Raw genomic sequence first — 121,896 nt, 5'->3', positions numbered from 1 at the left:
CTGCTAGCATTCCTCAGCTCCCCAGCAGCAAACAGATGTGTTACTAGGGTTGCTGTTGGCCATCCTGAAGTGCAATTGCTGCCAAAGCTTTCCCAAATCCAGTCTGCAGAGCACCACCATCCTTGTTAAACTGTGTACCCTTTGTCTTGGGAATGTAGAGGTCAGCCTCTTGCTCTGAAGTCCGGTGCTTGGTGAAAAGGAGGGGATGAGAAACCAGCTCTTCACTTAGCTACTGCCATAGACATTATTCTAAGTGCAAAACCTAGTCTTGGTTGCTGGAGGCTGCAGAAGCTCTTAATGCCCTGTTTTCTGTAGAAGTAAGTCTGATTCTGATGGAAGTCCACAATCTGCAGATAGAGAGGCCTTTGTGTGTCATCAGGAGCAGGAAGAGGAAGCCTTCCAGTCCAGGTGCTGCCCCACAGCATCCATCAGTCCCCAGCCCACCTCCGCCTGTGTTTTCCAGCTCTTCCCGACCTTTCCACTTGCTCAGCCATGACTCACCTTCTCCGCCATCTGCAAGGCAGGCATGGCAGAGGAAAGACAAACAGCTCCCAGCACAGATTTGGGCTGCTCAAATCCTGCCAGGTGGAGCCGGGGCTCTGCACTATGTGCTATAGCAGGTGAGTGGTAGGAGCCAGGATATGGAGAAGGGGACACTGGCCACCAACTGGTGTCCTCTGCTTTGGAGACATGGGTTGTCTGTGGGATCTGGGGGTCATCCATGGGACAGGGATCATCTGGTATTGTGGCAGCAGTTCATTTTGGTCCCTGTGTCTTTGCACCTGGGCACTATGGTGAGGCTGCCCACTTCATGCAGGGCTTTTTTGTGCACATACACAAGGAATATCTGGTAGAAAAGAAAGGAAGGAGGGAGGAAGGAGGGAAGGAAGAAAAAGAAAGAAGGGAAGAAGAAAAGGTACTTAAGAGTGCTTCCCCAAATTGTTAAGTGACCAACCATCTTCCCAGCCCAACTTCAGTAGAAGCAAGGAAGCAAGAGAGATGAAGGATGAGAAGATTATTTATTTTTCATAGATTTTTATAAAAAATAATTATCAAATACAAAAAAATAAAAATAGCAGCAGCCTCCATTGTGAATAAAACCCTAAAGGGGACACAAACCACTCAGTGTTGCTATAGAAGAACAATATTTTGGTACGTAGAAGCTATCCATCCATGGGAAGCACAAATGTCCCACAGCCAAGCCAGCACCTTGCCCACCAGCCTTTATGCCCATGGTGATCAGGGATGGGTCACGTCCAAGACAATGATTTTAATCCCCAAAAAGTAAGTCAAATGTTGGCATCTAAACACGTAAGTGCCCGAGTAGTGCTGACATGGAGCAGGTAAGATACTAGGGCTTGAAATTCTCCCATCTCCCTCCTTATGTCACCTGCACCCTATGTATGTGTGGTTACCATGGCCAGCAGGTCCCCAAGGTGTCCCTCAGTCCTGCTGTATCTGTGACGGAGCAGGTTGGGACACTAAGGCTGCCCGTGGGGTGAGGGATAGGGAAAAGGCTCAGAGGAGGACACGGCATCTCCTGCCTGGGACTGCTGGGATGTCCAGGTGCCTCTGCCCCCTGCTCCTGTCCTCCAGCCAAACGTAACTCCTGGAGATGCCTGACAACGTGGGCTGCGGGGAGGATGCTAGAAAGAATCTAAGGATGCCTTGACGTTCCCTGGTCTCTCCACACCGTGTCACCCTCTCTCCATCGCTTGGTGCCAGACAAACCCTGGTTCGGAGCCTGGCTCCACTGACTCAATCCGTGCTCTGGGGATGTAGCGAGGCAGATGTGGGGCTTCCATCTCTGGGGATGCAGAGTTCCTGGATACGGATGGGTTTCTGTGCTCCTGCCCCACGGTCCTTTCTCTGTTCTCATCTTTCCATCCCTTTTCTCTTTGTAGCATAAAACCAGCAGTAACAGTCCCAGCTGAGCCAGTACCTTCCCTACCCTCTGTCTCTATGGGCCTGTGGAATCAGCCCCGAGGGCCAAGGTTTCTTGCTGGGCTCTTTTGAGGCTAGGAGCAAATATGAAGGTTTTCACTTGTTATTTTTAGGAAGAAGAGACCGAAGCAAGGCTGTACTGGGCATGCAGTGCAATGGGCCACAGAGACAGTGATAAGGAAAGCTCAGTGGGAGATGGTGCTCAAAGTGTCCTGATGGGTCACTGGGGTTCTGCCTCTCCCTGTGCTACAGGGCTTGGTCTAGTCCAAGATCTGCTGACTGTACTGTTGAAGCTCGTATTTGGAGACACGGGGAAAGGAAAGGAGGATTCCATCAGCCTCTTCATTGTAGAGCATCACAGTTATTCTGGCTTGCCCATCACAACCCTCATCTATCTGGGTCTCAACAGCCGAGGTAAGTCTAGGGCACAACACTCCTTTTCAACCTCAAAATCCTGCTCCAGGACCAGAGCAAGGCAAAGCTACAGTGAATCCCAAGAGCAAAACTTGCCATCAGCGGATACTGAGAGTACCTCGAGGTCCTGGCCTCCACACCATCCACCAGGAACTCCCTTCTAGCTTGGCTGGGACGTTTGGCTTCTCTCTCTGTCATCCTTCCAGCTTCTGCTCCACAAACGAGGGGAAATTCCCTGCTCTTCCTGCCCTGACCTGCACTTTTCCCAATGGTTTGTACTTCACAGCAGCATGGGTGTGTGACAAAAGGTATCCTTTCTCAGCTTCATCAAGAGCAAAGAAAATATAATATATAATATTTTATATATATTATATATATATATGTATATATATATATATATAATTAAGTTTAAATATTTGCAGAGATCACAACTACCTCGACCTTGCTAAAAGAAGCCTGTACAGCAGAGGGAGGGGAGTGAATAGTGACAAAATCCAGAGCAAAAACGCTGCACCAGGACACATGGCTGCAGCCGCGTCCAGGCTCCCGGTGCTGGACCCCGTGCGGAGCCCCTTGGGCTGGACCCGAAGTCCCCGGCAGGAGCCTATTGGGGATGGGGATGGGACCACCTGTCCTCCTCTTCCATAGCTACCACCTGCTCGGCGGCCTCCACTGCCATCCTCCTGTCTGGCTCATCCTTGTGCCCGCTGCCCTGGCACCCTACTGCCTCCTTGGGTGTCCCTTCGCTCCTCCGGCACTCGCCTGACTGATAGAGGCCCTCCATGCCACTGCTACTGGTTCTCCTCAGCTGCCGGGTCACGGCACGTACACTCGTCCTGGTCACAGTCAGCAGCGAATGGGATCACCTGCAGAGACACAAAGGAGATGTTAGCCCAGATCAAGCCTCCACTCTCAGATCCCTTTGCTCACCTCCATAACCTTTCTCCACCTTGGTATGGGCTGGTTCTCCGGGCTCAACCATAGCACAGCCTTGTCCTCTTCACCTCTTGGAGGAACTCAGCACCTCCCACCCACAGCAACCTCCATATTACTTGGTGTGGGAACCAAGTTATATGCCTACAGTTCTTGTATGCAACAGATAAAGAAAACCTAGGTAGGCTGGAAACAGTGTGGGCAGGAATGACCTTCAGTAGGAGAGGCAGTGGGTCCATCTATAGTAATTCACATGCATGAGAGAGATTTATTGCACTACATCAACTGTATCCAGCCAAGCAAGCTTATGCCACTTCAGCTGATGACAGCAGAGCAGGGTGGCAGGGCACCAGCACAGTATCTGGCTCCTGGTTAACAGATGTCCAGCAGTGGGCCATGGGAGTTGAGATAACCAGTTCCTATGGAGGCTTTATGCAAACCAGGCTCAGAGCCTGGAGTTTTTCTTACTGTGGGAGCATATCTGATTTTTGACAGCCAGTGAGAGGCTGGAGAATTTGGTGTGTTCCGTCCTTAAGAGAGAAACACAAGAGGCTCGTGCTGCTGGAGAGCTGCCTGTGGGGCACACGAACTGGGCTGTGTCTCCTTGGGACTGCCTGTCCTTTATTTTGGCCAGAGATCCAGATGCCTCAAACACCGAGAGCCATGCCCTGCTCTGAGATGTGCTATCAGTGTGGAGGTTTCACTCATCACCTGGCTGTAAAGCCTCTTCTGTCCTATCTCAACTGGATCTTCCCAGGGTTTCATTTTTACCTTACTCCGTGTGTGCGTGTGATGAAAGGAAAAATGATTCAAGCTCCACAACAAAGATGAGAAGATCCAAATTCACATATTTTTGCACTGAGAAATCCTCTCGTGCCCTATGCTTTGTTTTGCTGCTGGATATGTTTAGGAAGGATGGGCCGTGAGCGTTGGGTAGCAAGTTAGGTGGGAGGGGTGGTTGTGGTGGGAGACAAAAGAGGGTCTGCACAGCTCTAATGCCAAGTTTCTTCCTATATGCTATTTCTCCTGTTTTGTTTTCTTGGTTTTTTTTCCTCTCCCAAGGAGAATTGGGAAAGGCAGCTCATAGCAGATGCCAACAGACCATGCCAAAATGCCAAATTCCCTTGAGATCACTCAGTTTTACAACAAGGTGACTTCTGACTCACCATGACTAGTGCTACATCCTATGGAAGGCATGTATTCAGGACTTATTTCCCAAAGTGAGAGGGAATCCTGTGAGCCTCAGCAGGAGCCTGGTTGAGCTCTCGGTCTCACTGGCGTGAGTCCAAACCTCACTGTAATCAGTGGAATGATGTCTATCAGCTTCAGCTGGTTTTGGTTTAAAATCATGGGTTTGTTGATGGGAGAATTGCACTGCAGGCCTGGTTCCACAGCCAGCAAAGCACGGCTAATGGGGACCACTTAATCACAAATGCACATACAGCGGAGAATGCTCACTCACCTTCCTGGAGGACAGCGTGGAGGAGCAGCAGTCACCTCCGTCGTACTGGCAGTATGCCCTGTTGTTGATGGTGTCACACCAGCCATCTGCTAGGAAGGGCTACAGAAACAAGCAGTTGCTGAAAAGGTTGTTCGAAGGGGCAAAGTTCCCCCCAAGACCAGAGATCCCACATCCTCAGCAAGCTACAATGCTCTCATGCAATGGTACCGCAGTGCAGCTGTGCATGTTCACATGGCCTTGTAAGAGGCTGATCCAGCTCTTCTCTCCATCACTACTCTTCCCATCAGAAACCTTCCTTCTGATGAGCTTGGCTCCGAAATTGAGCTTGGTGACCTGGCTTGGGCAGCCAGGAGCAGAGAGGTGGTCATGAGGATCAGTAGATGCTCAATTTCAGGAAGGCAGATGCTTTATCTCCCTTGGACTACAGAGTCCAAGGTTAGGAGTGCCCCAGAAGTTCTTGTGCCTGAGCAAAGCCAAGAATTTACAAACACTGGTTGCAAGGACTAACTCATTTCCAGAAGTTTCTTGGTCTGACTCTGATGTCAGAAGACATGTCCCTACGGTACTCTAGACTCTAGAGGCAGCTCTAGCCCCTCTACAGCACATAGCTCCACCAAACTGGACTACAAGCCTATTCATCCAGTGGTCAGATGGGAAAAACAGATCTTCGAGCACTTACTCCCTGCAGCCAAAATCCAATTCTGGCTTGAGTAGAGAAAGCATTAACCCTACTGATAAAGAGAAATACTGGCAACAAGGCCTCCTTCTAGCTTCAGAATATGGTTGAGTAGTGAAGGACTTTCATTGAGTGGCACAGCCCAGTGCCCTTTGCTGCTCTGCTGTAAATCACCATGGGATCTCCTTGATCTGCTGGGGATGTGCAGAGCCTGTTTTTGCGCAGCTCAAACTAATGCCTGAACATTAACAAGCCTTCCTTACTTTCATCTGTACTGTGGAAGCAGAAACCTATTCCAGCAGAATAGCTTTCTGACCAGAAACATTAAACAGCGCAAACAGCCATTCAGAAATCCACTTAGGTTTTTTTTTGGTCTAGTTACATGAGTCATCTGATTAGAGAAGAGAAACAAGTAACTGGGGCTGAGCAGCAGCCAGCTGGGCCTGAGAAACAACGCTGCACAACTGGTGCAACCCAGCAGCGTGCATGGGGAGTGCTTGCAAAGAGCTGTCAGGAGCTATAGCCGAAGTTTATTTAGCACAGATCCACATAAGCACGGCCAAGCAACAATGGGATGTGTTAACAGAATGGAGAGGCCATTCATTATCTGGGTGATTAGCACTGAAATATTTCTCCTGTTCTGCACTGGCAGCTACTGGCTGAACAACTGTGGCCATCCTCCTGCTGTCATCATAAGGGGCTCCTGGTAGAACTCTGACCATCCCTTAGCTCAGGAAAGCAGTCAGGCCATTTCAATGGTCAAGTGATAAATCAGAGGACTTCAAGGTGCAGTTGCAAGAATACAAAAGGGTAAGCACTCCTCTTCCAATGAGGGTCCCCAATGGCTCTGAAAGAATGGAGAGCAGAAGTCTCTGTTGGGCAAGGGCTGGCAGGTGCAGGATGCAGGCGGGGGACTGGCCGCTGATGGTGACGCGCTCTGGACATAATTTTCTTTCATGTTGGAGTTTTTCCTTGAGCTTCACTCCATGTTTCATGACTCATTGGCAAAACAACACCCGCTGCTTCTGTAGTTTCCATCTAATTACCACGGAGGATTGCCGGTCCCAGCTGCGCAGGTCTGAAACGATTTCCAGATCGTGCTTTGTGTGCAAGGTGGGGGAGGACAGAGGCAGGAACAGGATGGGCAAGGAGACGCTCTCACTTTCTCTCTATAACTATTAGGGCTAATTGCCCCCTTTCCTCAATCCGCCAGAGCCCGTTCCCCACCCCAAACAAATATAGGCTCCTATGGCAACACATGTTGGGGAAACTTAACAGCTCATGCTCCAAATTACATTGGAAAAACGTATGAGGGGAAAATAAGAAATGACTAATTGGACTGGAGACTCTTGAGAGCCAGGAGTATGGGTTGGGGACACTGGCCTTGTTCCTCGCAGCGCCAGGACAGGTTCAGTCTCATTGCTTACAGGACAACGGGAGATCAAGGGGAGCAACCAGAGTTGGGCTGACGAGGAGATGCTGAGGCTCTCACTGGATCTGTGAGGGAGATGCCATGAATCCTGCTGCTTTGCCACAGAGCCTCCAGCCAGCTCCAGTTCTTACAAGCAGAAAGAGCAAACCGTGGTGCTGCCCTTGGCTTCCCTTGGTCCGTGCTTGTGTTAGTGTCATCGTGGTCTTGCAAGAGTCTAGAGGAAGACACAGGCAGTGCAACTAAGTATGAACAAGTGATCTGAGAGAGAAAATCACCTACGGATGCTTCCACACAGTGTGTGGCTCTGTAGGAAACAACACCTGCATGGGGCGAAGGGAGGCCAGACTGTGCCAAGGGCTCCAGGAGGACTTGGAAGTGAGTTAGGACATGATGGGGAGCTGCATGGCCAGCTTGCATGACAGTAAGAGCTGGGCTTTGTCATCCATCTTGAGTCTTGGAAGGAGCATTGCCAGGGCATGTGTTAGCATGTGGAGAATGGCACCTGGCACCGCAGGGCCAGGCAATGTGCTGCCCTAATAAAAATAGCAATTGTGCACCCAGTGTTTTGCTCACAACATTTTCCCCTCACTCCTGTACAGTTCCCAGAGTATGAGCTGAGGCTGCTGGCTCTGTCCCTGCAGATGAACCAGACCAGACAATATAGGAGCAAGAGCCATCTCCTTTGTTCTTATCCCAAAGTCATCAGCTAGGTGAATGGGGTCCAGATGCTTTTCTTCAATCTTATATGTAGGTTGATTCACTGTGAAAGAGCTTGGAAGGGTGTGACAGGAACAGTGGTGAGCAAGGCAGCCAGAGAGGCTGGGTTTGGAGAAGGCAGAGAAGCAGAACGGATAAACCACAGATGCCATCAGTATTGCACATATTTTGGTGCTGCGTCACGGGCACTTGGTGAACAGCATTTCTCAGAAATGCAGGCTTTGCTCTGGTTGAGCAGACCTGAAGGCCCAGCACCTTCCTATTGGCAATGACCCATTCCAGATGCTTCAGAGAAAGGTGGAAAAAAAGGGGAAAAGAAAAAAAATGCAGTGTGCACCTGGCCAATTATGTACTGAACAGCTCTTCTGTGCTGCTGTGGAAAATGCTTGTGATTTCCATCTGCCTATAGCTAGAGAAAGCCCAGATCCTAGTTTCAGAATTCAGCCTCCATAAGCAAAATGTTTCCTTCCAGCTTCTAGGATGCTGTGCAGGTCCTGCGCTTTGCAGCCACACTGATTCCATGCAAGGAGGGCAGTTAGGTTGCTCTTCTGCTTCTTCCAAGTCAGAAAACCTCCTGCTGTCTTTGTGTCCTCTCCTTTGGGCAACAGTATTTTGGGTTTTAATGGTCTTCAGATCCTTTGCATTCTATGATGGCCATGTTTTACTCTGCAGGTGCCTTTGCTCTTCTCAGCTGTAGCAGCCCCAGAAGAGCAGGGGAGCACCATTCTGGAATGGGCAACAGGCAGAGACCAGCCTTGGAGATGTCACTGCCAAGCTCCATGGAAAGACTGGAGATCAAAGGGAGCTGGTGCAGACTGGAGATCAAAGGGAGTTGGTGCAGTAAAGGAAGCAGGGTCGTGGCTGGGTGATAACCTCTACAGGGACATGCCTCTACTTGCTGTGCACATGGTTTTCCAGAAGCACCAGCAGGTGCTCACTGCCAGACACAAAAAAGCAGTGGCTCGTAACTCAGGCAGGTGGAAGCCAGTTGGTAGATGAGTGTCAGCCCAAAGCTGGGCTGATGGCCACAGGACATTGAGTTGCCCTGGGGCTGGAGGCAGGGGGTCACCTCTATCCCTTTCCTTCTTTGCCACCCCACTGCAGCCCCAGGAAAGCTCTGCTATTCCAGGAAGTGTCTAGGAGGACACAAAGTGTGCCCAAAACCTTGTTAATAGCCAGGTTTACCCAACCGTCCAATGCATCCACCACCCCACGATCTTCACGTGTGTCCCTGGAAAACATCACATGGAAAAGCCCTTGTTCCAACCCTTCAGCACCACTCCAAAGCACTGTTCCCCTATAGAAAAAGCAGGGTGCTCCCTGTCCCTCCAGCCACAGCCACAGTTAGAGGGATGCTACAGCACAGTGTCCCAAGGATGCATCCCCTTCCTTGCACACACTGCCGCTGGTGGGGCAAGGAGCCCGGCAATTCTTGGCTCCTCCAGCTTGCCCAGGGAAGTTGACGGGGAATGCAGACTGTGGGAGGAAATGACAATGTTCATTGTTTGGATTGAATATTTTTCTTGGCCCTCTCTCTATTGCAGTGTGCCTTTTATTTCATTATTTTTGCTCCCCCCTCCCCAACACCCCGAGCATGCTGACTCTCCCTCTCTCTCCTTCCTGAGGCTCTCTGGCACGCAAGGAGGAAATCAGCTCTGAAAAACACAGAGAGGGACAAAGAGGGAACAGGGCTGGCTCCTGGTCAAGAAGATTTTTGGGATGCCTCGCTGCCCTGTGCCACTCTGAAGAGCAAGTGAGTGCTGCCCAGCTGCTGTGCACAGGGGAAGAGACCTTGAGGGTGGAGAGCAAAAGAAATTTGGCAAGAAGCACCTGAGACCTGTGACCAAGTGTCTGGGAGAAGACAAAAAAGGAATGAATCTGTGCAGCACCAGTGTTTTATCCACTATTTCTGTGCTACCTGGTTTCTGTCCCCTGAGCCATTTCTGTGCTCGTTTTAGAATCGTAGAATCATTAAGATCGGAGAAGACTTCTAAATCCCCAAGTCCAAAACCCCAGCCCACCCTTCCATGCCCACTGCCCATGTCCCTCAGTGCCACATCTCCATGGTTCTTAAGCACCACCATGGATAGTGACCCCACCACATCCCTGGGCAGCCTGTGCCAGTGCATGACTGTTCCTTCTTTAGAAATTGTTGCTAATATCCCCCCTTGGAGCCACATGCCCCCAGGATGGCTTGGAAATGAAATGAAGAAGTGTCAGTTGTTTCTGAGCTTACTGGTGCCCCCAAGCCATTCATTATCAATCACATCTTCTCCAGGTGTCCCCTTAGCCTTGTCCTTTGTACACCCTGATCTCACCGCTCAGAGAACAGGAGGAATAACCCAAAGGCAGGAAAGAATAAGCAAGGGGCAGTTTAGGAAGAAGCCACATGCACATAGCACTCCTTGCAAGCCTGAGGGTCTTCAAGGGGTGTCCCCAGGGCTCCCCATGCCATAAACCTGCCATCCTGCCCTCAGCACCATGCCCGCTGCTGGCAGAGCCATCGCCTGCCAAGCCCTTCGTGCAAAGTATGTTGCAGGATAGGACGGGTTATGAAAAACAAGCCCTGAAAACCACAAGGGCCTCCTGACCCACTTGTATCTGGTTTCTGCCAAGTTCTTGTTACAGATCTTAAACAGAAAGAAAAACAATGTACGAGGGATGAAGGAGCTGAAGGGGAATATTCGTGTTGGAAGAGCAGTTGGCTGGGCTGCGCTCAGGGATGTTTGTTTATTGTCAAATGCGACTCAATGATTCTGATTTCAGTAGGTGCCTTCAGTGGTTTTCCACTCCTGTCTGCATCCCCAGCTGCAATGTCTGAAAGAAGGAAGCAGGATGTGGGGTTCTGCAGCCTGTTCCTGGCCTGGTGCTGCTGTGTGGTCTCTGGGTGCCCATCCATTTGCTTTGCCCCTTAGGAAAACCTGTTTTCTATGATCAATCTGTGTGCAGGGCAGGAAAAGCACAGCTCAGGGGAATGCTGGAGGAGAAGCAATCTGTGCTGGGTCAGCCCACAGCCAAAGCTAAGCAGCATGGAAACGTGCCCAGCAGGTATCTGTACAGTTCCACCTCCAGAGAGCTGCCTGCCACCCAGGGCTTTCCCCTTTCAAGTCAGGGGCTGCATCTGAGCCCACGCTGACCACAAACTGCAGTTTAGTCACATGGATTGCTTCACCACGTTCTCTTGAGACGTGGCACACACTGTGTCCTACATGGGAATGTGCCAGAGTCTTGAGCAACTCATTAGGTGTGTGCTCACCTGGAGCACATGGGCCTGTAGGCTCTGGTGGGACGCCTGAAGGAACAGCAGCCACATTCCTTGCAGAAGGATCCTCTCCACCCTATCAAGGCAGGTGGCAGTACCACATCTCCACAGCTCTTGAATACCTCCAGGGATGGTGATTCCAACACATCCCTGGGCAGCCTGTGCCAGTGCATTAACACCACAAAGAGAGTGAATTTAAATGGCCATGCTGAGATATCTGGCCACTTTTCAGAGCAGCTGGGGTGCCCCATTGCCCTACAGACCAGGAGCAGAGAAGACATCACCTGCTGTGCAGCCCCATTCTGATCAGGGTCCCATTGTATCTCCCATTGCATTAAGTTACAGTGGGACACTGATTTTAGATGCGGCTTCCCCCTGCCTTTACTGCACATGCTATTGGAGGGGTCAATTGCAGCTGCCAAATGCTGGACACAAGTCATGGTTTTGTGCACAGCACTGAGAAGAGCTGAGAAGACCCCATTGGGTCCTGGCTACCTGTTGAGTCACGAGAGGCGAGAACAGCCTGCAGCCACAAACATGCCTCCATCCCTAACTCATAATTTCCACTGCAATTACTCAGGAAAACCACAAGAGAGAACAGCTTTGCGTTTTACGATCTTGATAACATGATCGGCAGCGCACACAAGGGCAGAGAGACCTTGTCCTCATGGGGGAAAGACCTGCAAAATCCCCGGCAACCCACGCCAGCCACAGCCTCCTGCCATGGGCTGTTGTCACCTGCAATGGCCTCGTGCTGATGTTCCTGGCTGTCCCCCAGCAGGGATGCTCAGAGCCCAGCCAGGTGACCTTAGGCAGGACAGGCAGAGCCTCAGAGCTCAGACCAGCACCAGAACCTCAAGTGTTTCTCACTAAGAAGGCAGAAAGGGTGCCTGCACCTGCTACACTTAACCCTTTGCTACCTGTGCAAGTGGAAATGTTGCAGAAGGGCTTGGCTGCCCATGTCTGCTTGATCACCACAAGAGCAGCCTACGTTTCTCTTCAGGACGGTGGTGTTACTCCATCCTGTGAATACGACAGTGATAAAAGAGGTGGGCTTTTCCACCTGAACTGCAGTGTATTCCTCCTGAAGTGGCAGTAAGAAGAGTGCAGAGCTGGTAGGCAGTGTGGGCTGTAGACTGCTTTGCTTTCCCAGGTGTGGCAAGCACTAGCCACCTTCATGGATGGACTCAGCACCAGGACAGCAATGGGGACAAGCCATTCTTCTCCCCAGCCCCCTCCCCTCTCCTCCCAGTGCTGCCATCTGTTTTCCTACTGATGGAAGGGGATGAGACGTTCCGCTGGCCCTCGAGAAGCAAAGCGTCTCAGTGCTAACTCGTATTCCTGATGGGCTTCTGGAAGGGTTCACATCACTCTCTCTCTCCTTGAACTACGTGCCTCTGCACTGAGGGGATGGGGAACTTGGCACAGAGCAGCGAGAGACGGGGAGGCAGATGGACGGCCAGATTAGTGGGAAGGGAAGGGAGGTGGGGAGAGGAGTGAGAGGGATGAGCAGGCGGGCTGGTCTGCTGCCAGTGGAGGAGAGAGATGAACGAGAATCTCACTGATGCCATTACATGGTGACTTGAAATTTCCAGCGGGAGGTTGGCGAGGTGGGGCTGGGTTGGTCAAAGCTGGGCTTGGCTGCTGCTCACTGTGCCCTATCCTGAAGAGGACCCTGCGGGGAGGGACCGTGCCAGCAGCTGGGAGTGCTGCACTTCTCCTGAATAGGGCTGTTCCCTGAATGAGGCGGCCAGATGAAAGCAATTCCTCATCCAGGGCACTCAGTAAGAGACGACAGCATCTCCAAGGAGTGACTCAGACCTGAGGGGACCTGGAGAGGCCACTGGAACAGCGTGGAGAGCAGAGGCTGGGCTCCAAAAGGAGGTGCCTCCAGTGAGGGATTACTGTTAGATAGGGAGGAATCTGGGCCTAAGACATCCGTCCCACACAGCTGGCAAGTTGAGCTGAACCACGCCAAACCCAGGAGGATCTCCAAAAGCAGAAGATTCCTTGTGCAGATGAAGGAGACGCGGGGATGAGTGGGGAATGGCATGCAGCAAGGCCAGGCTATGGGTTGTATTTCATCCATACCCTACTCTCACTGTCTGGCATCTCCACAGCCCATAAGAAATTCACCCCAAGTGAAATGGCCTCCAAGATCACCCAGGGAGATGCAGGCAGGAGAGAAAGGGGATTGAGGCTGTGGGGGTGCAAGAGAGCACAGATGACATGGAAACCAAGGGACACTTCCTTTGGTCAGAGAAGTGGAATGGCAACACTTTTCATCTCCCCAGTGCCCAGCAGCCTTCTGAGCAATACCTTTGGGGAAGAGTTGTGGCAGTATAATGTCTACTATGAAACATGTATTAAAAGGTTGGCTTATCAGTCCAACATAAAGAGTAATCAAAGACATGAGAAGAGAGGAGGAGATCAGGGAGGAGGCGGCTGTGAGCTGTTTCTGAAAGGAAAGCATCGGGGCAAAGAAAACAACCTGAAGGATGAATCTTCATTAGTATTGCAGTGAGTGACTGTGACCTTAAAAACAGGCCTGGCTGATGAAATTGCTAACAAGGAGGAAGGCATTGTTCCACAGAGGAGGATCAGGATATCTGACAAAGAGATGACCTGAGGACTAGGGAGAGAAACAGGATGACATTCACTTGTGTAAAATTGAAGGGCAAGCTCTTGTGCTGATAGTAAAACATCTGCTGTTAGCTTGGAGCTCATCAGTTGGAAACAAAGGATGCAGAGAAAGATCTGGGTGTACTTGCTGACCTTAGGTCTCTCTGAGCTGCCAGACTGATGCAACTGCAGAAATGACAGATACGTTCCTGGGTCTTATCAAAAGAGATTTACACATAGGCTTTGTGCAGGGCTTTGGTGAGACCGCAGCTGGAAGAGCGTGTACTGCTCGGTCATTTCTACTGGAAGAGTAATTAAAAGCAGAAAAGGTGTAGAAAAGTATATGATAACAATGACGAGAGTAGAATCTATCTGCTTTTAGGGCACTGCAAGGTTTTGGCTTGCTTAAGTTATAGCTGTAGGCTACAATTCTTGTCTGGGAATGCTCCTTAGAAGTAAATGAGGATGACAACATCCAGGAACAGAAAGAGCTTGTGTTGGCCATGAGCATGCTTAGGTGGCTAATGAGAAGACAGGGAGTACTGCTATGAGACACTGGGATTTTAGACTCAGTGCCTCTCTCTCATGCAAACAAACAAGCTGGCATTTTTCCATCATCCTTTACGATATCTCACACTGAAGACGCAGACCCAAGATGAGCCACAAAACCTTCCTGCTTCAATTAGAAGACATAGAGCTTCCCAAGGCACTGAATCCACCATTGTGCTCTGGTACTCAGCCATCCAACTCCTCTCTAGCACACAACATCCTATTGCCTTACAGATTACAGGAGCAAGACACAACAAGCCACCAGGTTTGGGAGATAACTGCTGCACATCCTGCCAAGCACATTTCCTCTCTGGGGACATGTCCACTGCTGCATTGAGGCCACACAGTCACAAACAGTCACACACGCTGCCCTTTCTTCCACCCTTCAGCTGACAAAGAGCTGAGCTAGGCAGAACCAGCGAGCAAAACCTGATCATTTGCATTGAAATGAGTGCATTTAAAAAAAAAAAAAATAATAATAATATAAAAAAAAAAAAAATCAGCAAAACCCAAAGCTATTTTTGGTGCGTAGACTTCATTTACATTTTCCTTTTTGGTAGAAATCCCAAATTTTTAGCAGACAACATTCCAAAATTCCCTCTTCACCCCACCCACCCACCCCAGCTTTATATTTTTTTTTACCCTCAATCATAATAACAAATCGTGCTTGACAAAGACTGCCTATTTTTCATTTCCTCTGTGAACCGACTCCAGGCTGCCTATGATTTTCTCTTGCCGGGTAATTATTCAAAACCAAATGAGTGGCTAACCGATTTCTGCAAGGAATTCTTTGTCTGCAGATTCTTGGGGAGCGGTTTGTTTTGCACACACGACGCTGGAAATCCTCCTTGTTTTGGTTGGACGCGTGAGTCACGCAGGGCTTTTCTGGACCCGTATTACTCTAGAACTGCAGATCTGGTTAAGGAAATATTCAGGCTTGGAGTCAGCACGCGATTTTTGGGGATACCCCTTGCCAGTGAAATCCTTTTGCTAGAATTTTCTTCCCGGGTTGGCTGAGAAGAGCGCAAGGAAGGAAACGCGGCATGAAGCCCTGGACCCATTCCGTGGCCACGCGGCGCGTTGCAGCTCACCCCCAGCATTGCCCTGACCGCATGCTCCGGGTGAATGCCAAAACACCGAGACTCCAGCAGACTTTCTCCATGCCAACCCATCGCAGACCTCCACTATGCCAACCCATAGCAGACTTCATCTGATCATAAAGACCCCACATCCGCGCTACCCAGCTGCACCGCAGGGCTGGAGCTGTCCCATGTGCTGGGAAAGGAAGCTTACCTCACATGACTGGATGCAATGGATGGCAGAGGGGTCTGGGTACCATTGCAGCCTGCCCGTGCATACGATGTGCTGGGGAGGAGAGGAGAAAAGAACTGTTAGGGAGATGGTGGAGGGAGGACACAAGCATGCTCCCAGTGGTGCAGGGTCTCTTGGAGCTCCACAAGGCAGATCAGCCCTAACACCCTCCTGCATCTCTGCCTGGAGGAAACCCCTTGGAGCTCATTGAACCCAAGCTTCACCCACAAAGCAGACTACACTGCTCAAAGCAGAGCCTGGATAAAGAGATAGATGCATATGTATGTATATGTATGAACCCCCAGGAGAGGAAAAGGGGAGATAGTAAGGATCACCAGGATCTGGGTTTGGCTGGCAGCACTACATATGGTGGGCAGCAGCCAAACTGGGAAGTCGCCATCCAGTACTACCACAGATGGATTCCTCTGTTCATCTCAACACACCGTGATGTATTTATCAACTTCCCACTTGCACCAGCCTCACGTCCCAGCCAGCTGTCCCAGGACACCAGCATCAATTCACCCTGCACAGCTCTGAGAGCTGTGTCCACAAGGGAGACACCTGGGGACTCAACTCCCCCGACTTGGCTGGGGCTGGATACACCAGCCTCATGCTCACCCCCACCGCAGAGGTATTTATGAGGTTTTAAGTCAGCAGTTGCAGCCAACTGGACACAAGAACTGGATGCGGAGGACTGAGTTTCATCTAACTGGAACGCTCCGTCCCCATAATTCAGAAGGGGGTTGTTGGGAACACTCATGATTATATGGGGGAAGAAAAGCCCCACCACACAGGCAATTTCCTCCTTGTAAAGCTCAAGCAGGCTTTGAAATCCGAGGCCCCATAAAACAACGGCTGGCCTGTGAAAGTGTCCTAGGATGCCCTGTACAGCATGGGGTGTTACATGGATGGACACATCTTTCTTCCACCAACATGGCTCCAGCACCCTCAGCATGGGATGGAGCAGCTCTGCCTCAATATGCTTTCATGGGGTGCTTTACTCCTGGGTTTGCGTGTGATGGGAGGGGTGAGGGAGCTGCAGGCTGGCTGGTGGCATCTCCATCTGCTTCCCATGTATGCCAGGGTAGTGACTGATGGCCAGAGGGCAGGGTAGTAGTAGCACCCTTGCAGGTGGTAGCAGACAAACCCCTGTGTTTCTACTGTATTTTTCAGCTCTTTCTTGATCCAAGTCTTCAGTCCAACCCAATGGGTTGCCAAGAGTAAGCTCCAGAGGCAATGTCCTCAGCCAGAGCAGGGAAGGCAGCTGTGATGGGATGGGACAGAGAAACTGGAGAGAGCAATTCCTGCTCACCCCAAAGGATGCTTGGATCCCAACCCCATTGGATATGTTGTATGCGGTTGCTGTACAACTTGAATGAGTTCCCAGACCTTCTTGGCTGTAGGATGCGATGAATGAGAGCATAAAAAACAGCAATGCCCTCCCCAGGCAGCCTCTGCACTCCTGGTGTGTTTTGTCACATCCTCCCCACCACCTTGGGAGCATGGCAGCTCCTGGAAACACAAGCACAGCAGGAGGCAGAGAGCAAAGCAAGGCAGCCCAGGCATAGAGATGCTGCGAGGGGCAATTCAAAATAACACTGTACTTCACTTCTCCACAATATTTCCCTTGCATGAGAACCTGTGGCCAAGCCACCCGGTGATCTATCCAAGGCTCAGGCTCTACAATCCCACATGCCACGGGCATCCTGCTGCTGTAAAGGCATGGAGACATGGCATGGGGATGCTGCTGGGCTTTCTGCGGCTTCCTGGTAGGAGGGGAAGGCCTGGATAGGGGTGCCAGCTCCCAGAAGGACTGTTTGTTTTCCTTTGTTCCACCTCCTTCCTTCTGCATCTCGGTTTTATTTTAAGAAATATTACCCCGTTGGAGCTGCATTTTGGGAAAGTCGTGCCACGGAGATCCAAACTATGTGAGCTATTTGAGCTGTTTTGCCTTCAGAATGAGTAAGGGTTGGGGAGGGAGAGGCAAGCGGGTGGCCAGCAGTCCTGGCTGCAGAGCCAACTGCAATACCTCCTCCCTGGCAGGGACACGCTGCCCGGGGCCACATTGCAGCTGCCAGGTGTTCAGGGACCAGGGCTCACACCTTGCCCTCTGCCAGGGGTGAATTCTGATCTGCACTCGGTCATTAAAGCACCTTGGCTGCCAATCGCATGTGGCACATCCCAAAAGTCAGCAGGATTCCTGCATTTAGCTTCATTCACAAAGGTATCCTGTGAGTCCTGGAAAACTCACATAACATCCAGTAGCTCACACTGAGCTTTGGTCTCGGAAGGCAGGAGGCTGTGCAGTAGCATCCTCAGTGTGTGAAAGAGGAGGAAGAAATGCTGAAAACTTGAGCACTGGTTATGAAGCAGAAGAATCAGCCTGAAGCCTCATAGCAATTAGATGAAGCAGGCATGGTGCAGAGATACCAGGCATGGCCTCAGCTGGCCTGAGTGAAGCAGGTCTGAGATATACCTTGGTCCTCTAAGATCACCAAGCCCAATTCATCCCACCATGCCCATTTACCACATCCCTCGGTGCCACATCTCCACCTTTCCTGAATGCCTCCAGAGATGGTGACTCCACCACCTCCCTGGACAGCCCATTCAAATGCTTATACCTGCATACACAGCAGGATGCGTCCTTGGCCATGCCAGCCCTGGTGGAGCTCATCCCAGGCTCTAAGTGGACATCAAGGCAGAGGTGGCCAAGATGAACAACCCAGAGGCATCTCCCGAGCATACACTCATGGAAAAAACCATGCTATCTCCCTGCGTACCTGGACTCTGGTCGGTTGCAGGCGGTGATCCATAGTCTCAGCAGTTATGTTTTCAGGCAGTATGACTGGATCGCTGGGGGGGATAATGCAGGAAGGTACACACACAGCACCTGAGGAAGGAGAGACAGCTTTAAGGGACTGCAGCAGGAAGCAGGCAGCTGACTGCTGTGGGATGGTGTTGGACACCAATATGCCAGCTCCTCACTGCTTGAGATGCATTTAAAGGAAACCCTTTGCCTACCAACAGCTGACAATTTCTTCCCCCAGCCCTGACTTATGTGAGAGTTTACAGTTCTTCTACCATGACTTCCAATGATCCAGGAGGACAAAAAGATGTAAAACTCCCACTTGGCAAAGCAGGTGGGTCCCAACCTCAGTCTCAGCTTCACATTAGGTTTTTGGCCAAGTTTACCTTTGGCCAAGCCTCAGCCAGTTTTAGGTTTTACACTAATGTCCCACCCAGCAGGATGCAAGGTGGGATGTAATGACTGTGACAGCATTGCATCTGAAAAACCAAGTCTTTTAGAAAGAAATGGATGATGTGGTCCCTCATCTGGTGAAAGCACCCTGTTACACACAGCTGTCACTCCAGCTCTTATCTCAGACCTGCCCCATTAACCCTGCAGATGTCAGCAGTCACATTAAGTGCAGAGGCTGCAGTGGGACTGAGAGCTGGAGGGTGAGATAAAGCACTACAGAGGGCTGGGCTTGCCCTAGAGATGAGTCAGTCCTTGCTTCTGAAGAAGTGCTTATGCTGATGCAAATTCTAAGTTACCAGGGGATGCACAGGGCTAAAGCCACCCTAGGGCTCTGTGTTCAAGAGGAGATTGAAAAAAGAAAACATTTTTTTTTTCTTTTCATAGATTTAATGGGAATTGGCCCAAGTAGAAGAGTCACTGTGACCTTCCAGCTGGCTCTCCAGGCCGGCTGACTCAACACAGGGTTTCTGCAGGGTGTTCTCCTGCCCTCACCTATGCCGTGCCCCTGCTCACACTTGTACTCCACGAGGTTGAGCTCTGGGGGTGGTGGGCAGGTGCCCTTCAGGCTCTTGCACAGCTTGAACTCCTCCGTCCACGTGCCCTCCTTGGTGCAGACAATGGGAACCTGGAGAGCAGAGAGAAACCAGGATCTGGAGATACTCTAAGCTGGGGTGCATTCCATGCTGTTGCTGGCACCCACACCACCACAATCATCTCCAGCAGCGAGTAGAGCTCCGTTTTAGCTTTAAGTGGTACCCAAATGCCCCAACATGCCCAGCCCTGCTATTTTGCAGTGCTCTTAAGCCCAACGTGTGGCTCACCCCCACCCTGTCCCATCACTCACCCGTGATCCTGGCGGCTCACAGCTCAGGACACACTGGCTGTCCAGCTCAAAGCCCTGGGTGCAGTTGTACATGCCTTCAAACACTGGCGGGGGTGGCTCACACACCACAGGGATGCAGCGTCCCTCCTCCCATTGCCCGCTCTCCAGGCACTGAACCTTCAGGAACTTCCTGGGAAGGGAGATGGAAAGAAAGCTGAATTGCAGACTCCAGAAACAATCCTTCTCGGTTCTGAAACCCCCACTCATGGGGCTTTCCCACACTGCTCTATGGGATAACCTATACGCAGCCAGGACCTTCCTTCCCCTTGTGCTGATTTAGGAATCCTGGACACTTCTCACACCACCCATCACACCAATTTAGTGGGTGTGATGGCGATGCATTGACAGCTGGACTAGATGATCTTAGTGATCTTTTCCATCCTTCGTGATTCTATGATTTGGGACCCCTGGGCACTTTTCCTCAGGCTTCTCACAGCACTGGTATTGGAGCCCCAGACACTTCTTCCTGTGCTCCCCATCACCCTCCATCCTTTGTAGCACCTCCGGATGATCTCTCCCTGCCCTCAGCCCCCACGGGTACGTGCAGGGCTGCCTTGTCCTGCCGCCAGTAGCTGCATACTTTGCTGGAGGAGCGAGCCTCCCCTGTAAATCCTGCTGGCCCACACCCAGCCCTGCTGAGGCTCCTCTTTGTGCAGCGGCCAGAGCTGTCAATCCCACTCTCACTGAGGAGCTGCCGCACCAGAGCAGACCAACACCAGCTTGTGCTGCTGAAACGGCCCCAGCGTGAACCGCTTGCCAAAAAGAGGATGAAAAAGAAGGGGAAAGAAAGGCCAGGAGCAAAGCCCACCCGCTTCTCTGTCTCCTCGCCTCAGCAGCAAGGTAGACTTCACATCTTCTGCACAGGGCTTGCCTCTGCCCACTCCAGCTGCCAAAGCTATCAAGCAGGGCTCCAAGTGCCCTGCAGAGGGAATCTAACATCCAGTGCTGGGCTGCAGAAACCCCTCAGGGTGGCACTACATTGTTCTGAGCTGTTGCCTTTGGGCCACCTGTGCCACCCACCACACACCACAGCAGTGGGGATCGTGGCCATGCCCCACTGTCAGAGCGCAATGCAATGGGCTTGGTGATGTCTCCATCAGGCCAAACTGCCCTTCTCATGTCCATGCAAGCACCCTGCTCTGCTTGCCCAGATCTGGCCAACCCAGAAGGCTGGAAGACAATGCACATGAGAAGAAGTGACCCAAGGTGGACATGTGTCTGACTGACCCCAAAGCAGGTGTGTATGTTTCTGCTGGGTGCTGCTGGATGGGACATTCGGGAGTCTTTTCAAAGCATTCTTGTCTTTTTAAATAGTTGAAGCTCTTTGAGAATCCCCTTCAGAGACCTGACTTTTTCTAGAGACTTTATAAAAGTGGCAGATGTTTCCTGCTCTGATGAACACAAGCAATAACACAGGGAAGGCACAGGAAGGGAGGGGACATGGCAGGGCCCCCAGTTCAAGCAGGAGCCTTGAATTGACTGAATTGATTGAACTGAACTGAAACTGCATCCAATCTTGGAAAGGTGGTGGGGAGAAACATCTCTAGATCTCACTGTGGACATCTGCAGCTTCAGCCCAATGCCAGTTTCTTGCTCTTGCTTGCTGCCCCTGCCACCAGGATAATATTCTCTGCTTTTCAAAGACGTTCCCATCAGACCTCACTGATTTGAAGACTTTGCTCTGCCCAACTCCTCAAGCAGCATTTTACCTTTCTGTCATTGCCTGGCATGCAGAGTAAATCAGAGCAGAGAAAGGCTTTCCTTGTGCTGCTGCATTGCAGCTACACCGGAAGTTAAGCTGATGACTTTAGGACAATATGAGCAAAGCAATGGTACAAAGCCTCTAGCACCGAGCAAAACTCCTTCTCAAAGCATCTGGCCACCTGGCCAGTATAACTGATGTAGCCACTGCACGTCACTGTTGTTCTTCCGACCTGCAGCATAGGACCTTTAGCATGGAGCTGGGAAGGACTGAGGAGAGGCTCCTCATGGTCTTTGCACAGAGGCATGTCATGTTGTGCAGCCTCATTGCCCTCAATGGGGACTCTGGTTGAGGTCCAGGGTAACCTCATGCATGAACTCTCCCTGTCCCTCCGCAGCCCCTCCAGACCTGGACTGCAGTCCCTCCCCTCTGGAGGCTTGTCCCACTGCCAGTCTCTGTGCCTTTAAACCCCAGGTGGCACATGGATCGTCACTGCACATATGAAGGGGGCAGCTTGTATTCAGGCATGGAGGAGGGAAGGGAGAGGCTTTTTAAGAAAATAAATAAATAAAATAAGAAATACCTTGAAGCAGCTTGAAGTTTCCAGGCCCCCTGACTCCTTCTGATCTGGCTTAGCGGCATTTCACAAGGATTAATGAGGAAGCCAGGAAAATCAGAGTCAACGCTTCCCCCTCCAGCTGGGCAGTGTGATGTCTGATGGGGAGAGGAGACCGGGAGACGCCTGGGACTGCACCCAATGTGAAGGCATGAGCTCCATCCAGCCCCAGGGCTGTGGGAGCAGGAGCCTGGCTGGGATCCAGACCCACACTGGGGTCCACCACACAAGAGCGGTGATGAATGAGCCCAAAGCCACCTCATCTCCCATGGCAGGAGACTGGTGGCTTCAGAAAAGAGGGGGAGGAAGGAGGGAGATTTGATGGGAAGTTAAAAGAAAGCAAAGCTAGATTGTAAGGATTCTACAGCCTGAGCAACCTGGGCAGTAAATCTTTATCGAAGGTCTTAGAAGTGGAAATGACATGGAGCCCTGCTGACAGCCTGTTTTCTTTACCTGGCTTTTGGCTCTCCTGGCTGCCTGCATGTTTGTCTTTTATCTGGAAGGGACCAGATGTGGGCAGGAGAGGCGATAGCCCTGCACCTTTGTACCCACCACAAATGTGCATGGCCTGGTGCCCTGCTATGCTGTGATATCCCTGGGATGGGCTGTCCTGCTTTGCCCGCTGCCGTCCTTCTGATGCCATTCCAGCCCTCAGCCAGCTAAATTCTTCCAGGCCACCTTCCCATCCATGTTCCCCACCTCCTCTTTCTCCTTCATGGCCTCCATCAGCCTGCTGCTGTCTTTGAAGAGGGCAAGAGGTGGAGGGGCTGACATCTCCACGGGGCTGGGCTTTCTCATGTATCCCTTGATCCTGGTGAAGGGCCATTTATTCCTCAGGCTCACCAGTGCATCTCCTGACAGTCCTGCCAGCTTCTCAGGGCTCATCCCAAGAACTGATTATGGAGCAAGCAGGAACAGAGGGTGGTGGCCTTAGGGGCAAAGTCCCTGGGCTTGGACTGCCATTATGGATGTAGCAGCTGTGCAGTTCTACACAATGTATGGGAGAAAGGCACTGCAGGAGTCTGATAAATAAACAAACAAACAAAAAAGCAGCATTCTCACTTTCTTGTACCCATCAGCACCTGTGCAGCACTCAGTCCTTTACAAGGCTGGTACTTGCTTTACAAGCTGTCCTGACCTACACAGATGCCACATGCACACTAGAAGAGCATGAGGTCTCCCAGAAGACACCCTTTGCCACAGCAGAGGTGGCAGCAGGGCTGGGACTGTGTTGATCTAACTGCATGTCCAGCGCCTGAATGCCAGAGGCATCCAAGCTGCTCCCCAGTTTGCAAAGCAGCCCATGTGACTGTAGCCATAGTAGTAATTTGCTCTGCTCCTCTTGGCCCAAGAGATCCTCCTAACACTGTGAAAAACTGTTTACAGAAACCACTTCCTTCATTACCAGGCAAGAAATTTGGCAGCTGCTTCCCAGTGCACAACAACCCTACCCCAGAGCAAAGTAGAGCTGAAGTCTGCATCCAATTTAAACTGGAAGAGGGCATTAAACAATTAGCACATAATTATCTGATTGGGGCTAGCACTGGGACTCTGGGGAGGACCCTGCTGTTGCCAGGGAATCTTTTGTGACCATACCCAAGGGGACTTCAGCTGGAGGTGTTGCAGACAAAACGTTGCTCAGCCCTCCAGCATCACAGTGCTGGTAGTGAATCACCAGGATTTTTTCCCCAAAGAACTGGGAAAAACCTTCTCCAATTGAAATACAAACACTCGAGATCAAATTTAGCCAAGATGTGCAGGGGGTAAAACATTAACCCCAGCAGAAGGCCGTTGTTTGTTCCTACAACCCTAGTGCTGTGATCTGTTTTGATCACTTGTCACCTTATCACAGCCCTACTGAATTACCCAAGAGCCTGCAAACACTTACTTTTCAGCAAGAGGCAAGTGCACTGAGCTGCACCGGACAACTCGTACGCTTCAGGCTAAGGCACTTAATATACACAGCAGCTTATATGGAGTTCCCATCTGCTTTATTCTAAAGTGGAGGAACGCCTCTTGTATTTGACAAAATAAGCATGAGAGCAAGCTTCTCTGCTTCATATCTCTTCCAGCAGCTGAAGCAGTGCTTTGATGGAGACAGAGCATCATGACCTGTACTCTTTGTTCATGAGCAGGAAGGAGAAGTGACTGCAGACCCATCCCAGACTTACTTCTTAGGTTTGCCCACTGTGTTCTCTGCCACGTGGTACCCAGGCTTGCACTTGTAGCGGCAGATGGAGCCCACATCGTGGTTACCCTGCATGCAGCGTGGGACCAGGAGCCTAGCGTTGGGCACGGCAGGCGGAGCATCACATTCCAGCTTGCAATAGGCTTCAGGGAGTGACCAGAGCCCGTCCTCCAGGCACGTCAGCCATTGGTTCATTCCTGAGGCCAGGAGAGAAGTAGAAAGTTTGGGTCAGCGCTGGAGCACCTCTGAGGGAAGGTCTGAGCTACCAGCACACATCTTCTTGTTGGGTAACACCACAGGAGGCAATATATACAAAGACAGATTGTATGCACAGTTGGACAGCTTCAAAGGGATGGAGAAATGACCTTGGTTCTGCATATTTCCCCCCAAACTCTCCCTTAAAATGCCCAACTCTGGTGATGCCTGAGGAGAGTCTTGGGTGGGCTGAGGGCTTTTGTGGGTGACAAAAACACAGGCATGGGCCCTTCCTCGTGTTTAGTTCAGCACAACTCCATTCACCCCACATGGCCTGCCAGAGGAGCCCAGGCTTGCACCCACCACGTGCTAAGGTTGCTGCTTCTTGCTGAGTAAGAAGAAAAGTAGAACTGAAGAATTGGGACTTCCTCTTGGGAGCTTTGTACTGGGCCTCCAGCAGGTTCATGGTACAGCCAGACAGTGCCATGCTCCCTCCAGGCATCACTTTGTTTTTATAGACTCACCACTCTGCCTACAACAGCTCATAGACAAGGCTGTGCTCCTGCTCAGCGCCAGTATTCCTGACGGCTGCGGTGCATGGGCTGTCCCCACCTCCGAGCGCCGTGACAGGAGCTATGTAATCCTTTCCTTGCCTATTCTTAGCATTTATGAGCACTGAGAGCTTTTGGGGAGAACACGCAGCAGACACGTTCCTGCCTTGACGACTCGGCAATCCCCCTCGCCTTGTAGGCCTTGGCGGAGCCCCATTGGGACCGCTGTCAGCTGCTGGAAGCCACCCGTAGATGGGACGCCAAGGGAGCCCGTGGCAAACCTCCCGTTGACTTCAGCAGGAACAAGAGGAGGCTGTCAAGGAAATATCAGCTTCATGCCTGCCCTGGGTTGACCCACTGAAGGCAACGGCATGGCTCTGTGCAGAGCTTGGCCCGTCGAGCTGTCGCTCGGGCGCTGCCCTTTGATCAGCTCACGCTGGGATCTGCAGCGTTCCCTCCTGTCATGAAATGAGACCTTAATTCTCCACCACCAGTTTTGCTCCTTAGATTTAACTAAAAAAACAGTAAATGATTTTCATGCGTTTCGGCTATAAATGTCGCCGTAAAATAGGGCACCCATTAAAATGATTTGTTGTATGCGATTGTTCAGAGCGAAGGCACTGGTGGAAACTCACATAAAGTCCCAATGCTTGAAGCTGTCAAGGCAATTACCCCCGAAATCCCATCCAGCTCAGCCTTGCACAGACAGGAACAGTAGCTCTCTTTCTCTGACTTGGCTTAAAAACATTCCTGTGGGTATTGATGGAGTCGGCAGAATGAAAGCCAGGCCGTGGCGTGTCTGGAGGACTGCTGTGTGTCTGGGTGGTGCACATCTTGAGACTGCTCTGCAGCTGTGGGCATCAGTCTCTATGGCGTTATAAGGCCCCAGGCCTGCTGAACCACATTATTTCCCACAGCCGCCAGGCACCAGGCCATCTGCGGCTCTCTGAAACCCCCTCTGTTTGTCTGCACTCTTGCTTCACTCATGTGTGTAATGCCACAGCCAACCAGACTTCACCAGTTAGCAGAAGACATCCCTGAGGATGTGGGCTGACAACCAGGGTTGGGCATCACAGGGAGTATCCTTATGCCACGGTGACCCTGCTCAAGAGGGATGTATGTCTATCATTTTGGGAAGGATTCTCAAAGGCACACCTGTGGCAGAAGCAAACTGGGAAATTCAAAATATCACTGCTCAGTCCTGAACAACCTGGGACAGGCACCAAAAATGGAGACTTAAATCTCTCAGCACCCCAGACCGTACCTCGAAGCTTGGCAGGGTGGATGCAGGAGAAGGAGCATCTCTTCAGGTAGGTGGTCCCCCTGGGGCAGGAGAACTCCGCATAGTAGACATGTGACTGGTCAGGGACACCACAGTCAACAGGCTCACAAGTCACAGATCGGTCCCACCGCCCTGAACTGCACGTCAGCATCACCTCCTGCTACAGAGAAAGCAAGTCTCCATCAGACCCCAGCAAATGAGCCTTAATGCAGTGTTTTACTTGAAAATACACAACAGTTTCCTAAGCAAGGAGTTATTCCCAGATCTGCACACTACCATTTTCTTCCCCACAAGATCAAGTCTTAACTCAGGTATTTCACCTCTCCTGTTGATTGGTCTTCCTCAAATGTCCTGATCCTGTCATTCCTGAAGTCTTCACTGACATCAGAGATTTGTAAAATCTTATTTACAAGTTGTCATTATATAGCCTCTCTTACACAGCTGGGGGCCTGCATGAGAACCTGAGTCCCAGCTGCCAGGGGTTCCAGCCCTCCATATGATTAATATTAGGTACTGACCTCACCAAAACAGAGCAGTACATGATGGTGTGCTATGATTTCCATCCCCATAGCCCAGAGAGGGTGTGCAGGAAAAAATATATCTATTATTCCCCTTCCACTCAGGGGCTGAGGGGTGCATCTCTCCTGCCTCACTGCACTTCCCAGTGCCTACCAGGGTGAACAATTGGGGCTCTCCAGGGAGAATGAGGCCCATCGTGTGCCCATGGCCCGATTTACCTCTGCTTGTCTCCATATGTGTGAGTCTCACACTCCGCCTTGGACTTGTGGGGTAGCCAGCTCAGCTTCTGTCCCCTCTCCAGGAACAAGCTAAGGATGGGACACACTGTGCTCAAAGCCCTGCCAAGGTGACTGCCCACATCCAAGCTGCTCTGCTTCGAGGACCTCCAGCCCCAGGTCTCCTCATCATCAACTGAGAGCGGAGCTGGCTTACAGCTTTACAAGGCAGATCCTGGCCTTCTGGAAAGCAGGATGAGCCCTTTCATGCTGACCTCTGCCCTGCCTCACAGGCTCAGGCAAGGAAGCACAAAGGAAGAAAAGCTCCCAGAGGCTGTTCTCTGTAGCCATCTAAATATAGTCTCTTTGCAATGACTTCATTTTTTCCCCAAGCCACTAACTTCAACTTTAAAAGAGAAAATGTCCCTGGGATGTTTAACCCTCCCTTCCAGAGAAGAGAATTGTCTGCTCCTCCCTCTGGAGTGCGTCGCCTTGGCCTGAGATGTCCTCTGCTCTGGCATTTAGCCTGGAAGAGCTGTGGGCAACATGGGGATGCAGGAAGATGGCAACAGAGCAGCACAACCAGCACTGCGGTCCAGCATCAGAGCTGCTGTTAGAATGCCATTTGCTGGAAAGGCTGTGAGGAGCCTGGGGTTGGAAACCTTTGGAAACCAGAAGTCAGTCAAAGGGTCACCGTCATGCTGATGGTACTCACCTGTGAGGAGCCCAGGCTCTTCCCACTGCCAGAGCGTGGCACGAAGCCCTGCTCACAGGTGACGGAGCACACCATGTGCCTCGGGCCATCCGAGGAGCAGTTCAGGCTGGCAACATGAGCAATCACTGGCTGCGTGCAGCTTCCCAGCCCTGTGCAGGCACCATAGGCACAGCTGTGGAGAAGAAAAGGGAAGGGTCAACCCCAGGATCCCAGCACTCTGTAGCAAGGGACTGGCCAGGTGGCACTTGCATGGGATGCTCGGCAGGTCATGGATGCATGTGGAAGGAAAGATGAAGGGAGCTCAGGATGGAGCAAAGGGCAGGCTGGTATGGTGGCTAGTGACCCTGCTCATGGCAGCAGCTGGAGTTTGATGATGTTTGAGATTCCTTCCCACCTAAGCCTTTCTATGACTCCATGATTCTAGGATAAATTCTCCACCACTAGAAGGGCAGTAGGTATGTCAAACCCTACACAAGACATCAGAGAACCCTCAGCACATGTCCAACTGCAATACAAGGTTTTGTTGGACAAGAAACCTCTGCACATACTAGAGAACCAACCTTCCAACTACCTGCCAGGCTCTTTGGGAACAAGACCACCTCAACACACATCTGTTCAGATCTAAAGCTCCTCTGTGGCCACCAAGGTGAGACATGGATAAGGGAAGAACAATCCTCCTCTCTGAACCATCTCAGGTTGTGAGAGGGCTGAGGAGATCTGCAAGGTGTCACCTGTTCCCAGAAAAAAAAGCAGCCCTTTTACTTTTAAGTAGTCCTTACTACAGCAGCTCTCTGCCAAGGACCCCTGCTGTTCAATGATTAAGCATCACAAAATACCCCAGAGCAGAGAGCGACACTAGCCAGGAGACCAAGTTCTCCCTCAATGAAATGCAGCAGTGGATGAGTAAACTGGGATGGAATTAGGGCACGACATGGGCTTAACACAACTGCTCCCACAAGCTAAGCCCCAGGACATTTGGTGGTCGGGACTGTTTTGTTTCATATGCTTATTTAACCATCTGCAAGCAGTACCAGTGCCAAAATGCCAGCAGCCCTCCTGGACCAGGAAAGTACCCTCCAGCATTCCCCCTGCTCCCTGGCCAAGCCTCACTTTGCATGGGGCTGCCCACAGCTTTGTGCACCGTTTGGCTCTCAAAAAGCAAACACTGTGCTGTCTTTGCATCTTGCATTGCCCGACCCCACCAGCCGAGGACGCACAGCCAGGAATTCCACAAATGCACAGAAACTGCTGCCAGCGGGGATGCAAAGGGAACGCGATGTGCTGTCAGATCTGGACAAAGGCACAGTGGAAACCTGTGGGCCACAGCCTCCAAAGAGCTGGTGGGCACAGACAGAGGGGAGGAATGGCACTGGAGGGGACCACAAAGGAGAACAAGAAAAAAGGGGCTGTTTTTTCAATGCAGACCTGTTTATGAAGTGAGAAATGGTTTCAGGGCAGCTGCTGCAAATTCTTTCACTAGCTTATATTTCCATTTGCTTCCTTTTTAAAGAATTTGTTTTACGAGCACAGCGTTTGTCAGGTCATTAGCTTCTGAGGGCATCTGGTACCAATTGCAGCCCTCTCCCCTCCCTCCTGCCTGCAGCCACCTTCCCTGGGCTGCTCCGCTCTCTGCCGGTGCCCTCTCCCAGTGACACAGCCTTTGCCCTAGTGTGTGAGGGGAATGGGACCTAGCTGTCCCCTTCTACCTCTCCCTCGTCACATAGGAAATCAGCGCATGGGAGTGTGCTGGAGACCACAAGAAGTGCTGGAACAGGCTGCCCAGGGGTGTGGTAGAGTCATTGTCCCTGGAGGTGCTCAAGAAACATTTAGATGTTGTACTGAGGGACGTGGTTTAGTGGGAAATAGTAGTGATAGGTGGATGGTTGGGCTGGATGATCTCAGAGGTCTTTTCCTACCCTGGTGATTCTATGATTCTATGAAACTCCAAGCAAAGAGCAGCATCCCTCCTGCCCTGGAAGGATGGATCACCACAGCACAACAAAGCAAGGAACTCCTCACCCCTATAACCTCTGGGCACACAGGGATTATCTCACCCAGTCTCAGCCCTACTGCTGAGGAAGTGGCTGGGGGTTGAGCCATAGGATGGCCAGACACCTGTAGGTTGCGTTGGACTATTGGGTTCTGCACAGGTTCTGTGAGCTTAAGGGACATGACACTTGAAGAGGATATACTTAGGTTGGATATAAGGAAAAGTCTTTTACAGTGAGGGCAGTGAGGCACAGGTTGCCTAGAGATGTGGTGAATGCCCCACTTCTGGAGATCTTCAAGGCCAGGCTGTACCAGGCTTTGAGCAACCTGGTAGGTTAGTGAATGTCCCTGTCCATTGCAGGGGAATTGGACCAGATGACCTTAAAGGTCCCTTCCAACACTAAAGATCCTACAACTCTATGAAAGGTTCTCAAGAAGTCATGATGAGTTTCAGAGGGCAGGCTCACCCCGGGCTGCATGGTGGTGGCACCCTATGGGCACATCCAACCAGGGCAGAGCTGGGATGGGGCCATTCTGAGGGCGCTGGCCGAGTGGTGACAGATGCATTGTCTGGGACAGCCATGCAGCTGGGATGGTGCCATCACTGAACAACAAATGGAAGAGCACAGATTGCTTTCAGCACCACCAGGCACAGCTTTGTTTTCAGCTTGTTTGGAAACAGCTGACGGTGCTGGTAGAAAACAGATCAGGAGACAAGCATGTTTCTTTCTGCGTTATATATGGACAATATTATATAGAGGTAGTAAGAGATTTATAATGCTGGATCTAAATGTAAGACTGAAACATGACTTTATATATGCACTACACATGTACACTCATGCACACTGCCTGTATGTATATATAGCTATCTTTCAGAAATAATTAGCTTTCCATCCTTTCCCCAGAAGATAATTAACCTATCACCACTCTCTGTGTGACTAACAAAAACCCACCACGCCTCAGCTGGGACATGATCTGAGGCATGTACCCAAGCTTTGAGTGGTGCTGAGCTCTCAGATTGATGTTGTTATTCCAGACCCAACGAGGGGCTCGGGTCGCTGAAAGGTGCTCTTCCCAAATACAAGCTCAGTTAAGAAAAATAACATTCTACCTACACCCTTGCTTCAATCATTTGTTTTATGGTTACCAACACCATTATAATAGTCTGGGACAGGATCCTTTGAGCCTGTTGCCATACAAAAGCAGGACAAAAAGAGCCCCATCGCAACCTACATGCCTTGCTTGCTCAGGTAGCATGATGGCATAAATCATTGCTCCCAGCTGCTGGAACACCCCAGAGAAGGCTGGACAAGGAAACGATGCAGTTAGCCCAGTTCTGATCTCAGCATGAAGGAGCTCTTTCTCCTTTTGATGATAAATGAAATTCCTGTATCACAGCTGCAAACCCCTGACACTTGGCCATTTCTGATTCAGTCCGTATAAGATGTATGGCAGGCCAATGTTTTGGGTTTCTTTTTTCCATTTTCCTTTATTTTTTTTCTCAGCACCTTTTGAAGCTCAGACTAATGATTTGTCTACAACATTTTTTACCAAACACCAAGCTTTTTCTCCTAACTCACTCCACATCAACACAGACCTGCATGGCTTTCTGGGCTCATCAAGTTCCATAACTCACACATCAAAGAAAATTTCAGATCTGGAAATTTGAGAAATTCTGCCAAGCAATGGCCCTGATTGCTTTGGAATGATAAGAGCTTTGTTTTGAAAAGGGATCAGTTCTACAAAGTCAGAGGAGAGCTTTTCCTTCAGGATCCTTCTTTAATATAAAGCAAGAGGTAACCACCTCCGAGGGAACGCACTGAACCAGAGGTGGGAATGTCAATAAGAAGAGCTCGTTTTGTTGTAATGAATTCCAAATTGCAAAAAAGACAAAGTTTTGCATTTTACAGTCATTGTTTCAGAGGACCCAGAGAATACTGAAGGATTTACCCAAGTCAAGCTAAGCCAAGTCAAATAGAGCGCAGCTGCCTGAAGTATAATAAATCATCCATAAATTGCTGTTGTATCTACCTAAGCTTTCAACCCAAACACTGCTTCTAAAACAGCTCGAGATCCAACTTTAACAGGGGAAAATTATTATTATATGAAGTTCATCTCATAGTGCAAATCTGGGGGGCTATGGAAGGTGCTGATGGAAAGGTAAAGCCTTCAGCCAAACCTCCTGAAGTTAAAAGTAGTCACTGCATGCACGCTGGTGGAGTCCAGATTGTAACACAGAAGAACATCAGGGAGATAAAAAATGTTTACTCCAATGTTGCAAAAAAGGATAGCTAGAAAATGAGGAAAGGTGTTTTGGAAATACTTGAGAATCTCTTCTCCCTTCGGGCATGTTTCTCATGAAGAGGAAAGGTCTCACAGCATTACGGTAAATCTGATGGCAACCATCCTCGTGGGAGCAGGCTGCATGTACAGACCCAACGGTGGTGATGCTTCTTGATTAAGATCTTCACTGAGGTTGCCACCTCAAGAGAAGATGTTTGCTTCTCTACGTGACTCCCAAAGAAGCTTGCCAAAACAATAACATCCCTGTGAGTCATCCACTGTCATCCACCCCACAGATGATAGAGAAGGCTAAGATAGAGAGACTGCTAAAATGTCAGATGATCTTTTGGCCTCCCTATAGCCATAGGAAGCAAAGGCAGAAAATGAAACAAGAGGAGCTCAGTCTTAATTTATTTCCAGAGAGTTCCTGCTGCTTACTGCACCAAAATACATTCAGAGAGCAGAAAGTGGGGTCTTTACATCAGTCTATCCAATTATTTTCATTGGCTCATCCAATACCATGGTGGTACTGAGGGATGTGATTAGCAGGCATGGTGGTGGTGTGTTGATGGTCAGAACAGATGACCTTAGAGGTCTTTTTCAATCTGTATGATTCTACTATATAGATGGATTTGATTCTTCATTCATGCCATATAGTTCCTCACCCAGTGCTAAGTCACTGCCTGATGCAGTGGTTGAGCACCTGATGGGAAGGCAGGGCCAACACAGGGGAGCTCAGGTGTATGCAATGTGCCTGAGTGACCAGAAGGGATGGAGCCAGGACCCACCCTTTCCCAGCCCTCATTTAAGGGTTGGCAGTGGAAGTCAGGGTATTTTGTTGGAGATCTCTGCCTACCTGAGGCCTTCCAAAGGTAAGCAGCTTTTTTTCTGCATGTTTGTGGCTGCTTCATTTGAGCTTGTCTTCATTTGCTGCAGTTAAAGACTTTGTCACCCTTCTATTACTGCTGTACTTTTATAGTGTTACACTTCTGTGGCTCTCAGTCCCTGCATAGGTGCTATATCCTATTTTCAGCACTCTTATGATGGCTGGGCTGTGCAAAGATGCTGGTGTGCTGTTTAGTTTTGCTCTTGGGGAAGTTAATTCATGCACTTCATAAGTGTGATTGCAGAGGGCAAGGCAAAGGCAAGCCCGTGCTGTGGGAGAGGCAGTGGTTGGGATCATGGCCCTGGTTCTTGAGAGGATTTCTCCTGCAGGAGAGGATGTGCATGGTGCTCTTTCAGGTAACTGCTCATCAGAGAAGGTTGCCTCTTGGAAATACCTAAAAATGCTCCTTCTCTGTCTGATTTTTCTCTCCCTGATGCCCTTCCCATCTAGCAAAAAAGCCAATGCCAGCTCTTGAGTTAAATGAGCTTTTTGTGGGTTTCATGCAGGAAACGCAAACACAATGCAGCCTGCATTTTGTAGCACCTCTCCTGTTAACTTGCCAAGTCACTTCCCAGCATATGCTAACATAAAATAAAGCACTCTAAAAACAAAGCTGAGCTAAAAATAAAAGTAACAGAGGAAATGAACAGCGTTCCCTTAGTTCGATCTATAGCCTGTACCAAGGAAAACAGGAGGATTGCGGCTTGGTTCCTAAAATGTAAAGAAAGGCATGAAAACTTGAGAGCTGGAGCCTGGTGGGATGGCATCCTGATGGGAGCAGTATTCCTCAAGCTGAGTGCAACTTGGGGTTGAGAAGGGATAATCTCAAAGGAAGAGTCCCTGGGTCAGGCTTTGCATTGGACACATCCATCTCTGCAGATGGGAATTTTCAGGAAACTCATTGAAAGCCTGGTTTCTGCTTGACCTTGTATCTTTTTGGTTGAGTACAGAAGGCAAAATGTGCCCTGGCTGTTGGCAGAGACAGTGGAGAGTGGATTGTGGTGTTGGGAGCAATGTGTGAGGAGGGATGTCAACCTGCTCTGGTCTTGCTCTTCCAACTGCAATAGCCAAAGCAGCTCTGAAAGGAGAAGGCAGCTCTTTCCTCCAAACAACTGTGTGCTTTCCTAATGTCTGGTACCTGCTGCATTTCACCAGCAAAAATACAGTCCCTTTGTTTTTAATCCTCTGTTTCTAAGCCTGCAAAGCACTTTGAGATCCTTCATGATGAAAGATGTTACAGAAATACCAAGCCACCGTATTTATTATTTTGGCAATGAGTGTTTCTAGACCAGAGTCAGGAAACCTCATTTCTTTCTTGCTTTTTGTTACTGTCCCTCTCTTGGGTTATTTTAGGAAAGAACTTACATGCACATACTGTGTATGTGAGGCTGGGTGCGTGCGAATGGTCCATTCAGCTCTTTACTGGAATAACACAGATCTTCTGTGATCTTTTACAGCTGAATGTCTCTAAACCTCTTAAGAATTTATATTCCTGTTGTTTTTCTTTTATAGGGGATTTTTTTTTTCCCCAGGCTCCACCTGACTTTATGGGAAACCAATTATTACTCCTGAAAAACAGAAATATCGCTGTACATTTGTTTTGGAGATGAAATAGGTTTTAAAGAATACAATAAGAGAGGGGGGAAAAAATCCCACTTGGATATTTCCTGCCTTAGAAGAGGCAGATCCTTTATTAGTGAGACTACTGGAGATTGTAAATCAGAGCTTAACCCCCCTCTAAATACTCAAGCCTCTTATCCAAGGGAGTAATACTATAAATAACACTTCCTACTTCTAAAACTCTGTGGATCTGATTCATTCAGTGTGTTTGCTAAGGACACGAGCATAAGCTGTAATTTAACATACTACAACCTCACAGCTGGTCAGGGGAGGCCATGCAGAGAGGTGAGAAGCCTGTCTGGGGTGCTTAGGGCTGCCTCATGGCTGCAGAGATCTGAAGAGAATTACTTGAGTGTTTTTTGCAGCCTGGCTGATAAGCAGAAATATCTTCAGACAGCATAATTTGGACTATTTCAGCCCTGCACCAAACCTCTGCTAATGGCTGAAATCTCTGGCCAGGAGAAGCTGCTTTAGAACATATCTTCTCCAAAGGCCAGCCCTTTGGCTGCCTTCTTCTTGCCCAGCTGTGGCATTACACCTGCAGAGCTCAGTGCTGCAGGCAAGGGAAGGGAGAGGGGCTCAAAGGTCCCGTTGAGACCTTCCATGGCTATTTGTAGGGGACAGCAGGCACTGTGCCCTTTGGTGCTAGGGGAGCTGGCTTCACGCAGGTTTGCATTTCATCACTTGAGCCTGTTAGCTGTAGAAGACTTAGAGTGCTTTTCCCACAGATGGGATGTGCTTAGGAACCCTCTCTGCTGTAGAGCCACTGTTGTCTAACAGAAATAAGTTGACAGGATCTTGGACTTTCTCCTCTCTCACCAGCTATGTGTCTCTATGAAGCTTTCAAGAGAATAACATTCACTTCCTGCTATTTGTCCTTTTACATCTGCCCATATACAAGTGATGCTCAGTTATGTCTGGTCAGTCTGCTCCTCCTTTCCGTCCTTTCTGAGGGGGGATGGGAAGCTCCCCAAGCAATGAGAGAATAAAATTATTTTAAAAGATGAGAAAATGTAATTGAAAAACCACATTAGTTGGCTGGGGGCTTGGAAGCATGTGTGTACATAGCTCTAACAGCTACCAGGAGGAAACAGTCTGCATTTCAGGTGGACACTGATCCTTTAATGTAAGGCTGAGAATAATATTTATATGCTGACTCACCTTGATTTATGTTTCTGTATAAAACACACATGCACTTTAAAAAAAAAAAGTCAAAAGCGACTGCAGGATATTCACAGCTTCCAGAGCTCCACATAAATCAAATCACACTGTGATCCCACAAGCTTTTAGACAGGCACACACACACACTCATTAATTATCAGGGATGTTTGTCCATCCAGGATCATCAGCAGAAAAGAAGTAAGGATGGCAGCAGTGTTACGATGACCCCAGTCAGAGCCCTTTGTTCTCAGTGCCTCCATGAAAGCTCAGGCCCAAACTCAGCACTCCCAGTTGCATGGATTTAATAACCAGGAACTGCCAGCCTCATTGTCCCTCCTGGACAAGCCTGAGCACTGTCCCCTCATCCTCCCTATGTCCACGTTTCTGGTATGCTCTTGGCTTAGTCTACCTTCAATATTGGTCCTTTGTGTTTTTCCTCACTTGACTTGCTTGGAAAGAGCTCCCCATTCCATTAATACTGCCACTCATTTACAGCTTTACAAAGACAGGTGGGCATTGTTGAATACCTGACATCAATTAATTAGCACTGTGGCTGCTACTGTCATTACCAGCACATTGCAGTGAGGCAGCACAAGTCAGCACAGGGAGCATGCCAGCCACAGTAGGGACCAGTGTGCTCCATGGTGTGTGGAAGGATGGGGTGGGATGAGATGCTATAGTATTGGGCATGGTAGTGATGGGCTGATGATTGGATTCGATGATCTTGATGCTGGTAAAGCATATGTAGAAGAAACCCATGTTTTAGCTTCAATAACTACTTCTTAGCTGAGAGATCTTAGTTTTGCCATCAGGAAATAGCCCTTTAGTGTAGTTCTATACAGATGCATAGGCCATATGCTATTTTTTTCCCCCTGCCCTGTTACCTCCACAGCACTATAAACAAGTCTACTGACACTGAGTTACAGCTCCAAACCCATTGGAGAATAGCTGTGAAACAACTCAAAGAGTGAATCACAATGGTTGAGGTTGGAAGGGACCTCTGAAAGCCATCAGATCCAACCCTACTACTCAAGTTCACACTTGCATATGGGTGTAAAAACATTAAAATTGAAGCCAAGAGCCCCTGGAGAAGAACCTGGGAAGGAAATACCTGTAGTGCTGCTGATCATGTCCCTCCTTGTGCTGCAGCAGACAGATGGGGGGCTCAGAGGAGCCAGGCACAGCCAGTGTTCGTAGGGCCACAGCTGCGATGCCCACAAGTGGTGAGGAGAAGTTGAGCAGCATTGATCCAGCCCAAAGGGATGATGGCTTCTGGCTGTGGGTCACGCTGATGATGAGTGGGTTTTGCTGGCATGACAGCTCATGTGTCCCTGTAAGGTGAAGATGAAGAAAGAAGTTGCTATCATTTTGGTTTTCTTCTCCTGCTTGCCTGTACATCCCAATGAATCAGCTTGGAGCAATGTTTGGGAAGCAGAAGGTACTGCAAAGTGGAGGATGGATATCAGATCCCAAGACAGTGACAGATGTCTTGGGGCATTGGCAGCCACTATGGACCAGTGGTACAGCACACAGGATGCTCACCCAAAGAGTGGTTCAGCCCATCCACATCACCCAGCTGAACGGTCACCCGTGGCTTGTGCTGGTCACTTGGGATGGTGCCATCAGAGGCCAGGAAGAGTAGGACGGAGGTTGGCACCACAGGTCTCTCAAAGCACACCTGGGCAAGGAGAGAAAGGGAGATCCTGAGAGCAAGAACACCCAATGTAACCTATGTGACCCCATGAGAGAGAGTGGGAAAGAGGAGGACTAGGGCAGCACTTAACCAAGACCCAGACAACCCCTCTCTCACCCTTCTTGCACCCCACAAGTGGCACATGCAGAGAGCACAGCTGCTGACAGCACAACTGCAATACTTCCATTATAGACAAGAACTGGCCCTGGCACTTGGAGTGATTGTGAGCTGTCTGTCAGCCAGCATGGGGAAAGATTTGTGGCAGGATGTCCTGCCTGCTCAAGGAGCCAACAGCTCCCCGCTTGTCTAAAGCCCCAAAAGCTACAGGAGACAACCAGGAAATGCATGCCATCAAGCATGGTGGGGCAGATGTTCCTTGGAAGTAAGAGAGTAGAAATGTTTTTCTCCCCCACCCCAGCACCAAGATGTGTTTTGATCAGATCCACTCTACAGAGTGTTTATGTTGAACGCGGGTATACGTGGATCACAGGAATTCAAAGCAAAGCTGTGCTCAGGAGACATCCCAGCTGATCGCATCAGGCATTGCTTATAGGCTTGTGGGGTTCAGCTCTACCCCAGTACTGGTGTGGGGCTGAGGGAGGTGTTATCCCCACCGTACCCCATCCTTATTCAGCAGCCAAAGGTTGCAGGAGATGTGGGCACAGACTGGAGCAAGAGAAATCCTTCTGCATCAGCTCAGGTCTGCCAGCCTGCAGAGCAGCCCGTTTAAAGCCACAGCAGCTGACTCATCTAACATCCCAGTTCTTTCCTTCTACTTTTTGTTTTTTAAATATTTTTAATTTATTTTTACATATTTCATGCTTGACCACAGCAAGCTATCTTAATTTCTCTTCTCCCTCTCTCTCTCTCCCCCTTCCCATTTAATTTCCTGTGTGTTATGCATCCTGACTTGCCTCCAAGTGATTTTGATTCCTCTCTTCCTCAGATGTGCTGGAAATGGAGAACAAAGCGTGGCCACGGATCTGCAAATGGTAATTATTCCCATCTGCAGGGTAGATGCCTCATTAGGTGGCACAGCCATGTGCACCTCTTGCCCCCAGCCTGCCTACAGTCTCCCTTGCTCATTGGTGCCACCTCTTCAGCAAGGCAGTAGGAAGCAATTCCTACCCCATGACAGGCTTTGTGGTGTGGTTTTAGCCCTGGTGACACAGGTGCGGCTCTAAAATGGGGATCAATAGCTATGAAACAGTGTGCACATGCATGTGTGAACAGTCCCTGCCCATGCAGGCGGGTGTGCTAAGCGAATTGTCAACAAGAATCTGTCTTTCCCAACCCAATATGTTACCAATCAGGCAAACTATTAAAGAAAAAAAAAAAAAAAGGCATATTTATTACTAGTCCATAAATAATTTTATGGATGGAAAATAATAGCACTCCTAAAGAGAGCATGGAGAACCAGTAATGAAAGTCTTTAATATAAACATCCATAGAGGAAGAGAACTGACCACAAGCCCCAATAAAACTGGAACATGCTTTAACCCCTGGTGAGAGGTGGAAAGCAAGCTTTCATCTAGGTAGGGCAGAGGGAGATTTCTGCCTTCATGTTAGCTAAAGAAGAAAGGAGGTCCATTTGTCATGGCTGGTACCAGATACTGAAGCTGGAAAGCAGGTTGTGAGCACAGACAGAAGGGGAAAAAAAACACTTAAAGGAAGTTCTTTGGGGACGTAGAGGAGCTCAGAGGGTAGAGAGGTGACAGCAAAGTTTATTGACTCTGGTTTGAGTGGGTGGCAGCCCTGCACACAGCAGGGGGTTGGATCTATTAGATGATTTTTAAGGTCCCTTCCAGCCAAAGCTGTTCTATAATTCTGTGGTGGGATTCTGATAGCCCCAGTTTGATGCCCAGTGCAGAAGGTCTCCAGCAATGCAGGCGAGGTGCAGGGAGGCAGCAAAACCAAGCCCAGTTTTCCAGCAAGACCAGGCAGGAGCCATGAAACTTCTGTACCATGGCTGTGGCCAGAAAATCAATGCTATAAAAATCATTTAGGCCTAAGCCTTGGCTCTTCCCTGCCTTGCTTCTCTGCCTGTTGGGATTAGGAGGTCTGATGCTCCAGGCTCATTCCCAAAAGCACCAGAGCCCTCAGGACTGGTATGTGGTCAGCAGTGGCAAGACCTGCATGCTATGGCTGGCTGCTGAGGGCTCTGTAAAGTGGGATACGCAGCCCTGTCTGTGCAGAAGTTAAGATTCCTACAGCTCCTACAGAAGGACAGAAGAGGAGTGGTCTCAGTCACCGAAGTTATGGGACAAAGGCAAGTGAATCCTCCCATCCCTGACCGCACACCTTGCTTACCTTCAGCCAAACTCTCTCGCCACCCAAAGGCATCTTCTCATCTGGATCCTGAGTGTTGTCTTGGCTGGGAGCACATGGGAACCAAGCAGCCTGGGAAAGGTCCTTTGGCACAGTGTGAAGGTAGGATTTACATGCCTGAAAGGAGAGCAGTTTTGGTGGGGTTGATGTTGTTTTTCTTATGCAGAAAGAAGAAAGTGGGAGAGAGAAGTTTTGTGGGCTCTCTTTAATTCTCTAAAATGAGGCTCAATGCAATGTAAAGCAGAGAGACAGTATTTCCTAGCATGAAGGTAGTTAGGATGTGGGACTGACAGCTCACCACCCACCTTGTGCACAGGAGATTTCTGTCCTTTTAGGATGCTGTAAATAAGATGTTGAGGTACTTCATACTGCCCATGGGGCTAATGGCCAGGAAAAATAACCAGGCTCTGGGATGGTAGGAGGACTGTGGTCACTGTGACTGAGTTAACAAGATCTGAAGATGCAAACTGTTTGCTTGAATGCCAGTTTTCAGCCATATCATTGACCTCAGGCATCTCCATAGGCCTGCGGGACAAAGTCTAGGAGAAATAGGTACATGTGTCCTTCTAGAGGAGCAGGCACCCAAGGCTGAGACAGCTCACCGGGCACAGATGTGAACCAACAATTTAATCATGGTTTGGGTCTTGTGAAGAATGTGCCTTACATTAGGTCAGTTGTAGTGCATGTGCAGATAGCTAAATATGTACCCTTTCTACTCTTCTTCCCCTTCTTCAGTTTGTTAGCAAAGAATATGCACGTATCGTGTTAACACTGATCGTGTGAAATCCTGTTCTATACCTCCAGGGCCCTGCTCCAAAGCCTGCATGAAAGATGGGAATTCTCCCATTGATTTTTGCTTTGGCTCCAGAACAGACAGCTTGAGAGCAACACAGATGTGTGATTTTTATCCCTTCAAGCCCTGACCTTATAAGGTATTCTATTTATTTATTTATTTGACTTTATAGCGCTACTCATATGTTCCAACTTCTACATCAAGCTGGTGGGATAGGGGTGGTCACTATTTATCATACTGTAAGGTGCATAGGAGATGCTCCTGGTTTGGATGAGACCTCCATGCACTGCAATTCCTGGCCCTAGAAACTGCTGAAAGAGGGATGTAAGAAATGTCCCAGTCATCTGCTGGCTCTCTGTCTGGAAACACAGTAGTCCAGAGTTGCACTGATTTATTTTTCTTTAGTTCACTCCTGCACAGGCAGTGAATTCCCCAGCTTTATTACACGGGCATTACTAGAAAAGCCCATTATTATTATTATTATTATTATTATTATTATTATTATTATTATTATTGTCATGCCTAGTCTTACCTTTGCAACGGGCTCTCCGGTGACCAAGGAAGCAGGGCAGGACTTCTCGTCCTGATGGGAGGCATAAGCTTTTGTTGCCCATAGGTCCACGTATCCATCTGGCGTGTAGGGACCACAGTCCATGACACTGGTGGTTTTCTCGAAGGGCTCACACACACCATCTCCATCATGCACATAGCACAGGCTTGGCTCTCCTAAAGAAGATGGGGAATGCCACACTTGTGAACTTGGATCCAGCCACACATATCTCCTGTCCTAGGAGGCATGCTGGCTACTTGGCCTTGGCATTTCCCATCTCAAGGACCTGATGAGCCCCAGAGATGACTCCAGCTGCAGACCAATGTTTTATTGTGTTGTGGTGCATCACCACATGCACTAGGCCTGCTATGAGGGAGGTGTGAGTAGTTCACCTTTTTGATTCCTGCTGAGCAAGGTTGCCTAAATCCATTTGGACTCACCAACACAGTTGAAGCCTTTTTCCTTTTTACACTTCCTGGAACAGCCATCTCCATCCAGCAAGTCCCCATCATCACATTCTTCTTCCAGGTTCCTATAAAGACCACAGCAGGATGTTTTCACACTATTGACTCATGTTTCCTAGGCGCTTCTGCCTAGTAACAATAACTCCATATCTTGGGTCCATTTCCACAGAAGGACAATATGTGGCATAATGAAAGGAAGATACCATATCTTTCTAGGGAGAGAATGTTCAGGTTGGATGGCTCATCCAGACCCTGCTCCTCACACAGAACATCTCCATCTCCTGTACGTGTGGCATTTTACAAAACACAAGCTCTATAGCCCAGTCTGCTGGGAGGATTCAACACAGTCCTATACCCCTGGGTAGAGGACTAACCCCATGCTTCCCTTTGAGACAGGGTGATCTGACAGCTTTAAGACCCTCAGCTGGGAGGAAGGGGCTTCTTGACTTACACAGTCACCTTCCCATCCCCACAGTAGGGTGCTCCATGGACATGTACGAGCGGTGGGGATGCTTCTCCCAAGGTTGTCCCGGAGACTGCCTGCACCTGATAGTGGTACACTTGCCCGGGTGTGACTTCCCTGCAGGAACAGAAGGCATAAACAAAGAGCAGGAGAGAAGAATCCATTCATCTGCAACAAATTTGCTCACCCAGAGCTATAGAAATCACATGTCTGTGCCCAGGCAGCATCGTGGTTTGATATATGTCTTCATACACTAAAATGCCAGAGGCAGGGGCTGTGGGAAGAGGGCTGCTGCCAGGCCATGCAGAAGGGCCTGCCTTTTCTTCCCCTAGGATCTGAGCTGGGGAGAAGTTGCATTAACTCTAACAATCATTTTACTGGTCATGTTTCTGGGTTTAACGAGCTGCTTCTCGTTAGCAAGGGCTGTGCTAGCACAACGGGGCGGCAGCAAGCTTCCTGAATGCTGAACGAGGAATCTGCTCACAGCACTGAGCATGGCATTTCCCACAGTAAGAACTCACACTGGGACCAAAAGGCAGCACTCACGTGTCAACAAACTCACGGTGCAGCTGCACGGAGGTGGCAGGGGAACCATTGGCAAAGGGAGGATCCCGGAGGATGCGGTACTGGATGAGCTTACAGGAGGAGCAGAGGGAGCTGTGAGGCAGGGAGGTCAGCAGGGCCGTGTCTATCTCCATCCTCTCATCAAAGGTGTAGATTTTGACCCCAGACACCTTTTTGTGGATGTTGAGCTTCACGGTAAAGGGAACATCACAGTAAGTGTCCAGCGGGCCCAAATGGATGGACTCCCCCTGCTCTGTAAGGATTTCAATGTCAGCCAGTGCTTTGGGAGCATCCGTGGAGAGGTATGTGGTCCAGAGAGTGAGGGAGTCGGGGTAGACAGGGTGCAGGAAGCGCAGCTCCAGGATGCAGCCATCCGGCTGGGGACAGGGCACCGTCATGTTCATATGGTAGAGGTGGAGCTCTGGGCTCCAGGCCTGCAGGCTGGGCTCACAGGGCTGGTCTACATCCGGGGGACCTGGGTAGGAGATGTGAGGAGCAAAGGGTGAGGACCATCCTCTTGGTTACACACACAAGCATCAGATCTGCCTAGTCTTGTCTCACTGCCATTCAACCAATGGAGATAAGGACATTGGGATACATCAGGTGCAGGCCTAACTCATTTCTCTTGCACTCAGCAGGTAACAGGTAGCACTGGGGTATCAGTCCCAGAAAGCATCACCAGATTTCTGCCTTGTGTACTGAAATACTCTCATCTTCACCAACAACTGCAAGCGTCCCTCAGGGCCCAGCAGTTCAAAGCCTGCATCTGTTTAAAGCCTGCATCAGTCTTCTAAAAACCCCCAAACCTGTCTCTTTTTCAACAGAGCCAACATGAGCTTGTGGTAATTACAGGCTGATGCAAAGGAGAAAATAACATCTAATACTTCCAGCTGTAGTTTTAATTTGCCAGTGAATCAGACAGGCGGGGGAAACAGGAACCACTGAAGAGAAATGAGCCAAGCTTTCATTTGTTTGGTATCACTGAATAAGCACAAATTTGTGTATTTCTTCAACTTGCCTTTTGTGCATGTATGTGTGATTTGTACTGCTGGCAAGCAATCATTCCATGAAATGCAAAAGCTAGGGATGATTTTTCAGATGGTGAGCATCAGCTACATCCTGACACTCATGTTCTCAGTGCATGGGCTTCATCCACAGGGACAATGAAGTCCAAGCTGTACTTTCTCAGCCCTCCCTCATTTTCTGTCAGCCCTGGTGTCTGATGCACATGCAAATACTCAGAACCAGAAGGTCCTCTGGATCTGGACAACCTATGGGATCGCTTCACCTGGTCTTCTCCATTAGTGAGCCTCCCTGACGAGAAGACAATTCATTCTCTCAGAGAAAGGCTCCATTTTCAACCTCATCTCTGCTCAGGGGATTCACAGCCAAGGAAAGAGAAGAGTTTACCTTCTGCTTCTTCCGGGGTCCAGTAGCCAGAGGAGTCACAGACCCGAGGGGATGAGGCCTCATGCACGTATTGCCGAAAAGTGCCATCCTCAGCACAGTCATCGCAGAGCGGGTCCAGTTCCCTGCAGACCAGAGACACAGAGGAACAACATGTGTAGTTGTGACCAGCTCATTTACCATCCAAGTTTACCCAGGCAGGATCTGGTCCAACTAGATTTCAGTCTGGGGGTCAGCCTCTTCTCACGGGTAACAGCGATAGGATGAGAGGGGATGGCCTCAAGTTGTGGCAGGGGAGATTCAGGTTGGATATAAAGAATGGTGAGGCATTCAAGTGAGCTGCCAGGGAGCTGGTGGGGTCACCATCCCTGGAGGTATTCGAGAACCATGGAGGCTTGTCCACATCTCTGTTGACCTTCCAGCGCTACCAGGAGGAAGAGAAGACAGCTGCCCAGTGACCAAGGTTGTGCACAGCTCCCCAGCTCAGTGATTCCTCAGCATCATTTCCCCTGCTTGAAACATTTCCTGACTTACCCCCAGTTAGTTACACCGGGAGCCTGTGACAGCACTGGGAACGAAACCCAGCTTTTGCGGTTCCAGCTCCCTGCCTTAACCACAAGGCTGCATTTCCTCCTAGTAAATGGCTATTTTATACAATAAGTGCTAAATGAAGCTCATTTTTCATTCTGTGATTGCACTCTTGGGTTTAAGAATTGGCATTGCCTCCCAGCGCTCCTTGGCTTCCCCTCCCAGCACCCCGACAGCAGAAGGCTGGTGGCAGAGCCTGGTGCAGCAGCCTGCTCTCATAGCAGGGGGCTCTGCTGGAGCTGGCCAGGGGCAAGGAAAGGTTGAACTGTGTATCTCCCTCCATCACCAGGCAGCTGCGGGGATAGCTGTCTGTATGGATGGGCTGAGCCCTGCCAGCTGGCGGGGGTTGTGAGCAGCATGCCAGCCCCCTCAAAGCCTTCACCGACTCCAGAAAGGCTCCTGTCCACCTCCCAGCTCTGTGCTGAGCAGCTTTGCCAGCAGATCCCCACTCGTAAGAGCTAATACAAGGAGAACATCGCTCATGAGGCTTCAGCTGTAGCGGATGGGCAAAGAGGTTTAAGATGGGGTCTGGACCGCTGGGGGCTTCTTGGACCCTTCATCAGGCACCCATGCAAGCCCCGAATCATTGCAGCAGCCATCACAGCAACAGCTCTCACCTCTCGTGGATCACACCGCTGATGGGGGGCAGCCAGTAGATGCTGAGGGAGTCCTGCGTCTGCCCTGTGACCATGGGTGGGATGGGGATGGGCGTGGGCTTCTTGCCCTGGCTCCAGCGCTGGTACACCAGGTCCAGGTAGCAATGCATCCGGGCCACTTGGTTAGGGGTGAAGGTGTTGGTGCAGTCGTCGTCTGGAAACGAAGGGGAACATATAGGTCAGGCTGGGGGTGGCAGGGACCGGATGCGGGGCACGGCGGTGTTCATCTTCCCCCATCCCCAAATGCTGTTATGGGGATGCATGCGAGACGCCTGCGACTCCCCGACCAGGCTTCGCTGGTGTCGTGTGTCCCCAATGCCACAAGATGGCACTGCCTCAGCAGCCGCTCGGCGGCTCCGATCCGCGGTGGCCCCGTGTTGCCGTCGGCCGTCATCGCAACACCCGCACCGGGACCTGCGGGACAGCCCTGCAGGCTGCGGGGCTCCTGTGCCGATAAGAGGGACACTGTCCCATGTTGAACTCAGCCTGTCGCATCCCTGCCCACCGGAGAGGAGCACACAAGGAGGGGGCTATGTGTGAAGACGGAAGGAAGACCCAGCTTTCTAGCAATGGTCACCCCTTATATTGTAGCAGCTTACCTGTGTAACTCATGTAGTTGTTGAAGGGTGTTCCTGTGAAATACATCTGGCCACAGGTGTCATTGGTGGGGTCTGGGTCCCTGCAGAGTTTGCTCTTTGGGGTCGGGGCAGTGTCAGCACAAAGGTCTCCTGTCTCCATAGATGGAACTGTCTCCCTGCAGGGATCGTCGCATGATTCCCTCTCACTCACTCCCTTGAAGACGTGGTACAGCCCCAGGACGTGCCCTACCTCGTGGATCATGGTGTTCGTGTGGCCGGGCACACCGTAATACGCAGGGTTGAGGACAACTCCACCTGAAATTGTAAGAACAGAGATCAGCAGGAGAAAGTGACAGCAGGATGCAGTGACTCACCTATGCTGGCTGAAACTCCTCTCTCTATGCTGCTCAGGTCGCAGCTGAGGTGCCAGATTCAGACCTGAAGGTGGATATATCCATCATTCCCATGGAAATGGATTCACACTGATGCCCTCAAAGCTTTCAATGATTTCAGCTACCATTTCCCTCTGTACACAACTCCAAGAGAAGTCTGGAGCCAGAGCAAACATGCAGTGAGTTTCAAGTGATCACCTTTCGAACCAGAGGACAAAAGACCTCCCCATAGGTTAGACAGCTCACCGACAACCTCAGGTGGCTAAAGTGTGCCAGCTCCTAAGGCAGAAGAGGAGAACAAACTAGCAAAGTCCTGACACACCTGGCTTTGCATTCAGCAAGAGCCCAAAAGAAGATCTAAAAGCACAGGGTAGGTCCATGCTGACCTTTCCCCAAACAACCTGCAGGACACAGTGTTTCTCCTTCCTGCTCACCTGCCTGCAGTGAGAGGAGCAAGGAGCAGTGATGCTGAGGAAAGCTGAGAGGAGCAGAGCTTTTGTTCAGTGCCAACATCTCTGACTTCTGCTCCAGGGCACAAGTTCTGTAAGGACTGTATGCCACACCTGCTGGGAAACTGCCCACGCAGGGTGCTCCAGAACAAAACTTGTCCCTCTTCTCCTCTCTCTTACTTCCCTTCCTTTATTCTGCCCAAATGGAACCCTCAGTGGAAACTCTGCTTCTTTTCTCCCCATTCTCTTGCTTTTTAGTGGCTATCTCCTGCCTCTTCCTTGCTCCCCTCCCCCCCATTCCTCCATGCTGTCTATGGTTCAGGAGCTGGAAAACGGCATGGCAAATTGGTTATACCCCACTGCTGCTAACCTAGCTGTCCTGAATGGCAGTGCAGTGCATAGTTGGCTCCAGCACAGCTTGCTCCCTCCTTAGCAAGACCCTGGAGGATTTACTGTGCCAGCTACCTCACAGCAAAGCCTCGGCTACTGCATCTTTGCTGCTGATTGCTGCCCCTGCCAGCAAAGCTAAAACTGGCAGAGGGCCACGGTGTGATCCCATCTCCAGCCACAGCATGGACAGCTTTAATTCTGCTCCTGAATCAGCTTCGTGCATTACTGGACTACCTCGTGTCCTCGAGTACAGGGCATTCCTTCCAAGAGAGGGCTGCCTCCAGATCACAGTGTCCCTGGCAGGGGACCAGCAGAACTGTGACTCCTCTTGTGGAGCCATGCTGGACAAACACTGGGTTGGGCTGGAAAGAAGCCCTTAGTGGTGCCCTTGCAGTGCTTACAAAGCCAACAGGTTGAAAGGGGATTGAAAAAATAGGGGTGGCATCTTCCATGGAGCATCCTGCATATGTGGTGTGTGGAAAGGTGGGAGACAGCAACAAGCAGTGATGTGGCACCATGTTCTAGCTGAAAACATGCTGGTTACTCTTCCTCCTGTGTGGAGGGTAGTTTGTTGGCTCAGAGCAAGGGGTGGTTAAAACACTGCTACCTTCTCTTTCACCCCAGTAGTAGAACAACTGAGCAAAGGACCTTTCACTGCTTAAGCTCCTGGTCCTACTGGTCTATGACTGGTTTCGAGCCATAGGAACTAAGAGGTTGAAAATCCTTTCAGCACCTGCACGTTCAGTTGTGTCCTCTCATCCAGAAGGGTCCTGCATGCTGTCCGCCTCCCATTTCTGAGGCTGGTAAGTACTACAGAGGGCACCCCACAGATGGAGAGACCAGTGGGCAGACAGAAAGCTACTTTTCACTTTAGTCAAAACAAAACAGAAAGAAAAGACATCTCTGCAGCCAAACCCAAGCCTGAACAAGGCAGGGAGCTGCCTGCCCAAAGGTCTGGAAGGAGGAATGTGCATGCAGAAAGAAAATAATGTTCATAAATAAAAGAAGTGAGATGTGAAAGCCCTGCACGCATCCTGCAGCACTAACCACAGAGACGGTCGGAGGGGCACCAGAGGCTCTGCAACCAAACTGTCCTCCTTCCAGCAGAAACCTGATATTCTTCCCAAACAGGGGGAAAAGATGGGATTCCAGTGCAGGGAGGGAAAGAAGTGTCGCAGGGGAGGGAGAGATGCCAAGGCTGGGATACCCTATCGCTCTCTCCTCTCTGCTGGCTTCCCCTGGCCCAGTTCCTCCCCCACACTCCATGAGGACATCCGTATTTTTAGTACTTTGTGTGGCTAATTAGATGGCAGGATTAAAAACAGCATGAGAACTGTGCCTGACTTCCAGAACCTCCATTCTCCCCGCAGCTCCCTCGTGAGCAAAGAGCTGCAGAGAGCCCCTACTTCAGACCCGGATGCTTTGTTTCCACTCTTGGCGGGTCCTAACTGCAAACACAAACTATGGAAGTGTTTGCAGCATCCCATTGCACCAAGACCAGCCTCCTCTTGCGCACTCTGCACATCAGATCTTCCCCTCACTTCTGTTTCTCCTCTGGGAGATGGACTGAACTGAGCTTTGCATGTGCCTTCCTTCTCATGCCTGACCCTTAGGATCACCATTTACACAATCAGGAGCTCCCAGTCCCAGGACTTCACTCTTCTTCTGGCTGTAGTCACCGAGCAAATGCAGAGGGGCTCTGCTTCATGTTGACCCCAGAGAAACCAAGCAGCTCTTGGTTCAGGGCTGTTTCAGAGAACACGCTCAAGAACAGCAAACCGCAAAGCTAAACCTGTCTCGGAGGCCAGCCTTCCCCAAGCACTGAGTCATGGCAATTAATGGAACAAACCCATGACCGTTAGTCAGACAGGAAGATGGCCATTGCCTAAGGTACCTTTGATGGAACGACTGGCCCTCCTTCAGGATCCAGTGACCTCAGCCAGATATATGAGCTGGCCTCCGCTTATATAACTACAGAAGATGGCCTCCGCTTATGTAACTAACGAAGATGTTTATAACTTCAAATATTCATGATTCTGTTGCCTTTCTACCGTGTTTGTGAGAATACAGTTCTCATGCAGATACACAAAGTTGAAAGTGTTTATATTATTGCGTTGCTGGGATTCTGAGATAAGGCTTTTTCATTGTGGAGGGATGAATTTTGTATAGGTCAGGAGTTTTTCATCCCTTTCTTTTGTAGTTGATGCACATGAAAGTTCTCAGAATGAATTCTGGACTCCAAGCAAAAACACACTGAATTTGAGAAGAACTCACTGTGAGTATGGTGGAAACATCAAGGTAGAAATAATGGCTATATGCAGCAGTGCAAATGACTTCGGGTTTTAGCTATGCTGCTGGCTGTCTTGTAGCTATACTGCAGCTGAAATATGGCTGACAGAAATGCCACAGACTGGGACACCCTCTCCAAGTCAGTCATTGCCTTTTGCACTTCAGTAAGCACAGCTGCTGCTTGTTGGTATTTTGTAGCAGAAATGCTAAGTCAAGGCTTGAAGCAGTGATGGAGCACCTGGCAGAAGGCAGGGCCAACCCAGGGGAGCTCAGGTGTTTGCAATGTGCCTGAGTGACCAAAGGGATGGAGCCAGGATCCACCCCCTTCCCAGCCCTCATTTAAGGGTTGGCAGTGGGGGCAAAGGAATCATGCTGGAGACTTCTGTGTTCCTGAGGTCTTTTGAAGGTAAGCAGCTTCTTTTCTTTGTTACTGTGTTCATAGCTGATGCATTAGTGCAATACTGAAATGCTCCACTTACTGCAGTCTGGGATCTTGCTGCACTGCTGTGTTTTCCATTATGTTGTGCTACTAGTTGGTTGAGGAAATGAAGGTGAAGATGCTTGCAGGAAGGTAGAGAGGGCCTGCTCAGTGGATGTGCTCAGGGGTTATGAAGAGTTTCTGCAGAGTTCAAAGCCTAGACTGATAAACTGCTAGAGAAGTGAAGAAGAGTAATTTGGGAACAGTTGATCTGTAAGCTTTGGGATGAGAGGAAGGGGTTGAAACAGAAGAAAAGAGCTGGAGAAAAAAAAGTCTCATGGTATTTCTCTTGAAATCATCCATGAAAGTTCAGTTCTGAAAGAGATACGTAAACAAGTGGAGAGAAGAGCATGACCAGAAGGTAGGCTAGCTTCTAGGAGAAGTAAGTATAATTTGAACGCTACTCTGATTCAGTAGGAGACTTGAAGTAGAGGGTAACATTTCTGGTAGAGAGTGATGTCTGTAAAGAACGAAGTGGGTGGCATTTCTGATGAGAGCGAACACAGCCTGCAGGCTGGCTTTAAAACATGACCATCAGGAGGGATGGAAGCCTAGCTGATATTGGTTGAAGGGAGGGAAGGAGAGTGTCTTGTTGGAGACTGGCTCCACTCATCTGTGAAGACCTGTCACCACCCCTTGCCACTGCTGGGTCCTTAAAGCTCAGGAAACTTTCTCAAGTTACTATTAACTCCTCCCAAGCTTTTCCTTTTCTTTCTTACTGTACCTTCACATTTACTCAGATTCTCCAGTAGTCTTCTACTCAGTCCTAAGTTTCTTCTGTGCTGACAATAATATACATTGTGTGTGGTATGAAACGCTTGACAAGCCTACTGTTTACAGAGCACAGAGTCCATCACCCTCCCTTCCCAGCTCGTTAAACCTAAACCTAAGGACAGTCTTTAACCAAAGCCTTTGGTCTGTGCCAGAGCCTCAGAGAAGTTCAGATCCAGCTTCACACTTCACAGCTCTGGCACCAGAGCCAGGCCAACACCCCTCTTCCCCTGAACCTCTGCGGTAAAACCCCGATCCAACATTTCCAGATGGTGCCACTCTGCCTAAGGGCTCTGGCTGGACATAGGTTCTAAGAGCAGAGTTAAAGTGCAAGCTTTTGATTAAAGCAGTTACCCTGATTCCCCTTCTGTATGACTCTTTGCGAGCCATTGGGAGGGGTCTGATGAGAACATGTGTGTCTGAAGCACTTGCTGTAGGAAGACGATTGTCAAGATGAGACTTGGAAGCAATTTCTGGAAGCTGAGGGAATAAATTTCATGGAGATTTGCCTTCCTCAACTAGCAACTGTAGCACTATGCCATTGAAAAACCATTGAGGGAGGGAAGCTGGCAAAGAAGAGATTTAAAACAGGTCTTTAAGAGCAGCGTGAAACTGAAGAGTTGCACATCATACGCTGGTTAAAAGCAGAAGGTCTGGGTCTGCTGTGCAGGTGTCACGAGTAATTATTTCCAGTAACTTATTGAGAAACACTTTAGATGTTTTGACTACAAAGTGTAAAGAGCTCTGCCAGAAAACTCCGACACTGAAGAGGTGGAGGGAGAGGCAGGAAAAAAGAGAGACAGTAGAAATAGGAGAAAACACACAGTACATTTACATTCTAGTGAAGCGTTGCCTTTAACTAGTCTGGAGTCTGCCAGGACTGATGACCTTTATGGGCTGCCCTGAATTCACTGGAGCCAAAGAGTACCATGCCTTCAACAAGCAGTAAGCTGAGTTATAAAAAACATGGTTTAAATTTGATAGTTATCGTCACGTTTGCTGCTGGATTTGGAAGTGGATGATGCTCAGTGTTCTGAGTGGCTTGTATCTGGAGTCTTTGCTCCGAAGTTGCTGAGTCTCCTGGTTTATGTTTGTCGTTGGTAAAGCTGACCATTCCTAGCATCCTGGTGGATGGGTCTGGATGGTCTGAAAGAATCCACCCTACCCCATTGTAGGACCAGCCTTTCCTAAACCAAACAGGACTGACGTGACTCTTGCTGCCTCTCCAGAGCCTGCATCTCTCCCCACCATCTCTCCTACAGTGTTTCACAGACTACCTGGACAGAACTGTTCAGTGCTAAAATGCCAACCCATGCTGAAGAATGGCTAACCTGGAGGAACAACCCCAAATCTTCCTTAAGCATCCCATAAGTGAAGGCAAAAGGCTTTGTCTCAAAATACCAGTTTGATTCTTCTCCCAGCTCTAGTGCATCTTTTCAACCATCCAACTGAGAGAGAAAGAAGTGGAAAAACCCTGAGACCTCATTAGTCAGGCAGTTTGCTTACCCAGGTGACTAAGGGCCTCTTTATCCCATGGCCAAGTGGCAGCACCAGCCAGCTCTTCCCTCACCGAGCTGGCAAAGTAAATGTTGAGGAAGTGGGTGCTGTTCAGCTGCAGTGCCTCCTTCAGCTCCTTCACGCTCATGTATGCCCTGTAAGGACAAGGGAGAGCAGACAGTCAGCAAACATATCAATGTGGCAAAGAGGACAAGCAAGAGCAGCCCATAGTTGAGCTGGAAAAGGTTAGTGCTGAGGTTGGGTTGGATGCAGTCATGCAAATCCAAAGAATTGTTGCTAGTGTTTCTAATCTGTTCATAGGATTTCACAACCGTGGGTCTTGGTTCTACCTATTTCCTCCAGGCAATTGGTATGTGGGTGGTAAAGAATAGGGAATCCCTGCAGTGTGTGCTGCATCAAAGGGAGTGCAGCCTCACCACCATGCCTGCATGTTGCACAAGAAGGCAGAGTATGAACAACGTTTTGCTCTTCCAGCTCTGCTCAAAATGGAGCACGGCTTGATGTTGGAGAAATTCCCTCTGAGTAGGATGGGCTGCGATGGCTGTGGGAGAGAAGTTTAGGAGCTCTGAAATAAGGGAGAGGGAAGCAGATTTGGATACAGCTCCACCAAAGGGCTTGTTTAGTGGGGGAACCTCATGGTAATGCTGCTGACTATCTCTTCTCCAGTCTCCAAATTGGGGCTAGACAGTTACTGGAATCAAAAAACAACTTAGAACAGGGATATCCAAGACATCCATTTCTTAGGGGCACAAGAAGGTGGTGAACTGGAAGAGGTGAGAAACATTGCACCCATCCTACAGCAAACAGCAGAGCAGTAGATCTCATGGGTGCTGGAGCATCTCCAAAATGATCCTCACTGCATCTGCAGGGCTGGCATGTCTCAGTGCTTGGAGAATGCATGGTAGTCAGGAAGTTCAGGTTTTGCTCTCCCATCTGTGGGGTGCTTTTTGCATAGGTCAGAGATCTATTCTGCATTAACTGGTATACCAACAGTGTTGATCTTTAGAGTTCATGTCCTTAGCTGTGTAAAAGGATTAGGATCGAACTTAATAATAATAACAACAATTCCAATAAAAATAGTAGTGGGATTGTAGGGCCTTGGGCTCTGCTGCAAGTGCCAGGTGCTCTTTTAAGTTAACTACTAGTGTTTCCACTATCGGTGCCATGAACCCCGTGAGCTGAGACAGCACTGGGACAGGTATCCCTAGACACTGCCGCTGTGTCTTCAAAATCTGAGGAGCCTGACCCCACAGTTCATGAAGCCAAGGGGAAAGCTGCATTAACTTAAGAGATCCTGAGGGGAAAGAAAACACGTGGAAAGGCTTCAAATAGATCACTGTGGAATGATGATGGAAATGCACCGTTGTGGAAATATGTCATAAGAATGACTAAATCCCCAGCATAAGGCCAACAGCAACATTAAGGTGGTGAAAAGCATTTCACTTATTCCCATGCTTCCAGGAGCAATTGGCATCCTCGAGCTCCATGGAGCGATCACGAAGGGAATGCAACTGTTTCTTTACACTGGACCAGCCATGAAGGTTCACCGGCTGTGTTTGAACTAGCAGCTTCTGTAAAAGTGGTATCCATTAGAGCATTCCTCACCACGCTGAACTGTGGAAGAGGGAACTTAAAGTTAAACATGGGCTAAGAGGAAAAAGGCACGTTCTTGTCCAAGATGTGAAATGAGAAGGGAAACCAGCAAAACAAAAAAAAGTGCAAATACGCTGTTTGAAATGGCAAGATCCCTAGTGAAATTATTATACCAACAGGCTTGTTTAGAAAGAGAGAGGTTGCTACAGCAGATGGAAGAAAAGGAGGAAAAAGTGAACTGAAAACTTAGATGAACGAGATTTCAAAAGCACACTGGAGCAGGATGACATGAGGAAAATGTAGCACATCAAACCCAGTGTGACCATCTCCCTGGAGCTGAAATAGCACAGGTTTTCAGAAGTCACTACCAACTTGGTGAGTATCACACAATTGGAATCTGCTGACTACGTTCCCCATACCTGCCATCCTGTCCTGGGCATCTCAACTACCTTCCCTGTGACAAAGCAGTTCCAAAACATCAGCCGTTTATAGCTGAAGCATAAGGCAGTATTTAACAGTGGGATGAGATGACCATCTCTTCATCACCAGGCCCTGAGATCTCCTACCACAAAGAAGCATTCCCAGCACGTTTTCCCTAGGCACATCAGCTTGTGGAAAGAAAAACTCTCCCAACCGGAAACAGCAAATTAGGATAACATGATCTCTTATTTGTGATGTCTCGCCTGAGCATCCCAGACACGCGCCACGCTGACGCCATCTCTGCAACCCAACCAAGATGGGAGCAGGCTGGGAGGAACAGATAGGGAGAAGAATAAATAAACCTGAAGAACATATTTGTGGCATGACTCGGAAGGAAGAAAAGCAAAAAAAAAATTCATAGAAATAGAGTACAAGGAGGGGAGAAAAAGCCTTTCTTATGTACCAGAGCTGCTCGGGGGACGCAGAATTAAAAATAATGTTGATTCCTGACCTATGATATCTTGGAAAAATAGCCCCAAACCCTTCCAGGCTGTCCAAATTCCGAGAGCTAACGTCAGCCCTATTCAGAGGGATATTCCCGCTGCCTCTCTTCTGGAGACATCATGTTTTTCTGGCTGTCGCCTGCCGTTCCCTTGACACTAGCAACATTTTTTGGTCAACCCTTAATTATAAATAACTAATTTCCTCCATTGAAAGATTGGGATGGTTCAGAGTGTTGTGTTAAGGGTAGGGGGAGCAGTTCTAGCATGGAGGTGTTCAGAGGGATTGGATGGAGGAGGAGAGGAAGAGACCCCAGTTTCATCCACCATGGCAAGGAAAGCAACACATCCTTCCAGCATCCCCGAAGACGTGAGCAAGACCAAAACAACTCTAGAAAAGGCAGCTCTGATTCCCCTCAAACCCTCTTTTCCATTGGCATTCTTAGCTGAGACAAGGAGCATGCAACTGGCGTCTTTGCCTGTCACTAACTGCCAAGGTCATGCTCTCCCTTCTTTTCGGCGCTTCTGTGATTTTCCCTGGGGATGGCAGAGAAGCTTTTGGTCTCCATGAAAGAACCAAGTAACAGACATCTCTGCTCCCCAGATAGCTTCCCAGCTCCTTCAGGATCAGAGAATTCCAAACTAGATGGTATTTAGGGCACAGTGGGTGTTGCAAACCGATGCACAAGCACAGGGAAAGACAGAAGGATATGTGTGGGGGGGAAATGAGGAAAAAAAACCCACCCAAGAAATAACACCCTCTCTACACAGAGAATAAAGGTGAGGACAGAAAAGAGGCATAAAAAGGTCTTTGGTTTTGCAGATGTTTCTCTAAGAACAGAAATAGACTCAGAGGTGAGCAACTAGATGCATGGCAGAGCCATTTGAGCCTGGGTAGTACGTGCACCCCTGGGAGAGTGTAGCTTGCAAGAAGAATATTTGCAAAAGTGGTTGGAGAATAAGGTAGGAAGGATCATGAGCTGTCATTATTAGTATGGAGTATAGGCATGAACACCATTTGGAATGATGATGTTTGAAGGAGTGAATCCAGACGTGAGGGCTTCCATCATGCCAGTACTCACCTATGGCACAGGTAACCGAATGATGCTAGTGAGTAATCTGACTGCAAGGTGGGCTTAGGTACCATGTGAATGCTTCTCAGACTCATGGCTGCTGGAAAAGCAGGATAGGAAGCCTAGATCTTGTACTGTTCAACAGTACAGTGGGGCAGCCCTGATGCGTCTGTGGTCATAGTAATGGGTCAGGAACATGTGACTGTGTATGGAACAAGATGTACTGTTTCTGTGTGAAATTTCAGGCAATTATTAAAGGAGATGAAAACAGGAAGTCCAGCAGCTTCCATGATCATCTTCAAAGAGGTGTGGATTCAGAGACTTACAAACTGCAGCTGGACAGGACTTCCACAGGTCATGTTGTCTGACCTCTTAAGGTACAAAGCTTATTACAACAAGTTGCCCAGGGCCATGCCCAGCTGAAACCTGAACAGCTCCAAGGACAGAGGTTTCACTACCTCTCTTGGCAACCTACTCCACTAATTAGTTGCTTTCATGGAGGAAAAAAAAATAATCCTAACACCTAATCTAATTACTTGATGTTCTGATTAAGGCTTGAAGACCCAAAGATTCCATTCTAAGCAGCTGAAAAGTCATACTTTGTTCCAAGCCTCCAAGGAAAGCCTTCACATCCTTTCTCGTGTGTTTACTTGCACCGTTTTTTTCCTAATCCATGGGGAAGACAGCATCTTTCTACTCACGGTTGTAAGTCAAGGTCTGTGTTGACTTAGCCAATAGAGAAGACCTGGTGTTCTTCTGCAAGCAGCAATTTCTGGCAAAGATAGTAGGAATGCTGGTGGTGCAGAGTTGGGAAAGAGAAAAAGATCTGGTAATCTACTGGGTGGTAGAATGGGCAACCAAACCAAGCCTGATTTTGTTGAAGTTGAGAGAAGAGAAGCAAGAGCAGCAAAAAGTCTTGGTGCCATAAAAATGGCCATTACCAAGGAAAGGCAAAAGATGGCACTTCTGAATGAAAAAGCAAGACCAACGTGTACCACACAACACCATAAATCAAACTGAATTCTCTGGGTATTGCAGAGGATACAGTGTGTAATGCCACAGGAATTCCACTGCAATGCAAAAATAGAAGTCTTTTCCCTGTAGGCTTTTCAGAAGGGATGTGGGAGTGGGGATGAATGGAAATTGTCCAAGTGCCCTCCATGGACAGCTGGAAAATACTTGAGACACAGCCAGCTCCAAGCTAACCATCCAGCCTAATGAAGTCACAGGGGATTCTGCTTTCATGTCTCTCATCCACCGCAAGGAAATTCCTACTCCTGCCAAGCAGGGAGGATCCTTTCTTTCCCCAAACCTCTTCTTGACAAACGAGGAATCCCTCAGACTTCCCAGGAACACGAACCAGCCTGCCAGTAACTTGTGCTGACAGCATGCTCCCCCAGGGCTGCAAAGGGTTAATGCAAGATGTTAAAGACAAAAAGCCATGACTCAGTCCATGAAGACAGGTGCTGAACTAAGTGGCATGAATATCATCAGAGGGCAGACTTGGAATTCTCCATCTTGTCCATGAAGAGATGCTCCTCCAGATGATGAGCCAAAGCAAAGATATTCCATTCACCCCTGCAATGCCTCTCCCTCCATGGCAACTCCACAAGGAGTCTAAAAAGGTTTGCTACTGAACTCAGGCTTGCGTACACAAATCTTCCCAGGATTTGGGAATCCTCATTCCTATTTCCCAGCACAGGAACTCCCAGGTGATATGTAACCAGAAGTCTTCCTGCACTTGTTAAGACTCTTCAACTCCCTCTTCAACCACAAACTTTTGTGCTCTGATTCCAGCTCAGAACTATGCTGCCATGTCACAAGCATCACTGCTGGCATCATGCAGCTTAAGAAGGCAGCTCAGTCATCTGGGCATCTAACAGCACAGGCAGACATGAAACTTGTCAAAGAGAAGCTGGAGGAACAGGCAGATCACTCCCTGGGCTAACAGGAGGCACAGCACCACTGGCGGGATGCCCTCTGTAATCCTTGGGAGTCCTTCATCAGCTTTGCTGTGTGTTGGACTTCAGCCCAAGAATCCAAAGCCATTTGGGTGTGCAGAGGACAAGAGCATCTCATCATGTCTTGGGTTTGCCTGAGAAGACCAACCCTGAGGCACTGATACTGTTGGTCAAAGAGCAGCAGGGAGCAGCCATCACTAGCAGCATTGTATGAGAGACAGTTCAAACTTATCATCAAGGTTTGGATATCCAAATGTCAGCAAGGATGGCACACCAAAATGCTCCTATGAGAGAGCTGTGGGGTTCAGGGTTTCCTTCCCCAAGAGAAATTCCTGTTGCAGTCAGAAGGAAACCTCAGTCTCTGTGTGGGATGTGGATTTGGCTTTGGGACTGAAAAAGCAGCAGCAGATGCTGCAGAGGTAGAGCTGTACCAGCATAGCTGCAGACAATGGTTGTGGTTTGAGACTGTGCCCCTTCCATGCAGATGTACTGAGCACAGAGAGCAGAAGGCTGTGGACCATAGCACACAGCAGACCCACTGCCAGCTACATCAGATGGGAGCATGTAACTTCCTGAGGTCAGATTTGGGTGAAAGGGAACAATACCATCAGTGTCAGATTAGGAAGCCCTGCAGGGCACTTTGCCCTGAGATAGGCTGAAGAATAAATGCTGCTCGCAACATCATGGTCCAGTTATTCCTGGAAGTGCTCACTAACAAAATTCTTTAGTAAATCATCACCGCACCAGCAGGAGCCAATACTATTTTAGACTGGGTTTTGGTAAGCAGTGTAAGGATTATGAAAGAGCTGATGAAAGAAAGAAAACTTGTCCTGAACTAATTATGGCTTGATTGAGATTAATTTAGACAGAGGAATAAAGAAAGTCCTTGAACTAAGAATGGTAAAAACAGGACAAAGCAGCAGGCATTGCTGCATCGGAGAGGCTAGGAGTACAGGGTGGAATGGGAATTCCCTGAAGTCAGGCTGACTCCAGTGAAAACAAAGAGCAAAAGGCCCTTTCAGAAATAAGAAAAGCGATAGAAGAAATGAAGAGGTCTGCTGAGCAGGGAAGATGGGGCTGAAGATCAGTTTAATTGAGATTAAACTGCAGAAATCAAAGTGTTCACAGATAAAACTTGGTGGATATTTGCAGTGGGAAGCTGAAGAAGTGCCACCCTGAATCCAGAAGGGCTGACACAGGGCATGTGACTGGAGAATAGCCATTGCAATGCATCATTGATGTCTGCAAGGGTGAATGAAGATCACAATGAGGTAGGCTGATCCAGTTATCTTTGTGCTGACAGACCTTAAATCCACCTGCAAATCTCAGTAGACTTTCTGCTTTCTAAGTCTCTGTGTCTTTACTTCCACCCTCCACCCTACTTCCCAAAAAATAATGGAAATAGATGGTTGGATGGAGCTGAGAGACTGTACTTGAGCCATCTCTGAAGGACAGGATAGCATTCACACCCTATTAGGAATTCAAGAGGAAACCAAGCAAACCTGATCTGAAGGGGAAGAGCTCTCCATAGAGATTCGTTGAAAAACAGCTATTCCATGAGGTTCAAGTCCATCCTGCACTGCAGAAAGCACCAGAAATAGACAGCAATGGTCCCAAAGGCTCATGGGGCCATGATGGGCGATACAGAAGCCATTTTATTATGAGCCCTATCAGCGGCATGGCACAGGCAAGAAACTTCACAGCATTGCCTCTGGATGTCTACACCTTCTCACAGGGATGGGAACATGCACATTCTCCTTCATCTCCTTCAAATTTAATTCCTCTAAGCTGATGAACACACAGTGCCTCCTCCGCTTTCAACCCAAGTCCATTCAACTTCACTTTGTTGCTGGAGAGGAAGGGTCATCCTTTGTCATGACCAGAGCTGTTGCCCTCCAAAGCTGAGCACAGGGACATGCTAAGTCTGTGCTTTGTGGTGGCCTTAGGACTTGCACAGTCCTGCTTTCTGCACCTCATTTTCAAGACCCTGGGCACCGTCCTTCCATCTCAAGCCACTTCTCAGGCGAAACAAACTGCAGAGATCTCCTGCAGTCTCACCATGTTTGCATCTCTGTAGCTAACTTTAGGGTCCATCGCATCAGCAGCCCTAAAGGGCTTACAGGAGCATGGAGAAGAGGACTTGGAAGAAGGACATCCTTATCTTTGTAAGGTAACCTTCCTAACAGTTTTCCCTCATACAGCCTCCAAGTGCATGACACACATGTGTGCACTGTAATATACAATATGGAAAATCCTGTTCTACCAAGAACAGACCCACAAATTCCTAACTTCTTCCAGCATTTCAACCCTGAAGCATCATTTGCTTCTGCCAAACAACCAAAGCCTACACACACTTGAAAGTTAATATAAAATAAGCCAAATGTTTCCCAAAAAGCTCCCACGGGTGTCTGGCTTTGAGCTTGTGCTAAAGCTACCGATTCACCCCACGAACCTTCCTCTTTACCCCCTTAGGGAAGACTAACACACACAAGTCCCATAAACTTCCTGGCTTATGTGACAATTCTTGTGTTGCTTAAGTATGATGGACCATCAACTTTCCCCTGGGATAAATTTGTCCCAGCAATCTGTGTTTTAGTGCTCTACATCTTGAGGGAGTTGATAGCATTTGGGATTTATTTTAATGGGAGTTGGTAGCTGTGATCAATTGTAGAAGCTCTATTTCCATGGAAATGGGTATTTAATAGATTTTTGAAAATGGTAGTTATTGACCCAATGGGCCTTAATGGCTTAAAACCCATCTGATTGTAGTATGTAAGAGTAAATGCATATGATTTTCAAATTAATACTGGAATAGGTAGTAAAAACCCTTTTAAATTGCAGGGACGTGGTCAATAGGGAGTTTCCATTTGCTTGTTTGGCCTTTCTATTTCTATCAGCATGAATCACGGCCATCTCTTCCTCAAAGAGACTTTCAATTTCCTCACAAGTGAGATCATCTTAAAACGTTCAACACATCTGAGCCCCATCAAGGTAGGACATCTTTCATTAGGGAAGAGCCAGGCTTTCAGAATGGCTGGCCTCTTGTGGTGGGAGCAGAGGACATGTGGAACATTTCATCCTCCCTGGCCACAATCACTGTCCCTTGCTTCCAGCAAGAGATAAAAGTCAAATGACTCCTGAGATTCAGCTCAACCTATGGGTTCTCACTTGAAGATCAGATGCTCAAAGTTCCATGTAGAAAACTTGGTTCATTTGGAAGTTAGCATATCCCAAAAGTATGGGACAGTGAAGGAGTGAACTGTAAAGGAACTCAAAACCCACAAGGTGAGACATGGATTTAAGGCTTTTCCAGCCCCTGCTGATAGGACCCTGCTGAGCTGGACTTTCCACCTGTGTCCTGTGTTGACCCTCCACTTGCAGCAGGCATGAAGAATGCTCAGTTGGCTGTGTTGTGTTGGCTTCTAGAGAACCACCTTCCTCCACTGTCTTGGCCATCTGAAAGAGCACAGACCTACCAAGTGAAAAAGCCCCTACAGACCTACCAGGGCTGCAAGAGGACTGGTCCCTGGGAAGAAGAGTGAAGCTGACATCATGGGATGTCATTACCTCCAAACCCAGGTAAACAGCGCTGGGAGCATGGGGGGAGTTAATGGGAAGAATGTGGGAGAAGCAGAGCAAGAGACCCAGATCAGGAACAGGTGGGGAAGGCAAGGGCCTTGCAGAGAGCACAGCAGCAGCTCAGCCAGGCCAGGAGCCCAGCATCTTTGCACATGGATCTGCTCCAAGTCCCAGCACGGGCAGCAGCGTGGCTCCAGCACACGCCAGCAGATCTTGGAAAGCCCGGCTGTCCCCCGCCTGGCTGAGCACCCGCTGCCTTTTCCCGGTGTTGATGCTGGCTGCTGAGCCACCCGCGTTACACAGAACACGTGTGAAGGAACATGTTTGCAGCCCCTTGCGGTTTTGCAAGGCAGAACTCAACAGTGGCAAGTTATTGTAGAGCAGGCTCCAAGCTAAACAAAGCCAGGTATGGTTCGGTTTCTGCCTCAGTTGTTTGTTTCAAAGAAAAATAGAAAATTTCCCGGGCCAGGACTGAGCCTTGCAGTGCTCTTTCCCTCTCTCAGACAGTACAGATAAGCTTGGTCCCCATCTAAACCGCAGGAGATATGTTGTAAACCAGCTCTCCCTTCCTTTCTGCCAGTGAATGAAGTAGCAGTCCAGGTGCAGGGGGCTGTCAACACTGCATTGCCGCACAAGATGGCTGGGATTTTGTGCCTCGGTTTCCCCATCTGGAGAGCTGGAATTACCCTTCCACACAGCACAGGTAGGTGGGAACCACAGAAAGACAACCTCTGCTGTGTGGGTGAAGGACCTTTCCCAGGGCTGGCAGTAGCCGGGTGAATTTGCTGAGCAAGGATGAAGTTGCTCATTGAAGGGCAAATACTCTTGGTGTTATTCTGGAAGAAGATCGATATGGAGAAAGAAAATAAATCTATTCAATCCAAACTTCCCCTCCTCTTCTTAAAGTAAATAAGGAGGGGAGAAATCAAGTCCCCAGCCCCCAGCTTATTTTTAGGCCCAGGCAATCGGGTGTCCCAGCCGGAGTGTGCTCAAGCCAGCATTCTAAAAATGCCTTTCTCCCGAATGCAAAGAGGATATAAGACAATTATTTAGGGGAAGATTTGTAATGTAACAGCCCTACGTTAACCACAAACAAGAAAACCCCAAAGCTCCCACCGTTCCCCTCCCCAGAGACCTTTGCTTTGCTCAGTTCTGGTGGGCTTGGGCTGCGTTGGACCCATCCCTCTCCACACATCACCCTCTGCAAAGGGACAATCTGATTTCCTATATAACGGTGTCAGCAGAGCCAAGGCAAACTAAAAATGGTATGCTCGTTCAACAGCTCCAGTGTCCGCGGCGCAGCCTGCCAACCCAAACGTGCATCAATCATCCACAAGAGCCCATCAGCGTGGGGCTGATGGAGTCCCACCAGCGCGCTGCCAAGCACCCTGCTGGGTCATTTCCTGGGATCTCAGCTGCGCACGGATGGATGAGTAGAAACCCCAGGGAGTGCTGAAAAGCTGGAAACAGAGTGAGTCGTCCCCCTCCTCTTCCCCAGCCCTTGGACACATGCTGTTCCTTCACAATTGTTGTCTGGATCCGATCAGCCCCTGGGATGGTGGTACTGCTAGAACAATAGCTCACATCTGGATGGGTTGTTTTCCCTGAAAGCGTCTGGGCTCCTACAGCTGCTGGGCAGGGACTGCTGCTCCCGCTCACACGCGGATCGGGTTGTCCTTCTGCACAGTCCCAGCCACCCTGGGGCACTGGGCAGTGTGTGCTGCTCTTCCCTTTGCCAGCCTGAGCTGGAGGTGTTATGTCCTTCTCACAGCTTGGGGAGAACAAATGCCTGAAAGCCCTCTGGGATGCTCAACTCAGCCTGATGAATGATGAAGTTTGGGAGATCTCTCTCTACCAAGAACCTGGAAGAGAGGCCAAACCAAAGAGACCAGCACATCCAACTCCTGTAAGAGACAAGGGCAGACAACTGCATCCCATGACAGAGAAGGAGCAGCTCTCACAGCAGACGAGAGATTGGAAGGAAGAAATAGGACATCTAACCAAACAAAATACATCCCACAGCTGAGGTGAGCAGCCCCCCAGCAGTACCTGGGAGTGACGTGAGTGCAGACACACTGCAGGGCTCAGGAAGTCACACTGACTAAGAGTGGAGCCCATCTTCTTAGCACTCCCTCTCAGAGTTCACTGCTCCTCAGAACACAACTCTACTCTTGGGTTCATCTTTGGCACAGTGCATCAGATGCAAAGGATGTGTTGCATACCATCACCTGATGTATTTGGGCTGAGAGGGTCAAAAGTAAATTTGGGGTCTTTGACCCAAACCAGGACTCTGGGTGGACTGGCTCTCTGTCACAGTATGAAGAAGCACCTCAATGGACATCCTGTCCTCAGGATACAACAACCAAGGACAATCCCATCCATCTTTGCCAAGTTTTGAAATTAGTAATCAATGGGAAGAGCCCAGAGAGAGTGTGCTTTCCTGCAAGGAAAGGTTCAGCTTTTTATGAGCTCAGTCCAACCTCTCTCATGAAACTTTAAAGAACCCACCAAGGAATCCATCAAGCTCCATCAAAAAGCCCTGTTAATTACCACACCTGCCCAGACCCAGTGGGCCTACCAGCCTGGGGAAGTGGCTACCAGGAGCAGTACTGCTACCTTTGGATTTCCCTTTGGGGATCCCAAGATGCTCCTCTCCTCACCACAGTGCTTACAGCTCCCAGACCTGAGCCCAGCACTTGGCTTAGGCTTTCTGTAGCAAGGAGAGTTGCTGAGTGATAGTTTATCCTTAGGTCCTGTGCACAAGAGACACTCAGTGAGGTTAATCTGGATTAGTGTTTGAAGAAACTGCTTAAACAGTGGGAGGCTTCCCAACAACCCTAACCCAATTAAGCATCTCTCCCTGAGGAAGGCAGGCTGGCTAAGTCTGCATTAAAGCCCATCAAGTGTCCTGTTGATGAGATAGACCCTAACATCACAGCTGTGGCCATCCCAGAGGAGGCAGAACTGAATTTGCTACTCTGAAAAACAAGAGGTTGGCAAGAAGGAAGGGAAAGTGTGGGGCAGGGAGCATGTTGGACAGCCCCATTCAAGCTCTGCCCCACACCTTCCTAGCCCTGCAGCTTTCAGGGCCATAGCAGATGCTCTCTGTGCCTGTGGCTGTCCTAAAGGGCAGCACCTCTACCACCAATTCTTCTGTTTATTGTGTTATTTCTGATCCTTCTGCTGGAACCCACACTGCCCTCCAGTTGCTCTTTTCGCACTCACTGTGTCACACACCAGGCTCACTGAGTTACTGCCCGAGGGGGGACCACACTGAGTGTTAATTGCTGTTAATGAGCTGTTGCTGCTTTCCTTCCAAGAGCACCAATTACAACAACACTCAAACTCTGTAAGAAGATGATGTCTGCAGTAAATGAACACAAAATTACTCCAGGATCCTGGCATTATACTTCCAGCAACTCGTGGAGGAGTTGGGTGCTGGATGACAGCAGGCAGTTTTCTTGCCATATCTGTCCCCTTGTTCATTGTATGGTCAATCATGTCCTTGACTTGCTCACGTCTCCTGCTGTGGTTATGGCTCAGTACCACGGTCTGGCTGTGTGCACACCAACACTGCTATGGGTTCAGCACAGCTCCCTGCCCCACAGTCTTGCCACCCTTCCTTCCAAGCCTCATCTGCCTGCTGTGCTATTGATATTGGATGGCACTATGCATAGCCAATGTGTTGAGACCAAACATAGCTCTAGAAGCATACAGAGACTTCCACAAGCTGGGAAGCACTAGAGCTTCCTCTGCTCTCTCCAACAATCAGATTAACTTCTCTCAGAGATGCAGTCATAGAGAAGTAAGGGCTATTCTAAGATGGCAAAAGCTTTTACACGCGCAAGCCATGTCATGACCAAGCTTGGTCATGCAAGCCAAGGTATCAGGGCTCTTCACCAAAACAACAGCATCTGTCGACAGCACTAAGTAAGAAATTGTCCAGTGTCTTGTGCTGACTTTCTCCTTTGGATTATTTTTGGCAGTGCTGAGAAACATTCACATCCAAACCACTGCTTTAGCGAGCCTTGAAATGAAATACAGCAGAGCTGATTCAATGCGCAAAAACCCCAAAGCTCCATTGTGCCACCTTGACCCAAAAGGAGATGTCCAACAGCGTGTTTCCCCCTGCCCATCTCCATCAAAGACATCACAACGCTGTCCCCAGCCACTGCTCTTGCCATGCTGGGAGCTCTTATCTCCAGGCACCTGGCTCCTGCTGCACTGCCTTTCCTCAGTTTGTTAAGTTTTATTTTTTGTTATTCCTCCCGCTTTGGCTTCTACCCTAAAAATCCTCCTGCAAGTTTCCCAGCTGCCCCGCTCCTCATAAACACTCATTTAAGCACAATGCTTTATGGCCAAATGCCTGCTTGTGTATTTTGGGATTAAACCCCCAACTTGTAGGAAGGGCACCAACCCAACCAGCTCACCTCACCTCCTTGTTTCCCAGACCCATGAAACCCATGAAACAGAGGGGTGCAAATTCAGGTTGTACCTACCCCAACCACTGTGATAACCCATGCAGGCAGGGAACATGCAGCTCAGGAACTCAGCAATAGCAGGATCGTTAAGTCATAGAACTTTAGGATGGCTTGGGTTGGAAGGGACCCCAAGGATCATCAAGTTCCAACCCCCTGCTGCAAACAGGGTTGCTAGCTGCTAGATCAAGTACTTGATCACATTGCCCAGGTCCCCATGCAGTCCATGCCCAAACCACCATGCAAGATGGATTTCCCTTTCAGAGCTTTGCCTACAGTCCTGTCTTGTCTGTAGACCAATGAGGGTTGCAGAAAGAAAAATTACAGAAGTTTTGTTATTTCCCTAGTGTTCCCATTTTCCCACAGAAGGAAGGGTTTTGTTTTGTTTTGTGTGTTGGTTTTTTTTTTTCTTGCTTTGTTTTGTTTTGTTTTGCTTCTTTCCCAACTTTCAGGGGAAAATCCTGACAAATGGAAGTCCTGATTCATACCAGCAAAAATTCATCCTTTTTAAATTTAGGTGGAGCCCTTCTTGTTCGAGGATGAAAACATTCCTCTAGCTGCACACTGCATGGCCAAGGACAGAGCCTTGGCTATGTCTCCATTAAGTAGCAAAGCCTCTTCTGGTGGCCAAGAGGGAATGGGTGGCCACCCTGAACAGCCATGGAGCAGGCAGCAGAGCCACTCACCGCACCAATAATAACAAACAATATGGGCACAGGCAGATGGTGGCTGCCATCAAATTTCATCACAGGGTGGAAAAACAGCTGGGGGTCATGTCTGGTGCCATGGTTGATGGGGAAACACCGAGAGAAGGGCTCCTCGCACAGAAAAAAACTGCACAGCTCACAAGCCTCACAGCCTGGCCCCCTACATACCTGTATGGTGAGTCAGGGTCAAAGCAGGTCTTGGTGACATCGGTGGCCCGTGGGTCGCAGCAGTCGCCATCATCGAAGTCATCCAACATGTTGTTGCACTCCATGTGGCAAACACCATCGCGGCGCTTCCAGGAGAAGCAGCGCCCAGGTCGGCGGCAGTCCCCTCCATCATAGCCAGTCAGTGGGTGCTCACACTCGGGGTCGCAGCGTTCATTGCCCACCTTACTGGGCTCACAGCCCAGCAGAACGACACGGCGGCGCAAGGATGAGTTGCGCACCTCCAGCAGGCTGAGCTGCCAGGTGATGTTATAAGGGCGGAAGGCCTCGCTCAGCGCCTGGTGCTGCCTCCACACCTGCTCACGGCTCACTGTCGGCTGCCCGCCACTGTCCTCGGCCAGGCTGACCACACGGTACCGCACCACCTTGGCCCCACGCAGCGGCCAGTGCCGGTTGTAGTAGGAGACCAGCTCCACGTTGTCACACGCCGTCTGCCCACAGGCTGGAGGACCGAATGGATGGAGGATGGGAGGCACGGCAGGGGGCAGAACCCGGCGCCGGGGGAGCGAGGCTTCACGGAATGGCACCCACTGCTGCTCCAAGGTGTCCAAGCCAGCAGCCAGCACCGGAGAGCTGCCAGGCACCCCTTCAAGGAAGGATCGCTGGAGCTGCGCTTGGGGCAGCGCGTCCCGCCACAAGGCCAGCCCAGCCACGTGTCCCCGAAAAGCATGAGTGTCCCCCCAGGCGTCCCCTCCCAGCAGCAGGGTGCGGCAGGAGGCCATGAAGGTGCTGTGCAGGGGCCCTCCCTGCCCATCGGAGTGGCCCACCCGCACCCCGTCCACATAGAGGGCCATCCAGTGCCCATCATAGCTAGCAGTCAGGTGGGTCCAAGTGTCCGGTTGGTAGCGGTGGGACCCTGTCACCTCGGTGGCAGCAGCCGCTCGGTCTGTGCGTAGGGAGAAGAAGAAGCGGGCATCCTGCTTGCCACCCAGGCGCAGGGCACGGATGCCCAAAGCCCAGCCCTTATTGCTGGCCGTGTGTGAGCAGTTGTCAAAGACGCCTGCAGAGGGGATGGGGTTGGAAAGAAAAGAGGGAGGTGGTGAGGAGTGGAGAGCATTGCTGCTCTGTGAGCATCCTTGTGGCATGCCACTGCCTCCCACACTGAGATGGCTCTTGGGGAAATGGAACAAAAGAGCAAAGCACAAATTATTGGGCTTCTGTGTTTTGGGGAGAAGGGGAAGGGGAAGTTTTCATAGAGTCATAGAATCACTGAGGTTGGAAAAGACCTCTGAGATCATCCAGCCCAACCTTCCACCTACTACCACTATGACCCCACTAACCAATGAGGTCACATTGGATGAGACACACGCAAATGAAGGTGGACAGGGTCTGGCCAGTGGGCATTGCTCTTTATTTGGGTGAGCAGGTGGGGAAGTCAGGAGGGAGGTCAGAGCGAGAGTGGAAAGGGGATGAAATTTATCAGGGTCCCTTTGGATAGCATCCCTTCCTTCTGTTGTAGCAACTGCACCACTCAGCTTGGAGTCATCCACAAACTTGCTGAGGGTTCACTCAATCTATGTCACTGATTATGTTAAAGAGCATCAGTCCCAAGATGAGCCCCTGAGGGACCCCACTCCTCCATTTGGACATAGAGACATCGACCACAACCATCTGTCCATGACCTTCCAGCCAAATCTTTACCCACCAAATGGTCCACCCTTCAAATCTATCTCTCTCCAATTCAGAGATAAGGATGTATGGGACCATGTCACAGGAATTATGTCCAAGGGAGCCAGGCCACCACAGCCCCACATATCCCTTCCGGACCTCATAACACAGCAGCAAGCTTCACAAAGGGAAAGAGCCATTGCAGAGGAGACACAAACCTTGGAATCTGCAAGTACAACTTGGCACCTGATCTATAGGTTGGGAAAGGGGAAACATAACCTGGCCTGTGACTTGTACCCAGGATTAGAGTGATAATGCTGGATTTAAAACATGAGTTGTTGGCAGCACCACAAAAACACCAAGGGAAGCAGCCATGCTTCAGCACCCATGTGCCAAAAGCTGGCCACAAAACTGCACTCCAAAGCACCGAGGTGTAAAGTTCAGGTGGTGGAGACAGACAAGGGATAAATAACCCTTCTGGTTTTACTGCCAGGAGAGTGGTGAAGGAGAAGTACACAGCTTTGTAAGGACCACGCAGAGCATCCTTTCCCCCAGGGCTCCTCCCTGAACACCAAGCACCCGATGCTCGGTCCCATCCAAGCAGGACAGCAGGGCCGGAGGTCCCGGTGCCACCTGCACACACAGAGCACAACAGCACTGCTCCATCCCATCCCTGTCCCCATCACCACGGCCCCGCATCGCCAGCTGCAGGGAGCGGGTGGGAAGCTGCGGGTGACTCAGCCAGCCGGAGGTGCGTGGGGCTGACTCAAAGCCTGGAGCGGGGGATCATACCAGTGCCAGTGGTCGCTGTGTGACGACAGGCCCACCCTCCGCTAAGGGAAAATTAAACAACAACAAAAGACAGAAAACTAGCTGGGGAAAGTAAAGCAGAGCACCTGCAGGGCTGAGCTCCAGGTGCAGACAGCTGTGAAACGGGTGGGTGGGAGACACTGGCTCAGCTTCCCTCTCTGCCACTCGTCCACTCTCCTCTTCTGCATCCCAAGGAGAAAAGTATGTGTGGGGCCCAATGGTAAGTGAAGCAAAGGGGTTGAGTGGAGAGGCGCAGGCTGCCCAAAGGTGCGTGACTGCCCTATCCTTGCAGACAGCCCAGGTCTGTCTGCCGGGGCTCTGAGCATCTGATGGAGCTGTGAGCGCCCCTTTTCAGTGCACGGAGTGGGGCCGGATGGTTTTTTAAAGGTCCCTTCCAACTAAACTATTCTGTTATTCTAAGACTCTTATTGCAGCTCTCCATCACCAGCTCCTGGGGAGCCGTGGGTTAAATCCCCGTGCCATCTGTCTCCCCACGGATTGAAGCCCACATCAGCAACCACACGAAGAAGGGACCCCGGGGGGACGCAGAACCCGGGGGCACCGCGCAGCCCGGGCCGGGGCGGTGCGCGAGGTGCGGCTGCCACCGTGCGGCCACCGCTCCCAGGGCTCCGCGGGCCGGGGGGGATTCGCCGGGAGCTCCGTACCCCAAACGCGGGGGGGCGAGGGGCCGGGAAATACAGACCCTCTCCCGGTGAGTGCCCGGGACATGGGGAGAGAGGGATCTGGGTTGTCGGTGGGACGGGGCGGGTGCTGTCACCTGTCGCAGGTGAGCAGCTTCAGATCTCGGCTCTGTCCCCGCATCCCACCCTCACCTCACGACCTCGCAGCTCATCCCTTCCGCCGCAACACGTCGAGCTTTACCTGCGATGATGGCCGGGTTGCTCTGTCCGCCCTCCGCCTTCACCCACACCTCCAGGGTGAAGCGCTCCCTCGGGATGTGGGGCAGCGCCTCCGGCCGCGCCGACAGCGTCTCCCGGCCGCCGGCGAAGTACAGGGCGGGGAGCGGCCGGCCCCGGGGGGGGCTCGGCACCCTCGCCGCCCGGCCCCGCAGCCTGCCCTCCGCCTCGCCCCACGGCTCTTCGCCGCCTGCCCCGGCTGCCCTCGGCCTCCGACCCCGCTGTCTCCTGGAGTCCTGGGGGGCTGCGGCTCCGAGCCCCCCTTGCGCCGCTCGGCCCGGGTACAGCCCGTAAGGGTGATGCGGTGGGGCCGCCCGGCGGCTCGGAGCCTCCAGCCCGCAAGGCTGCGGGGGACCGGGGGGCCGGGGGTCCCCGCGGGTCAGGCTGAGCGCCGTCAGCAGCAGCGCGACCAAGGGAGCCCCGCGGCTCTGCATGGCCCCGAGGGGACGGGGGATCGGGAGGCGGCGGCCCCGGGGCTGAGGGAGGCTCAAGGGGGCGGCGGGCGGCAGTCGGGGCAGCGCCGGGGCATCCTCCCCCGGTGCCGCTGCCCCCAACTTTTTCCCTGGCGCCGCTCTCCTCCCCTCTGCGGGCCCGGGAGGAGGAGGAGGAGGAGGAGGGGGAAGAGGAGGTGGAGGAAGAGGGGGAGGAAGAGGGCACGGCCGCGGGGACCCCTCTGCCTGCGGCGGTGCCGGAGCTCTCTGCCCGCCGACACCGGGAAGGAGAGAGCCGGGCGCTGCCTGCGGGAGCTGGAGCGGGAGATGCGCCCTTATCTAGAAAGCCCCGAGGCGCTCGGCTCCCCCCGCCGGGGAGGGGTTGGGGGGGGGTAGGGGGGGGTTGCCTTATTTAAAGATGATTATGTCCAATCTAATAAACCCCGAGCGAAGCATCGCATCGCCCTCCCCTCCCTTCCTCCGCCTTCCTGGGCTCTGCCCAGGGCTCTGCACCCCACCAGGACCCGCTCCCCGGCTCAGCACGGCGCGGCTCGGTCCCAGGCTGGGAGAGGATCAGGGGATGGGAGCAGAGCCGCGGCCACACCTGAGGACACAGCGCAGGCTGCCCCGACCGCCTGCCTCACTCGCTCCTCTCCGCGCACTGCCGAGGAGCCCGGCGTGCTTTTCCCCTTTCCTTTCTTTCCTTTTCTTTTTTCCCTCCTTTTCCTTCTCTCTTTATTCTATTCTTTCTAAGACGAGCCGTGCCCACGCTTCACTCCGGTCGTGGCACCGTCTCTATCCTCCGTCCCATCCCTCACCTGTGAGGAGGGGGCCATCCCCTGCCCTCCCCACCGAGAGCTCAGAGCAAGCAGTTCACGCAGCAGAGAGCCCCGGAGTGCCCCTCACCCAGAGATCTCCACTCTTTCCCTATTTTTTCTTTTCCCTTCCCTGAACATCGGTCCCATCTGCTTGACACATGCAGAAAGGTGGGCTGGAGGCATGCCGCCCAAGCTGGGGGAAAGCACAGCCCCCCAGGACCCACCTTGGCACATCCTCACCCCCCTCTGAGCAGCACGCTGCCAAACCTCCCCTGAGAAACCCTCAGGTACATCTGAAAACTACATCGAGGAGATTCTTTTCTTTTTTTTTCTTCCTTTTATTATTATTATATATATGTATTTTTCACTTCGAAGCGCTATCTGTGGCGGTCAGTCTGAAGTAGGGTTGCCAGCAAGAGCTGGGAGGCCCCTTCCAGGGTACCGGCTTGCAAAGCAGCCAGGCAGGAGGGAAGGGATTGAAGCACAAGCAGCGGGAGCTGCACACACGGGGCTTGTTTGCTTCCCAAGGAGGTGGGGGGCTGATGCTTTGGGCATTAAAAATAGCACTGGAAACACTGGAGGGGTGGCACAGAGCGTCACCAGGACACAGTGATGCAAGAAGTGTGTGAGGTGCAAGAGGACAGGGGGAGCTCATGGAAGGGGAGCTCCACAGTTCCCAAAGATGGAGATGCTGCCCAGGGATGTGGGGTGGACTGCAGCCCCCTTCCAGCACAGGGGTCCCACCCGCTGCTGGCATAACTCAGAGGCACCACTACCCAGCACTTGGCCCCACCGCAGTGTTGTGCTAGGGCAAATGCCAGCAGTCCCTGCTAACAGTGCGTGTGAGTTTAGGAATGAGCCAAGCTTCTGATAGCCCCATCTACCAGGGGCAGATATCAGTGGGTCCCACGAGACAGCTTATTTTCAGTGGTGGTGACTTTATTTTAAGCAGTTATTCATCATCTTGCCACGCGCCCTGTTGTGCCAGCCAGCCGTCGCACCAGGAGCCCACACCCCAGCAGCCCCAAAACACGTGTGACATGAAGACAGCTCCTCTGGGCTGGACCTGGCTCTGAAGCAACAAAACCCTCCCAAAAGGCACATTTTCCCCCCTCTTACCCCTCATGCACACACACACAAAAAGAGCAGTCTTGCTTCATCAGTACTCCCATGTGATGGTTTCAATGGTGTAAGGCAATGGCAGGACCTGGGAATAAGGTAAAGGAATAGGGACAAGTGTTTTCCCAGCCTGCCAGCCACCATGAACACTGGCACATGGAGGTTTTCTGGGCAAAACCTCCCCCCAGGTGGCAGAAAATATGGGGAATCATGGAATCATTAAAGTTGGAAAAGAGCACTAGGATCACCAAGCCCACCAACAATACATCCCCACCATGCTCACTGATGTGTCCCTCGGTGCCACATCTCCACAGCTCTTGGACACCTCCAGGGACAGTGACCCCACCACCCCCCTGGGCAGCCTGGAAGAGCCATCCCCACTGCTCTTTGCCATTAGAAACTGTCACCAAGTTCTTTTCCACTGTTTTTCATAGATGGGAGCAGATGCTCCAGTCACCATAGGGTAATGCAGCCTCCCTCCAAGGTGTCCAAGGAGTGGATATGTGTTGGAGGTCCCAGCCTGGAGCAAGGATGCTTCGGCTGGGAATGTAGCAGCCCTGCAACCCATGGCCATCACTGCATCCCATTGGCAGCCCTGCTTCCTTTGGCATCCCTGCATCCCAGGGACACCCCTGTGTCTTGGGGGCATTTCCACATCTTGTGTTCATCCCTGCATTCTGTGAGCAGCCACACATTCTGAGGGCATCCCATGGACATACCTGCATCCCACAGGCATCTCAGCATCACGTGGGCTGTCCTGCACTGTGCAGGCACCTCAGCATCCCATTGGCACCCCAGCACACAGTGCCTGGATGGAGATCCTCACCTCACAGAACCCAGTGCAGGAGGGCAACTGTCTGCACTTCCTTGCTGTGCACCCTTTGGCCACTCTAAGGCCCCCTCCGTACTCCCTGAGGTGACACTGCTGGTGCAGGGACAAAGCTACAGCCTGCTCCATGGGAGGTGAGAAGCAGCATTCCTGCTGGAGTTGAAGCCGAGCTGTGCCTCTCCCCACGCCTGTCAAGAGCCATCAGCAAAAGCCTTCCTCACCCTTTGCTCCTCCATAGGCAACCATTGGAGAGACTGACACGGGAATAAAGGCACGGGGAGAAGGCAGCTTTTTGCTCACGGCTGGGCAGCCAAATCCTGTGGGCTTGCAGCAGCAAGCCTGATCAATCAAAGCAGCTCAGGGCATAGCCTGGTTCCCCCCTCCCTACATCCCAGCTGTGGCATCTTTTCCCAAGCAGATTAGGAGTGCATTCAGGCAGCTGGGACCCCCGAGGTCAGAGACCCTGGCCCCGCACGCTGGAGGTTGGCTTGGGAACGCGGTGGGTTTCCTGCCTTCGTCTGCTCTGCAGATCAGCACTGGTGAGCAACCTGGCTAAAATACTGGCATGAAACTTCCGGGTCCCCTTCTGCTGCGTTCCTTGTTTGAAAAGCAATGTATGTGACCCCAGCTCCCCTGAGCACAGAGCTAAAGACTAAATAATGAGCAGCAAGGACGCATCTCCACCACCCTGCACCTTCCATGTGCCGATGCTGAAGGGAAGCCCAGGGGCTGAGCACTCACCAGTGCCTGAGTGAGCCCTCAGTACACACCATAGGCTCTCAGGCAGGAGAAGATGCTCCAATTGCTCACACCTTGATTCAGGGAAGCTGCCCACACCCCAGTGCTTTGCACATCTCCAAGAACTCACAGGCGCTAAATTAAGACCATCGAGAGAACAGAGCACGACCTTTGCCAGATGGGGTGTCTCAGATATTGAAAGTGATTCTGACAGCTCACAAAGGGCAGAGACCCGGCTGCCTTTATGTAACACTGCTCCTCCAGCAGCCACGGAGGAGAGAGCATGGAAAAATGAGGAGAGATGCTGGGGCTGCCCTTCTGCTCTGTTCACTCATATCCTGCTGCTTTTGGTCAGGAGTTTCAGCCCCATTAAGTCCAGATTTTCAAGTGTATTTCTTTGTCCCAGCAAGGCAGGAAGTGTCTGCTGAAGGGGAGGGGGAGGATACTGTGTGGTCCATGTGCCAACAGCAGAATAATGGTCCTGAGGACATCAGCTCAGCCGTCTGCATGAGGAGCATCTTGGTACAAACAAACACAGCATGGGCTGGAGCTCATATCAATAGAGCCCTGAGCTCTGACAGGAGCTCCAGGAGAGCACCATGCTCACAGCAGGTGAGTCCAGGTAGAATAATGACACGTCCTTGCTGCATTTCCAGCATCCCTCTGCCAACACTGACATCTGCTTGCTGGTCCCCCTCGGATGTGCTGCTTGCACAGTATCGTCTCTTCTCCAGGTTAGCGTGACTTTCCCTGCCTGATTCTCAGTGTAATCACTTGCACAAACCTGCCACCTCCAGACAGCTTTCACTCTGCCTCCTGTGGTTATGTACGTGTTTGTATTTGCCACTCGTTGGTGCTAGGAATTAGAGGTCCATCCTGACCTGCTCCAAAACACACAAACATTGTACTGTCTCCTTTTGACTAAGTTCATCACAGATCCAAGTGCACCTTTAGTACCCAGCCTCTGAAGCCAGGGGCTGGGGTTTCCTCCACAAAGATCTTGCTGATAAGGAACATCCTTTCCAAACAAGTGCCTTCCTGGGTGCTATAACCCACTGGGTGCTCCTGCCAGGCTGCCAGTGCTCCCCTAAAAACCTACTGCATCACTGCCACATCACAACAAGGCCTCCCAGTCCCCTGTAGACCCTCTTTCCTCCCCTTGAGCTTGCATCTTGACATCATCACCTTTGGGACAGCAGGAGATATTCCTGCATGCCCCTTGGACAGAGCAAGGGTGGGTTCGTTGTGCACATTCAACAGTCATAGGTAATGCTGGCTCCAGCTTCAAAACAACAAAGAAAAAGGGTGAGTGTGAGCAATGTGCCTGCAGGGCTTGCTTTTTGTACATGATGGGATGGCCCTTGCATGGCTTGGTGGGAGGCTGTTCTGTGGACATCCTAAGAGGCATCCCCAGCAAAGAGTGTAGGACAAGGAGCTCATCGGCTGCCACTTGATCATGAGTCCACATCCACTCCTGTCCTCTTGGCTCAGATGTTATCTCCAGGTTCTTTGTTTGCCCACCTTGAGCTCTGGACAGGTTACCCCAGATGAGTCTCCTACAGATGACAGAGAATGGAAGAGGATGCTCCCAAAAATGTAATGATGGAAGATGATGCTCCCAAGTGCATTACAGCAGAGGATGATATCCCCAAGCACATCATGTTCATGATGCTTCCAAGCATATCTCAATGGAGGATGACGATGAAAGAGGACGATATTGTTCCTAAACTCATTATGATGGAAAATGATGATGTTCCCAAGTGCATCATCACGGTTAGCAATGACCACATGCTTGAACCCCATGAAAACACCGTGGTTCTTGGTCTCCCCCCAGTGACCAGACCACAAACAACAAAGTAGCAGGTTGCACCCAGACACCAGAGGTTTCCAGCCCATGAACCAGAACTCCCAGAACAGGCGTGTTGTTACCAAATAATTATACTAATAATTATTTCTCTGAATCCTCCCAGTAAGTGAAACCCTCTAGATGCACCCGTTCACTTTTGCATATTTGGAACAAGAACCTATTTCCCCACACGCATGAGCACTCCAAATGTATATATTCATTCATTAGAGAGCACTGACACCATGGAGGCAAATGACCTGCCAACAGATTTACAGCAGGAACTAAGTCACTGCCTCTGAGCCTGCGCTTTTAATGTAATTAAAGTCCTCTGTTTGGAATTCGGTGCTAATTAATATTCATGCTCTGTTCCCCATCTGCCATTCCCGCGTTGCTGGTTCCTCCTGAGATTGATCAGAGGGTGATTAAGGCAACGAGCAGACAGAAGGAGGGGGAGGCTGGTGGGATGGATGGAAGGGGAGAGGGGCTGCATCCCAGGCCCTGGCTCAGCTGCAATAGGCTGAAGTGGGGGGAAGTTATGGGGCTGACGGGGATGCAGACCCTGATGGTCTGCTTTGGAGTCCTGCAGGGTTTTCCTGGCCCAGGAGGAGGGCAAGAAGCGTTTACAGAGCCGGGCTACAGAGGACAAATCAGCAGCTGTGGTGTGAATGAAAGCCCCTAATTGAGATAGAGCCTAATCAAGATAGAGTCTAATTGAGATAGGGGCTAATTGAGATGGAGCCTAATTGAGATGGAGTCTAACTGCCAGCTCTTGTGTGTTCATTGTGGGGTGCAAAACATGGAGCTCACTGGGACACTGTGCACGTGACTGTGTGTGCTGGAAGCTCACCATGGCCACACATCCACTGGGGCAGACACCTGTCCTGCTCCAAAACCATTCTGTCTGAAGCTGAGCACAGACTGTCCAGTGCTGTGCATGAGGAATACATCCACATACTCTGGGCCGGGGGCACAATGAGTGGCACAGTTCACAAGGGCCCAGAGGGATGTGGGCCCTGGGCCAGGTGCTGGGTGACCCCAGCTGTGCGGCAGGTGCACGGCCAGGGGGTTCCTCAGTTAATGAAGGGCATTTCAAACGCCTTTCAGATCCTCAAAAGCCATCGGAGGGCTTCATTTGGATGCACCCCAGTTGGAGAGCTGAGTCCCGCAAGCACCTCTTGTTTACGTACGAGCAATCAAAGTGATTTATTCAACCGTCTGAAGCATGCTTGCTCTCTGACCATCCATCCATTATGCTTATCTCTCTGTCCTAGTTACCAGCCGAGCAATCCATCTCGCCCACCCTAATGCATGCCCAACCACTCTACGATACGCCATGCAATGCACGGGGCAGACAGGGCTGGCCTGGCTTTGTGCAGCATTGACGTCAGCCCAAGCTGCCCACCAGCACCCTCCTGGACAATTAGGATGATGGAGCTTAAAGCCATCTGCAGCCATAATTGGGACCAGCTATGGCCAGGGCCTGGTGATGCCACGCAATGGGCGCCAGGGAGAAGCCCTCCCACGCTGACACTACAAGTGCACGAGGAGCACGCGTGTGCAGGGAAGCTGTGCTGGTCCATGAACTTGGGCTTCGTGTTTCTCCTAATTGAATTGCAAAAGCAGAGCGGTGCCGGAGCGGCGTGTTCTCATCCATTATTGAAAGAACAGGCTGCTCCGGTGTTGCAAAGCACCCACGAGAGACAACTCGTCACTCCTGCCCACTCCCAACAAGAGGAAGGGGAGGTGTCCAGGAAATACCTTGCTGCCTCTCTGCTTTCTCTTCCACTGGGAACAAGTGGCTGAGAGAAGCTGAGGATGCCCGCCAGCCCCCTGCCTGCAGCAGGCAGGCACCCAGAGGGAGAAATTGGGTCCCTATGCCCTGGTCCCATCCTGAGCTCTATGGAACAGGTGAGGAATGTGGCCATGGATGGGGCAGCATTGATACTCAGTTGCATGTTTTCATGGAGTTCTCCAGTCCATGGAGCACAGCTCAGGGTGGGGAGGCGTGCTCACTGCCCCATGGTTGGCAAGTCCAGCTAAGAACCAGTCTGCCAGCTCAAATCAGCTACTGAAAGGCATTGTGCTCCCTCCAGTAACCTAGCAGCAGTTTGCAGCTGGAAGAGGGCACAAGCATGGACCCCCTGAGAGCTTGCCCATGGGTTTTCTGCTCTGGGTAGCATTAAAGGTGCGCTCTTGCCAAAATTCCCCATTCCCTGATGAAGCACAAGATGTTATGGCAGTTCTAAGAGGTTTGAGAAGGATGCTCAGGCACAGATAAACCCTACCCTTTTTCCTAGAAACAGCTGACCCAGTCTAGCTGAGATTTTCTGGAATCTAAGCTGAGGCAAACCTCTGGCAGATGACTTCTGTCTAAATGGTCAGTTTGGGCATTGTTCTAAGAAATGGGAAACAGCCTTATAATGGGAAGTATTGGGTAACCTCAGCAACAAATACTATTATCTCCTCTACCTACAATAAAATAATTAGCTCTCATTAAAACCTTCTTTGTATTTGAAGGTGATTTGGGATCAGCCAACCCCCTCTGAACTCAAATCACTCCAGATGCATCTGCAGATGTGTTAAATGCTCACAGCACCTGCAGCACCACTTTAATCCATGCAACATGGGCAAGCAATGCTCAAGCATTGGCATTCTCTGTAGCATTAGCAAATGAGGTTTACTCCCTGTCTGAAAGCAGGGGTGATCAGCATTTCATGAAAAAGCTTACTTTTGAGAGATTTCCACAGTGAGAAACTCATGATATTTGTATAATCCACAGTAGTTCCATAGAGGTGACTAAATTTTGAGGAATCCCACCGGAACCAGGGCCTCGACACTGGTGCCTACATCAGGACGCATCCCCAGTTCTGCCTAATGGATGGAGACATGGGTACCATCATCTCCCTGATGGATGGAAACGTGGATGCCATCATCTTCCTGATGGATAGAGACATGGACACCATCATCTTTCTGATGGATGGAGAATGGTCTCCATCACCACTAGGAATGGGGCAGGCAGCACAGCTGTCAGCACATCCCAGTTCAAACCCCATTCTCTATCACTCCCAATCCCCTTCTATTACCCCTTCTTGATTCATTTTGAGCCCTGATCTGTTGTCTTCTGGAAATACCTGTCTGGGTCATGCAAAAAGACCATCCGGGTTTGATAAATTTAGCTTTCTTTAGTGTGAGATGTCTCCATCCACAAGCCACAGTGACTTCACAGCCGGTGTGAGCACAGGGCACTCACCGCAAGCTCAGAGAGGAGCCCTCCAGCCAAAAAGGTGCTTTTGTGCCATGAAACTGTTTTCACAGAGCTGAAGTCAAGCAATGAAATATTCATAGGACACTAAAGCAGTGGGCTCACTGGCTGCCTTCTTATGGGAATTCAATAATACTGGAGACAGCCTTAATTCAATATTCAAAAAGCCTCTTTCTCTTTCCCCTTCTCTCCATCTCCCGGCTGTCTCTTTGGGTTCAGAGATCTTTTCCGAAACCTCACTTTTATGCACCGGATCCATTAGCAGAGAACGTCGGGGAGGAGCAATGGGGGGAGAGGCAGTGGAAATGTGAGGATGGGGAGCACACACACAGTGCTGGGTCACCGAGTGGTGCTTGGTGGATGGTCTGAACCAGCCTTTCTCAAAACTGTCTGGACCCAAACCTGTTTTGGGAAGGTTCAGTGAAGAAAGTCCTCCAGGGGCTATCAACACACAGGTGGAGTGCCTGGAGAGCCCTGAGCCACGTGCTGTTGGAGGCAAGGAGAATCCCCTTGGTAGGAAATGGAATGCTGCTCCTGTCTGGCTGCCCACCGTGGTGAGAGGCAAATCTGTGGGACAAAATGGGAGGATAAACCAAGACTGACCACTAGCAGGGCTGTGCAGGGCAGTGACACAGCTGTCACCTGTAGCTCTGGGCTGCGATGATCTATGGGAGTTGCAGCAAAGGGGAGATTTAAGACAGCACAGCTTTCCAAGCACTTAATGGGTTTTTTCTTTCTTTATAAAATCCTGTCCAGAGAACATTTAAAATTAAATGATTTACTCCATGATGCACTAGTTATTTGGTTTCTTCTGGCATCTCCCTGCCACAAATGCCCTCGAGAAGATCAGTTTCAACCTTCAGAAAACCTCTCTATTAGCATTTGATCTTGTCAGGCTCTCTCTACAGCCGCTCGCAGAGCTAAGTGGCATGTCTCAGTGGCTGTCTGCCATGCACGCAGGTGCCAGCTGGCAGGGACAGCACGGGGAGACTCCAGCACAGCAACACCCATACAAAGGGTGTACAAAACCTCAGGGGGAAACAGGGGAACAGGGGGCTCAGTGCAGCTTGGATGGACTCACCCCAGGGCAATGGCCATGTTCCCATGGCATGGGGATGCCTGGTTCACCCTGGAGTCACCAGGTCCATGGAGACAAGTGGAGGCATGGGGCACCCTAAGGAATTTTTGGTGGTCACTGCTTCCTTTGCTCTGTTTTTTCCAGTGCTCTTGTTCTCTGCCAAGCATCTCTGTTTAGCTACCAATATTTACAATCTACAAATGCCCCTAGACACGATTTGCTCTCTACAGCAGCATCTTAATGGAAAGCCTGGTTTCTCTGATGCAACATGGTAAAACCCACAGCATGGCCAACCGTGACCCTGCCCTAAACACAGCTACTCTGCTGCAGCACCTACATGTGTTGGGGTATCTAAGCCTATTTTATACTTCATAATTCAGCAAGTATGTTTTCCTGATGAAATGTCTCACTGGAGGCAGATAATTATCTATTAGATGCACAGAACCAATGAAGCTTAGTTTTCTCCATCTTTTTTAGTCCTCCTGGTGTTAGCTTGAAACAAGGCTTTTTCTGCACTTGTGGTGATCTCCCTGTTCCATGCAAACCTTGCCTTGAGCCCATTCTTTCCAAAGGCAGGTCGAAACACCAGAATGTCTCCCTTTGCCCTAAGTCCTGTTGTCCCAATGGGCCAACGGTGGGTGAAGGACCAACTCCATGTTCCCTAGCTCCTCTTTTCACGGACTATCTGGTGGAGCTGGCTGCAAGCCCGCCACCTTCCAAAGAAGCCCTCTGCGAGGAATAACATCACTAATGGACATTGCGTGAATTGCCTGCCAGTAGGTCAGGAATTACTCAGATGGGTCTGTTATTCCGAATTATTCACTGATTCACGCGGCAGCTTACGCAGGAGCTCCTTGATTAGATTCCTCAATATCGAACGGCCCGCTCTTTGGCCCAACCTCCCCAGCCACGTAAGCCTCCAGGCCATAAAGCACTCTTATCCAAAATCTTGACCTCATGTTTAATTTTATCACCGTTGACGTTAGCGGAGGTTTGTTAAACTTAAGCACACGTTGGAAGCGATGCTTTCCTGCGTCGGGGCCTCGGGACATTTCCCATTGCTGACTGATGACCTGAATTCAAAGATGCTTTTTCTCTGGCTTCGACGGGCTTCAGCTTGGCATGCACATAATTCCTGGAATCAGCTTTCCACCACAGATGATTGTGAATCAATCATTTGCTTTCTGAACGTGTTCCACAAAATTCCCTCAGCCTTCAACATGCTGGCACCTTTCCTACCAGAAAATGAGTTGGCTCGACAGCTCTTGGGATAGCAACCACCCCAAGTACAGCTCCCGCCTGGAAACAAATGTATTTCAATACTTGAACTTTTGTGGGATGACCTTTCTCAGCACTTTCCCAGTTTTAGTGAACGCCACTGTCAACAGAAATGGGTTTGTGGGCAGAGGGTGGCTGAAAGGTGTGCGCCAAGGCTGGTGTGTGGAAGCTGCTCAGCCCAGGGTGGTCTAGGAAAGGCTTTCATCCATTCAACAGACCCTTGGGTATCTCACCTTCTTTGGATAACTCCATGGAAAATTCCTACAACACTTGGGATGAATTCATCTCACCTCACATTTGGTGTTTGGAAAGCTAGTTGTATGAATGAACCGAGTCATCCCAGCCCTCTCTCTAGTCACTGAAAGGATGAGCAGGGGCTGCATTACCCCAGGTATCTGAAGCAACTGGTTTGGATGACATCACTCTCCAACAGCTGCTTGTTCCGTTCTTTGGCCACTGAGGGAACTCAAACAGCATCTTTTGCTGCCGCAGCCAGCTTTTGGATGGCTGACATGGCTAAAGCGAATCCTGCCCTTTGGTGACCGCTTGCAGCTTCACAAAGCTCTCTGCTGCCATACTTACTCTTCTGCAGACACATGTCCCTGTGTTGTCCTCCATGGTCACACTCAAGGCAGGACAACGGCTCTGGAGGCAGAGAACCCAGCACAGTGGGTGCTTCCTTGTTCTGTATGGCACCTCCCATGCCATCTCCAAGAGCTTGGATCCTCTTGGTTTCACCAGCAATAAGGGTCTACCACAATAGCAGGGCCAAACTTTCGCTGTAGTTGATAACTGCCTCTCTTTGCCTTTTCCTCAAGGGGTGGTTTCATCCTTGTGAGGTGGTTTTGGTTGAATTTGGAGCCTATCTCTGTTCTTTCCCCTCCATATTCTCTGCTGTGAGGGCTGAGCGTGGGGTGGGCGGCTGTGTATTGCCATAATGCAGAGCATGTTTGCAAAGCGGAGTGAATCATTTTTGCCTATCAGTTTAATCGTCAAACGCTGCCTCTCTCCCAGAACCACTCTCAAATAGATGACAACTTTCTCTAATTTAATCATTAGCCCTAATTATTCGATCCATCTCTCCTATTAATAACACGCAGTCGGCAGATTGACAGTAAACAGCTCTGTGCAATTATTTTGCTGGGTGAAGTTGGAAGCGTGAGCTGTGCCAGGTATTTCTGCTAGGGCAGATTGCATGGTGCATCTCCGCCTGCCGACGGCATGGATCTGAAAGCCCAGAACTGCATTTCTGGTGTGAATGCCCCTGTTTGCAAAATGAATGCATGCCAAAAAGCTGCTGGTTCCCAGACTCAAAAGGCATTTGTGTGAATATCTGTGAAAAGGGAATACAAAGAAGGACCAAAGCAGATATATTTTAAATAGCTCAATAAATCATCTGCTTTGAGTTTTCAGGAGGCGGCTTTCTTTGGGCTCACCACATGCCCATATGCAAAGTTACAGTGGGAATTTGCCACCTGAAGCTAAGAGTGACTTCTGGCAAGGGCACATGAGAAGTGCCTGGTATTTAATGAGCGTGATGTTAATCAGCTACATTGTATTCTGTTCTTCCAGCCGCACCGAGATCCCCTTTAGCAGCATGTGAAGCCTTTGCCTTTCTTTCCCAGTGCTCGGAGGATCACAGGATCATGGAACAAGGAGCAAGGACATCACCAAGCCACCAGCACATTCCTTATGGCTAAACAGCTTTGAGCCCACTTGTGAGGCTGCAGTCTTGTATTTCACTCCTAGCAGGGAACAAACAGGGACCTCCCTTATGCATATACAGACCCAAATTTAAAGCCACTGGGGTATTCACCAAAAGAGGCCCTGATGCTCTGGCTCCCAACAAAAGCCCCTGTGAGGGAAATCGCATCAACTTCTGATGGGGAGAGCTCATTCCCTGGTTTTGAATTCACCCGAGATGCAGAGTTTATTCAATTATTGGCCATCTAGAGAACAAAACATGGCTGCAATCCAAATACCAAATGGGCAGGGGAGACGATGACATCCGGGTTAACCCTTTGCTCACTGTCCAGCTGGAAGGCAGAGTACCACCGAGCTGTCCTACAGGCATGCACCACGTACCGCCAAGGTTTGAGCTATTGGCTCAGAGGTGGAAAAAGCTCAATATGATGTGGTACCCAACAGGAGGATGCTCTATACACAAGCCTCCTTTTGTAAGGGGACCCCACGGAGCACAAAGGGCCTTCTGTCCTCAGGGGAGACCCACGGCTGGAAAACAACAAAGAGAGACACCGGGAAAGCGTCTGGTTCATTATTCCCTTCTGAAAAGCTCTCCAGCGTCAGGCTTTTTGAAGGAAGCGCCGGGGCGAGGAGGGGGTGTGGATTAAGGCCGAGATGTATTGGCAGAGGCAAGGAGGGGGAACGCAGTGGTGGGGCTGGCGAGATGCAAAGCCTTGCTAAGTGCACCAGGAGGGTCTCAGATGGAGCTAGCAGAGGGGACCACATGCCAAGCTCCGGCTGTAGCTCAAAGCCTTTCTCTTTGTGCCATGACCTGAAGGGCTCAGGAGAGCTGTCCTCATGGAGGATGCCTTCACATGAGCTGATCAAACACAGGGAACAGAGAATATTCCCCCTGCTACACCAAGCTTGCTTGGTATTTCAGGACTGCTTCCGGCACAGGACTGCTCCCGGTCACCCAAAGTCACTGCACATCCCTAGAGAAGCAGTACCACTAATTTTGCCAGGGCTGTGCAGCCACACTGACAGTTCAAGGGAGCAGCCCCATTCAGCACCGTCTTTTTCCATCTCAAATTCCATCACAGAGTCAATAGAATTTCTACCAGAGGAGAGGCTGGAGAAGGCTCCTGGGAACCACTCCTGTATCAAATTTGGAGCTGCAGGAGACTTGCAGCGTCCTCCTCACCGTTTGCTGCTGGTAATCTTGCAGAGCAGGATTTGCTCTCAGGGGAACAAGGAGAGAAATCTTTGCAGGGATAGGCTCGCCTCCCATCCTCTTGCGGGACAGGCAGTGATCGGCCCGGCTTGCCTTTGCCATTACCCAGCAGCAGGAGCCTGGCAGCAGGCAGTACGGGCTCTCGCTTGGGCTGAGCTTGCCCTCTGATGGCAAATCCCGGTAGTGAGAACAAGCCGGCTTTGCAAAGCCCCATTCTCTGCCCATCTCCAGTGCTGCTGAAGCATCTCAGGGTGCTGTTGCCGTGCAGGCATCCTCGGCTCCTGAGTTGAAACACGTCGAGAGAAGATGAACCTAGAGATGGAAAAAGCCCAAATTAGGGGGAGAAGCCCAGAACTGAGATTAAATACCACTTCCAGGCAGAGGATGTATGGCTGAGGTCCAAAGGCAGTGAGGACTGCTAGGTGCTGGATTCTGTGCATAGTCCCAACTTCCAGTCTGGGTATCACAGAATCACAGAATGGCTTGGGTTGGAAGGGACCCTAAAAACCATAAAATCCTGATCCCTGCCATGAGCTGGCTGCCCCTCACCAGCACAGGCTGCCCATGGCCCCATTCAACTTGGCCTTGAGCACCTCCAGGGGTGGGGCACCCACAGCTTCTCTGGGCAGCCCACGCCAGTATCATGTTGTATTTCTCTGGCCACACATGTAAGGAGGGATGAGAGCAGTGACAACGTGGTGTCTGTTTTAATCATGAAAAATCCACATTGCACCTGGCCCGTGAGCCACAAGGCAGCATCACAGTGATCCATCCCAGTGAGCTGATGCAGAGGAGCAGAGCCTGGCAAAGCAGTGGGCAAAAGGCAGGAGAGGTGCTCAGCCATCAGGGAAATGTGTACGTGGAACTTCAGACAATGAAAAGGACCTCAAGACAGGGCAACTGCTTCTGCTTGGGTAGGTCAGAATGAAGTGAGACCCCTCCTTTCAACCTCATGTGAGTTCAATCAAAACAAATGCCATTTCATAAGACACAAACGATGCAGCTGGCAGCAAAGAGATGACACAACCCCAGATAACTTCTTTTTCTTTTCACTTTAAGGGATAAAAGGTGTTTAAACACAGCAGCAAATGTTAATATTTTATTTTGCTGATTCTTCACCTCTGAAAATGAAAATGCTTGAACCACTTATGCTCAAAATCCCTACAGTAGCTTGGAGTTATATTGCGGCTAATGCACAAAATTTCCTCTGGGAGAGGCAAAGGTGTTGCTATAAAGCACTGAAATTCCTCTTTTTTTTACTAACACCATATGATGCTAACTATATCAGAGGTCACTGAGCATCTTCTCTCCCAGCAATACTTGATATTGCACTTTTAAACTCACAAAGTAAATTAAAAAGGAAAAAAACCCCAAACCCAAGAGTGCTGCCCATCCACCATACCATGCAGATCCCCTACATCTCTGCATCTGATTTCAGGAATTAAAGACTGGAGATGTGCGTCTTCCCTTTAAGCAGAGGAAGGAGCATGTCTAATGGGTAAGGATGGGGTCTCCCAGATAGCTGTGCTGTGAGTTTGCTTTAGGAGAAGTTGCTGACAGCCTAATTTTCAGATTTATGGAGCATTAAAGTTCCCATTGACTCTGTAACCAGGTGATGAATCTGTCTGTGCTTCATTTTTCTCAGCTAGAAAATGAGAAGAAATGGCATTTCTGTCACTGGCTAGCTGGGAGGTTAATGCAATGATTATTAATAAGGCTCTCTAATGACCTCTGGAGCAGCAATTCCCCAGCCCAGGGGCAGCTCTTAGCAGGGGCTGCAGTGCTGCTGAGCAGACCAACAGGCAAAGGAAGCAGAAGTAATTTTCCTAATGGCAATCAGCAGTGGAGCCCAGGACAGGACTGTGGCTTCCTCATACACCTGGCCCATGTCGCACTGCATGGAAGGAGATGAGGTCTCCCTGGGGTTCTGCCATTGTGCTGACAGCAGGTATCACAGCTTCCACTTGCACAGGTAAATGGAGCTGCAGGCACAATAGGCACTCACTTACAGTGAGCAGGATTTATGGATCCAGAAGAGCAGAACCTATGCCGCTATTAAGGCTCACTCATCTATAGACACTGCTTGTCTGCTCCTTCCTTTAGTGCCAGGTTCCTGCCTCATCCAACACATGGCTGTGCAGGCCATTCTATGATTCTGATGATGATCTTGAAAACCATGTTCCTTATCCTGGTACAGTGCAGATACCTGTGTATCTCTAAGTAGTAGCATCTAATCTTCCCCTAGGCTGCATGCATTGATTTTGGGACTGGTAATGCAAGGTAACCCAGGAAATGAAAGGTCCCCGGTGATTAGCAGAAGCCACAGGCTGCTCAATATTCATCAGGGAAGCACAGACAATGTCTTTGATTCCAGAACCTCCAGGAACTCATAATGATTTCCTGAAGCTCAGTATCATAGAGTTGGCCTTCAGGCACTGCAGGTACTGGTGCTCAGCTCCCGCTTGCAGTTGTAAGCAGTGTTGTGACAGTTAGACCAAGGGAAAACAGCTCACCTCCAACACCTTTCACCTGTGCTATGTTTTCCCCCCTGGATCACAGGCACTGACAGTATCAAGAACTGCACAGCTTTTCCATGGCCAGACCATATTTCGGTACACATGAAGCATGCAGACATACTACTGCCTTTATTATTGCTTGTGACAACTTCGCTTTTTCCTTGGGTAACATACTGTCTGCTGCAGACGCTCATCCCTGTAGCTTCTGATTGCTCTGGAATACAAGGAACTGTTGCTTTCCTCTTTGGCTCAAAACAAATCAAGACCCCTTAAAATCCCCAAGAAAGGGAACTTCAGTAGCAGCAACAAAGAGTTAACACACGGGAGTGACTATAATGGCAGATGTAGCTTGTAAAGGTGAGACTGCTGACCCAGACTGAGAAGAGAGGCGGCTTTGACTTCCCTGGCTCAGGTTTGTCAGACTGTTTTGATTGTTGTCGTCAGGTTTGGCTTTTTAACCAACATTAACATCTCCTTTTGGGAGATGCAGGATCTGGCCATCCCTGGCACACAGCAGATTGCTGACCAGCACTGACAGCCACTATTTTCTCCCAGACCAGTTTTCCCAGCCATCATACTGGTTTTGCAGCCCACTGAAGGTGCACTCTGCTACCTGCGCTGGGAGGAGTGCTGCAGACCTCAGCTCAATGGGCATTTCCCCATACCTGGTTTGGGGATTACCAACCTTGGGGACTGCCCTGGAGTTTCACCAGCTGCTTTGAAATCTCTTTAACCCTAGACAGGTAGAACTGATGGCAGGCAATACAGTTACTCAATGCAAAGCAGGCTGTTGTATTTTTATTACTTATAGGCTGTTTGAAAAGAAACAAGTGGTTTTTATAAAGCAGTGAGGCAGCGGCACAGGTTGAAAAGAGAGGTAGGTGCTGGTGCCCCATCCCTGCAAGACAGCCAAGGTCAGGATGGATGGGCTGTGAGCACTGATGGAGCTGTGTCCCTGCTCAGTGAGACTGAAAGCCCTTTAGGACGGAACCATTCAGGATCCCCTCAGCCCCAATGGACCCGCAGGGACACACATGGAACCACGGCTCCACGCTCCGCTCCGCATCCCCGCCCCGCTGGGAGGAGCCCCGCATGCGCGGCGCCGTGTCCGCCTGTCAATAAAGATTGAACCAGCTCCGTGCCGGGGGCGCTCGGGCGGGCGCGTTTTGTTGGGCTGGTTTTTTTTTTTTCCCCTTCCTTCTCCTTCCTTTTTCCCCTCCCCTTCTTCCAACAAACTTTATTGTTCCGGCGGCGCCGCGCGCGCGCGATGCGCTGAGCCCGCCGTGCTCGGCCCCGCTCCGCCCGGCCCGGCCTCGGCATGTCGGGCAGCCGCCCGCCGCCGCACCCCGCCGCGCCGCCCGCCGCCCCGGCCTCCTCCTCCTCCTCCTCCTCCTCTTCTTCCTCCTCCTCCGCGGCCATGGCGCCCGGCTCGTCCTCCTCGGGCGGAGCGGCGGCTCGGCCCGTGCTGGTGGCTGCCGCCGTGTCGGGATCGGGAGCGGCGGCGGGCGCGGGGCTGGCCCGGTTGGCGGCGGCGGCGCGGCCCGGTGGCGGCTCGTCGGGAGGCGGAGGGGCGGGAGGAGGGGGCAGGAAGAGGCCGCTGCTCACCCCGCTCTGCAACGGGCTGCTCAACTCCTACGAGGACAAGAGCAACGACTTTGTGTGGTGAGTGAGGGGGTTGGGGGGGAGCGAGGCCTTCCCAGGTGGCCCTCAGCCCCTCCTGTGGTCCTGGGCCCTCTGTTCCAGGGGGCTCCTGCTGCCCCGTTCCCACTCAGAAGGATCCTGGAGTTGGTCCCGTGGTTTACTTGCTTATTTAAGGACTGATAGGGGCCTGCAGCATCTCCCTTACGAGGGGAAGCTGAGAGTGAAGCTTATGGCTGTTTATCTGTACAACGGGGCCAGGCTCTTTTGGTTATAGAATCATAGAGTCGTAGAATGGTTTGGGTTGGAAGAGACCTTTCAGATCATCTAGTTCCAACCCCCCTGCTGTAGGCAGGGACACCTCTCACTTTTGGTGCTGCCCAGAGGCAGAACAAGGGGCAGTGGGCGCAAATTGCAAGGTAGGAAGTTTCATACTAAGGTGAGGAAGAAGTTCTTTGGGGATCTGATCAATATCTATAAATATCTAAAGTGTGGTATGCAAAGGGAGAAAACCAGACTCTTTTTCAGTGCTTGTGGCAACAGGAAAAGGGGAAATAACGACAAACTGGAGCATGGGAAGTTCCACATGTATGTGCATAAGAACTTCTTCATAGTAAGAGTGACAGAGCTGTGGAACGAGCTGCCCAGGGAGGTTGTGGAGTCTCCTCTCTACTCAGGCATCCACCTGGGTATTGAATACCTGTACAGCCTGGTGTAGGGAGCCTGCTTTGGCACAGAGGTTGGACTAAATGGTCTTCAGGGGTCCCTTCCTGCTCCTTCAGTTCTACATGCCTTTACTGGGCAGGTAGCAGAGCAGTGGGACAGGCTGGACAGAGAGAGGTGGTGGAGTCCCCTTCTCTGTAGATATTCAAGGCCACTTGAGCACTTTCCTGTTGCTTTTGCAGAGTTCCCTTCCAACTGACCCCTATGATTCTGTGTCTCCTTGGCCATTGCTTTATTCATTGATTTATTTTTGGATGCTGATCACCACAAATCCAGCAAAACTGGTGTGCGCCTTCCTTTGTTAGTTGGAGAGAAGTGTTTGTGTCAGCCCAGCACCTAGACCCAGATGAGTAAGGAACTTCTGCGCTGATGAGAAACATTTTCTTCCTTAATCCTCTACATATGTCATTCTTCTAATGTTCAGAACTTCTGCAGTGATGAGGAAAGCTTTACTTCCTTGAACCTCCCCACATGTCATCCTTCTGATGTTCAGCCAGGGCTGCCGTTTATACTTGGAAAATACCCGTCCAGCAGATGTGGAAGACCAAGGCCCAATGCTGTGTCTGCTGTGGGAGCTGATGGTAATTCTCAGTTTAAAGACAGCTTGCTGGTAATGGGTTTCAAATCTTCAAACGTCAGGAGGAGGTTTGGTGTTTATGGCTGGGGGGATGTACTAGAATGTGAGAACAGAAAGGTGGGGTAAATGCTCTCAGCTGTGGGGTGAGCCGTGATGATTAGAGACTAGAAATAAGTGTGAGCTGTAGGAGAGTCATCGGCTGGAAGTACAAGAAGAAAAGAAGTGAACTACAGCTGCCAAGGTGGCCCTGTCTGACTGCTGACTTGCAGGGGAGGATTGGATGGTTGTGTCTGCAGGGCACATGTCATAGCAAAACCCCACGGACCCTAAAGTCGTCTGTTAGAGTAGATGGGAATTATCCTTGTTACTCAAGTGAAGCTGCTGTGATGTTGGTGGCAGGAAAAGCAGCAACTGCTTGCTAGTAATAGGAGTAATTTTTGGTCGTTACCTGTCACTGTAGGTTTGCTCTGTAGTGGAGTTGGGGTGAGCAGGCAGCTGTAATTGGCTGGTGCGCTCTGTCTGAACAGTGGGCCTTGTTAAGTGGGTTTAAGGGCACTTGTTTGGAGAAATAGCTGCTTTGCTATTGTTTTGTGGTTACGGTAAGTAATGTGATGCTGAATGCACTTGTCTATTCATTATGCTCTGGTCTGCAGCCATCACTTTGCATCCCTGTCCAGTCAGTTTTTGCTGCATGCTTTGTTATGAGTTGTAGAAATAAGGTTGCTGAAAGGAAGGGGGCATCAAGTTCTTACCATTAAGTTTGCAGGACAGTTTAAATACTTGGAGTCCATTCAAAAAGCAGAATTTCATGCAGCTGCTTTCTTTCCTTGCAGGCAGGTGCTGCAAGGAGAGTGTGTAATTAGTTGTTTTCTCCTCATTCAGGAGTGCTGCTGGCTTGAATAAGCAAGAAGGAAAAAGAATAATCAGCTGAGCAGTAATCAGGGCAAAATACCTTTCCCATCCTTTTGTGCTTTAAAGAACAGCCACGCTGGGCCTACTTAACTACAGGTCAGAGACTTTAAGAGCAAGTAATAATTAGAGTTAACTTACTTGGGTTCTTCACTGCTATGTATGTCAGTGGGCTGTAGCACCTGCTATGAACAATAGGTTTGAATTATAGCACTCATCTTTTTTATTTATTTATTTAGAAGTAGCAGTACAGTTATGCAATACAGAAGTGAAAACTCAACTGGCAACTTTGAGTAACATCCAGCAAGACAGGTGTCTGCACAGGTTTGAAGAACTGAAGCTTTGGCTGTCTTAGTCTGAGAAGAGGAAGCTTTCTTTCTTTCCAGGGATGCTTTCAAGACTCTGCCAGATGCAGGGGTTGCTCAGTGATCTTCCTGCGTATGGACTGTGAGTTACTATTCGATGCAGCTGCAAGTTTGGCATCATGTTCTGTCTATACCAAGCTGAAGCTGGAGGAGGAAGGGCCTTCACACATACAACTCACCTGAACTTCTTTGTGAAAATCCTCTTGGTAGCATAAGTGTGCACAGCCTCTCCATCTCCTAAAATTGTGCTCTCAAAAACATGAGGCTGAGGCTTTAATGCAAATGCTGGCATACGCTGCTAGTCTGAGTTGTGAAATCTTGAGCTCAGGGGTTTGTAAATAGGTACTGTTTGTAGTACTTTTCACCTTCTGCCTGGAAACGCATTACGCCAGACCAGGAGAGCGCATGTGTGTGACTTACTAGACAGCTTTATGGTAATAGGGGTAACTTCTTGTTCCTCTTGGTATAGGATGTAGAATTTAAAGATAGACTTTGTATTGCTTGTATAGCTAAGCCTCCTTCCAGTCGCCTCAGGAGTGACTGAAAGGGAATCTTCTAATTGGACTATTTCCTCCTCTGCAGCAGTGTAATTGCCTATGGTTTTCCCAGGCCTTACTTTAACCCTCCCAGTTAATGGTTGGCTCAAACTTTCTAAAACCAGTTGCCAGTTGTTCTGCTTCCCAAACTGGGGGGTCTGAACTGCAGGCTGACTTTTCAGTGGCTGTTTTGTTTCATCACTTGTTTGAGCTCTGACATAAATAAGAGCATATGGAGAAGAGGATATTGCATACAAAGGTACGCCCAGCTGACTTGGGCGTGGGAAGCTCTGCTTGCTACATTTAAAGGTAGACTTGTAGGTCTTTAAAACCAGTTCTTTCCTTAGGTGCTTCCCTGTTAATGATGTCATGTGTAAGTATAGTTGTTTGTATTCTTGTGGTTTGCTGTTACATTTGAGCTTTGTATCAAGTATAGTTGATGGCAGTGGTCTTTATTTACTCTGAGTGTGACCATTCAGAGCCTGTAGCCAGCGCTGCTCTCTTGGATCCCAGAAGGATGGAATAGGAGGGAGAAACTTTAACAGGTCTGCTTTGCTTTGGAACACATGGAAATAAGAAATGTGCTTGGATTTTGTAGTGATCACTTCAACCAGACCCACAGATAAGCTTTTGTGGTTTAGAAAGCATGGGGTAGGTAATTGTTCAGTCAATAAGGTATCTGTATCTGTTAAAGAGGAGTGAAATTGGTGGCTTGCTGGAGTAACCTGCACCTTTTTTACATGACTCTTCTTCTTGTGACCATCAAACAGTGAATAGGAGCTACCTTGTGTAGAGGAGCCTTGGTTTCACCATGCCTATGCTTCAGTGAATGCTGCAAGTTGTAGTGAGTCTCAAGTTCCTGTCTCGTGCCTCTGTTCATTTCTTAACTTTCCTTCTATTGAACTAACATAAAGCAACTGCTGCATAGCAACTTCTCTGGTTAACAGCCAGCTTGGCTTTGATAAGTATTAAAAGGCATCAATCCTGTTTCCCCTTGTAAATCATTGAGTATCTGGGGTGGGATGGAGGGGGGGAATGGTTCCTAATGGTAACTTTAGGCTCTGTTGAGAGTAACCCTGGTGCCAAGTGGCTATTTTTGCAGGCTCTGTTTGCTTTTTCTCAGCTGTTTTGGGTCTGTCACTTTTCCAGTCAAACTGGCATGAAGAAGAATAAGTTGGGAAACAATGGTCTGGGATGGCTGTCATGTCAGGAGGCTATATTCCTTCTTTAGCTCTAATTTGTGATGTCTTGCTGCAGACAGAAGAGCTGTTTCCTGCACTTATTGTGAGCAGTGTGCTAGGAGTGTACCAGAGAAAACACATCTGTTGCTGCAGAAAACAGCAATTTTTAGCCTGTCTTCAAATAATGCCATGTTATATGGCATGGCTGGAAGGCAGCAAAGTGATTGAACTCTTCATTACCAGTGGGGAGAGACCAGATTCAGAGACTCTGTATATAACCACAGGTTTTTGGCTTTTTGTATTCTGTTAGCTAGCCTTTAAGTGATGCTTGATTTTCCTCTAACTAAAAAGTACCTTGAAACTAAGTTACTTCTTGTAGAAACAAGAGACCTTAACACCTTTTGTTGGTGCAACTTGGGACAAATGATTCACAGTAAAGGATCTGCTGGGGCACAAGAGGAGCAGGTACCTGTTAATTACTATAGCGACTTTGGAGGACCAGGAATGATGCAAAGGATAACATTCTGCTTTGCTCACAGTTAAGTTGTGTTCACGTAGCTGATTTTCTTGGGGTATTTAAGACAACCTAGTTTGTGTGTCAGGTTGAACAAACTTAAAGGCATCTATCCTTTCCAATTTGGTCACTTTGAAGGGGATTTAGTTTGCAGTGGTCATGGCATCCACTCTTTATGGGCTTAAAAGATACTTTAAGAGATGCTCCTCCTCCTTTTAAGTGCTCAGGGGTCCCAGACATCTCTGAACAGAGTGGTGGGATAAGGGAAATGATTCCTGTGATGACTTTGCTTAGCTAGGTATTTCCTGGTTTGGTCTGACATCAAATGTTTTCATCTTAAAAAGCCTTGTAAAAGCTGTTAGTGGTTTTTTAACAGGTTATCCTATGAAAATGCACATCCTAAGGGGGGAGGCTGCTTCTGAAGAAGTTCTGCTGACTAACTCCTCTCTGAGTGTAGATGTGTATGGACTAGCAGGAGTGTGAGGACGGCATTGGAATCTCTGGGTTTGAAAGCAAGGTGTAGCTTGTAGCGCGTCTGTAGCATGTGTTACATAGAAAATTATGATACTGTTATCCACAGCACCTTGCTAGATAACTGGTCGAATTCTGAAGGTATGTACGTCATAGCATGTCTTACCAACCATCAGGAATAGCAACTAGAGTAGTCACTGGAAGTTAAGAGCAGCTTTTTGTCTTTCATTTGCCTTCCATTTCCCCTTCAAATTTGTTGCAACCACTTGTCAAGGATGCAGATATCCTGTATTGCTATCTCAGTAGATCCCTTTACCTCCTACCTGCCCTGGGCTCTGTGGAAAGAAATAGCTCTGGAAAAAACAAAAGCCTTGGTGTCCAACTGCATTCTCCTGTTTTCCTAGTTTGGGTTCCTGTTTCCTCTATTCTGTTGTCTCTTGTCACTTTATAACACTGCTGGGCTGTTGGTTCCCACTTGCTGCACTGTACCTTCAGGCTGTTGGCTCCTACTTGTTGCATTGTATACCTTTAGGTGCCCTTCAGCTCTGCCTGCAGTCTGGTGTGCCCTGCAGGGCACAGCCCTCACTGGCACCTGTGCCTCAAGCTTGTTACAGCTAATTCTCATGACATCACTGTTGAGTCATTTCTTTTAATTGTGCATAGCTATTGGCTGAAAAAATAGAAGAAAAAACTGATCTTGATGTCACATAGACATAACTTATGTTAAAAATAGTTTGGGGTCAGCTTGAACTGGCCAGGAGGTTCAATGCTTGTCAGTGGTGCTTTGGCTTTGAGTGGTTTACAACTGTTGAAAGCTTCAGGGGTGAACACGTACCTGGTCTCCCGTTGGAGCAAACTGCAGTATTACTCAGAGTTCAAAGAACTGTTGATTGCCCTTTTGATCTTTATGCTGCCTAGTTGCTGTTGCATTTTTCTGTCCTTTTCTATTTTACAAACATAAAAGATTACACTTGTTTGAATGGCTGCTTCAAATTAATAACACTTCATAAAAAATACGACTTTTTTTTTTCCAGTCCCATCTGCTTTGATATGATTGAAGAAGCCTACATGACAAAGTGTGGACACAGCTTCTGGTAAGATCTTTGTATTGCACAGATCATCCATCCTGTATGGTGCTTGAGACCTAACATTGCTGTGGACCACTTTCCTTGTGAGTTATTACTTCTGTTTTCTGGCCTTGCACTGAAGACATTGAAATCAAGTTTAAAAGGTGGTTGCTACCAGTTAGATTAACATAAAGAAGTCTAAGTATTTAAGATGAAGCTTTGTGCTGCCATATTTCTCCGTAGAGGGGAAAAAAATGAGAAGTTTTAAACTGCTGTTAGCACTCCAGGGTCAGGGCTGCGTCTGCAGGAGGGCTTTTTCTATTGCCATCTGAAGCAGTGGGTGTTGCTGTTATAAAGGTCATGAGAGCCAGTGTTGGTGTTGGCAGGTCCTCTGCTTTTGTGCAAGACCGTATGCAATTGGCCTCCACGTTATCTATTGCAATTCCATTAAACTTAAGACAGAGGGTGTGCTTCAGGCTTGCTTCTTTATTACCTCCTTTATATTTTTCTCTTTGCAAACTGTTTACTAGGAAACTACTATATCGAATTGGCTTGAGGTTCATGTATTTTTCAGTATGGTATCTCTGGCTTTCACAAGGAGCAAATCTTCTGTGGAGAAGGACACGAACCCTCCAGGTGCAGGTGTGAAGTTACCTGCTTCCCTGGTTTCAGAGAGGGGTTGGAATAAGTGTTGACCCATGAGGTTTTAATGTCTGGTGTGTGCTGCCCTCTTACAGCACCTGTTAAATAGGAAAATCATTTCCTACCTTTTACAAGTGGTAGTGTTTTAGGAGCATAAAACAATTACCTCGAGCAGCAGATTCAGTTAACTTTCAGGATAAGTTTTGTCTTGCATACAGGTAAGGTAACATTTGATACAAAGCACAAAACATAATGCTTCATTATAGATCACTGGGATTTCTTTATTCTAAGAAGTCCAAGATGAAAGGCGTAATTATTTAGGTAGAACAGAGCAATGATGTGTCATTGGATGTTTGTTTCAATTGACTTAAAGCTGGGTAGGGAGTGAGGTTCTTTAGCTCCATGCTGAAGTGCATCTTGTTAGTCCATCCCTCAAATAGCCAACAAGTTTATCACAGCACCTTTGGAGTGCCTTGTATTAAGAACAGCTACTGGGAGATGGGGTGAAAAATGTGAGACTCTTCTAAAGGTCTGAATGTGCAGTAGTTTTCAGTGTACTTGCAAAGTATTTGGCTGATGTAGAAAGGTGCTTCTGAATAATGCTGTCCATCTGCCTGCTCTACCTGTGGAAAAGGAGCATGAATTTAAGATGTGTGACTGAATTAGCCACATTGTCACAATCCTTACTGAAATAAAAGAGCCAAGTACTTAAAACACAGTTTTGTAATCCTTGCTAAGAACTTCAGTTTTTGCTGTAGCATGCCCTTAGTCAGTATTGGAGTGCTTTGACTCTACTGTAGCATCTTGGCAATGCAGCCATTAACTAGGCATCTAAATGAAGTACATGTTACCTAAGGTTTATATTCTTTCCTTTGTGCATATGTACCTTTTTCTTTTCTCTTTATTTATTTTTACTTAATTGTTTTTCTTTTAATAGCTACAAATGTATTCACCAGAGCTTGGAGGACAACAACAGATGCCCCAAATGTAATTATGTTGTGGACAACATAGATCATCTTTATCCTAACTTCTTAGGTGAGCCCTGGGTTTGTTTGTGTAAGTAATGTCTTGGTTGTGATGGGAGACATGTGCTTGTAAATTCATCCTATAAATAACCTGCTTGCAGAGATTGAAAATGAAGTCCAAGCATCATCCCTTTGGTCAGCTGTGTTTTAAAATAAATAAATACACGTGCTTAGTAGTTTAAATTGTTAATACTCCGCTGCCTCTAGCAGTTCTGTATGCTGAGTTATGGCAGCAAGACTCTGGCTTGCTTTTTATAGCATGTAGACAGCAGCGAAATGTTTTATGGCGACTAGAGATTTCAATCTCTGTAATTACTTCTGATTTCTTGTGCTGCCATTTGTTTAATAACCAAGAACTTAACGCTGTTTCTGAAGTACAGATGCTGATGTGGGAAGACTGAATTGTATATGGTGCTACTTTGACTGCCAATGTGGCTCATGTGATGCGTTTTAGTGTCTAAATTACATACAGAAAATCTTTTTGTGTGTACACAGTGCTTATTATTTGCTGCATAAACAAAGAATGGAAATAGTTAAATACTGTGTTACAGGGAAAAAAGATCAAAGTGAAACATGTTGGAGTATGAAATATCAAAATTGAACAAAATCTTGATTTCATAACTGGGATACCCATTTAATAATAGCCTCAGAGCCACAATAGCCAACAAATGTTTCAGAAACTGGCACGTTTGCTGGTTTTTTAATGTATCTTTATACTCTTCACAAAAATATGTCCAGATAGTAAATTGGTAGGAGAAAAATGTCAGCAACTTCATACTGTTTTAGATGCAAGTTAACTTTGTGTAATTGCAAATAAAGATTGGGATGGATTTTTCTCATTTTATTTGAGCTTTTAAATCTCTCTTCTGATATCTGGTTGTTTTTTGTTTGTTTGTTTTCAGTCAATGAACTTATTCTTAAACAAAAACAAAGATCTGAGGAGAAAAGATTCAAACTGGACCATTCAGTGAGTAGCACCGTATGTTCAAACTTTCTTACTTTATATTTATTTAAAGATTCTGTACAACATTAGTCATTATGTGGCTTGGTTTATAGGAGATTATATTGTCAAGCTGGTGTTTTAATATGCTTTATGGGGAAATAACACTAATGTTAGTGGCAGTGCATCTCCACAGCCTTGTTGACTCTAGTTCTTCCTGCCAGCATTTGTACAGGTAGAAGCAAGTTGCTAATTACTTAGCATAACTAAATGTCATGCGATGTACTGAATATAACCTGAGAAAGTACCCGTGGAAGCACGCTTATTTAAAGGTAATCATCTTTATTCAGTGTTGGAAATTACAGCTGTATTAAGACTAATAGTAGTACAGGCTTGTCTGATCATGTGCGAGAAGTTAAGTTCTACAGAGAAACTGAAGGATAATACTAACCACAAGAGGGAGAAAGATGTGTTTGGAGTACTGCTGTCCTGGCTCTGATCCCAGATGCGACTGCCTGGTTCTCTTCTAGACTTCGTTCATGTTGTGGTAGCAGAGTGCAATTTAGGCTGAGCTGTGTTCTCTGGAGGAAATCCCTGTGCTGTAGCAGTGGATGCTTTTGTATGTTTAAGATCAGAACAGTATATGATATTAATCAGGAAACTTGCATATTTGTCTTAGTACTTCTTGTTTCCTTCCTGGGCTTCCGTAACTCATAAATAAGGATGCAAAGTAAATTTGTTTTGGTCAGTGTAATATAAAAAAAGAAAATTAAATCTCTATTGAGGCCTTATTAATTTAGGGGTTACATTGTAGAAAACAATGCTTCCAGCAGCTGTGTGCTTCAGGAAAGAGAATGCTTTAAAGATTCGTTGGCTTATTTACCACCCATTTTCTACTGAAAATAAAATAGAAGGGAATTGATACCTAACTTTAAAATTCATACAGCTAACCTGAAGGAATGTGCTATAGCTTTTTGGAAATCAATTCTGCTTTCTCACAGTGCACTATTAAAACTATACCTGTGGATACCTTTACGTTAGATAACTGTCAGTAAGTGGAAAAATCTACTATGACAATACTCCAGAAACACTGTTATCTGTTTTTGCCAGCAAACAAAAACGCCACGTCTTCTAAAACAAGAAGCCTTGATGCCGTATGTGCTTCTTAACATGCCTGTTCTCTTAACATCAAATGTAATAAAGGAAGTTATTTGCGACATGTTACAGCAAATGAATCCTGTGCTGAGCACTGTTTCTTGGCTGTGTATTCGTCTCATTAATTGAAGAAACCACATTAAGGAATCTCTGAAACTTTCTAAATCGTTTAGTAGAATCCATTAAGAAATAGCACCAGTATGTAAAGATTGTGTTCTGGTCCCTTCAGTGATGGCTAAGACAAGATTCACGCTGCATGTAGCATTAACAAATCAATTGTGTTCTTGTCCATACTGGAAGTGCGTTTCTGGAATCTGGTATCTGTAGGTATGAGTCTTCGCCTGTACATTTCATTTTACTCAAACATCTCTTTCTCCTCAACCTCGTCTCATGAGCCCAACAAACCTATAACAGTGTTCCAATTACTTTCCATTTCTGGAAGGAATTTGTTTCCAGATTAATAATTTTCAGGTTAATATTTTGTAGCTTTATTACTATCCTTTTAAAGTATTAAATAAAAATCTTCAGCAGTTCAGCAAGTTCACTATTGAATTCTCTTTTTTTGTGAATCTGATGCTTGTTCTTTCTTTCCATTCTTAGAAGAGTAAAAGTATACCCTGAAATTTATTCTAGATTGTATTACTTGAAACTTCTCTATTAGCATATTGACTTGAAGTGATACATAAATATACATATTTTTTTCTAGCTGTTCCAGATTGAAATTGAGGTTTTTGTCTGTGTGGTTCCCACAGGTTTTAGGCGCTGTGTAAAAAGGAATAATGTTCTATATGGATGTTACATTATTTGTCTTAATGTAGCCAATACAAATACACTATAGCTTCTTAGAAAACGTCTGCTTTGGATTGGAAGGCACTTCTAGTTCTTGCAAACCTAAATCTCTTGATTTAATGTCGTAGCTTTTGAGGACAAAGTTTTTGATCCAGCTTTGGGTTTTAGGAGGCCCAGAGACCTTTCAGCTTCATCCTGAGTTTTCCTAATGTAAAGGTATGCTAGCACTGACCTATAATTCAGCCTTTCCTCTTCTGAAAGATACTTTTTTGCCTAACTTTACTGAGAAAAAGAGGGGCAAACAACCTTTAGAGATGGGAGTCTGGGCTGTACGGTACTGTGCTTGCTCTCCAAGGAGTCCTTTTTAGTTCTAACAAGTTGGATGAAAAGATCAGCCTGCTGAACTCCAGCTTCTTTCCTGCTCTCCTGTTTGCCAGGAAAGTAGTCTTAAGAGGAAAATAGTGGTGGTGTTGGGGGGGGGGGCATTAAAGAAATGGACTAATGCTACTTTTCAATTTAGCATAAAGCCTTTATGTATTCCTCGGTTAAAAAAAATTAAATGGTATTGCCAGTTAACAATATTTCAGGTAGATATAATTCAACTGAGTTTCCATAAACGTGCTTGCTTTCCCTCCCCATAGAAATATGTTCTCAAAAACTAGGGCACAAATCAAATAGAACTGGGGCTGTGTAATAATCTTTTTCCTAGCAGTAGCTGTGTTCTCATAAAGCACAGATGCTTAAAATATCTTCCAAACAAGATAAGCAGTTACACAGCAGTGGGACAGAAGAGCTATTTCCTGTAGGTGTGGGAGAGTTGGGGGATTTTGATTTGTAAAACCTGCTTTGACATTTTTTACAAAGGGATGAAATAGTGCTGTTTGGATACTTGTAGCTGTGTATAGCCCTGAACTTCTTGAACCTTCTGTCCAATGTCTCTCATTTTTCTTTCTAGAATGGCCACAGGTGGCAGATAATTCAAGATTTGTTGGGAACTGATCAAGACAATCTTGACTTGGCTAACGTCAACCTGATGCTGGAGCTGCTGGTGCAAAAGAAGAAGCAATTAGAAGCAGTAAGTTTGTTTTGTGCCTTGTATATTAAGTCAGTCTGAAGGTTGGTGCAGAGTGAAGCAAGCTGTACTGATTGATCAGTATGTTGTTGGTTTGGGAAAGATTTAGCCATTTGGTCTCAGATGACCATTTTCAGTTATAAGAGCCAGATCTTCCAAATAAAACTGGGTTACAAACTTTGGCCAAGGGATGCTTGGGTAGCGTTTAAATGGTGAGGAAAAGTTGTATTGGAAGTTGTGTATCTTATTCTTGTAGAATCGATATTTACTCAGTCTGAGCCTCTGGTAGTGGGGGAGTAACACAAAGATACTTATTGACTTTGAGCAAGGTTATGTACCTCTCTTGGGGTTTGGAGAGAGGGCTTGTATGTAACTCTTCCACTGTCATTTGTTGATGATAGGGTGGGAGTATAGTTTCTAAGTTCAAAGTAAAACCCCTTTATTCTCAAGCCTATTTGTCACTTGTGACAAATGTGAAACAAAGAAACATGATTGAGCTTATAAGTACTTCTGAGAAGGAAAATCTTGTAAGAATACTTAACTTTCAAAAAAACAAAGTAAAAAGCATCCTCTTACACTTGAAGAATGCTTGACAGCTTTTTTTCTTGAGTTTGCTTGCTTTACTTTTCAATTATAGTTGCAGGGGTGGGGAGAGAGAGGAAGAAAATTACAGAGGAGAAAATTGTGTCCTTGCATCCTAATTTCCTTATAATTTCTTTCCCTTCTGCCTGTAACTGGTTGTGTGTCGATATCATGAGCTGTTTTGACTGCATGTTCTCAGTCAATCAGTGACAAAAATTTCTGTAGATTGTGAGAATAAACTTCAAAATATTGGAGCACAACTATAGGACTGTATTCTGAAATGTCCTTATTTCATCCTGCGGTCTTCTTTCTTCTCTTCTCTTGCTCTAAGATTTTAGCAAATTTAGGTGTAATTATTAAGTTGATGCTTGAAGGAGATAACTATGGAAAGACTGGAAATATGTGTTTTAGTTTCAATGACTTTGTCTTCCATTCAGGAAATGTCTTCAGCCATCGTCATGCCTTCTTACATAATCTCAAGTGTTAGTGTTTTTCAAATAAGTATTTCATCCTTCATTATGCTGTTTGCAGAAGTGAATACTGACAATCTTCAGAGTAGGCAAGTGTGCAAAGAACTGGTATTCCAGAAGCATTTTCAGGTGCAGCAGAGGGGGGCCTTCAGAAACACACAAACAACTGTTGTAAGGGTTTCTTCTTTCGTGTAAAAACTTGTCATGAACCAAACAAAACCTTTAAAACCTGCAAGGCAAGTAAAACTACTGTTCTTAGAACTGTCTTCATAATCCAGTTTCTTGTCCTCATCTCTGAATGAAAGCAGCTTTTTTTGCTACGTGAATATATGAATACTGTGTATGAATGCTTGTTGCTGTCTATGAAAGAGTGGTACACCCTTATTTATTGTTTTACAGGAGTCCCATGCTGCCCAGCTGCAGATCCTTATGGAATTCCTCAAAGTTGCCAGAAGAAACAAACGAGAGGTAACATGCTTTGTTTCTTAGTGTGTGAGGTGGTGCCTGCTGCTTTCTGTCACATCGTTTCTATGTAAGCAATGTGGAAGCCTGGCATTATCTCAGCAAATAAAGCAAGGCATTTTTGGGGAAGTCCTCACACAGAGGACAAACAGTTTTCCTTGCAATCTAATACATTTACCACATGACAGTTTCATTATGGTGGTTTTGTTTTTTGCCTCTTCATCTCATGCTGATGTAAGTTTAATGAAGAACTTTTTATCCCTGGCTTCCCTTCCTCCAACATGCTTCACTAAGTTTGTTTTATTTGTGATGGAAAAGTTGGAAGACTGAGAAGGAGTGAAATTGTGGTCTGTCTTAATTTGATTTTGTGTATCAAATGCCATGACTAATGCTGTGTCAAAAAAGAACAAATAGTCTGTGCTCTTTTCTTACTTGTCTCAAAATGAATGTCTCAAGGAATGAAAGATGTTTCCACGTCAGATGCATTGTCTTTCATGGTTTGGAACATGTTGCTTACTAACTGTCATGAAATAGTATACACTCTTGTAGCAGAAATTTCCCAGAAACCTATGGAAATGATGGTGAAAACCACAAAAGAATGAGCTTTCTAGAGGCAGTTTTTTTGTTGAAAGATAGGAGAAATCTGAGACCCAGCAGCCTGACTGCAGCTTATTGCAAACTTGAACCACATAAAGGCGATGCACAGGAACAACCTTGTTCAGAATGGCATGAGGATTTGTTTACACAGTCATCCTAAAGGAAGTTATCCTGAACCTGTCCACAAGTAGACGTCCACAACCTTCTTTCTTTGAGTACAAATTAAAGATGCATGTGTTGAGTCTGAGACTTGCTTAGCTAGGTACAGCCGCACCTGAGAAGTGGAGTAGCTGAACTTCAAAGGAAAACATATGCTAGAGGATATCTTGGGTGCCTTATACTAGAGGTGTCAATGAAGATGTGTCCACTTAGTATGAAGCAAACTGTTTGACTGAGCCTTCAAGGTTAAGAAAGAAATACATATTCCTGTGTTTTTTTGTTTTTTTTTTTCCTTGTTTAAACGTCAGAGACTCGAGCACTGCTTGAAACTGCTGAGACGTGTTTAAGCTGCACTACTGCAGCTGAAAGAGTTACTTTCACAGAAGGATTTGCTGTTAGTGCCAGCTTTAGTTTACATTTGGGTGGAATGCATGGCTTCTGTATGTTCTTTTTGCCTTTTAGTATGTGCAGTGTTCCTCTACTGACAATAATATTCAGCATCTGGGAAACCTTTCTCATATCATCTGTGTTTGCCCTTAGTTTCAGTTGTAATGGACGTCACTTCTTAAGGCTGGAAATATGGGGCCTTGGGAGTATTCTGAAGCCTGCTGGGACAGAGAATCTACTTCAGGTCCTTTCTGTCCCTGCTTATGTTTTCCCTTTGTTGTCAAGACTACTTTGGATGTTATTTCTTATCAACCCCTTCTCCCCCTTTTGTATTCTAACATCAAATGCAGGCTGTCACATCTCAAAAGACATTTGTGCAAGCCTGTCAGTTCTGAGCCTGCTTTAGTGGTTAGCATCTGGCCTTGCCATTCATCTTCTAGGAAATAAAGCCTTGTCAGGACTTGCACTTGCAATCTTTCTTTTCACTTGATAAGAAAGATAAGGAGAAACAACGCATAGAAATGTGGAAGATAGGAATTAGTAGGAAGGTTCTAGAAAAACTGTTTTCATCAGTCAAGACTCCAGTTCTTACCAACAGAATAAATGAATCCAGTTGGTTCTTTATCCCAAGGTAGATATAATCTATCCCAAGATCTTTCCCATAGTCAGTAGAGTTTGCTATAAATACCCCATTCTGTTTTCCAAGTGATTTCTTCCAGAGGAGCTGCTGTTTGGGGAAGGTGGTCTATGTTGATGGTGATGATGCATTCAGTCTTAACCTGCATAGAGATGTCTGCAGAAAGGCTGAAGTATTAATTTGGAAGAGGAGTTCAAATGACTGTCTTAATAAAGCAGTAAAGCACAGGAAAGGTTATCAGATCTTTCAACAAATGTTAAGTGCCGTTTGATGCTTTAATAGGTGACTTTAAGAAATAAAGATGGAACTCAACCAGCAAAGACTCTGGAACATTTAACATATTTGACAGACCTCTGAGTCATGTAAGCAGGCTTTATTTTTGTGGAGAGAGTCTGAAGGAACACTACTCTTTTGTTTTGTTTTTACTAATTCAAACCTGGTTCTAGTACAGATGACTGCACAGTGAGTAATTGCAAGTTCACTCAGTAAGTTACAGCTTCTTTTGTGTATGATTGAGTGTCTGTTTCAATTTTTTTTTTGTCTCGAGTCTTCAAAGAAATACAAAATTGCCTGGTAACTTTTTTTCCTAGTGTGCCTCTTTGAATATTATTTATTGCATTTTTATTAACATCTTTTATTAATTACAGACTGCAATATCTTGGGACTGGCAACTTTGTTAGTTAATACAGATCTTGCCCTGGAGTTAGTGTACTTGTATATTTCATTACAACATGTTCAGAGCATATAATTTACCACCTGTAACTCTTTGCTTATTTCACTCAAAGTTGTTTTTTTTCCTCCTGCCTTCATAAAATAGCGATGACTTCACTTATTAAAGTGGGAGTTACATCTAGAAGAAAACTCTATAGACCCATACTTAAGAATTCAGAATATTGCTGTAGTCAAGTCTTTTGACAAATGCCTCTTTCTTGCACTTTCATCATTTCTCCAGAAGATAAATGGGAAGTTCAGCACCTGCAGAAGTTTCCATTAGAAATTCTGTTTTGATGTGTTCATAACTTTCCAAATCTTTCAAGCTGAAATTTACTGCATGTATTTTACACAAAGGTATTTGCAAGTTCTTTCTCTTTTAAGGTTATGTTTTGTTTTCCTTGTGACCTATGGCAATGTGGCTAAAAGAAATAATAAAAGAAAATCCTTGGCAGTAAAAGCAGGAATAAAAAAAAGAGTCTGACTTGGAAAAGGATTGAAAACAAATGGCTGAAGCTTAAAAATATTTTCTAAACAAAATAACGGATGGTTTTATAGTTGATGGCTGTATTGATCATTCACAATAGCGGGTTTTCTCAAAGGCAGACTTAGCGTGGCTGTGTGCCTTTCCATATGCGTGCAGTTAATTGAATGCACACTTCCCATTTTTTCCATCTATTATATCTCTTCTCTTAAAATCAAAGATCCAAGGAGCCTAGGAGGTCAAGTTTAATAATGAAAAGCTTAACTTTGTGTTTTATTAGTGTTTTCAAGGGAAACCAAGTACATCAACCTGTGACTCTTTTAAAATCAGTGATTTAATGCCATTACCTGAGCTGTGTTGCATAAATAGTTTATTCAGGTTTAACTCTGTTTATTTTTAAATGATTGTTCACCCCCCTTGAACATTTAACTGCTGTTATCAGCTCTCTTGCTAACAAAGCACTGCTCTGTTATCAGTTTAAGGAGACTTAACTAATTATCTTGCCATAGCTTGAATGCTACCACATGCAGCTAGGCACTACCATATGTATGAATGTATTTTGTGTGTATATATTTGTCCTAAAGCACTTCTAACACATCTGCTTGATGGAGAATTCGCTGTGTGTTTCTGTGAAGTAGCATACTTACTTACCCAAGGTGGATATTGAGTTAACAACTGGTGTCACAAATCAAGTTGTGCAATGTATAGGTGATATCATCTAGGTATATTCATGCTTCTCTTGGCAGCTGTCACTACTTTGTCTTTATGGGCTTTTTATTTCTAATAAGGTCACATTAAGTCTCTCTTATTTACCAAGCAAGACTTTTTTTTTAGCATCAGCCAATGCAAGAAAATGGTCTTCATCTCTTAAACATCGTGGAACAGAGGAGTAATCCCAAACTCTTCTCAGGCTGCCTGTGCTGTATGCTTGCTCAGCATTTCAGAATCATTGTCACTCTTTTCAGTTCGGATACACATTTATCCAACTGTCTCCACTTACTCCATCTTGTGAGCATGTTAAATACTAAAAATAAGAGGAGTTATTAGTTATTGTGGGGTAATTGCAGGGAATTATAAGCATGAATTCTCCGGGGATGTCATTAGCTTGTGTTAATCACTTCACCTGTCAGATCTTTTTGTTCTGTGCATACACACACGGATGAACTAATGAATAAGCAAGAGGAGGTGACAGAACTAGAAATCAGTCATGCTCTTATGTTGTCATATAGTCTTGATTACATTCCTGGGCTCCTGAGGTAAATTTATATCTGTAGTACTCTTTCCTATGCGCTGCACTTAAATAACTGGTATTTTAAATCTATTTGCATTTCTAAGCTGCTCAATTAGACATGTGAGCTCTGACTGTAGTGATAAGCCAAGGATGCAGCTGGGGTATGAGCAGACAACTAGGGATTACTGCAGAAATACCAGTGTGTAACAGCTGACTGTTATTTCTTAGTGCAGTGGGGGAGATCTCCCTAAAGAAAGGAGGGTGTGCAACCTAATGCTGGGAGTTAAGTGGCCTTGTGCACAATTTTATTAAACTGAATTGATCTAAATGTTTTAATGGTTGTGTTCCCTGCCTCAATGATTTTTCTCTTGTGGTGTCCTTCTACCTGACTGTGTCAGCAAGCATTCAAAGCATTGTCCCTGCAACCTGACTTGGCAGATTTATTTTAGGAGGGCTTGGGGGAAATTACAAGTATGAAACACACTTGGTTAGCCAGGCATCCCCCATTCCTGCCTGCAGCGAAGTATTGATGTAGCCACAGGGATGCAGCCTTCACACCATATGTTCAGCCTCTCAACCCTGTCAAGCAGGAAATTATATGCATCTGAGCAGGAAGCTATTTCACTGAGCAGGAAGAATATATCATATCGAAGACAAGTCTTATGGGTGGCCTGCTCATATGTCTAAAAGGTTTGTATCCCACAATTAACCAATGGAAATAATACGCAAAGGCTTGTACAAAGACAAGAAGAATGCTCCAAAAAGAAACCTTGTATTGTTTTCCATCATAGCAAAAGACTTAACAATTGGTAAAAGACATTCAACCAAAATATGAGAATTAGTGATCGTCAAAAATTTAGTTTAACAGGCACCAAAAAATCCTACTTTCAAACTCTGGAGATTGCTTTCCTGACCTACTTGATCTATGTAGCATGCTCTATCAGAAGAAGGAATGGAAAGAAAACACTGAAGCATGTGAAACTTCCAATTCATTTCCAGGGAAAGCTGATCTATTTCTCTTTAGAGCTGTATTTGAGATATTGAGTTTTATGGGAAGAAACTTATCTCACTGGGTATCTGAACTGAGGTTCAGCTATTGATATACTGAGAAGATGATGTAGAAAGGGGATGTTGTATGGAGGTTTTTTTGTGAACATGAACTGATTTAAAGACTCTGATACGCTAAAGCAAGACCGTGAGATATTCGAGCTACCAAAAAAAGACTCAGTGCGAGTATCATCTCATTTGATGCTTATGAGATCCGAAGACTCTTTCTGAAGTAAACATACTACATGCTTACCTCATTTTTAGACTTGCTGCTGCTCGATAAATCTGATTGCTGGACTAAATGTAACTGGGAGGAAGAATTAGCAATAGCAAATGAGGTCTTGGGTACTTCTAGTACTGTGCAGTAGTTACTAAAAGCTGGCCACTGAAGTGTCTCTGCACCCCAGTGCATATAGAAAGGTCTCCTGGTCACATGATGGCAACAGCCATCAGTTGTTTATCAGTCTTCTAGTTTGGCCGTGGTCCAGTATGTTGTAGAATAGCTGATTACAGCAAGGAAATTTTGGAAGTGAGGTTTTGTAACTTCTTTTTAAGTTTAAAGGAGTAGGGGACTAATGATGTTTGACTGCTAGAGCTGAGCACAGGCAGGGGCCCATGCTGTGCAAGTGTCACTTAGCTTTACCACTAATCTTGGAGCTATAGCACCACCTGCTATTCTTACTGTAGGTTTTGCAAGTGAAAATGGAATTATCTGATATGTGTAGTGGTTTGTAAATTATCTGTGGCAGTCTAGGTTTAAACCATTAAACTTGTGCAGTCTGTGACTAAAATTGTGAACTGAAGGCTTCAGAGTAGGGCGGCTGAAATGTAGATACAACATCATCTCATTCCAGGGAAGATGCTGCCATCTTAGAAATAGGTGTGAATGCAGCAGTCCTCTCCTTCCTTTAGGCACAGAAACATTCTTCATGTCAAAAAGGTGGGTTAAAAGAATGGCTTTTCTGGCACAGAGCATGCCAGTATTTTCAGTGCTGGTCAGTAGTGGGAATTTTAGTCTTTAAGCAAAAGTTTGTCATTTTAAAGAACAGGGCACTTGAGGGAATAAGCCTTCAGAAACAATTTGCCAAATATTCTTGGGAATATGTCGTGCTAGGAGTATTGTGTAATGCAGTACTAATAATTTTGGTTTGGGTCAGTTTGATATTCCCTTGTAAATCCAGTAAAACAAAAATGTGACTGACCTTTAAAGAACATTGTGCTTAATGCACTTTCAGTGGACTTGCCAACTTGATTATAGCTTCTGGTCAAATGCCATAGTGCTAGCTGTCTGTAGATCTTTATGGCAAGGTGAGGCAAGTTAGGTGGACTTCCAGTTCTCTGTTAATTAGGGTTGTGCATGTTGGTGAGTTGGGCTTGCACAGAAGCTGGGGTTGGTCTGTTTAGAGCTCTCTCCTATCATAGTGCATGTGTTTGAGTCCTGAGATGCTAGGCACAGGCTGTGTGGCTGCCTGGATGGGAGATATCTACTGAATGAGGAATGAGAATTAGAGCTGGTGAGCAGGTGATGCTCTTGCTTAGGAGTAAGCAGTAAGCACCAAGTCTGTGGCCTTGCTGTGTGGGATGAGTCAAACCAGTGCAGTGTCTGATTGCAGAGGGAAAAAAAACAACAGTGTGACCCCAAAAAGGGAAAGGAAATGGTGGCTGGTGAGTTTGGAAGATGTTTCCTTCTGAGCCTTTCATGGACAGACCTCAGTTAGATTGGCTGGAATCTGTGGTGTAATCCAAGGTTCTGCACCTTTTAAATTGATACCATGCTTGCTTGGTGCCAGGAGCAAATCTCTCCCTGGTCATAATGGGTGTTTTTGCCAATCTGAAAATCTTACCAGCAACTTTAACTTGTCAATTAGTAGGTTAACTGCTAGAAAGAGAAGTGCTTGTAATACATTTTAGCTAAGTATTTCATATTTTCTTGGAGGATGAGGTGATTGTTGTCTCATTTGTGGTGTCTTTGCCTGATCACATTCGATGCTTGTAAACAAGTTATAAATATCTTGCATGGAAGGTGTTACGAGAGTGTGGAAGTGTATATATTGAATAATATGGATCTTTGTTTAAAACCAAAGTATATCATGCTCGTTTTGTGCCATTTCACGATAGTAACTTCGTCTTAAAAGTAGTTTGTATATATTTATGTCAGTCTGTACATATGAACATCTGCCTAGTGACTTTTGAGTCATGTACACTTAAAATAGTTAAGGTTTCTCTCTGCAAAGATCTTAATTTAACTGAGCAGTAGTGATGTGCAGATTGATTTAGATTTCTCCCATTCTCTTACCCACAGCAACTGGAGCAGATCCAGAAGGAGCTAAGTGTTCTGGAAGAAGATATTAAACGAGTAGAGGTGAGGTGCCCAGACGTTGTTCTGACTCTGGCAATTTTTCTTTTCCATCAAGCTGTCTGCCTTGCTGTGGGGCTGATGTGTTAAATTTATGGCATTTGATTCAGTAATGGGAAAATGAACAGATGATGCTCTTTCTTTAATTTGTTCACATAGTTGATGTGCGCAGACTGCAGGTTAGTAAAGGGGGAGCTTTATTGAAGCCTGGCTCTTATATAATCATATCTTTCAATTTCTTTATGTGAGTACTGTTTTAGAATAATTGCTGGCAATCAGCATTCAATTTATTGACCATGATGTATGATTTTTTGTGTTGCCCTATTCTGGCTGTCTGCAGACAGTTTAAATCTTAGCAATACACCACAATAGAAATAGAGGTGCATCAGGGCGCATGAGAGAGCTGTAATGCAGTGACAGGGTCAGAGCAGAATCAGTATCTACTACATGTCAGAAAAGAAACCTTCTGCTACTACCTGATTCTCAGGATCCTCCTGAGACTTTTTGTTAAGAATTATTCTCTAAGTATTTGTGAGCCCATCAGCATAATCCTGCTATCCTCATTCAGTCTTTTAGGTTTCTGCTTGATCCTTTCCCCCAGTCATTCTAGTGTTTTGATTGTGAGGTAGGAAACTGTTTTAGGAATGCATCAGATTCTGCCACCTCTCAACATAGATTTCCCTTAGAGCTTCTTGGGAAATCAGTTTGCTTGGCTGCTGTTCTTCTTGCTTGCCTCGAGCAGTCAGTCCCATCTCCCATCCGCTGCCCCAAAGCCTCTTAGATTTCTACATTTATGTAGAATTTATACACGTGCTGAGGAATTATCAAAGTATAAATAGAACTGACAGCTGCAGGAACTTCCCTTCAGCTGATAGCTATGCAAATTGTAGTTCAGCAGATAACACTGTGTTTCAAGCTGGCTTCCCTGAATTTTTCTCAGCTCTTGGGAAATAAATATACCTTAGCTTGTTGACTGGTAAAATAGGCCTTCAAATTTAGGAGAAGCTATTCTTAAAGCTGTGGGTTCCCTTGGAGAATGTCTAGCTACCTGCTTTTCTGCTCTTTAATCAGACAGTTCAGCAGGCTGCAGTTGGGGTATGCATCCAGCGTGTGACAGTGACCTCAGTACTGACCTCTGAAGCTCTTGTCACAAATATCTCACTTTATACCTAACAACTAATGGGCGCCTAGTGGGAATTTTAAAAGTACCAGTAACATCCTGGAACACTTTGCCCCCCAAACTAATGAGCTGCAGCATCCTGCATAGCTTCAATTTCTCAAATGGATTAAAGGTACAATTTCGTACTGGGTGCACTGCAGTGATTTAGTCTGGAAGTGACAAAGCCAAGTTCATGTGCAAAGTGTACGTACCTGTGTACGTACTCCACAGAAGACTGATAGATCCTCTTTTAAGTCTGGGGCACAGTACCACCTTTGCCCCATGGTCTTGCGGCTGTTCTTGCTTTGACCTACATCTGACATTACTTTACAGCTGCAAAGGCTACTAGATAAAAGTTAGCATGCGTCTCAAAAATATGCTTAGAGCTTGCTTGTTCTGCTGTGCTTAAGGGAGGTGCTGGGTTAGGGACTCTTGGATGTTAACTAAATCCATTGGTGTTTTCTTTTAGTTTGACTATAAACTTTACAACTGCCTTTTGTAGGGCAAAAAGTTACTGTGTGGCTTCATAAACCCAGTTGATACCTGAGTTTGTCAGAAACAATACCTGAAAGAAAAAAACAAAAAGAACAGAATCAAGGTTTCTTCAGGTATTGCAAGGGCTTCCAGGAGCAGATTGAAGACTTAAAGATACAGTTCATTATTTCCTTAGTCGAGGGGGAGGGAAATGCAAGGAAGTCTATGTAAACACCATATATTAAATTATGCCTACTAGTTGTGTTTTGTCAGCTTTGCTGTAATCTGACTTTCTGTTTCAGGAAATGAGTGGCTTGTACTCCCCAGTCAGTGAGGACAGTACGGTGCCGCAGTTTGAAGCTCCCTCACCTTCACACAGGTATGGAGCTTGCAACTTGCATCTCCAGCTGTACATGCTGTGCTGTTCTTGTTAGTCCTCTCCATGCAATGCACAAAACACAAGCAAAACTTGAGTGCCATACAGTATCTACCTGTTCTGATCTTACTGGTAGAGATTCACATGAACGAAGCCATCTGAGCCTACAGTTGGATGACAAGTCTTCTCCAACCCAGATGATGTGAAAAGCTGATGGTTTCAGATGTAGCGTGGGTTAGTTAACTTGAGTTATAAGCCTTTGCTATGGTATGAAATATTACTATTAAATACATGTTGAACATTATGCAGGTTTTTGACATATGAAAACGTAATACCAGTGTCCTCTGGCTTTTGCACTCCACATGAGGGACTAAAGGTACAGGCTTACAGAATCAGGCTGTGAAACATACATAGTGTTGATTGAGTTTATCTACTGTCTGCTTTGATTTAATGAAATGCCTTTCTAATAACATATTTTCAATGTGGATTTTAGTCTGGAATATTTGCATAGTCTGGTTTCTTGATGACAAAATTGCAGATGCTTCTTACATCCAAGTTGCGAGTGCCAAGGTTTGAAGAGCTCTGGTTCTTTATAGCTGTATTTTTTTCAGCTGGAAGAAAGCTCTGATTTCACAGGGCCAAATTGTTTTATTAATTGGTCATCTCTCCTACCTCTCCCAAGTGTATTTTCCTGATAGTACGAGTTCTATAAGCAGTTGATTTCTGCCACAGAAGTTTCTTGGTACAATTACTACAATTAGCAACTCCAAACCTGGTAGCTCAGAAGCCAGCTAGACAGGAACGATCAGATTTCCTCTGCTGGAGAGATGTAGAAACAATGCGTTGGTATGGAGCACAGCACTAGTGGCTGGGAATTTTGTTCTAAGTTGCTATTTTTGGACCCAGAGAAAAGAATCACTAGGATTTCTAGGAAGTTCTAGTTGGCTCCGATGGAAAGGAATATAGTAGAGATGGACAGGAGCAGCCTTTGTTGCTTTGTCCTTCGCTGCTTGCCTAGATTTGGGTGTAGGTGTGTTTTCTGTGTGGGTTATTGCTGCTCTGCTAAGCAGCAGTTTTGTGAAGCTGATGAGATTTTTGTCAGGTTCTGCTAGTTTTTTCTGCTTATTGGCTATTAAACAGATTGCTTGTGGTTTGTTTCATGTTACTGCTGCTTGGGGATAACTTCAGTAAGGGCTGGGCTGAATTTGTTCCTCACACATTGAGCGCCTTCAGGCGTAGAAATCTTTTTTTTTCTGAGAAGATTGTGTTTATGAGTAGAAATGCATCTTTGTTACTTGGGGCAAGTTAACAAGCAAACTCCCAGATAACTTTATCTATTGAAATCTCAAATAACATTTTAAGCCCAAGAGTTTTTATGAGAGGGTTTAAGAATCTGCTGCATGTGACCTACACTGGTTTCAGTCTACTGAGAATTTCTTAGTATTTCTTATGCCTCCTTATTTCATGTGCTAGGGTCAATTATTCTCTGTCCTTGCTTTTGAAGATGTAAGACAGTGTCCAGAATTGTTCAGGGAGTTTCAACTGTGTTCTGCTGGGAGATGGTGGTAGGCAGCTTGACCATTGCAGTTGCTGAGGCCATGGGATTGGTTTCTTACTTATGTTTCTTCAGTTCCATCTTGGCTGAGTCTGAACCTTTATTTCCTTCCCCTCTTGTACAATGTAATACCAGGACTGTGATATATAACACAGAGTCTACACTGTCTTTCTGTACTACGTGGGATTGCTGACTGCTTTTCTGTTTCTTGATGGCATTGCTACATTAAGAGGTAGTTGTGAGTAGTGCAAGAGGAAATGGTAGGTGAAGGCAGTGTCTGAACAAGCATCCCTTGTTACCTGGCTCTTGTGACTTCCATCCCTCCTTGATCCTGATAGTGGTTTATGTAATACAGGTAATTGAATTGGCTTCAATTACACGAACTCTTATTCCAGAAACCTTTAACGCTTGAAATTCTTTGTTCTTTTTCCTAACGTTCAGTATAAGTTTTGTGGAGTATCTCCCAAATTAGCTGTGATTCCTCCTTGGAGAGAGTGGTGCAGGACAACTGATAGGAGATTTAAAATCTGCAGGTGTTTCCTTCTGTGGTAGCTGATGTATTTAATCTTCCAAGTGGTTTTTATTGATGATGCTCTGAATCAGAAAGGATGAAATATAAAATATTTTGGAGGCAGTTTCACTTATACATTAAAATGATGTTAAACTGGCAGAGGCTTTTTACACTTCCCCTGAATTAAAGCGGTATATTAAATTGGAATGTAACTTGTTAACATGCTAAACACCTTGGCAATGAAATCCAATAATATAAACTTACTACCATGACTCATAAATAGCACAAGGCTATCATGGAACCCTGCTGAGATTAAAAAAAGTACAAGTAAAAAAATCTCTATAAGCCTTTGAATTTAAAGTTCAAGAATATGGTTCTCTGGAATTCAGAGTTTTATCTGGTCTCCAGTGACTTGCCCTTATTCAACTACTTGCTCTAAATTACAGCCTTGCTTCATTAATTCTTTTCATTGTTTCTTGCTTTTTTTTCATGCATCCACAACATCAAAATGTGAAATTGTGGTGCCTCCCCCCATCTCCCTTTCTGAATCCCTTAGCAAGAAAACAAATACAACTACCATGTTCAGAATGCTCTCTGCTTGAAGAAACAAGTGTTTTTCTCTTTTATGCTTGTACAGGACGTGAGGAAATATTCAATTGAGTAATAGTGTGCCACTTGTTTACAGGACTGCAGATTGCTGCCTTTGTATACTAATAGAGAACAAGATGGGAAGAATAGGGGAAAGAACAAATAGTTCTGGGTTTTATCAGAACAGGCTCGTGTGCTATTTTTGCTATGGATAGATGGTGCAAACAGGAGATAGAAGCAGCAGCTTCTCTGTGGCTAGGTATTCAGACAGTAATAGCAATAACAAACCATCACTCTAATAGGTGTTTCTGGGGAGAGATTCTGATGTTTAAAAAAATAAAAGGAAAAAGAAAAAATTAGTTGCCTGGTAACTCGGCCTCAGTTAACAAAATCCTCATCTCCTCCCCCTGCATTTGCTCTTACCATCTCATAAGAATATAACAAATGTGATTTACAGGCATGGGTTGTTGCGTCGTTCTTCTCATTCCAGCTTTTTAAGTATGTCGTTTTAGTGTAGCTGGATTTCCTAATTGAGCCTCCTGCTACAGCTTCTTAAAAGGAGTTCAGAGGAAACTTGGATTTTTCTGATTATTTGCTTCCTGTTTTTTTTTTAATGGAAAACATGCAAACATATGCCAGCTTAACTCGGCTTCAGGCACCATGCAGATACAGCTTTGAATTTGTATTCTGGTTGGGGAAATGACGTCTGCACTCCTGAAGGCTTTACATCACCAGACAACCTGCAGCAGAACGAGACTAGACACCCTAAGTCCGTGTGTTTTGCTGTTAATTGCTGCTTTACCTGTCTCAGAGTGGAGTACTTTTTCATTGCTTTCCAGCCGAGTGTCTTATTCATGCTGTTCCTGGCAGGATCTACTGTATGTGTTTCATTATTTCATGTGGCCACGTCCTAAATTAAAGTTCATTGTCCCTGACCACGCTTGAAACAGCTCTGCAATTTCTCCTTTGCAATAGCTAGCAGCAAATAATGATTTCTATCCCTTAGATTTTCTTTGTTTGCAGCTTTAGTCTTGCTTGTAACAGAGCTCCAATCAATCTCACCTTGCCAGTTAGCCACTAGCGATACTTTAAAATCATCTCTCATCTGTTTCTGCTTCCTTCCACTTCCAGGAGATGCTTTAAAGGAGAGCTTTAAAGCATCCAGAGAAATATTTAAGCATTAGTATCACTATTTCATCCTGACTGGTGTTTCAGCCAGACCACTCGATTCGTGACCAAGAATGTCATGTCTGCCCATCTGTTCTGGCAGCCATTACCTAAACATCACTACATACAACCCCTTCCAAAACCATGGCGTATGGAAATGTTCTGGCAGCTCCTCCCAGGCAGTGCTTAAATCTAGGGTTAACTTGGAAGTAAAGCTGAGAATAACGAGCGCAGCTTCTGTCCAAATCAAATGAAATGACACAGCAGAAGCATTAGAGAAAGGAGATTTTTTCAGAGACAAATAATGGTGATTTGTGGAAGGTGTTCTTTGTAATTAATGAAACAGTGTTGTGCATGTAACATTTTTGAATAGGTGTGCTTTAAGCTGGCTCCGGTGCTTCACTTATATTTGGCCCATAAATGAGAGTGTACTTACCACCTTCTTTTTAGCACTGTCAGATACCTTTGCATTTTTGATATTGGAACATTTGGAGTTGGCATGTATATGTTACATTTTAAAAGCAGTGATTTAGATTCGCTGTGTCATTATAAATGCTAACTATGAAGCCTATATGTAGCGTGTCAGTTCCTAGTACTAGCACTCTTGGCCTTTGGTATTTTAGTTCAGTTCTGTATTTCATTGCTGGTGTCTGTTCTGTGAGGTGTCTGGAACACTTGTGTCTTTCTTAAGCTGGTTCCTTTAGCTTTTTCTTCGTCCTGCTGTTTCAAATGCTACTGATTTAAACTTCTCCTAAAGGAATTGAAAACCGATGGTAGCATGTTAGTTATCAGAATGCATGTTTCATGCAAAAGATATGCATTTGCATTCTAATTAGGAATTATTAGATTGTACTACACTAAATTGTGTGTGACAGGAAATGAATGTATTGTACGCACAGGAATGATCAGCATTCTGTTAGAGACATTGCAACCCCACGTCACTCCCAAATCCCCAAATAAAAAACAGCCTTGTGTTCCCTATCTGTAAAATGGGTTCCAAAGGTAAAGTATGCTACAGGATGTGAAGGGATAGGGGAGGGTAGTAGAGGTTGGAAATGAGGAAGGTTGGTTGTACAGTGATTTACACAGACTGTTTCTTTTGTTTTTGCAGTAGTATTATTGACTCCACGGAGTACAGCCAGCCTCCAGGCTTCAGTGGCAGTTCTCAGGTAAGGTAATACACGTGTCTGTGCACGAGGGGAGAGGAGCAGTGGATGTGGAGACTGGGGAGAGATTAAGTACAACACAGGCTAGGTTGCCAGTCAACTGGCCTCTTGCTTTTACTGGTTATGTGGTCAAACTGGAGCTGAGACTATAGCGGTAAGAATGACTGTGCGTAGTTGTGAATATTCATAGTGATGCAAGCAAAGAAAATAAGTGTAACTTATTAGATGTGTGACTTAATTCCCAAAGCTGAGTCTTCCAGGGCAGAGAGGATATTTTCTGCTTTTCATCTCTTCTCCCAAGTCAGCAGTGTTTTAGAAGAGAAGTAAATCCCTGACGCTCTGCATTGAATTACATAGAGTTGGATCAAGTCTGACTTCTAAAACAAGAACATTCATTTTCCAGATATGCAGTTGCCCTCTAGTTTATCATTGTTAGGGCCTTACAAACTGTAGTAAGAATTCATACTGTAGAGGGCAAAAGGTTCAGCATACAGTGAGGCCGTTTGGCAGGCAGCCTCCAAACTCAGTCTGATCCACACAGCTTCCCAAATGACAAATAGTGCTGCTGTGGTTATGCAGCTCTGAGTGGTTCATCTGAAGTACAAAGATGACACTGGTATCCAGCTCACTGCGTCAGGGGAGTTTTGATTGTAGAGATGAGCCTTTATTTAGGTAGGCTGTTGTTTATGTGTTAACTTGTGTCTTAGGAGCTCTGTGTGCTGCCACTAGAAATATTCAGGAACTGGCAAATGAACTGGTGGAAGTGCTGCTGGATTTTATTTGATCAAGTAACTGACATCAAGAAAAAGCACCTACATTTTGAGCTTGAGTGCATATGCAGATCACTGTTTGCAGCTGTATAACTTATTAGTAATGAGAAATTTTTCTCCATCTGTATAAGAAAGCTTGTTATTCCTTCTGCTGCAGTCTGTGGGGTTTTTGCTTAAGCAAAATGTTGCAGCTCTACCTTACTGTAAAGGGCACATGAAATGTTCATGGGGATTTTAAGTTCAGGACTGATACGGTATCGTGTTTGTTCCCTACTGACGTTGCTTGTCTTGGTACTTTAATTTTTCCTTTGAAATGGGGAAAAAAAACACCATAGCTGTACTGCACAGAACAAACAACCTAGATTTTCTAGTCAGCCTGTATGACAGTCAGATTTGTTTGAGATTATTCTTTTTGTCCTCCAATCCAATTTCTTTGTCCTTGACAGTGCAGGTTCTATACTCTCTAGTGCAAATTTACTAATCAAACTTTAATGCATGTTTGGATGGAGAGCGGAGAGAGGAGTCTTAAACATTTCATTCAAAGGGTAGTCTCATTTCAACGCGACTTCACAGCTAAAAGTTTTTCTACAGTAAGAACATTTCTAAGAATTTAAATGCAGTTGCACACTTTAAATTGTCAGTCACAACAGAAATCATAGATTTTTACAGCTGGCAGTGTGTAACTAAACTAGAAGGGACAGCATAGCTTGCTTTCACAGTGCGATTACTTTTTGCACTGCTTGCAAATGTGTTCTTAAGGAAGAATTCATGTGCCCTGAGCCATAGGACAATTTTCTTGCAGAGGCTGAGCTTCAGTAGAAAACAGTGGACAAGTTGCATAGGCACTGGGGAGCTCTGCAGGTAGTGTTTAGTTGCAGCACTTGGCTTTTCTGCTGGAAATGAGGAGCTTGTGAGCAGCTGTGAAGGTTTCCCACAGTTGTTTGAGAGGACTCTTTAGGGCGCCTACTGGACTTCAGACAGAAGAATAATTCTTGCTAAGAGTAACCCTAACTATCGTTCTCAACTGGAACAACACTGATAGCATTTTCATATTATAGTGAGCGGTTGAATGAAAGGCACTTGGGTGTGTTTTCTCTCCTATGGCCTTATTTTTTTCCACTCCTGTTTCCTAGTGTTGCTTAACAACTAGCCATCAAGCAGTCTTCTCTGCTTAGAAGCTCAGTAAATGTTTTGATTAAAAACTCAAGCAGCTTTAAACCTCTTGCTGCTGAGGCTTAGCACAAGGTGCAGTCCAGTTCCCAGCACAGCTGGGTCACCAGGTGCCAGTCTGAGGCTGCATGGAGGGAGGAGTTGTCCTCTGCTGATGTATTGTACTTCAAATCACTGATGCTTACCTCCACGTGGACTAGACACAACCAGCAGATCAGAGCCAGGCATGGCTTGTATCCCTCATTGTGTCACAGGTTTGTTTGTCTTAACAAGTGATTGCTCCTTGGTGCTTGAGTCACTTTGAGCCCTCATCACTTCTGATGTGCAGAGAGAGGCTGGGGTGCAAAATTAGGGGAGTGGTGCTGTAAAATGTTCCATCACCTCTCTCTTTAAGCTGTGAAGCTTTTGAAAATTGTATTCAAAAGTTGTTGAGGTAGGAGTGCTTTCCAGCACTGGAGATGTGTTCTGAGATTGGAGCCGCTTTCAAGATGAAACAAGCTGTCGAGCTATGAGTCGCAATGTCAGCACATAGCCAGGGGCCTCGCACAGGAAGTGGCATCTGGAAGTTTCATTGCTCGGGGTATGTTTCTTCCCTTGAGCGTTAAGTTACTGTTTGTACAGTTACAAGCAGAATCTCAAAGTAGGCTCTAAACTTTGTTTATTCTTGTTGGCTTCTTGACATTTGCAATGAGAGCAGCCCCATTCTGCCTCATGATTTGAGGGGGAGTTGAACCTGTGTTCTTCGTGGCATGTGGGTTTTGTTAGTGCTTGAGAGGCGTTGTACACCTTGTGTGTGTTCAGGAGTATTGTGCCCTAAGAAATGCTCATTGCGGAGCCTGTTGGTTCTTTTAAAATTCCCCCATTATCTCTGAGTGATGTGTGAGACTTTTGAAACACAAACAGAAGCGAGATGCTCTTCATGCTCCTTGTGCAATAATTTGTTCCTTTCACTAGTGATTGAAACAAGAAGTACTTTGTTTTCCATTTGTTTTCTAAGGGAGAGCTTGCTTATGTAGTTTCAGTCCTTCTCCCTCAGCATTGATGCCTGTGTGGGTTGGGAAGTGGTGGTTTTTTGTGTTTCATGGACTTATTTTCAATTAACCTTTGAACTTAGTCTCTTAGTGTATTCCTGCTTCTTTCCTCACTTGTTTACTTTTATAGGTACTGAGTTACTTCAGAAGGAATAATTCACTGACTCCTTAAACAGCCCCTACTCTTTATGAGTGGTTTGCTAGAGATCTAGGAAGTGATTCTTGTACAGTCCATTTGATTTGGGAAGTTGAAAGGCTGTATGTTGGGCCTCTGCTGTCTATCTGCACAAATGCGATGCATGGCTCCCCATGGGTTGCTGCCATCTGTCCTGTGTGTAAAGCTGAGCTTGCAGAGATTGAGAAGACTGCCATCTAAAAGCAGCTTTTTTGCTTCTCAGGTTAGAAGGTGCAATGCAAGGCCCTAGTCATGAGTGGATAGATATTCTTCATTGTCACTGTGAAATTCTGACTCACCAGATGATACAGTGAATAAATTGTATTTCAGTTTCTTAGAATCTATTGAAATAAAGCCCAGACTTGTCTTTTCCTCTCTCAAGAAGCATTTTCTCCATTCAGGCCAAAAAGCAGCCGTGGTATAACAGCACGCTCGCCTCACGACGGAAGCGGCTCACAGCTCACTTTGAGGACCTGGAGCAGTGCTATTTTTCCACAAGGATGACACGTGTCTCAGGTGAGTTCCTCCTGCTTGGTGTTCAGCTTTTGACATCATTTACTTCTCACAGTCCCGCTTCTCAGGAAAGCTTCACTTTTAAGAGACAAGCCTTTGTTTTTCCCTGCCTTGAGAAACACTGCTATACATATGCATATATTTCTTCAAGTCACCTTGTGGAGATTTTTCATGACCAGTCTTTGAGGTTTTTAAGCTTATAAAGTATAATACTATTGTTTCAGAGCACCACATATGTTGCTCTGTAATGCTGTACTATGAAGGTCGTAACCACTAAATAGTTTTTCTCTAATCTTTGTTCTGAAGCTGCGGTGGCTGGGTAGTTTTTCTTCTAGATGTGGAAAAAGCACAGTCATTAAAACACTTATCAAAATACTAAAGAGGTGAAAACACGTTGATAAATGTTACTATATTTAATGTGCGGTACAACACTTGGAGGTTATCCTTTGTTGTCCAGATTGTGAGTCTTGGTTAACAAATGGCTTCAAGTACAGAAGCTGAGTGTGCAGCAGCATCATTATCCCATGGGGCACACCTTAGATTTAAGACTTGTTTTGTAGAATTAGAAGCTGTTTTCACAATTGCCTGGATTGCCTCATTCATAATTGAGTAACAGTGTGGCAGCAGCTAGAGTAATTGTTACATGGTGGATGGATGGTTCTTAATTATATAACGATATTCTCTTTGGAAGCGAACAGGTCAAACGGATGCCTCTTAAGGGAGAGGAAGGTCGCTCTCTGGCTCTCATGGGGAACAAGCAAGCTTTGGGGAAAAGAAGTTTAGTGCAATGGGCTGTGGCAGGCAAGAGATGTGCAGCACCAAGCTGTGAGCAGCAGCTTATACAAAGAGGGAGAGAATGCAGCAAAGAGCAGGTTGAGGGGAGCCTCAGAAGCACAAAAATAATGCAGGCAGGGGCTGCTGCAGCAGAGCATCTTTGCTTATAACCTTGGAAGGCAAGGACTAGCATGCCAGGATACAGATCAGCAAGCAAGCTGGGTCACAAATCCCTGCTCCTCTGTTAATTTGAGGTTTGGCTGCCTAAACATTTTCCAGCTTTTGAAAACTATTACTAATAAACAAAAAAAAATGTGGCCTTTTTATGTTCAAAGACTGCCAAGTGTTGTAGGAGAGCTCACTCTTGGATGGAAGATGCGGGCATGTCTGTTTGGGAGCAGTGGCTGACTTGGGTCCTGTCATGCCCAGCAACACAGTTCTAACAATTTGTGGCATGATGGGCTGCAAGATGATGGGAGAAGGTAGTTGTGTGTGACCAGCCAAACTCCTGTGAGGTGCTTGTAATGTTCTGCAGGCTGCAGTACTTCACAGATTAGCACAGATATTTCCATGTGTGCTATCTTGGTGATACGGAGCTGTGTTTTTGTTAAAATAATACGTTTATTAGCTAAGGATAACAAATTGGACTTTTCCCAGCATTCCCTTGTTGAAGACATTTTTCTTCATAATTGGAACTATAAATATGAATGCGGTGCAATTGTGCATTTTGTTTATGTGTATGTCAGCTGCACCAAAAGTAGAGGATTTGCTACGGCTGTTTTTGCCCTAAATAAGGGATAACCTGTAATGCTTAATTAGATTTTCTTCTCTTCAAAGTCATTCCTGCTTTTTGACACATTTTAAATAGGATTTAATATGGATATAAGGGGTTTATTTGCAAGAGATGCCTGAAAATCTTCTAGTAAGGAGCAGAGCAGTAATACAGCTGGAATTATGAAATGGCCTCGTGCTTTGACGAGGAAAATGTCTTGAGAAATAACATCCCGTTTTGCAGACATAGATGCAGAATAAATTACAGGAGGACTGTGTGCTTGATCTCTAAATGAGGGAAATGGAAGAGCAGCAGCTATTTGCTCCTATTAAAGTGTCAAAGGAGGAATCGGTCTTTGAAAAATACTTACTGATGTTTATGTGCTGCCTCTCGAGTTGTTTTCTTTAGTGGTCAGGTGCTGAGGGTTTAATTTAAAGCAGTGCTTTGTTCATTCTGATCTATCTGACATGAGTAATGTACCCATGGCTGTACCCTAAAACACGCTTAT

At 47.6% G+C, this 121,896-nt stretch overlaps 2 protein-coding genes and 2 long non-coding RNA genes across 11 annotated transcripts in view; 3 read left to right on the top strand and 1 right to left on the bottom strand.

Annotated features, from left to right (window-relative positions):
• Positions 1–1,000: 1,000 nt before the first annotated feature.
• Positions 1,001–70,127, bottom strand: PAPPA2 (pappalysin 2). 2 transcript variants are annotated; one of them, XM_015869546.2, is made up of 22 exons: positions 69,594–70,127; positions 66,237–67,293; positions 51,746–51,891; positions 45,492–45,785; positions 44,854–45,046; positions 43,652–43,773; positions 42,224–42,716; positions 41,666–41,794; positions 41,191–41,282; positions 40,733–40,926; positions 39,390–39,524; positions 36,929–37,064; positions 36,498–36,717; positions 27,448–27,619; positions 25,981–26,158; positions 23,954–24,167; positions 19,426–19,594; positions 19,074–19,206; positions 18,103–18,212; positions 15,305–15,376; positions 4,754–4,852; positions 1,001–3,224 (listed from the first exon to the last, which is right to left on the bottom strand). In XM_015869546.2, exons 1-22 carry the CDS (start codon positions 70,060–70,062, stop codon positions 3,150–3,152), a joined length of 4,902 nt encoding a protein of 1,633 aa, XP_015725032.1. In that variant the 5' UTR covers positions 70,063–70,127; the 3' UTR covers positions 1,001–3,149. The 2 variants fall into 2 exon arrangements, with proteins under 2 accessions (XP_015725032.1, XP_032302034.1); XM_032446143.1 differs by having other exon boundaries at positions 25,981–26,155.
• Positions 32,563–40,334, top strand: LOC116653750. Its single transcript, XR_004308146.1, has 4 exons — positions 32,563–32,591; positions 38,026–38,071; positions 39,396–39,509; positions 40,212–40,334. It is a non-coding gene; the product is annotated as an uncharacterized LOC116653750 (long non-coding RNA).
• Positions 49,365–64,315, top strand: LOC116653749. Of its 5 annotated transcripts, none has more exons than XR_004308144.1 (4): positions 49,365–49,396; positions 49,475–59,474; positions 60,146–61,586; positions 62,166–64,315. It is a non-coding gene; the product is annotated as an uncharacterized LOC116653749 (long non-coding RNA). The 5 variants fall into 5 exon arrangements; XR_004308142.1 differs by having other exon boundaries at positions 49,475–60,883; positions 61,464–61,586; XR_004308143.1 differs by having other exon boundaries at positions 49,475–61,586; positions 62,166–62,354; positions 62,655–64,315.
• A 17,636-nt stretch (positions 70,128–87,763) lies between the features above and the next one.
• Positions 87,764–121,896, top strand: part of COP1 (COP1 E3 ubiquitin ligase) — a 120,016-nt gene continuing 85,883 nt past the window's right edge. For 2 of the 3 annotated variants that reach the window (XM_015869783.1, XM_032446163.1), the window contains exons 1-10: positions 87,764–88,122; positions 94,409–94,468; positions 96,021–96,118; positions 97,011–97,087; positions 99,948–100,067; positions 101,516–101,584; positions 109,134–109,193; positions 111,123–111,199; positions 116,129–116,186; positions 119,731–119,845. In XM_015869783.1, the coding sequence (XP_015725269.1) occupies positions 87,779–88,122; positions 94,409–94,468; positions 96,021–96,118; positions 97,011–97,087; positions 99,948–100,067; positions 101,516–101,584; positions 109,134–109,193; positions 111,123–111,199; positions 116,129–116,186; positions 119,731–119,845 (1,078 nt within the window). In that variant the 5' untranslated portion in view covers positions 87,764–87,778. The remainder of the gene's footprint in view (positions 88,123–94,408; positions 94,469–96,020; positions 96,119–97,010; positions 97,088–99,947; positions 100,068–101,515; positions 101,585–109,133; positions 109,194–111,122; positions 111,200–116,128; positions 116,187–119,730; positions 119,846–121,896) is intronic. The other variant, XM_032446164.1, reaches the window with a different exon arrangement.

Source organism: Coturnix japonica, chromosome 8 (genome assembly GCF_001577835.2).
Source record: "Coturnix japonica isolate 7356 chromosome 8, Coturnix japonica 2.1, whole genome shotgun sequence".
Taxonomy (NCBI): Eukaryota; Metazoa; Chordata; class Aves; order Galliformes; family Phasianidae; genus Coturnix; species Coturnix japonica.
Note: the sequence above shows the minus strand (reverse complement) of the source record. Positions and strands in the feature narration are given on the sequence as shown.

Bases quoted from the DNA above. Each gene is read 5' to 3' on its own strand.
- PAPPA2 (XM_015869546.2), bottom strand. From the start codon at position 70,062: ATGCAGAGCCGCGGGGCTCCCTTGGTCGCGCTGCTGCTGACGGCGCTC. The intron at 36,718-36,928 runs GTGAGCATCCTG...TTCACCTTACAG, and splicing joins TGGGCTGAACCACTCTTTGG to GGACACATGAGCTGTCATGC. The intron at 27,620-36,497 runs GTATTTCCTTCC...TCTTCTCCACAG, and splicing joins CATGATCAGCAGCACTACAG to CTGTGCCTATGGTGCCTGCA.